The 144,179-nt window shown below is 38.7% G+C and overlaps 2 pseudogenes; one reads left to right on the forward strand and one right to left on the reverse strand.

The window, feature by feature from the left end:
• The first annotated feature begins 34,714 nt into the window (after window positions 1-34,714).
• Window positions 34,715-81,822, forward strand: LOC129530367 (centriole and centriolar satellite protein OFD1-like; annotated as a pseudogene).
• Window positions 141,542-144,179, reverse strand: part of LOC129530218 (PTPN13 like Y-linked pseudogene) — a 14,730-nt pseudogene continuing 12,092 nt past the window's right edge.

The raw sequence follows: 144,179 nt of genomic DNA on the forward strand, positions 1-144,179 counted from the left end.
TTTTCTTGAGATGTATATCTCCTGTTGCTAAAGTGCACTGCTCACTACAGCCTCCTCCACCCAGACTCAACTGATCCTCCCACGTTTCAGCTTCCCAAGTAGCTGGCTGGGCAATTTGTGTGTGTGTGTGTGTTTTTTTGTTTGTTTGTTTGTTTGTTTTTAAATAGACATGGTTTTCCTTATATTGCCCAAACTGGTCTCCAACTCCTGGGCTCAAGCAATCCACTGGCCTGGGACTACCAAAGTGATGGGATTTCAAGTGTGAACCACCACACCCAGCGTGATATTTGTATGAAAGATTAAATCAAGCTAATTAAAATGTTCTAGGGGGAGATCATTTTAAGTATTTTACCATCTTTTAGTGATTTGAAATATATAATAGATCAAGGATCCCCAAACACTGGCCTTCACGTTATACCTGTCTGTGGCCTGAATGTAATGCCTGAGGATAACCTGTAATACCTGTTTGTGGAGAATGTAACGCCTGAGGATGACCTGAGGTGGCCCAGTTTCACCCGGAAACCTCCCTAGCCGCCCCCCACCCCTCCTGCCCCACCCTGTCCCGGTGACAGCCCCACTGCCCCACCTGCCCCCTCTCACACCTCTCCCACCAGAAGCCCCGCCCCACCACGTGCCCCTCGGGGCCCTGCCGCCAGCCCGTACCCCTAAACGTGTCCATCTCACTGCCTTCTTCCGCTGGGCAACACTTGTCTGAGGAAAAATTGTCTTCCACTAACCGGTCCCTGGTGCGCAAATGGCAATAGAGTAAAGGAGCCCATTATGTTATTCAGGCTGGTCTCCAACTCCCGACCTCAAGCCATCCTCCTACCTGCACTTCCCAAAATGCTAGGATTACAAGAGTAAATCAGTGTGTCAAGATAGGAGAATAACAAGCAGATTTATTTTGTTTTCGTTTAAGTCTATCCAACTCCACTCCATTACACCCACTTATTCTGTTTAAATTACTTAGGTGCCACAGATACATGAAACATGTTTCAAATACTGTCATACAAGGAAGGAGACAATTACAGGCTTTACAGAGGCAAATTTAAACCGAGGTTATTTATGGCCCCAGACTTCTACATACACTAAAATACGTCAAAATTTGATAATTCCCGCCAAGGAAATCACATATGTGACATGTGCTGAGTAAAGTACGGGTTTTTAATCGCAGTGGTTAAGTATATTGCCTGTATTTTGAATTATGACGACATTCACAGAGAAAAACTGCTTTAATAAAAAGTGCGCATGAAAACAATGGCACCTTAGCACCATCTCCCAGAACTTGCCCACATGTCAGATATGTCCGACAGTTAAAGGTAGAATCTTCAAGAAAAATCAAAGAGTTTAACAAAAATGAGTTTCTTTAGAGCACTAAGGAGTTCTCTCCCCACTGTCTCCTCCCGTAATTCAAGCCCACATATAGAAAGCCCAGTCGCTTTTATAGACAAAATCCCAAACCTTTGCTTTCTATCCTTGCCGAGAGACCAACCTGTCCAGAGAAACAGAAAATACAGGTGCTTTTCAGTAGGACAAACAGCCTCAGGGTCTCCCGTCACTCAGGTGGTATGCATCCGGCTTCGGGACACCACAGGGCCAACTGCAGGAAAGACTCCTGCAGCTGGCCTGAGTGGGAAGCCATGCCCGGAAATCACGCCTACCTCCAGCCAATCATTGCGAAGGCGGTGGGCATCTGCCAATTATTGCAAGAGCCGTAGGCGTCTCCTGAGGAGCCCCTCCCCTGGGTGGCCCGCAGCTCCATCCTCCCACGATAATCCTCCTCTGAGAAGATTCTTGTGCAAGGTGGTGGTGGGTTCAGGCACACGCGGACTGTGAGCCCTTTGGAATTGTGACATGGAAGGCCTACACCCTAACTGGCATCCTGAGTGCCGCAAGCCATTGACTTACAGGGAACACATGAAACATCTCACTTCATTAGGCAGGCCAGGCTGATGGTACTGAATATTGGAGATCCAGAGGGAAGAGAGAGGGTCTAGTCCTGCCTGCTGGGGCAAGGGCAGCGGCGGTGGTTTTCGGGGAGTGGGGCCGAGGGGGCATCTGGGAGGAAAGTCATCTGGCACCTTCCTGGGGTGGAATTCGTCAGCACCGGAATTCAAAACCCCACAAGGACTCTTTCAGATCTAGGGAAATACAGACTCCAAGTTCCATGCATCCTCCCTAGGATGTTGCACTCCCAGGGGTATTCCAAAGGATCTCTTGTCCTATGCCCTGGGCACACCAGAGACAAGCTGCCGTGGTCGCCCATCCAATGACCTGTGTTCACTGCCTTGGTGGCGCAGAGGCTGCTGTGAGCGCAGCACCCACCGGCCACGGTGCCTGCCAGCGGGGCTCCGGAAGTCCAGGGCCTCTGCCTATGGCTCCTGTATGCAGCTAACCATGCAGGGAATCTGGACCTCATGGTGACTGCGGCGGACTGTGGGCCCTGCGGGACTCCCCAGGAACCCTGGGTCCACGTAGGCTGTGAGACCGTGATTCTCAGCTAGGCGAGGCCCCCGGGCCTCTCGGGGAGCGGCCCCCAGAGTCTAGGGGTGCCAGGGGCGTGAGGTGGACGGCTCAGACCTTGGTCTGTGGGAGCCCTAGGAGGGCACCGTGTTAAGTCTGGAGGCTCTGCAGGAGAGGGCGGCCTGGGGGGGAAGAGGTGTGCTTCTGGGAGATGACATCACAGCAGAAGTGGAAGTGGTGGCCAAGGAGGAGGCCGACGTGGAGCAGCAGCAGGAGGACCACTGGGCAGAGCCGGGCCCTGGCCCCAGTATGCCCCGGCCCGCAATGGACTCGCTGGAGGTCCATCATTTGCAGCTGGGCTCTGTAAATGCCTCAAGCCACAGGGCATCCCCAGTTTCCGGGCCAGAGCCATGTCTTTGCAGCTGCCAATTTGGGATGGCTGGCAGCAGGGGGTGGGCGCCTAGGTCCCAGGAGCAGGGTTGGGGGGAGCCCGCTGGTAGGCACTGGAGGTCATCCAGGAGTCAGGGGATGAGGAACAATGAAGGGAGCAGAGGCCAGACTTCTGCAGATAGGAGGGCAGCTTGCTCGCGGTTGCCCTGAGAGCACGTAGAGTAGGGACAGGAAGCAAAGCACAGCACTCACAAGAGAGAATAGGAGCACAATGGACCCTTTATGCACTGCAGAAAGTCAAAGGGCACATTTTCCTGGGAAAGTCCCTGGAGGAAGGGGAGTCTGTATGCCCATGCCAGCCATGGAACTACCCCTACTCCCTGTGCCTGTGTCCAGCAGGCTTACCCCAGAAACACACGGTGCTCAAGACTTGGGCCCAGATATGGACCAGGGTCACAAATGATGAAGTCCTGCTGAGCTACATGATGGATTTGCAGGTTAGGCTGCTGAGCCTGAATCTGTGGGAGTGGTCCAGTGCCTGGGTGAGGCTGAGGTCCCCCTGGGGCCCAGGGGTGTGTAAGCAGGACAGCTGAGAAGGGGAAACACATGCTTCACTCCAGCTAGCAGGCCACTTCAGTCCAGCTACATGAAATGGTCCTTTGAGTCCATCCCGTTTCTCCTTCTTGACCAGGTAGATGGAGGAACACAGCCACCCCAGGTACTGGCATCAGGATGAAGGTTTCCTTTTGTCACAGCCTTTACTTCCACAATGAAGTGATCATTCAGGAGTACTGCATTGGCATCCTCGGTAAGGAGTGCCTCCCAGCAAGGTAGGGGAGGTTGTGTGTGGGAGGGTATGTCTGGCATGAACCTTCCTGATTCCTATTCCTCCAAGAAACAGGGTGTCTCATTCCACTGCAGTCCAGTGGTTGTGGGATCATGAAGGTCAAGCCTCCAGCTGCAGGCAGTACACCTACATCTGACCTTCTTCAGCTGGTTGGTTGCCCCTGGCTACCCAGGTCCCGGCAGGATTGCTGAGATGGGTGCCACGGTGGGGCATCATGGGAAAAACCTTGCTGGTCATTCCTTGGCCTCTGGGGAACTGGCTTTGAGCCATGACCTGACCTGTCCTGTACCCGCTTCTTCAGTCCCCCAGATCATCAGCCAGGGCCTGTGGCTCAATCCCCTTCAGTACTTCCCGAGGGAGGGAGGCCATTAGAGAGGGAACAGAGAGGAGGTCAGGTTAGCAGTCTCAGGCTTTGGACTGAGGGGTCTTTGATTCTTGGAGTTGTGCCCCACGTGGAGAACCCAAGCTTCAGGGAAGAGACTGCAGTGAGCAATCCCAGGCCATCCATGGACTGAAGGAGAAAGGGCCTTCAGGGAACTGTAACACTCACGTTTCAGGATTAGGGCACCTTAAGTCACCTAAGAGGCATAAGTGTCTAAGGTCAGTGGGTGAGAAGCAAGTCTCAAGGGATAACTTGCTCATCATCTGTTGCTGGCTCCCTTCCCCACCCTGAGGCTGGCTAACACTTGGGGCTCAGTTTGGGCTCAACCAGGGCCCTCTCACCCTCCATGCAGATGTCCCCCCAAGGCCTGTCTAGGTCTGCGTCCTCCCAGAATGGCTCTCCCAGGCCCATCATTTTCGGTTACGATGAACCCAGGCTCCCCTGACGTGATTTCTCCTTTCTGCCATCTTCACTCACACTTCCCTGCTACCCAGACAAGAGAGGCCACTACACAGAGAATCTGGAGGACCACATCGGGCTCAGAGGAGGAAATGTGAAGAGACTGCAAAATGGCTGACTCCTCTGGTATGTGCCCAGGGAGGGAACCTGGCTGGGAATTAAGACCCACTTGGGTACTGGTGTGGACACCCAGTGTTGCTTATCATGATGAAGACCTGCTTTGTCGCATCACCTAATATTAATATGGAGGTTATTTTCTTAGAATAGTGAAACAAAGAGTATGAAGAAATAGTGTTTGTTCAGATTTGTATGGAAATACTGCAGACACATCCATTTTCTGTTACAATTCTCATGTGAGACTTGAAGTGCTTACTGAGTTTTAAGATAGATTTTGATTGTTCTGCTCCTGCAAATTTTATGATCATTTTTGCAATATAGAGACATAGAATCCAGAAAATTTTTAAGTGACTTTCAGCTTCTTTTAGAGTATATACTTACAAATTTTGATTTTTTTCCCCTTGTGGTTCTCTTCAGTATATTATTTGTAGTTTATATGCAAGGTGATACATTTGTTTTTTTTAATTTGCCTCTTGTGCAATCTTTGTTTAAAGGACATTTTTTTCCTGTTAGATATGTGAGTTTGCCTGTGAGCTCTTTTTCTAGTACAGATTTTTTTTTCCATTTTTTGAGATGTGTGTGTGTGTGTGTGTGTGTGTGTGTGTGTGTGTGTGTGTGTTGAGACAGAGTCTGGCTCTGTAACCCAGGCAGGAGGGAAGTGGCATGATCTCAGCTCACCTCAACTTTAGCCTCCCAGCTTCAAGCGATTCCCCTGCCTCAGCCTTCCCAAGGAGGTGTGATTACAGGTGCATGCCACCATGTCCAGCTGATTTTTGTATCTTTAGTTGACATGAGGTTTCACCATATTTGCCACGCTGGTCTCAAACTCCTGACCTCAAGCGATCTGCCCGCCTTAGCCTCTTAAAATGCTGGGCTTACAGGTGCAAGCCACGATGCCCAGCCTCATTTGTTTGTTTATGTATTTTTAACCCTTGTTGTATTGTCTTCGTGAACACGTATTTTAGAGTTATTGAAATAATATGCTTTATTTATTTACTCAATACTTAAGTAGGATTTTAAAAGTAATGTTTTCATTCACTAAATACAGTATTGTGAATAGGTTAACCCTTGTATAGCATTGTCATTTTCTTTTTCATAAATTCTTCAAGAACTCTGGTACTGTTTTTCCCCCACCTGAGGAGAATATGCAGATAGTTACAAAAAATTGTGTGAGTTAGTTGGGATGAAAATATAATTTGAAAGGCTAATAAAGTTCACAAATACAATTCCACATTTGTATTTTCGCATCATTTTGAAATTTTTTTTTGCTGATAAATAAAATCCTGCATTCACGTTCATGTTAAATATGAACTTTTGAATCATTTTCAGGAATAAAAACAATCCAAGGCCATGCATTAGTTCAGGAAGTAGGTAGAAAGCAGTTGTTATGAAGAAAAGCCATCTTTATTGAAGGTATATTTAGATAGATTTTGAAAGGCTAAGTCAAGATTTTCCTCGTTGATGCTCTGGTGTTTTATCATACTGTGAGCAGACTGTGGCATCAGTAGTTATAGTTACTAGGCTACCAAAGTCCTTGGGCTGCAGTAATTATTATTGAGGAAAGTGGCAGTGTGGTTGGCTGTTTAAGGAGACTAGAGGACTTAGGAGTTTCTACCCAAGGTGCAAGGGCCTGATTTATTGGGTGGCCTTCTTTTGCTGAATAGATAAGATCCAGGAGAAGTGTGGACTCACTGTACTAGCTAGGGGCTTTGAGACTATTGAAGCCTATATGTCTCCAACTGCCATTGTCAGGTATTGGTCCACACATAAATGCTTTTCGTAGGCTCACTGACTCCTGTAAATTCCAACATAGAATTTGGATTTAAATCCCTATTCCAAATTATTAATCATAGATTTAATAAGTAGATATTAAAACATGTATTCAGAAGAAAAGGAGACATCAGATAAGTGCATAATAAATCATCCTGATCAAATACCTTCAAAAATATTACTACAAAAAATCACTGAAGATTAAACGTTAAAAAGTTATTTTAATTGGGGAAATAGAAAAAGGTGAGACTCGTTTTAAACTCTGAGGTGTAAAGATACTATTATTAGAATAAGAGAATAATATAGAATGTCTAATTTGTGTGTACAGCAGCATAATAGCTATTCAGTATGGCTAGAGATTGAAATTGTATGTAAGAAAACTCAGAGATTAAAAACAGAATTTTTTCAGGGACTTTGTTCTGTAATTAAAGAATTTTAAAATGGTTTCCTACTGATCAATGATTCACTTATATTTATCATTTAGGCATATGCAGTATACCCCTTTGTACAGGAACAAAGTTATAGTTTCTATCATTTAGTAAGAAAAAAAATTGACGGTGTACCACAATTTCATCAGAGTTTTTGTCCTGAGTAATGAAGCAAACAATGGAACTGCCTATGTCAGGGTACAGGTGGGCACAGCTGGAAGCTTTCATCACTTGAGCCTAACATTTCTGGATTGTCATTGGTCCCTCCTAGAAAGACAAATGGACTATATCCTTAAGAATATATGTTAAATTTAAACCCTAAGTATTAAGATAAGACTACGATTTGTCTCATCACTTCTGTCTCGTCATTACTTTAAACTTGTATCTATAACTTTTACACAGAAATTCAGTTCACTTCATCACCATTAACATTTTACATCACACAGTTTTTCTATTTCATTATCTTTTTGGTCACTTTTCTTTTCTTTTTTAAGGTAGAGTTTCGCTCTGTCACCCAGGCTGGAGTACAGCGGCATGATCTCAGCTCACTGCAACCTCTGCCTCCAGGATTCAAGCAGTTCTCCTGCATCAGTCTCTTGAGTAGCTGGGATTACAGGCACACACCACAACTCCTGGCTAATTTTGTATTTTTAATAGAGATGGTGTTTCCCCATGATGGTCAGATTGGTCTTGAACACCTGACCTCAGGTGATCTACCACCTCAGCTTCTCAACGTGCTGGGATTACATGCGTGAGCCACCATGTCTGGCCTTTGTTTGTTTGTTTGTTTGTTTGTTTGTTTGTTTGAGACAAGTTCTTCTTTGGTCACCCAGGCTGGAGTGCATTGGCACAATCTTCACTTACTGCAGCCTCAACCTCTGGGCTCAAGCTATCGTCCTGCCTCAGCCTCCCACATAGCTGGGACTACCTGTGTGCAACATCAACCAGGCTTTGTTTTTGTTTACATGTTTAGTGATGAAGTCCTGCTATATTGCTCAAGCTGGTATCAAATTCCTGGACTCAAAGTGTCCTCTTAGTTTAAGCTCCCAAATTGCTGGAATTACCAGGGTGAGTCAATGAAGACAGACTTGTCACTTTTTAATAACATTTTAAATTCTACTCTGCAAAATTAACAAGTCAATTTTTACTTTTGAAATTCAAAATTCCAAGTCAAGCTACATTTTCATAAAGAGGTAAAAATGAAACAAAACAATACAAAACCCTTCTTTTTCCTTTGTACCGAAGTGAGAAAAGAGTTGGGAAGGAAATCATCTCTACCTTGCTTTACAAATCTAGACTGTACAGAGAAAGTTCCTCATATAATTTTTGTTAGATCTAAAATCCTGTGAAGTCATCATCAGAACCATCATCTCATAAAACAAAAACAAATCTCCTAGTGGGTCTCTGATGTGGATTAAATATCTTATAATTAATAATGTATACAAATGTGACTACACTTATGCCTTGAATCATAATATTAAAAATATGAACCTCATTTTTTTAGAACTACTACGCTAATAAGAAAAATAACCGCTGACCTGGTGCAACAATTTGTGGCCTAGAGAGCCAGGATTCTGAACTATTCAGGTTCCTCAGATAGCCCAAGAGTGATAAGAGCCAAATGGGAGTCTGGACATCATGGAGGAGTAGCAATTCCAGAACATTTCTTGCTGCCTCAGTCACCAACCAGAATCTGTCATGCAGTAGAATGGTAGACACCTTCACAACTCTCAGTGGTGCCTCAGGGTGCCTCAGGCCCAGTATCACAGCAGTGTCTTCAGGATTCCTGTGTGCATAGGCAAAGATTTATTACAGTACAATCATTAGAAAACCTGAAACTTAAACCTACATCAGGCTTTCCAGAATATTGCTTTTGTCATGATACACAAGGTTCCTAGGTCATCTTCATTGAAATCAGAAATCTATGAATAAAGAGTCCACAGACAATGGGGTTGCAGAGGAGATAACTAACAGAGGTACTAATAAGCCAAACACAGTAAGGCAATTTCTTTTTAGCCTAAAACAAAAAAGTTATCTGTATAAGTGAGATGGTCATGCATTATAGGAGTGAATTTGGACAGATAAACTTCCAGCAATGTAATTATGGGATGATGAATTATAGGACATGGGAAGAGGCAGGCACAAACTTACATGTTCCTGACACAGTGGGCAGCTGTGAGAATCCAAGAGCTGCCAACTATGGAACCACTGCAGATCTGACTGCCACAGATGATGATGACAGCCTTCCAAGGCATGGCATATCTCAGATAAATCTGATCTGCCAAAGCCAAGGGGAAAATTCACACAATTAATTTGAGTAGAATTGCCACATGTAGACCATTTTAAAAAAATTTTAGATCCCTCCTATGTCTGCTAACCAGGTCAGCATTGTTAAATATGACTAGCAAACACAAACTTCTACCTCTTTTCTGTTTTTCCTTTGTTTTTGTTTTTACATTTTTCTGAAAAAAAAGTTTTCCTCTTACTATTTTTCTAAGTTCACAGTTTCTTTATGTCCTAACTTAAATTTCTTCAGTCAAAGTACTGGGTGTCATTCCCGCTTTCTCCCCATTGCAACCTTTATATAGCTATGATTTTAGCTACTTAGAAGTTATCAAAGTAGATAGGCAACAAAAAATTATTTGATTTGGAGATATTAGATAAACAAGGAAAAATTTGGAGATAAGGCTCCTGTCTCTAAATTGGAGGGGGCTTATCTTCCTGAACTTACAATCTTAGTGTGATATCAGAATGACAGTTTAAATAGAACATTCAAGTTTGGGGTCAAGGAAAGAGCTCATATTTTAAAAAACATTTGAGAGTTTCTCAGAAAACTGAGTTGAAGCAATGCTGGTTAATGCATGTATAGATATAAAAACGATGAAGATAGGCTCTCTCTAGAAGAGATGAGGAAATATAGATGAAATTAGAAGCATAACTATGATCTTAAGTGTAGTTGTCTTTGAATCAGACTTTGCAGAATGTGAGCAAATAATTGTGGCCTCCTTTGTGTTTTAATGTATTATTCACTGTAGCTATGACAATAGGTGTTAGCTATAATATAGCTGTGGTTAAGTGCACATTTAGTACATGACACCAAAAGAGATCCCTCAGTTTCTAAGGAAATAAGTGGAAGTACAGTAATGTGAAATAGCCATTGCTAATATTGTGATAGGTTTTCTGATAGCCAAGGGAAGGAGGAAACTGATAATCACAATGTAATACAGTCTAGTACACCAGCACCTAAAACACATTACTTACCAACTGCTATGCTGTTTCCAAACATCATAATGTCTTTAACTTAAAATATATTCAATTCAAAATAATTCTATTACACATGTAAGATACTGTGTGGTAGAAATGACTTTGTGTTAGGAGAGTGTGTCTTAATGTTAGTCCTATTCATCTTTTGCCATAAGAACTTGAACAATCCATTCTACTTATCTAGCATAAGAGTAAGCAATTAAGATAACTATAATAATCATGTTTTATGACCTATATTATACAGTAATCTATATCATACAGGGATACTGTGGAAATTGAATCATAGATCAAGTGTGAAATACCTTTGTAAACCACAAGAAAAATAATTTCTGTGATTTGGTAGATAAAAAACTCATATATTTTTCAGGAAGAGCTTTCTTTCCTCTCTGCTTCCCTCTCTTCTTTTCTAATTCCGTTCTCTTCTTCCTTTATTTCCCCTACCAAGTTTTTGAGCCTTACTGTGAGGCTGTGGCAGAGAGAAGTGTGGCCAAATAGAAGCAGGGGTGGAGGTAAAAGCTGAAGCATTTGTAGAGGTAGAGACTGAATGGGACATAGAAGCAGAGGTAGTCATGGGCTCTTGCTTGTCCCAGGGAGCATGGCTAGACTGTGCCACTCCCTTGAACCAGGAAAGGAAAGGGTGCACTTGGCTGAAGACCTAGGGCTTTGTGCAATGGTCCTCAAAGTGACTCAAGATTCCCACTTGCACCCAAGTGTCCTTTTGCTGTAGATGGCATGCAAAAGGTGCTCCCAAGTCACCTTGCAAGAAACAAGAGACAAGATATCAAACAATATTTTAAAGGAGGGCCAGAAGTAACTTTTGGTTTTCAAGATACTCCTCTTTCTCCCTGATATTTATACCCCATGAATTTGTCACCTGACAGTCAGCCTCCCCCATGGCTTTCTTGGCCTCCACCCAGAAAGTGAATTCATTCAGCTTGAGCCAAAATTGGGCACAAGTGCTGACTTGTAGGATGCTCAGGTGCCGTTTTTGCACAATTCCAGGACTTTCTGATAGAAAACAGAGAAGAGGTGTTTGTGTTTGTCTTCAAATTTTAGCCCACATTAGAGGGAGAAGTATGGTGAAGGGAAAGACAAATCTTTTATTATTCATGAGAGGATACTATTCTCTTCCTAAACATGCTTCTCTTTCATTCCAGTGTCTTCTTCTTTACTCACTCATTATGAGGGACCAACTAGGTAGACAACAGTCATATAGTTGTATATTTTCTCTTGTTCCAGGCTTTGCTCCAGGCATATAGGAAGGACCACGGATTGAAAATGTAGTGGTTGCTTCAGGAAGATCAACCCAGGTCCTAGAGGTCCCTTGGGACCTAAATAGGGCATGGCATGCTCAAAGGTGACAGTCTCAGCTTGGGCAGGATCCTGAAGGTCAATAAGCCCCACTCGGGCCACAGCCAGGGCTTCTGCATTTTTTCTCGGGAAAAAAATCAAGAAAAAAATCTTATTATTTCCACATTTCAGTGTGAAAAAACCCTGGATTTCACGTGAATCACATGAAGTCCAGGTAAGCACTCAGTTGCAAATAGTACTTTAGAAACTATTTGCAAGGATCATTTGAGACCAACTGGTCAACATGATGAGAATTTTTCCTTACCAACAACAAGAACAACAACAACAAAATTATCCAGATGCAGTAGCGTGTGCCTGCGGTCCCAGGTACTCAGATGGCTGAGGTGGGAGCATCACTTAATATTGGTAGTTTGAGGCTAATGTGAGTCACACCACTGCATTTTAGCCTGGGCAATAGAGGGAGAGTCTCTTTCTCTCTCTCTCTGTCTCTGTCTCTGTCTCTGTCTCTGTCTCTGTCTCTCTCTCTTTCCCTATCTCTGTCTCACACACACAAACAAAAATAAATAAGTAAATAGAAAAGAAACATATTCAGTAACAATCTCAATATTGTACTTGCTTTATAATGATATCATAATCTTGAAATGAATTGCTCACACTTACATAAAATTGGCACATCTAGCTGTGCTAATGATCCACTGTTCATGTAGTATGGAGCCAGCACAAAAATGGGAGAAAAACATTTGTGCAGAAATCACCCAAGAGAATTCACCAATTTCTGCCTCCCAGCAGTTGGGACAGACAGGGATAATGCCAGGGCATAATCCACACTCTCCAGAGGAACCCACACATGGTATAGAGTGATTAGTGTTACTACCCTTCCTTTTCTAAAATCTAAATTTAGACTTTTAGAAAAATGCTTGGAAATTCATTATCTTCAATTCTGAGAAAATACATAGAAATATACATTATTCATCCCACAATTTTAGATATAGTACAGAGGTTATCTTCATACTTCCCCTTCTAACAAAGCGTGTATATATATATATATATATATATATATATATATACACACACACACACACACACACACACTCACAGTTACATATATACTGTACATATACACATATATACTATATAGATGCTATATATAAATATATGTATATATAGTTTACATATGTAGCGTATTATTATTTATATCTGATACTAGTATCCAAGATGTCATACTATTATCCAATAGTGTGTGTATATATGTATATACCTCAAGTGAAAATAATAAAACCTTTCTAAGGAGTAAGGCTATCTTTAAAATACTGCTCTCTGAATAGAATTGTGTTCATAACACATAGCTCATACATCCTGTTTGGCAAAAAAAAAAAAAAGATATTCTCTCCATATTTACACATCTCTGCTGATTCACACAGTAACCTAAATTTTGGTTTTGCAAAGGTCTGAGAACATAACCTCTGTTGCTACAAACTCTGGTTTTAGGGTTCAACAAGAGTCTTCATACCAAGTACATTAACTCAAATATCTGACTGGACTAAAGCTGCCTGTGGTTTCATGGGAAATAACAGCTGTCCTGAAGAGCCAGAAAGCCTGGAAACTTTCTTTCCAAATCACAGCTAGTTGACACTCACCCAGGGAAACATTGAGTTCTGAATGCCTAAGAGGTTGTTGTCCAGGCTTGGGTCCAGACTGAGATCCAGGCATCAGGAGAGGTTGTTTTGTTAAAAGTGCGGCTGGAGCAGTATGCAAGGATGAAAAAGAATGAGAAAGAATTGACTCTTTAGTAAATGCTGAGGGAAATATATTCTGAGGAGGATTAGCAAAAGAGCCTATGGATAGCAGAATAGGAGGGAGATCAGAGGAGAAATTCCTGAGCAAGATGGGAAAATACAGAATGAAGGGAAAGTACAAGAAGAAAAGACTGAACAAGAAGGGGTCAGTGTACACACAGATGGAAGAGAACAAGAATGAATAAAGAAAAAGCATAAAGAGAGATAAGAGAGGTACTTGGGACATGAGGGCTTTCTTTTGTCTTGATAATTTTTAATTTCCTGCCATAGAGCTGGTAAACAACTCTTCCAGGAAGCCAGATGCTTGTAAACTGGCTTGGTTGGATAGAATTGATTTTATATTGGCTTTGTGTGGCAGTTATCTCAGTTGACAAAGCTATAAAATACCGATCTGGGGAACAAACAGTTTTTACTGGCAAAAAGGGTACATATTTGGACAAGCAGCCAAAATGACTCGTTAATAGTGTTTCTCTGTTCGGCTCAATTTCAGGAGGAGAAAATGATGCAATTATAACAGCTTTATAGGGTTCAGGGTCTTAGTATTTCTGTTTCAGGCTGGATCCAGGTTCTCACTTTGCCGGCTTTAAAAACACCGAAGGATTCAATAAGATGAGCTTCAGGCTGGATCCAGCATCTGCTCGGGTTACAGGCAGTATCCAAGATATGAGTGTTCTTCCTTTAAGCAAGATCCATGGTTTGACTACTGGAGGTAGAACCTTGGGCCAGAATCTTAATAGGAAGGTTTCAGACTGGATAAAAGGGTGAATTGCATCAAGTTCAGGCTGGATCCAGGGGCCGACTATTTGATATTTCAAATAAACCCATGGTCTGCCTTTATTCATTTGAATGTAAAACGAAGATCTGTCTCTATCTTCAGTTTCCTGCTTGATCCAGGGTCTCTCTGCTTGGGTTTCAGGGTGGGTCCACGAACGATTTGTAGTAACTCTTTGCTGAGTCCAGGGCTGAAATATACAAACTGTCTCACGTGTCTGTGTGAAGAGACCCCCAAACAGGCTTTGTGTGAGCAACATGGCTGTTTATTTCAGCTGGTGGCAGGCAGGCTGAGTCCAAAAAGAGAGTCAGCAATGGGTGATGGGATTATAATTAGTTCTTATAGGTTTTGGGATAGGCAGTGGAGTTAAGAGCAATGTTTTGGGGACAGGGGGTGGATCTCACAAAGTACATTCTCAAGGGTGGGGAGAATAACAAAGCACCTTCTTAAGGGTGAGGGAGATTATAAAGAACCTTCTTAAGGGTGGGGGAGATTACAAAGTACATTGATCAGTTAGAGTGGGGCAGAAACAAATCACAATGTTGGAATGTCATCAGTTAAGGCTATTTTCACTTCTTTTGTAGATCTTCAGTTGCTACAGGCCATCTGGATGTATACATGCAGGTCACAAGGGATATGATGGCTTAGCTTGGGCTCAGAGGCCTGACACCAGCTTCAGTGTGGGGCCAAGGAGAGAGTGGCTGACTTTCAGGATGAACCCAGGGTCTAATTGTATCACATTGAGTCTGTAAGCAAGATGTGACTGTATCAATTTCAATGAAGTTTTGGGGTTTTATTACTTGGCTTACAGTCCAAATTTGGAATACTTCAGTTTCAGGTTGGTTCCAGGATTTAATGAACTCATTTGAGTCTGGAACCAGTATCTTATCACTGTATTGGCTTCAAGGTGGGTGCAGGGTTGAATTTCAGAGTAAGTCCATGGTCTGATTGCAGCAGGTACATGCTGAGTCCAAGGGTAATTTATACTAAGTTGATTCTGGGTCCAGGAGTGGGTCATTTGTGATTCCACTTGGGTCCATGGCCAAACTGCATCGTTTTGTGTTGGGGACCAAAGTGTGAACATATCCTCTTCAGGCCACATCCTAATTGCTTGAGATTCAGGCTCAGTACATTGTTTTATTTTATCAGTTTCAGAATGGGCCCAGAGTCTGACTGTATTGGTTCAGCATAGATCCATGGTTCAGCATAGATCCAAGGCTGCAGAACATCACCTTCAGACTGGGTCCAGGGTCTGACTGCATTCTTTTCAGACTGGTTCCATGGGTGGATTATTTGCCATTCTGGCTGCATCCAGGTAGTACCTGCTCAAGAATGAGGTTGAGTAACATTTATTCGTACATTGTTTTGAGTCTGAAACCAAGAACTCACAGTATTAATGTCAGGCATGGTCAAGCATTTTGCGGCTTGCATTTCAGCCTGATACAACAGTGTATCAGACAAGGACAGGGTCCGGGGTCTGACTGCTTGAAATTCACATGAGTCAAAAGTCTGATTGTATTAGTTTTAGTTTGAGTCCAGGGGTGGATTGTGCCTGCTTCAGTCCAGTTCCATAGTTTTACTGTATCTTCTTCAGAAATGGTCTGGGATCTCATTGTACCTACTTCAGATTAGGTGCGCGGGTAGAAGACATCAGTTTCGGATTAGATCCTTGTTTTCAATGTAGTAGTGTTATGTTTGGCCCGGGATTCTAGTTTACCAGGTCCAAATGGAGTAAATGTGCTCAGTGTTTGAAATTCTGGTTGAGCCCAAGGTTTCATTTTCTTCTGATCCAGTTTTAAACAAAGGTGTGCTAAGCAGAGCTTCAGGCTGGGGCCATGGTTCTGCTGCTTGTGGTACAAGCACGGTCCAAGATATAAGTGTTCCAGATTCAGACAACGTCCATTCATTGATATTTTCAATTTCATGATGTGTCTGTCCATAACATAGATGCTTGATTTTCTTCATGAATTACAGGTCATGAGTATCAGGTTGAGGTGGTAATGAAACTCTAAATATTTTAGCTTCAGGCATTGTTCAGAGTTTCTTAGCTTCAGTGTTTTGTTTTGTTTTGTTTTGTTTTGTTTTGAGACGGAGTCTCGCTCTGTCACCCAGGCTGGAGTGCAGTGGCACAATCTCGGTTCACTGCAAGCTCCGCCTTCTGGGTTCAGGCCATTCTCCTGCCTCAGCCTCCCGAGTAGCTGGGACTACAGGTGCCCGCCACCACGCCCAGCTAATTTTTTGCATTTTTAGTAGAGGTGGGGTTTCACTGGGTTAGCCAGGATGGTCTCAGTCTCCTGACCTCGTGATCCGCCCGCCTCTGCCTCTCAAAGTGCTGGGATTACAGGTGTGAGCCACTGCACCCCACCTCTTAGCTTCAGTTTTACGCATTGTCCAGGATGTGCCCATTTTGTTCTGTGTATAAGCATTTGCATCTGGAAAATCATCATGAGTCCACTTTGAGAGTGTGGAAGCTGCAGCCTCTGTCCATGTGTTCATTACTGGAGACTCAGACTGGGTCCGTGGGGTGATTGATTCTGACACAGGTAGATGTCCAGGTTTTTCCTGCTGAAGGGATAACTGGTTGCATGGTAACACGGTGGAAACTACAGCCCATGCCCCAGAATTTTCTGCTGAGATTCATCATGGTTCCATGATATAAGAAGATATAAGATCAGATCAGTCTGTATCCAGGTAATTCCTACTGGAGCCTGCAGCATGCAGCCACAGTATAATTGTGTCAGATACTGCCTGTGTGGAGGTAATGACTGCAGAAGATTCAACCTGGGTCCACAGTGTAAGTATATCAGATATAGGATGTGTCCAGGGTTTTGTTTCTAAAAGTAAAGCTTTGGTCCAAGGTATGACTATGGAAGCTATTGCCTCTATTCACAGATTGACTGCTAGAGATACAGGCTGGGTCCACAATGATAATATATTAGATATAGGCAGTCTCCAGGGATTCACTGGTGAAGATTCAGATTGGATCAATCCTATGTATGTATCAGATGCAGGCTGTATCCATGTAATTAATGCTGCAGATTCAGATTGGTTGTATTAAATACATAATGTGGTTGTATTAAATGAAGGCTGTGGCCAGATCTTTACTGTTGAAGATACAGCCTGTGCCGAAATTGTTACCATATGAGCAAAAGGCTCTGTCTAAGGATTTACTGCTGGAAATTCAGCCTGGGTCCAGGGTACAATTTTGGAAGCTACAGCCTCTGTCCAGGTATTTACTGGTAAGCATTCAGTTTGAGCCCATGCTTTCAGTGTACCATGAAAAATTTGTGAAAAAACGATTAATGATGGAGTTACAGGCTGTGTACACAGTGTGAGTGTATCAGCAACAGGCTTTGTCCAGGGATTTACTGTCAAAGATTCAGTCTGGGTCCATGGTATGACTGTATCAGTCTCCACCTATAATAGAGGACTTGGGGCTAGAGATTCAGACTCTGTTCAGATCTTTATAATTGGAGGCTAAGATTGTATCATGGGATTTCTAGCTGGAAATTCAGCCTGGTTCCAAGTGATAACTGGTGTATATTTTGTTTGGGTCCATAGTTTGACTGTGCCAGGCAGATGTTACAACCAGAAACTGATTGCTGGTGATTTTGTCTGTGTCCATATTATGACTGTATCAGCTAGAGCCTCTCTCCTGGGAATTATTACTAGAGATACAGCCATGTACTGCAGTGTGACTATACCAGTTACAGCCACTGTTAAGGGAGTTATTGCTGGCAACAGATCCTGGGCCCATGATGTGACTATTTCAGTTTTAGACATTCTCCGTGGGTTTACTGCTACACAAACATTCTTAGCCAATGATGTCACTCTATCAAGTAGAGTATATGTATAGAGATTGTTGATTTTAGAATGAGCCTGGGTCCACAGTATGAGTATTTCTGTTTCAAGCTTTGTGGAGGGATTTACTCCTACAGATTCAGCTTGGTTCAGCGGTATAACTGTAGCAGGTATAGGATGTGTCCCCTCCTTTACTTTTGGAGATTCAACCTCAGTACATCATGTGAACATATTCATTTCATATTGTTTCCAGAGATTTACGGCACGTGATTTGACTTGGTTCCACAGCTTGATTGTATAAGCTTTTGCCTGTGTCAAATGCTTAAGTGCTGAAGACTCAGCCTGGGTCCATGGTATGAGTGTATCAGATACAGATTGGATCCAAGGCTTTACTGTTAAAAATTCAAACTGAGTCCACGGTGTGTATCAGCTACATGTTCTGTCCAGCAAACTACTGCTGGAGATTCAGCCTGAGGCCATGGTGTGTCTGTGTCATACACAGACTGTGTCCAAAGATTTCCTGCTGGAGATTCAGACTGTGCCCATAGTGTGACAGTAGCAGCCCAAGGCAGTATCCATGGATATCCTGAGGTTAATTCAGCCACTTTCCATAGTGTGATGGCATCAGCTATGGACGTTCTCCAGGTATTTACTGATGGACATTCAACCTGGGTCCAAGGTGCGACTATGGAAGGTATAGGCTGTGTCCATGGAATTACTGCTGGAGATACAGCCTGGGCCCATGGTGTGACTGTGGAAGTTACAGCCTCTGTGAACAGATTTACTGTTGGAGACTCAGCTTGTGTCCACAGGATAATGGTATCAGATTCAGGTAGTGTACAGAGATTTACTGCTGAAGAGTCATTTTGGGCTCATGGTCTGATCGTATAAGATACGTACCGTGTCCATGGATTTATTGCTGGAGACTCATCCTGTATCCATGGTATAGTACTATCAACTACAGACTTTGTCCAGGGATTTACTGCTGGAAATTCAGGTTTGGTCCACAGCTGGTCTGCATCAGCTATTGCCCATGTCCATGAATTTAGTGCTGGAGAATCACTCAGGATCCTCTTTGTGATTGTATAAGTTTCAGACGGTGTCCAGGCATTTCCTTCTACATAAATTCAGCCTGGTTCCAGGGTAGGACAATGTCAGCTATAGCCTCTCTCCAGGGATTCATTGCTGGCATTCTACCCGGAATCCATGGTTGAATCCAAGATACTGCTGGACTTTCAGCCTGGGTCCATGGTAGGAACATATCATGTGCCCAGGGACTTAATCCTAGAGTTTCAGCCAGAATCCATGTTGTGAGTATATCAGTTTCAGAGTATGTCCAGTGATTTGATAACAGCGATTCAGCCTGGATACGTGTTGTGACCATATCACATATAGAAGAATATATCCATGAATTCATCACTAGTGATTCAGCATGGGTCCCTAATGTGATTATCTCAGTTCCCAACTGTTTCCAGGAAAGTATTGCTGGAGACTCAACCTGGGTTCACAGTGTTATTGTTTCAGTATGGAACTGTGTAGAGTAGTTTCCTACTGACACATAAGCCAAGATCCACAATGAGACTGGGTTAAATTCAGATAGTGCCAGGTATTTACTGCTAAATATTCAGGCTGTATTTTTTCCAGGGATTTGTTGGTGGCATTTCATCAAGGATCCATGGTATGGCAGTTTCAGCTATAGCTTTTGCTCAGGGATTTATTGTTGGAATTCTATGCTGGATCTACATTGTGACTGTCTTAGCGATAGGCTCTGTCAAGGGAAGTAAGTCTGGAAATTCTTCTTGGTTCCAAAGTGTGACTTTACCAGACACAGAATGTGTCCAGAGAGTCACTGCTGCAGATTTGGCAACAGTCCACAGTATGATTAGATAATACTCTGGACAGGCTGGGGTGGAGTGACAAGATCATAAGTTACAGCAACATCAAACTCTCTGGTTCAAACAATTCTTTCACCTCAGCCTCCCAAGTAGCTAGGGCTATAGGCACACTGCAAAACAAGCAGCTAATTTTTAAATTTTATTTATTTTTTCTAGAGACAGCATCTCACTCTGTTTGCCAGCCTCCTCTGGAATTCCTGGCCTCAAGTGAGGCCCTGTCTCAGTTTCCCAAAATACTGAGATAACAGGCAAGAGCCACTGTGGCTTCAAAGCCTTTTTAAATAAGTTCCCTATTTCTAAATTTTTTAAAATCACTGAAAATGCTTCTGGTTTATTTATTTGTGATTAAGGAAAATGCATGTCTTTATATGTATTTACAGAACTGTTAATGTGTTTCTACAACTGCCCCCGCCCCCAACCCAAAAATGCTAGCTTTGCCTTTATGTAGTAAGTACTCAGCAGTCTACTTGTGGCTGATTCTAGATACATAAATTATTATTTCTAGTCATGTGACTATGTTGATGGTGGCAGAAGGAGGGATCTAGAAGCTTAACTGACAACGTCTCGATATTGCTGCCAAAGCTACTGTGATCTGAAGGAATAGAGATGAGAAGGATATGAGATATGCATTACTCCATCAGGCAATTGATAGCACGTTTTTCCTAAGAGATTTTATAGCATAGCTTTCAATCATTAAAAAATATCCCTGAGATAGTTCAAATTCTCCTTTCCTTCCATCCTATCTCATACAAACTTACTTCATAGACTCTTGGATTGTGGCAAATCACCCTACACCAAGTAACAGAATACAGAATAATTTCAATGCCTGATATTGTGACTTTGCTTCCATTTTTACCCATATAAAGTTGAGTAATATGGAGTCATTTGTTTACACATTGTTTTATAAACTTCTGCTTTTGTTTCTCCATTGATTTTCTTTTTATTGTCCACCTCCAAATTATATTAATGATATAGAGGACATGACTTTTGTGGCTTACTCTGATATTGATATATAGCCAGCAGTGAGATTGCTGGATCATATGGTAGCTCAAATTTCAGATTTTTGGAAAAAATAAAAGATTTGGAAGCAACCTAAGTGTCCATCAGCGGATAAAAGGATAAAGAAAATGGGGGAGGGATAGCATTGGGAGATATACCTAATGCTAGATGACAAGTTAGTGGGTGCAGCGCACCAGCATGGCACATGTATACATATGTAACTAACCTGCACAATGTGCGCATGTACCCTAAAACTTAAAGTATAATAAAAAAAAAAACAGAAGAAAATGTGGTACATATACACAATGGAGTATTATTCAGCTGTACAAAAAGAATGAGATCCAGTGATTTCCAACAGCATGGTGGAACTGAGATCATCATGTTAAGCGAAATAAGCCAGGCACAGAAAGACAAACATTGCACGTTCTCACTTATTTGTGGGACAAGAAATAAAAATAATTGAACTCATGGACATAAAAAGTAGAAGGATGGTTACCAGAAGCTGGGAAGGATAATGGGGGCCTGGTAGGCAGATGGGGATAGTTAATGGTTTTAAAAAAACATAGAAACAATGATTGTGACCTACAATTTGATAGCACACCAAGATGACTGTAGTCAATAATAACTTAATTATACATTTTAAAATAATTACAGAGTATAATTGTATTGTTTGTAGTTCAAGTGATGGGTGTTGAAGGAATGGATACCCCATTCTTCATGATTGGCTTATTCCAGATTTTATGCCTGCATCAAAACATCGCATGTACCCCATAAATATACACACCTACTATGTCCCCACAAAAAAAAAAATTAAAAAAAAAAATATTATGAAGAGACTATACCAAGAGGGAAATAAGCCCTATCTTCCAAAGCATAATTTTTCTTTTACAAGATTTGTTTAATTATTTATTTTTTATTTCTCTATCTTTCTCTCTGCTACAAACACACACACACACACACACACACACACCCCTTCATACACACACCCCTTCATACACACACATACACAAGATGATAATCTGGCCAAATGTAAGTTTGGAGATGTTGAATTACAGTTTACCATCCAGATTGTCAGGTCTGAAAGCTATTAGAAAATGAAGTATCAATCATCTAATATTTGGAAAAAATTTGTAAGCACATATCATGGAAGTTATTGATAATATGTTCTTTAAGTACTGTAGGTTTTAATGCTGCTTTTAATGTTGGTTAAGTGAGAATTTTTATAATCTTGCTATTTTATAAGAACAGTTAAATCAGAGATAAAATATAATGTATTGCTGCACTGATTTAGAAGGTGTCGTGAATACCATACATATGTATGGATGGATATATAGACATAGACCCTTTTTTTACAAACTTCACTGAATTATAGCATTTATTTTTGATGTTCTTTTACTCCAAGTGGGAAAATTACCTTTTTTAAAAATCACTAATTATGGTAAGTAAATACACTGTAGCCCAAATGTAGGCCCAGCACATTGCTGGTGTCTAGGCAAATGATTCCCCAAAGTTAGTAATTAGTAGAAGTAGCTTTAGACTTTTACTAGGATAAATGCAACTTAGATTTTATGATGAGATTTATATTTAGTGTTGAAGACTTGTTTGATTAACGAGACTGGTGAGTCTATTAGGAAAAATAACCAAGACCCTCAGGGAGAACTACAAGCCTGAAGATCTAGATCAGCATAATTAGGGAATCCAAATGAGCCTCAAGCCCTAAGTGGGAATCCAAATGAGCCTCAAGCCCTAAGTTAGACGGTGTTGCTCCTAGACTTCTATCACTGCCTTCATATTCATCTCTGGACTAGTCATTTTCAATGCATGGAAAAAATTAGGTGCATGTATTTTTAAATTATTGAGGACAGTATCCTACTTAAGCACAATACTGTATTCATGCATTTAAGTGTCATATAAGGATTAATATTTTGATTTACTCTAAAACAATAAGTTACTGAACTCCTAGAGGCCCATCCTAAATAATATAAATAAGATACAGTCACTATCTGTTGTTCACCTAATAAGTACCTGACACTATGCTAGGAAATAGGAGGTGGGTGGTGGGACTTAATGAGTCTGTCAGTCCATTGTTTTTATATATTTTATATAAATATATATATATATATTTATATATGTGTGTGTATAATTGCTGTTATAATTATTGAGCATCTGCTATGTGTCAAGCACTGTAATGGACACAACAGACTCAGTAGTATGCAAAACTAGCACACACTTTGACCCCATGGAGTTTGCAATGTAGCTAGGAAAGTATATGTGAAACTGAATGTTACAAAGAAGAATGCCAGAAGAGCAGGAAATATTTCAGGAAAAAAGAATTATTTCAGATGTTTATGAACTTCACCTACAGTTTCAATCTTGTAAATATACACATGCTCTTCTTTATACAAAATCCCACTGTGGACTCACAAGCACAGATAGGGTACACGCAGGGATTGTTTTCCCAAAGCTGAGATAAATTGAGATTGAATATCAGCCACCCTCAGCTAATCTCTTAAATAGACACGCATACTTAAGGAATGCTTGGACTAAGTAAAGTAAGCCTATGACACAGGGTGAAGACAATTTAACCCCAAATTAAATCGGCAACTTGTTCCCCCTTGGTTCACTTTAATTGTGCTAATTATCAAAAACCTGAATATGTGGTCAAGCTGGGCACAGAAGGCGTTAGAGAACTTCCACGTATTATTATTTACTTTTCAAGTCTCTACACCTGAAAAGCAGAAAAGGCAGGTGCTATTAATACCATTTTATGGATGAAGACACCAAGACTTATAGCTAATAGCCCACCCAAGATCAAAAATACATAACAAGAGCTATTTCCAAACCTCAAAGCACAAATCTCTTGGGTATGAACTCTTGTCTCTTTGCTGAGTCAGATTACTTACTATTCATATACTTTGCATCATTACGTAAAAGAAAATTGCTCAGTTACATGCACTTCAAGCCTTTTAGGTATATTCTATCAAAAACACAAGATCAATTCAAAAATAAAAATTGCTTTAAAATTTATAAATTTGAGCTATTTACTTGGTAGCATTCATGTATTCATGACTCAGCAGGTAGCAATATAATGCATGCTTGTCAGATATTATTCACTATAAAATAATAAAATAGTGCATCCCTGGGTAAAATTAAGAGCAAGACTCCATCTCAAAAAAAAAAAAAAAAATTCTACTCCCAGGTCTACAGAAAAAACGCCAGTTTAAATTAAATTATGCTTGCTCCCATACAATAAAATAGCCCTGTGTATTTAAATTACAAAAACAGTAGCCTTTCTGTTATATAAATTTATGTCCTGAATGAGTGTAGTAGATAGTGCATATACCACCACTGATATTTGTAGCTGGGCAATTAGAAACATGTAACTTGCAAACATCTATAATATTTATATTCATAACATCAAATATCTATAATACAGAAAGCCAAACAAGAACTATAGGTTGACCAAAAAAAAAAAAAAAAAAGAATAAACAGGCCATATGCACAACTGCAGCTCAATAAAGCATGCTGCTGTCATTTTGTGGTAGATTATAGTTTTACTGTAACTAAGAACCAAGCAACTCTAGAAGAAGTAGGTGTGCATTCATGTATGAGTGCACACACACATATTTTTGTTTTCTCATTTTTACTGATAATAGCAGTAATAATTATTGCGGAAAATTCAGAAACGGAGTTTTTAAAACTCTAAAAATTGTACAACCATTCAGAAGTAAATGCTACTACCTTTTCCCCACGTTTTCTTGCAGATCACCAATTATACATCAGATTTTTTAATGTATTTATAATGATTATTTCCTCACTGCCATCTATTCTTTAGAATGTACTTGAATCACTGTACTATAATTCATTTAAGTATTCCCTTTCTAAAGGAGGTTATGAATTTGCCACCTGTTTTTCTTTTAAATGTTTGCAAATTCGATAGTTTGAAATAATAACTCAATGATTTATTTGCATTGTATTTATTTGATTACTAGTGACAGTGAACAAGCGTCTCAATGTTAATTGACTATTTTTATCCCTTTATTCGTTCGTTATTTGGGCGTATTCTTTATTTTATTGAGAACAGTATCTTCTTTCTCTAAAAACAATAACAACTACACAAATTCAAAAGTACATTACTGAGGAAACATTCATATTTGGCAAATAAAATAACGTGATGGTCTCATAACAACCCTTTCAATGTGATAACTTAGAAATAGTTTTTTTTTTTTTCTAAGTTGTCTTCAGTAACAAATGTTGTCTTTCCAAACCTAGCTTCAGGGGTAAAATAATAATAAAAATGCATTTGAATCCAAAATATGCAAGAATCATTGTGTCCAGCTCCTGTGAGTAGACAATATAAGCTGCTGAAATCTGTCTGATGCATAAAATGGGTCCTTTTTCCTCCTTAATGATTCAGTCTGCTGGATTTCCATATTCATATTAACAGCTAAATATTTCTAAGTCATCCAGACAGGACTTATGAACCAGAATGTGATATTTGTACCAGCGATTCATTTAATACAATTATTTATGGCACTACAGAATTGATATTTTGAAAAAGTATGAAAAAATATCTTAGCATATATAGAAAAATCTTTAAATGATATGAAATATTCCATTTTACCATTATTACTTCTGATAATAACACCAAAATTTGCATTTATCTTATTTGATCCTCACAGAAATCCACAGACCTAGAAAGAAGAGGCATTTTCATCCTATTTTTATAAAGAAAGAAAGCAAGGCGCAAAAGACATTGTGTAAAAACCCAGGGTGATATGCTTAATTTGTAATAAGGAAGAGGCTGAAAATTTACCCTTCGGTTTCTAAATCCTTTACTCCCTTTTCCTTAACACTACTGACCCACCTTCCACATAATTATAGCATCATTGTCAGAGTTCTAGGTTTCTGTTAATACCCTATTTGGTCTACAGGTGATGTTCAACTACACCTCTCTGTTTACCACCAAACTATGAAAGCGGAAGACAGGAGCTTTCCAGTGAAAACTTCTTAAGGAAACTTAGAGGGTGAACTGTCCTTTCAAATAATGTCTGCTAAGGATAAGTCTCTGGGTTAGCCTGATCTATTTTGTACTCTCATTCACCTGTAGCATTATTCATACAACTCTCTGAGCCTGGAAGCCTGGAAGCCTGGAATGAATGCTTTTGTTCATTCTTTCTCTCTCCTTTCTTGCTTTTCTCTCTCCCTCTCTCTCTCTCTCCCTCCCTCCCTCCCTCTCCCCTCATCTCTCTCATCTGTCTCCACCCACCCCATTCTCCAAGGCCCACCTCGTATGCCATCAATCTTTCTCATTATCTTCCACAAATTGAATGTGATAATTCTTGCCTCTGAACCAATACTACTAAGTAAACTTATCTTTTAATTCAAACCTATACAAGTTGTCTTACTCCCTTATCTGACAATAAAATGCTTTATGGTTTTCCCTCACATATGAAAGTGTTCAATATCATTAAGAAAAATAGTGTACAGATATACATCTGAGGAGGTATTGGCATATACAATTGATATAGGCATACAAGTCTCGAAAATGGGTTAATATCACAGAACAAGAACTACCCATTAGTATTAAAGTACAACCTACTTGCCTAATTGTAGCATGTAGCTAAGAACAACCTCCAATGATGTGAATAGTTTGCACTGGGGCCCTTCAGAAACTGATTACCCTTCCAAAATGCATCCAGCTTTGACTTTAATGACAAGTTCAATTATTTTTTCTCTAAATTGATTGATGGCAATGTGTGTTATTGCCACCTTCTAATTGTAGCTTTCTGCCTTTTTGAGTATGTCCCATGGCATAAGTTATGTGCATTTCAGCAATAGAAGCAAAAAACACTTGTGCCCAAATGACATTTGGGACTGACTTCACAATCTGCTCCAGGATTTACTCTAGGTGTTGCTTCCCTAATATAGATCTTCCAAACTGAACCGCTTCAATCTCTTTTAGTACATGGTGCTGGAGTTGTAAATAGCTGCTCAAAAGTCAACTGTGGTATGATCGAGACCCTAAGCAAGAAATTATGTGTAAGGAAAAGATTTCTTCTCCTTCCTAGGCCTGTTAATTCATCAGCAAAAGTAAGGAATTATAAAATAGGAGGGGTTTCCAAGTCTTACTGTGCAGAATCACCTGGGAAGTTTTTATTTGTATAAAAAGCACAGTTTTTTTATCCTCATCCCAGTCCTATAGAATGAAAATTTCCAGGGATCATTCTAATATATCTAGTCCACAGATCCCTGTTGAGATACAATAGATTATATGGTCTGTAAGGTCTCAGGCATCACTAGACTTTTATAATCCATGAATATTTATGAAATCCAAATGATAATAAGAAAATGCTTTTTTATCCATCTAGACGCATCAGGCAAGGCAAAGAATGCTCAGCTGAGTATCAGGAGACTTGGAATAAATCGTGGCTTTTTCATGACTTTGTAATCTCAGAAAAGTCCTTTCCTCTTAGGTCTTCAGTTTTCTCATGTATAAAATAAAATAATTGGATCAAAGCATAATCTAATCTGTGATGCCTTGTGAGTTGTGCCTGCAGAAGTTCAAATAAGATAGATGAGGCTAAGGCTAACACAAAGACTTGTGCCACCAGGGGAAAGGCTGTTGACTATCTCACACGGGTATATTCATTATCATGATGCCAAGGCCTGAGATCTACTCTGCAGCCTTTTTGACTCAGTGATCTAAGTTATCAGCACTCAGAGAGTGGGTAGATTCACATTGTGCTGGCTCACAAGACTGATCAGAAATACAAATAATTAGTTTGCAGTGAAAAACAGGACTATGATAATAACTAGGCACTGTAGATGAGGCATCTTTTTTTCTATGGACTTTCTCTATGTAAAAGATACAGCATGGAAAGCTACCTGTAATGAAAATGCCAGGAACTTATTTATAATGAAAAAAACATAACTGAAAGAGAAATAGGCAATAAATAACTTCGGTGAGAGCAGTCTCTTTTTGAAAGTAAGATCTACCTAGAAAGACCCATAACCGACAGTATTCTTTTGGTGAGCCTAGAGCCATAGCAAAGGGAGTTAGAGGAATTAGCAAAAAAGTGTGAGTACATCTCTTACTGTTTTGATTTCAACTCCCTTTACCCTTTCCCAAATTTGCTCAGAAACTTCCACGAACCTACACTTGCAGGAAGTATTCAATAAGGATCTGCCTTTCAGAAGCTGAAAAAGACAAATAGGGCAGCAATGAGGTAAGGTGAAGTAGTAATGAGAAATAAGTTTAAGGACAAATCGTGGAGAACTCCAAATTCCATAACAATGAGTATAAACAGAATTCGTAGGTATGAAGAGTGATAGAACATCAAATTTCAGTTAAGTGGCATGTCTGACATAGAATTGAATCGGAGTTAATTGGTGATATCTTGAAAAGTTAGAATGAATATTGAACACTATCCAATATGTGGCTAGTGATTAGAGGATTCAAGTGTATTCATGTGATATTCCGTCAAAGTCTTGTAGCAACATATAGTATTTTAAAAGGGAGAGATGTTGGGAGTGAGTATAATTCAAAGAGGCATCTCAATTTCAAGTTAAGCAAAATATTAACATACATGTTAACTTAGTGAACTCCCACTGGACAGAAAAAGACATAATTTGAGCAATAATAACTTCAATCGTCAAAAACACATCACATGTATAAAAGTAAATAAATTCAGAATGATAAAAACTTATTACGTATCATTGGAAGTTGCTAAGACATCGACCCATTTCTCTGAAAACAGATGAAGGGGAAATTTTAAAGCATTCATCGTCCCTTTCCAGATGAAGAGCATTTTAAGATAAGCTAATAATTATGGAGAGAAAGTTATTCTTTGTTGAACTGATAGATTCAAAAGGAATGATAGAAGAAGAAAATCTCCATTTTGTGTCCCCTAAAAGCGTAATGTACCTTGACAACAATAATCAATTAATTCTAAAAACCTTAGTTGAAGTGTTGGTGAGAAATTTGATGATGGAAGAGTCAGGTTGACATCATCTGAACCCACAGTGACAGTTTCCATTTCTGGAAGTAGGACAATCAGACATTATATGCTTCCAAGGTAGTGTAATGGAAAGTATACACCACCACTCACTAAATATTATTGCCTAAAATTGGACCAAAATACAATTAAGGCTCTAGAGCTACACACAATTTTAAGGGAAATACCAGAAAAAGAGGAGTATATTAAATGAAGTCATAAGGAACCAATCTGTGATATTCAGAATGTGGGATGGTCTATAGGACAAACAGTCCGGTTTCTCTCTCAATCAATTGCATGATCTGAGGGATTTTTGAGTATAGATGATATTAGATGGTGTTAAAAAATTTAATTAATTTTCTTAGGATAATAAGTTAATGTTATTAAGTATGCCAGTGACATGGTGATATATAAAATCTATTTAAAATATTATTGTCAGAGATGTGTATTTAAGTATTTTCTGGCAAAATAACATAATGCTGTAATATTTTATAAACCCCTCTAAAATAAAATTAAAAAGAGTAGTTGGGTGATAGAAGCCTCAATATTCCAAAGTAATGATGGTTGTTGACTGTACATGATGGATACATCGCAACTAATTACTGTTCTCTTTACTTTCATATGGAATTCAAAAATTTGCATAATAAAATGTTTTTTAAAATTACTGAATATGAATTGATCTGACTAGAGCAGAATTGGTGGAGAACACCTGTCCAAGAGGTACTGTAGAGTAGCAAATCAGGGATGCCCCTTCTAAAAGCTGTAATGCCATGCAGAACTTCCTCTAATATAGCACTTATCACTCTATATAATACTTACCTACTTAAATGCCAGTTTCCATATATTGTGTGCTGCTTATTCTTTAGTTTTTGCTACAGATTGATTCTCTATCTGTTTCCATGTTGTACTATTTTCCATAAATCTGGCTTGCTTGGGCTTCTTTACCCTCTGGCTTCCAACTAGATTTGGCCAAAGGAAAATACTGGCTAGATATCTGCTATAGATTGATTCTCTATCTAGTTCCATATTGTAGTATTTTCCATGAAGCTGGCCTGCTTGGGTTTCTTTACCCTCTGGATTCCAACTAGATTTGGTCAAAGGAAACTACTGGCAAGATATCTGAGGGTGGAAGGAGAGAATGAAGTACTAATTCCTTTGTTTCCTTCCCTTATAGGCTGCAAGTTGTCTGGGCTGATTTGCCTATCTGTTAATAGCTCCTGTGGTCAAAACTTTCATACAGATAGAACTTTCACTGTGGGTTTCAGAAAGGATTTCCTCCCCTTGACCCTTTAGGCCTAGGAGTAGTAGTGACTTTTGAGTATGCCATCTGTTATTTGCTAAGACCCTGACTGATAAAGACTATAAGCTTCATTAAAGCTTACAAATTGTCTCACTGTCTTTTGTTCATTGTGATACCTACAGTATATGACTGCCTGCCATCTAGGAGACAAAAAATTAATATTAGCTAAAGGAAAAGAAAAATAGAAGGATATGAATAAAATCCCACATTAATTTCCAATTAAAAAAAAGTAACAGAAATAGAAAATACATGCTTATTGTGTTCTTTTAAAAAGAGTCCATTCATTAGTCAGTTTCATGTACTATGAATTGGCCATGCAGATGGCAGTGCTGAAGAGAAATGTTTCAAATGTCTGCTCCTGTAACTACCAAACCTTTAAATTTATTTTCCTGAATACTTATTTCACAGGTAGGACAATTATCAGTAATTTGATTTACCCAATAACCTGCTTTGCCTTGTTTATTTGTGCTTCCAAATCCTCCTCTTCATTTAATTTCACTTTTTCCCATTCCCAAATACAGCACAATCAGGAGCTGTGCTATACACTCTCCTGGCTCTGCTTTCCAGCGAAGAGAAGCAGATATAACAATTTGACTTTCCCCATTGCAGTCTGAATCAATGACTCCTGTATGTATTTGTACCTCTTTTAAACTTAAACTAGACCTTCTAAAAGTGATCCTATTGTTCCCACTGGCAAGGGTCCAGAGACTCCTGTTGGGACCTTATGTGGGTGTTCCCCAGGCGGAAGCCTCACAGCTTTTGTGCAGCATAAATCTACTGCCACACTAATGGCTGTGGCAGGGGACAGATATTGTACAGAGGTGAAGGAATGGCCTGAGCTGGAAATGCCCCAGTCTGGAGTGGGGGACGGGATGGGCTGGCACCTCATGGCATTTCCTGAAATTGGGTTCCCATCTTTATCAAACTTAGAGTGACACTGACTAGCTCAATGTTTTCCTTTTTTACATTTTGGACACATTTCAGACTCAGCAGTTACTTTTTCCTGCTATCTGGCAGCCTGACTCACTGATTTTTTCTACATTCTTTTTTTGTATGAATAGCTTGTTTAAATTCTTGAGTAATTTAAAAGGAAAAGCCTCAAATATTTCCCTGCTGATCTGGGGGTTGTATTCTAACAGAGTACTGCCAAGCCTCTAAATCACCCTCTCTTCTAGCTTGCTGAATTACTGCCTGTATAGAACTGAGAGCACTCAAGGCGCTGCTTGAACACTCACTGGGGCAAAAGGTTTTCACCCAGGGTCCTCTGGAAAAGAAAGATCTGGAGGGCCTTCTTCTTCAATATAATGATGAGGGGGTGCAGAAGGGTAGGGATGAACCTCTCCCTCCTTTGCCGCTTTAGCTTTAGTTGGCAAATAAACCTGCTCTGAAACCTCCTCTGTTACTTTGTTATACTCTCCTTCCTCCCCATCATCAGTGTGAAAAAGTTCCAAGGTGGAACTAACCACAGCCCGCACTTGTCCCATTGTTACCCTGATGCTTCTGAACTCCCTTTCTTACTCACCAAGGGGATTGCTTTAAGAGTACTCGGGTGTCCTCCAGCTGGTTCCACATTCTCCAACCATCACTCCAGTGATCCTTTGACCTGGATTCAACCCCTTGCGTATGGGTGCCCCTTGCCGAGACCAGCTCAGTTGGGGAAACCCTAACCCAGCGGTGCTAGAGGAATTAAACACACACACACACACACACACACACACACACACACACACACACACACACACGCATACACAAATATAGAAGTGTAAAAGTGGGAAATCAGGGGTCTCACAGCCTTCAGAGCTGACAGCCCTGAACAGAGATTTACCCACTTATTTATTAACAGCAAGCCAGTCATTAGAATTGTTTCTATAGATATTCGATTAATTGAAAGTATCCCTTATGGGAAATGAAGGGATGAGCCAAAATAAAGGGATGGGTCTGGCTATTTATCTGCAGCAGGGGCATGTCCTTAAGGCACAGATTGCTCACGCTATTGTTTGTGGTTTAAGAATGCCATTAAGCAGTTTTCCACCAAGGGCAGGCCAGGTGTTTTTTGCCCTCATTCTGGTAAACCCACAACCTTCCAGTGTGGGTGTTATGGCCATCATGAACATGTCACAGTGCTGCAGAGATTTTATTTATGGCCAGTTTGGGGCCAGTTTATGGCCAGATTTTGGGGGACTGTTCCCAACAGGTGGTATTTACAAATATTTTACTGTGTACCTATTTCCTGCAGCTATTAGTAGGTTGGCTCAAGATCAGGAATGAGATGATACAATTGAGGTAACAAAGCCCCAGAAGAGCAATAGGAACTGGGGTCAAGATTGCAAAGAAAAAGGAGAATGAGCCTTGAAACGTAAACACATTTGCTTCCTCTGGGACAAGTAGAAAAGGAAGAATGTCAGAGGTAAACAGTCAAGTTGGGATAATGAGAAGCACACTCTAAATAAGCTCCATCTTCTCAGGCAGATCAGAGGGTTAGATCATGGGTTTTAGGAGCAGCTCAGAGGTACAGAGCAGCTCAAGTGTGTAACGGAAGAACAGCTCTTTAAGGCACAGAGGACTGATCACCTGTATTGAGGGCCCAGCTGTAGTTGGGGGAGCCTGAAATTAAGTAAGCCCAAATCATGTGCTTGTAGGGGAGTTTATTTTTTATTTTTATTTTTGGTAGGTCTGTGGAGGAATTTTAAGCATCCATCTCTTCTTCACCTTTCAGTGAGGGTGGAGAGATGAAGATGTCTAAGGATTGGAGGTTTGCAGAGCCTACCTTATTTGATGTGAGAATGGCAGCCTATTTAACTGAAGATTCTGGACTTATCTTGCATAGTGAAGGGAAGCAGAGGAGAGGGCAAGTGGAAGCTAACCCAGGGGGAAAGGGAGGGTGGATTAGTGGTCTCAGGGATCAAGGACTAGATCTGGAGAGACTGGCAGGTGGAATTATAACAAGTGTCCAAGAGTACAGAATTGCAGGATTAGGTTTCAGGTGGATACTGGAAAGCAAATGCACTGTGCTGCCATTGGATGGAGTCATGGAAATGAACAAAGTTCAAGGTCCCTGGGGTGAAGGAGTCACCAGGGCTGCAAAGGTCATCCATGTGGCCATTTGATCTGGTCATCTGGGAAGTAACTGGACAAGAGAAAGTGAGGATGAGGAGTGGCAGGGAGTCTATTTCAGCAAGTGGGATTGAATCTATTTTTTAAGAAATCATATTCTGTTTCTAAGTGTATGTCTTAGACCACACTGGATTTACAGCAGTATTTTTGGCCTACATCGTGAACTGCTGCTGCCAGATGTTAAAAGTAGCAAGGCTTCCCCCTAGCATTAAGTCTTGCTTTGGGCTTCTCAATGAGACCTACTTGTTTAATGTTAAGTGCACACCCTTTACAATTTTGTATAGCATTGCTGGGAATTGGGCTTGCTCCAGCTATAAAAATGAGTGTTGGAAGCACAGTTTTTTTGAGATGTTTGGATTGTGTTTAGACTAATAACTTCATCTGTAAGATACGGGACTGACTAGATTCCTGTTTATTTAACTGTGAGTTTCTGAAGGCTTTGAGGAAGATTGTCATCCTCACACAAACCGCCATGGCTGTATTTCCTCACCTGGAATGTCGATCCTTTTCTCTTCCTGATAAAACCACACTGTCTTTCAAGACACAGCTGGACTGTCACCCTGGTGATATCTTCCCTGACTCCCACTGAGCAAATGATTTAGGTCTCATTCCTGCATGCAGTCTTTATTTACCTCAGTTATGAAGTTATACCTTATTGTGATTATTTCTCCCTGATTAACTTGTGAGGTCTTTAGAGACAGTGACTATATCTGTCTACATTTGTATAACTTGTTCCCAGTATGCTGCTTGATATGTGTTAAGTAGTTAGTAAATTCTTGCTCTGCGAAAACATAAATGGAAGGATGGTCCATTCATTTAGGAGTTCATAAGAGCTTGCTAACTCTGAGTCAGAATGACCCAGGAACTGAAACATACAGAGAGCACCATCACTAAAAACTGTGGGATTATATTCTTTTGCAGTTTTATTGCTGAATGCACATTTTGTTCAATGGTTCTTCCTGAAGAACTCATCAATTTTTAGTTAATGGGACCAGGTGTGGTGGCTTATGCCTGCAGTCCCAGCATTTTGAGAGGCTGAGGTGGGCATGTCACTTGAACCCAGAGGTTCAACAGCAGTCTGCGCAGCTTGACAAAGCCCATCTCTATAAAAAACACAAAATATTAGCCGGACTTGGTGGTGTGTGCTTGTAGTCCCAGCTACTCGGGGGGCTGAGGTAGGAGGATCCCTTGAGGCCAGGAGGCAGAGGTTGTAGTGGGTCAAGACCACACCAGTGCACTACAGCCTAGGCAATAGGTCAGGAACCTGTCAAAAAATCTTTTTTAGATAAAGGACTGGAGATTTTAAAGCACTAAGTAGCATATATTACATAAGGGATGTTAGGAACATATGAAAATACAGGTAAACAGTAATTAGGAAAGTCAATTTGTATGCAGCTAGAATATCTAGTTGTATAAATTTGAAACTTTGCTTTCCAATAGGTTGAAAAAATTCAAACTCAAGTCTGGAATTTTTTTTTTTTTTTTTAAGATGGAGTCTCACTCTGTCACCATGGCTGGAGTTCCACGGTAATTATTAGGTCACCACAACCACCTTTGTCTCCCAGGCTCAGGTGATTCCCTTGCCTCAGCCTCCTGAGTAGCAGAAACTACAGGTTCCCACCATGATGCCTGGCTAGTTTTTGCATTTTGTTAGAGATGTGGTTTTACAATGCTACACAGGCTGGCCTTGAACTCCTGACCTCAGGTGACCCTACCACATTGGCCTCCCAAAGTGCTAAGATAACAGTTGTGAGCCACAGTAACCAGCCAAGTTGGACTCTCTTGAAGGTGAAATTGTTGCTTTGTGGAATTTAGAAAACAGTATATTCATTTACATCCGTTTGGCTTTCATCAGTTTTCTTGCGAAAAATTAATTTTCTATGTAGATTGACATAAAAGAAATTTATGGCCAAAGGCAACTTTAAGTAAAAGCCATGGATTTGCTAAGAGGAAGAGAAGTAGTGCTGAAGCACTGGGTTGAAGCTTTTGAATTTTAAGTATGCATGTTTATTTTTGAAATTTAGAATTATGAGAGTAAAAAAATTACTATATATATGCATGTATATGTATATATGTATACACAGTAACCGTGATATATATACATATATATATATAATCACAATATTCTAATGTTTATTGCCAAGTAGAGTTCTTCTTTATAAAGGTGATATCACCTATAATTAGAAAATACAAATTAAGAGGAAAAAACACTAGGGTTTTGCTTTTGACATATTAAATATTAAGATGAAAAAGAGACTGAGATGCTATCACCAGCTTACAGTAAGACCAGACAGAAAATTTTGAGAGGCCACCAATACTTGAACAGATCATACATTTTGCAGTTAATTTCAATCCTTCAGTTCTGATAGTTTTGTTTGTTTATGTCCAGTAACTGAGTTCCATATGTCCAGAACTGAGTTCTACACCTCCAGCTTTTACCAGCTCTATGCTCAACAAAGAAAGTATGGTAGTCTGACTTTATTTGCATTGGGTGAAACTATTTCTTTTGTGTTATTCACCTTTTTTAAGTGCTCACAAATATTTCATTCTTCAGATCTTACCTGGGATTGACTGAAAGCTCATCTGTCTGTAGTTTGTGCAATAAGCCTTATTTTCCACTGGGAATGTTTTGTTAATTGACAAAAATAGATACGCCAGGAATCTTCGTTCATTAAAGAATGTGCCTCCATATTCTTTAATATTGTTTTCTCCCTTCTTTAGATTTGATTTGTTTGATTCTAACCTCTGCCTACCTTACTCTTCTTTTGGCAATAATGAAAAAGTAAGTTAATCAAGAGAGACAGAAAAAAAATAAGGAACAACATTTTGGCAGAGAGTTTATCACTTCCCTACCTCAATTTTCTCTACTGCTATTTCCTCTCTCTCAGGATATATACAAAATAAATGTAGTTTTTACCTCTCCATGGCCTTCCAGATTGCCAGCAGAGGGAGCTAATACCTAGAGCCTTTAACTTTCCTTAGAGTAGTCAGTGCTAATAGAGTGGCCCTGTTACTATGTAAGGGAACTTCCCCAACATTTGTGGGCATGCTGCATAAGTCACCCTTTATTAAAGGACTCTTAGATGACTTTGTCTGTAGGAGACATCTGCTTTCTGCCTGGATCCCAACTGCTGCTGACAGATGCACAGATTATTTTGGATGTTGGGGATGTCATCAACAGGTTGACCAGACAGAGAGCTCCTTCTATTCATGGTATAGGAGAGAAACAGCTATTTAGGTTAATCTGAGGATTTGAAAGAGTTCTTTTACTTGGAGTAGGACTCCAAGAATAATAACGTTTGCAATAAAATGCACTAAATACTTTTCTTCTGAAATTTGAGTGTCAGGACTACTCTGAGCTCATTAAATAGAATTAATATTATATTTATTGCATGAGTACCAAGAAAAGAAACAACAACGTAAAACCCGTTTAAATGTTTCTCTTAAATGAAATAAGAAAACTTAAGGTAGATAATGACTAGGATTTCTTTTGACCTTCTTATATCTGGCTCCACTGGCTCATGAAATTGTGGTATTTCAGAAAGAACTGCAGAAAGCAGGAAATGCTATCATAGCTGAGGAGTTCAAAAACCACAGGCCCGCTCTGCAAAACAACTGCAAGATGCAGTGAGTATTGCTCCTTGCCAGTTCCACTTTGATACAAGTACACTTCGTCAATATGTAAACTTGGCCCAAGTCACACCTGTGTAAATCAGGTTAATTTTAATATCAAACATTACTCCCCCAAATATAGTAAAGTTTCTCTTTGTCATCTGAGAAAATTCTCTAGTGATAATATGATCTTATATTCATAATAGCAATAACATGGAGAAGAAAGCAAACACACCTAAACGTAAAATTTTCAGAGTGCCAGATTTTTTCCACTGTTATCTCTGGATTCTCATCCTAAGGATTACAAATATTCACCGTGTCTTCTGCCCACATACCCTAGAATGTTTTGATATGACTGAAAAAGATGGTGAAATCTGTTAAACCCACCTAGTTTGTGTTCTGTTTGTCATTTTTAAAATAGGGACCCTGTTGTTCACTGGCATAAATATTCTCAACTAAAAGAGTACAAACAGGGTAAGAAAATGTCTCCTTGTGAAGCAAGCTGTGATTTGTTTTGCAATAATTTCTTTTCTGATTCCGAATCTTTTCAGAATGAGCATTCTGCATGGCTGAAGGCCCAGATACTAGATTACAAACTTCCGTAAAAAGTTAAGTATTCAGGTGGCCGATTTTGTATTGCAACTGAAGCAAACTCAGACAGGTTAGAGACATTTTAAATCTATGAATATTTTTCTGTGTGTAAAGCTTCTGATGCTTGTGAAAATGTAATGATCCTAATTTATTGAATATTAAGTAATTGTTATGTTAGAGGAAAAGCCACAGAAACGTGTGTCATCTTAGAAGTAAAACTCCCTATCCACTTTGGTAATACCATCTGGATCATCAGCAAAGTCACTTGTTTCATAGGTGCCTCATGGCTTGGGAGAACCTTGTGTCTCAAATGGGAAAGGCGTGGTGGTGACATAGAAGTCTCCAGGTTTATCTTAGAATTTTCTTTTCCATTTGTTACCTCAACGTTAACAGCAGTTCAGTAGTTTTATGGATTCCTCGATAGATATATGCACACACAGGAGGAGCAAGGCGTTTTAGCAAAGAGAACATTGCTCTCAGAATCAGACAACTGTTCTTCTTTTGGATCCCAGTTTTGAAGTTAGTTGTTTAATCTTGGACATGTTACCTTAACTTCGTTGGGCCTCAGTTTCCTCATTTTAATGGGGAAAATAATGCCTATTGAGCCATGATGAAAATGATGAAAGGAGATGGGTTACAATGCAGTGCCTGGGACATAAGAAAACACTCAATAAATGGTGATTGGTATGATTGGTATGATTTTATTATCGTGTTTTGACTGTGGATACATCTGTGCCCCTTCCTACTTCATAATAAGAATATTGAAGCTTAGATGCTTTCTTCTTCAGTTGCTTTCAAGCTCAAAGAAAGGGTGTTTGTGTTACCAGTTAACTGGTTTCTCAAACTTGTTCTGAGCCTTCCTCGTTCCCCTTTGCACTTTTTCCTCATAAGTTCCTTGCTCTCTTCTACCAGCACTTGACTTATTTTTAACTCTTTACACATTTCTTCTCCTTTCTGGTCTCATTTTCCTTTCAGTTCTGTTTGTGAAACTTCTCACAGCTGAAACCATAGTCTCATGTTAATAAAAATAGTTGAATGGGAATAGAACTTTTGCACTTGCATGCAATGAGGAGGGCAAGCTTCTTTCTCATAGCTTCATTGGAAGGCATTTCAGGACAGTGAGACAAATGCACTGGCTTTGCCTTAGGAAAGTCCAGTAGCTCTTGAACCTGCTAACGGTGTGACCCAGAGTCAATAAGCTTTAGTCTCCCGTCTATAAAATGGAAGCTGTGAGAATTCCTTGACCACAGTTTTGTTGTGAATGCAGGTTCTTACTTTTTGTCTGAAACTCATGCCGTATGCTGTGTATTTCACAGCACACGAAATCCACAGCATGTGAATTCTGTAAGACCTGCTGTAGTGAAATGCCTTAGTTATTTTCCAGTCAACTGTGTGAATATTCATGCCGGGGCAAATAAAGACAATAAATGGGTTCACGTCAGTTCAGGTCATAGTATTTAACCAAACGACTTCATGTCTGGCTAGGCTATGCCTCTAAGTTATGAATAAATTTTCAATTTTCAGAGCTGTGGGGATGTGGAAATCGTGCATAATGGATTCTGAAGTTGTACCGTGTTACAAAAGACACATGAAGCTGTAGCTAGTACAATAAGCCCTCAATAAATGTTAGTGGTTATCACTACCATGGCATCAGAAACTGTTTAATGTGGAAGTTTGTCCTTATTATTGCTCTCTTCAACTTTTCAAAACAATAATATTCTCAATTATATGAATTTTCTTCTCTTCTGTGTCCACTCACTTTTGAAATTAGCATTTCGTACTCTGCAGCCCTAGAGAATAAAGTGTACTGTAATCCAAAGCAGCATCTGATCCATCATTCTGTCAGTGGATTAATAAGTGGCAATATGGTGCCTGGCAATGGTGCTATACATCAGGATTTCCTGAACGATTCTTTTAAACAGAAAAGAGTTCTAGCAGGTATGGTTACATCAAGGATCCCAAATTATCCAAATGGAGCTGTGGAGGGTAGTCCTTCCAATTCTGACCTTGAGTTTGTAGTTAATACTAAGCAAGGGTCAAAGAGCTTAAGCAAGAGGCAAAGAGCTTAAGTAAGAGGACAGACCCTTGGAAAAGGCTTTCAGAAGTTGCTATCTGAGAGTCGTTAACATCATACCAAAAGCCCACTACCAGCAAAGAGCTCACCATCTCTGCACTTGCTGAAAGCTTTCAAAAACATTACTTCCAGTTCTCCAGAAAACCATATATTTGCAGAGGACAGAGTTGTCTCTGAGCAGCCTCAAGTGAAAAAACTTAAAGATTAAAGGAATGGCACCTGGAAGCACTCACGGGCAGTGCAGTGTTGAGGCTACACAGTGGCAGTTCCTCCAGACAAGTCTTCTCTACCCCTTTTCCGAAAGCAAAAAGGAACCTTAAAGTGAAATGTATCTGGAAGGTTAGCCACCTGGACAAAGCGCTGTGTGCTGCTCTGGAGTTAGGTAGCTACCTTCCATCTCTCCACCCATGATAGAGGGTTGCTGTGAGAGTCAGCAGGACAGACTGGCAAGGTCTAGTGTCTCCTTAACACGCAGAGGTGTTTAGATACTAAGAGCTGTCTTTCCTTTGCTGCCTGTTACTTTCATGCATTTTATTATTGCCAGTGCAATTAACTTAGGTGTTTGAATCATTAGTTTTGTGGATCTTATGCATCATAATTTGCTATTTGCAAGGATAACAATTTATTTTTGAACTAATAGAGCTCTTTAGAAACCTCTTGGTATCTTCATGCACTTGGTAATATTCTTGCCTCGGATCCTTCTGAACCTTAGGTCTGGACAGATTACATGTGGTTTCCCCAGTCCTTGTTCTGACAGAATGCCCCAGCAATCACCCACTGAGTCAAGGCACAGCCTCTCCATCCCTCCAGACCAAAAGTTTCGGTAAGTACAACTTTCTGATTGACTGGCTTCAGCTGAATCCTGTTACTTACTCTGTCTGCCTTCACTCATTTTACTCATTTTTTTGAGATAAATTTTGCAGACCACATGGCAGTATAGAAGTCAGCATCAGATTGCAAAATGATGTGTCATATTTGAGAATCATCTAAATTATGAGGAGAAAAAAGGATGGCTTTTAGCAAATAAGTGGATAATGCATATTTGCTAAACTGGACATGTAGAACATGAGATATGGTATAAATAAGCATCTTCATAGTTCTGTCAATAGACTCAGTTTATTAAGATAAAAACAAATGTACAAAATATGTGAAAGCAAACAAATGGAGGTTATTTCTAAGTTGGAAAAATTATACACATCATTAAAAAGTCATTTAAAATATTTTGGCATTGAAATATAAACAGATAAATTTTTGTTTTTTGTTTTTGTTTTTTCGTGAGTGAGGGCAGAGTCTTACTCTGTCACCCAGACTGGAGTGCAGAGACATGATCTCCACTCATTGCAACCTTTGCCTCCTGAGTTCAAGTGTTTCTCCTGCCTCAGACTCCCAGGTAGCCTGGACTACTGGAGTGGGCCCCAACACTCGGCTAATTTTTGTGTATTTAGTAGAAATGGTACTACACTATGTTGGCCAAGCTAGTCTCAAGTTCCTGACCTCAGTTAATTTGCCCAGCTCTGCCTTCCAAATTGCTGAGATGACAGGTGTGAGCCACAGTGCCAGGCCTAGATAAAGTTCTCATTTCCATAACATTGCAATAAATTCAAACGTGGCAGTGGACTCTAGAGCATGATTCTTGAAACACTAAGGAGTGGGTGTGTTTAGGAACTGGACCAGTGGGTTACCAAGGCTGTGATTTGAGTCATGAGGAGACTTCTACTCATACACGGGCCCCACAGCAGAGAGAACTGACTCCACAATTCCAGGCTCAAGCTTCAGTGTCTGCACTGAAAAGAAAAGAAAAATAAATATCTATAATGTCTCTTCTTCTCTGAAACACTAATTATGACTATGTTTCCCAATGCTTGTATTTAGTAAGATTTGAAGCTTGCTGTTTTTTTTTCTTTTCAATGCAGCTACGAGGCTACAAGCTATGCAAGGCTAAAGTTATGCTAACTCAACAGTTATGCTATAAATTATGTAACCTGTCATTGTCAAATTAGCTTCTGTAGTTCTGCTTTTCTAATTTGGCTTACAAATATCCCCCTCAGTCTTTGTTCAATGCTCAGCATTTTTGGATATAAGTCTGCTGAGCCAGGGCACCTAAATACATGCTCCTATTTCCCCATATTAATCTCTGTGGTCCTCTGCTTCCCACAACATTATTGGCCAGTCAGCCAGGAGTGGAGATGACAGGTTTCCTGTCTCCTTTGTCCCCGGGGCTTAAGCCCTGAGTCTCAGGAGTCCTGTGACCCAAGGAGCACCAATGGGAGAACTTCAGCCTGGAGGGGAGATCAGCCCTTTTGTGATCTGGTGCCCCTACCAAGCAGTGCAATGGTACCTAATGGGTTATAGGACGATTCCAGGAACAGCTCACTTCAGAAACCACAGTAAGGTATTGGGACCCAAGGCAGGACACATCCCACAAGGACCAAAAGGGAGCCTAATCACCTCCTAGGATATAACTAGTAATCCAACCCAGAGGGGCTGCAGGCCGCAAGAGTGGTTCACCAATTCAGAAGAAACTTACACCTCAACCAACACAGCATGTGACAGTGGCTCACTAAATCAGCTCAGAAGGAAACTGGAGGTGGTGAAAGTGACTCGCCACCCCAACTAGGAACATCAGAACTGGTAGAAGGATGATGTGATGATGTGTGAGTGGTGAGGCCTAACTAGGCTAATCAGCCATAAAGTGAGGAACCACAAGTCTCTTAGTGAAGAATGTGTTCCAAGCCAAGTGTGGGGCTGATCAAGACTAGTGGTGATCCACATATGGCTAAAAGAAGCTACCCCACAACTTCAGCAATTGTGTTGGGCTTAAGAAACGCTCCAAAGCTAAGTAGTATCTAAAAACCCCCATAATAGGAGATGGTCTAACTGGCTGGAAACAAAGGTAAAAAGTGAGCATGAGTACACTGCATCGTAACTGAGAAGAAATGGGAAGAGAGTTGTCACAACATACACCATTCAAATATATGCTAAAAAAAACTTTAAGAAAGGGTTTACAGGAAACTATAAAATTAAGCTAACCCTGCAAAGGTAAAAAGCTCTCTGTAAACTAAAATGGCCCCCTTTTGGTATTAAATAGGTGACCCAAAAAACCATACACACAGAAAGAATTGGTCATGAGTTTGAGGTAATGACAGGGGTCTGAGGATACCCAGGGCACCCAGACCAATTTTCTTATATTAACTCATAATTAAATATAATACAAACAAGAACAACATGAATCCAGCCCTGCTTCACAGCTTACTGCAAAACACTTGTAGCACAGGCCGAGCCAAAAGTGAAAATAGAAGCAGCTTCACCAGCAAACACTGAGTTAAAAGGAAAGTCCCAAGGACAGAAAGGAAAACCAGTTTTAAAAAACTACAAAAGGAAAAAAAAATTCTCCTCCATATTTCACAGCCTACCTCCCTTTGCTGAGGCAAACAGCCCCCCAGGAGCTAGGTTCCATTGCCAGCACACACCAGGTTTCACCCCGGAGGGAAGAATTGGAGCCTTGAGAGGCCAGTGATGGAATTCAGGATAGTGAACCAGGCTGCCTCAAATCTGATCATAGTCAAGCTATGTAAATACCTCTCAGGGAAATGCAAGGACTCATCTGTTATAATGACCAGTGCCACATCCTGGTGTGGGGGGCAGCAAACCTTCATCTATCAGCCCTTTTCAACCACTAATCTCCTAAATGTAAATCAACACACTACCTCCTACAAGGAAAAGCCCCAAGCTCTCATAAATCTAACACAGTCCACCTTTCTAACACACAATCCAACCTGGCTAAATTGAAGATAACTTATCTTAACATTGTTTAACATGGAGGAGTGCCAGAGGATAACTCAGGCAGCCCATCAAGGGCTAGAAGCCAATGCACCAGCTGCAAAAAGTATATGGTTTTGCAGGCACGAATACAACCCAGCTTACAGAAATGGCCACCAAATGTAGGTTAACCATCACCAGGAAGCAAAGAAAAAAAAAAAAAAAAAGCAAATCAGAGGTTTAAAAAAGGCCAATCTCTTAGCAGCAGCTCTCATTAAAAAAAATGACCAGCAATATACAAGAATGTGGACGTGCACGTGCATGTGAAAGATGTCAATTTAGTCAAAAATTTAAAAGCCAGCCGAGGCTAGAGAGAAAACAATGTGTGTGATGGAAAAGAAAAATACTGAAAGAATAAATGTCCAGAAGGTAATAAAAAGTATAATCAGGACTGTGGTATAAAAGAGTCCAGCTAAGGGCTGCCTCACTGTGGGAAAACCAAATACTAATCTAAACAGGCTGGCTGGCACTAAAGGATATGGGTACTAGGACAGACCAGGCTTTTTCTTATTACAACTCCATTGGCCCATGGTCACATTAAAAGTTGAAGGCCAGCTGATGGACTTTATGTAAACACCAGGGCTACACATTCAGTAGTGACTCAACCCACAGGGCCACTATCTGAAGCTATAAAACTATTATAAAAGCCACAGGAATCTCAGAGAAAAAAGCTGTTCTGGTAAGCAGGTGTGTCATCAAAGGATGGGAAGTCCAACATAAATTCCTATACCTCCTGAATTGTCCAGTTCCCTTGTTAAGAAAAAAAAAATTACTCCAAAAACTGAAAGCACCAATTACATTTCCGCTTCAAAAAAAAAAAAAAACAACTTATTTCTGACTCTCCAAAAAAGCATGGTGCTAACCCTTATCATCCTGCAGGCTAAGGAATGGAAACTTTATACAAAGAAAGTGCAAGCAGCAAATTAGAATTGCAGGTGGGATAAAAAAAATTCTTTCACTTAGTTAATAACATTCCTGGAGTATGGGTTAAAGGCAACCCACTTGGATTAGCTGTACATCATGCACAGGTGGTAGTCATGTTAAAACCAAAAGAAACTCCGATTTGGGTTCATCAGTACCCAGTCCCCTGAGAAGCTATTCCAGGTATCTGTAAATATTTAAACTGGCCTTACCAACATGAAATCTTAGTTCGATGTCAATTGCTCTAAAACACTCCACTTTTGGAACATGTGTTTTTTAATAAATCTCATTCCAGCAAGTGCTACCTGATTTGCAGTCCTAAATTTAAAGAATGTATTCTTTTATATCTGCTTAGCCCCAGTTAGTCACCCTATATTTGCATTTCAGTAAAACAAATAAGTTGTTCAACTCACCTGGACCAGGCTCCCGCAAGTTCAAAGACTCTCCCACAGTCTTTAGGGAAGCACTGACCTTGAAGCCTACAACCTGCCAAATGTTAACTGCCTTGTTGCAGTATGTGGATGACCTTCCTCTAGCAGCCCCAACCCAGGAGGACTGTTATCAAAAAACTCCAGACCTCCTCCATCTCCTATGAAAAACAGGCTAAAATTGTCTTTTAAAAAAGGACCAATTATTCTTAAAAATGTCAAATATGTAGGTTTCATAGTAAGCCATGTGGAATGCCAGCTTGGCCATAAGCAGAAACAGGCCATTTGTACACTCCTGACACAAACCACTAGGCATTACATTAAAAAATTCTTAAAAGAAGAAAAATTCCACCATATCTAAATCACAAATTTTTCACTATGGCTAAGCCATTATATAATATTACAAAAGGGGTAAAAACGAAACCCTCCTCTGGCAAACTAAACAGCAAATATCATTTTAAAAAATCAAAAAAAACCGTTAACTCAAGTCCCAGCCTTTGGTCTGCCAAATGTAACTTAGCCTTTCTTTCTGTACATGCATAAATGAAAAGAAATGGCTATGTGGTTCTTAACTGAAATTATAAAATTATAGCATTGTCCTGTCAAATACTTATCTAAACAATTAGACTCTGTGGCACTAGGATGACCTCCTCGCCTTAAGGCATTAGCCACCACTGCCTTGCTAATGCAAGAGGATAACACACTTACTTTGAGACAGCAGCTAACAGTCCATGTGCCACACTCAGTCAAAACCTTGATGAACAAATAAGGCATCACTAGTTGTCAAATCTGAGAATAACGCAGTACCAAGGACTTCTATATGAAAACCCTTACATTACTTAAAATACAGCAAACAACTTAAGCCCGACCACCCTGCTCCCAGTCAAATTTGATGCCCCCCTCCATAACTGTGTCTAAACAGTGGATCACATATTTTCTGAACCAGGAGATCTTACAGATCAATCCCTCAAAAACCCAGATGTTGAATACTTCATAACTGAGAGTTTTGAGCTAGAAAAAAATCCAACAAGCCGAGTATGCAGTGGTAACATTAAACTCAATGATAGAAGCTCAATCTTTGCCTACCGGAAGATGAGACCAAAAGGCAAAATTAATAGACCTAACAGGAGCCCTTTTGCTACAAAAGAAAAAAAGGTCAATATTTAAACACATTCTAAATATGCTTTTACTGCACTACATGTTCATAGAACTATATATAAAAAGAAAATCTCTTAACAACTGGAGGCAAATAAATAAAGTGGACAGAAAAAACTCCTACAGCTCTTAGCAGCTGTATATGCTCCAGAAAAAATGGCAATAGTGCATTATCTGGAACACCAAAAGGCAGGGATGTCAAAAGCCAAAAGAAACAGGAAAGCTAACACTTTCCCCACATAACCTTGATATAAAAAAGCATCCAAAAAATGATGCCCACCGTCTACTCATACTACATAGCCCCAAAACAATATAGCCAGGCCCACTGCTACTCAGTTAATAGCTCTAACTAAATGTCAACCTGTGCCAAAAGAAGAAAACATGCTTTCCTATAAAGAATAAAATGATACTAATGCCTTCGATTAAATTTATCCTATAAAAAGATTTTTTTAAAAAACAGAAAAATTTGGCAAGACAAGGGTTCAAATGAAAAGAAAACATGTTTTTCTCTGTGTAGCTGTCTCACTCCAAGGACAGTTATAAAATAACACTGTCTAAAAAGTTGAGGCCAAGGGAATGGGTCACAAATACCCCACACTGAAGCAAAGTTCAAAAGGAAAGCAAATTACTTTACTGTCTCTCCTTCTCTGAAGCATTAATTATGACTATGTTTACCAATGCTTGTATTTCGTAAAATCTGTAAGTTCCTCTTTCTCTTTCAACCTAGCTGCAAAACCCAGCTATGCAAGGCAAGAAGTTATGCAAGTCAACAGTTATGCTGTAAATTACATAACTGTTCATTGTATAATTAGGTGCTTTAGGTCTGCTTCTGTAAGTTTGCTCATAAAAACCCTGCTCAGTCTTTATTCAATACTCAGCCTTTTTGGATATAAGCTCACTGAGCTGGTGCACCTAAATAAATCCTCCTGTTTCCCCATATCAGCCTCACTCATACTCTGTTTCCATCAACACCAGTCATATTTCCAAAGTTTTTATCTTTTTTTGAGGCAGAGTCTTGCTCTGTCACCCAGGCTGGGGTGCAGTCTCACCTTACTGCAGCCACTGCCTCCTGGGATGAAGGAATTCTCCTGCCTCAGCCTCCTGAATAGCTGGGACTACACACACACCACCACGCTTGACTAATTTTTGTATTTTTATTTATTTCTTTTTTTCTTTTTTTATTATACTTGAAGGTTTAGGGTACATGTGCACAATGTGCAGGTTAGTTACATGTGTATACATGTGCCATGTTGGTGTGCTGCACTCATTAACTCATCATTTAACATTAGGTATATCTCCTAATATTATCCCTCCCCTCTCTCCCCACCCAACAACAGGCCCCAGTGTGTGATGTTCCTCTTCCTGTGTCCGTGTATTCTCATTGGTCAATTCCCACCTGTGAGTGAGAACATGCGGTGTTTGGGTTTTTGTCCTTGCGATAGTTTGCTGAGAATGATGGTTTCCAGCTTCATGCATGTCCCTACAAAGGACATGAATTCAACATGTTTTATGGCTGCATAGTATTCCATGGTGTATATGTGCCACATTTTCTTGATCCAGTCTATCATTGTTGGACATTTGGGTTGGTTCCAAGTCTTTGCTATTGTGAATAGTGCTGCAATAAACATACGTGTGCATGTGTCTTTATAGCAGCATGTTTTGTAATCTTTTGTGTATATACCCAGTAATAGGGATGGCTGGGTCAAATGGTATTTCTAGTTCTAGATCCCTGAGGACTTGCCACACTGACATTCACAATGGTTGAACTAGTTCACAGTCCCACCAACAGTGGAAAAGTGTTCCTATTTCTCCATATCCTCTCCAGCACCTGTTGTTTCCTGACTTTTAACGATTGCCGTTCTAACTGGTGTGAGATGGTATCTCATTGTGGTTTTGATTTACATTTCTCTGATGGCCAGTGATGATGAACATTTTTTCATGAGTCTTTTGGTTGCATAAATGTCTTCTTTTAAGAAGTGTCTGTTCGTATCCTTCGTCCACATTTTGATGAGGTTGTTTCTTTTTTTCTTGTAAATACGTTGGATTTCATTGTGGCTTCTTGATATTAGCCCTTTGTCAGATAAGTAGATTGCAAAAATTTTCTCCCATTCTGTAGGTTGTCTGTTCTCTCTGATGGTAGTTTCTTTTGCTGTGCAGATGCTCTTTAGTTAAATTAGATCCCATTTGTCAATTTTGGCTTTTGTTGCCATTGCTTTTGGTGTTTTAGACATGAAGTTCTTGCCTATGCCTATGTCCTGAATGGTATTGCCTATGTTTTCTTCTAGGGTTTTTATGGTTTTAGGTCTAACATTTAAGTCTTTAATCCATGTAGAATTAATTTTTGTATAAGGTGTAAGGAAGAGATCCAGTTTCAGCTTTCTGCATATGGCTAGCCAGTTTTCCCAGCACCATTTATTAAATAGGGAATCCTTTCCCCATTTCTTGTTTTTGTCAGGTTTGTCAAATATCAGATGGTTGTAGATATGTGGCATTATTTCTGCGGTCTCTATTCTGTTCCATTGGTCTATATCTCTGTTTTGGTACCAGTACCATGTTGTTTTGGTTACTGTAGCCTTGTAGTATAGTTTGAAGTCAGGTAGCATGATGCCTCCAGCTTTGTTCTTTTGGCTTAGGATTGACTTAGCAATGCGGGCTCTTTTTGGGTCCCATGTGAACTTTAAAGTAGTTTTTTCCAGTTCTGTGAAGAAAGTCATTGGTAGCTTGATGGGGATGGCATTGAATCTATAAATTACCTTGGGCAGTATGGCTATTTTCACGATATTGATTCTTCCTACCTATGAGCATGGAATGTTCTTCCATTTGTTTGTATCCTCTTTTAATTCATTAAGCAATAGTTTGTGGTTCTCCTTGAAGAGGTCCTTCACATCCCTTGTAAGTTGGATTCCTAGGTATTTTATTCTGTTTGAAGCCATTGTGAATGGGAGTTCACTCATGATTTGGCTCTCTGTTTGTCTGTTATTGGCGTGTAAGAATGCTTGTGATGTTTGCACATTGATTTTGAATCCTGAGACTCTGCTGAAGTTGTCTATCAGCTTAAGGAGATTTTGGGCTGAGACAATGGGGTTTTCTAGATATGCAATCATGTCATCTGCAAACAGGGACAATTTGACTTCCACTTTTCCTAATTAAATACCATTTTTTCCTTCTGCCTGATTGCCCTGGCCAGAACTTCCAACACTATATTGAATAGGAGTGGTGAGAGGGGGTATCCCTGTCTTGGGCCAGTTTTCAAAGGGAATGCTTCCAGTTTTTGCCCATTTAGTATGATATCAGCTGTGGGTTTGTCATAGATAGCTCTTATTGTTTTGAGATATTCCCATCAATACCTAATTTATTGAGAGTTTTTAGCATGAAGCATTGTTGAATTTTGTGAAAGGCCTTTTCTGCATCTATTGAGATAATCATATGGTTTTTGTTACTGGTTCTGTTTATATGCTGGATTATGTTTATTGATTTGTGTATGTTGAACCAGCCTTGCATTCCAGAGATGAAGCCCACTCGATCATGGTGGATACGCTTTTTGACGTGCTGCTGGATTTGGTTTGCCAATATTTTATTGAGGATTTTTGCATAGATGTTCATCACGGTTATTGGTCTAAAATTCTCTTTTTTTGTTGTGTCTCTGCCAGGCTTTGGTATCAGGATGATGCTGGCCTCATAAAATGAGTTAGGGAGGATTCCCTCTTTTTCTATTGATTGGAATACTTTCGGAAGGAAAGGTACCAACTCTTCCTTGTACCTCTGGTAGAATTTGGCTGTGAATCCATCTGGTTCTGGACTTTTTTTGTTTGGTAAGCTACTAATTATTGCCTGAATTTCAGAGCCTCTTATCGGTCTCTTCAGAGATTCAGCTTCTTCCTGGTTTAGTCTTGGGAGGTGGTATGTGTCGAGGAATTTATCCATTTCTTCTAGATTTTCTAGTTGATTTGCATAGAGGTGTTTACAGTATTCTCTGATGGTAGTTTGTATTTCTGTTGGATCATAGTGATATCCCCTTTTTCATTTTTTATTGCATCTGTTTGATTCTTCTCTCTTTTCTTCTTTATTATTCTTGCTAGATGTCTATCAATTTTGTTGATGTTTTCAACAAGCCAGCTCCTGGATTCATTGATTTTTTGAAGGGTTTTTGTGTCTCTATTTCCTTCAGTTCTGCTCTGATCTTAGTTATTTCTTGCCTTCTGCTAGCTTCTGAATGTGTTTACTCTTGCTTCACCCACTTTCCAACACTCCCCAGTGAGATGAACCTGGTACCTCAGTTGGAAATGCAGAAATCACCCATCTTCTGCTTCACTCACGCTGGGAGCTGTAACTGGAGCTGTTCCTATTCGCAATCTTGGCTCCACCCCCAGTGTGGTTTATTTTTCTGTGCCAGGTGTTCTCAATGTTCAGCTCTGATTCATGAGTGAGGAAATGTGTTTGTTTTTCTGTTCCTGTGTTACTTTGCTGAGGATGATGGTTCCATCTTTATCCATGTCCTTGCAAGAGACATGATCTAATTGCTTTTTGAAGCTGCAAAGTATTTCATGGTGTATATGTACCACATTTTCTGTATCTAGTTGATAATGTTCTCTGAGTAAAGTCGGCATTTGAGTTGATTCTATGTCTTTGCTACTGTTAATTGTACTGCAATAAACATACACGTGCAGGTATCTTTCAAATATGAAACATTTGTATTTTGGGGGTAGATAGCCAGTAATGACATTGCTCGGTCAATGGTGTTTCTAGATCCTTGAACAAATTACCATGCTGTCTTCCACAGTGTCTGCACTAATTTACTTTCCCACCAACAGTTTAGAAGTCTTCCTGTCTCTCCACAGACTTTCCAACATCTGTTATTTCTTGACGTTTTAATAGTCACCATTCTGACAGGCCTGAGGTGGTATCTCATTGTGATTTTGATTTGTATTTCTCTACTGATTAATGATGTTGAGCTTTCTGAGTTAAATAAAAACCTTTTAAGAGAAAATAGGTCAAGAAAAAAATCAAGATGATTACTCAAAGACACCACATACAGGGTTTAATTAGATAGATTTGATAACAAACATTTATAAGGCCATGAGCAATAGTGTTAGTGCCAAAGCTAAGAACTTTTTGAAATAAGATTAGCACCTGTTTTACAGTACATGTGTCATATTCCTCTGAAGTTTGAAGGACCAATAACTCTTTTCTTACTCTAACCTTGTTTTCCAGTATTAGCTCTTCAATAGCCATTTCACCTGAGTTTTTAACGCTATTCAGGAGAAAGAAAAATATTATTTGCCCAACTTATAAGATGGAGATACAAAGGGGCTGGAAACTAGAACAGGAAACAGTTGGTGAAAAATCAGCTCTTCTGTAAAATTTCCACCAACCTTTCTTTTCAAGTGGTTTTTTATTTCTTCTTCAGAACACTCCAGAATACGAAATTTTAAAGTATTTTCATCTACAAGACACAAAGATATTTGCTCTCATTTTAGGCTGTTTCAATTTTTATGTCTTCAGATTTACTGAAGCTCAATCTGTTGTTAAAGTTATTTAATAGTTTTTTTTTTAATCCAAGTAATTGTGCTTCTTATCTCTAGATTTTTCAGGTTTTCTTTTTTAATTTGTCTTCTGGCAGGACTTTTTTAAGGAATCAGAGGGACCGATGGGGTTGAGGAGGATACTTATTATGTAGATGCACCGGCCCACTCAGATTAACCTCTGAAGGACTGAGCCCTGAACAAAGAGTTAAGTTACCTTTTAAGCATTCTGCCTTTTCCCATCAGGCAATACAAGACTTTCCAATTATGGAGATTTGCAACAAGCAAACACTGGCTGAGGCTGCTGGCTTATTGGTAGGGTTTGGCGAAGTGAAGTTATCTTGTGGCATTAATTCCTTTGCCCCCCATGGCCACTGGTCCCCTGTATTAGTTCCTACACTTACATAGCATGAGGAAATTCCTCAGCCGCCAGCTATGTTTTCAGCTAGTTGAACAAACACATTTTTGGTTGATGGGGAAAGCTCAGGCATTGACTGATCAAAATACTTACTTCTAGCCTTTTTGACAGTTAGTAGCAGAATTCCAGGGCCAGCACCTTGTGTATCAACTCGTAATAGTGCTGTGCATCCTTTAGACCAAAAAGGTAGCTCTGGCTTTAAGGAGCTGTATTAGTATAGATCACTGAATGTTACAGTCTGGGTATCCGATTTGTGGTCTCCATCTAGATGTTTGAGACTGCTGCTGTTAAACCTTTCCTGTGTCAAATCACCGGGGACTGCTTCTGTTTTTGTTTTTGTTTTGTTTTGTTTTGTTTTAAGATTATGATCATCCCCGGCCTGTCAGGCATCAAAGTACAAGAGAATAGGCCCTTTATAGGAGGGAGGGGCTTCTTCATGTTGACCTATAAACTCTCCTTCTTTTTCTCCCTCTAATTTAATATGTACCTCAAACCAGAATTCACAGGGTAAGCACTTAGGGTCATAACATACATATAGCTGATTATTTCCTGGGTCACAGACTGAATAAGGGGTGATTGGTTTTCTTACATACAACTGAGTTTCTGCTTACACATTCTTTAATTTCTTTTAATTCCTGTTCCAATCTCACTGATATTCCCATGTTGATCTTTTATCTTTCATCTGTCATTTTTTATTTGTTCATACTTAAAACTGCAGGTTTAAAGTTTTTGTCTAAAAAGTTTAGGACAGTTTCAGTTTGTGTTTTTACTTCACATTAGCCATAATTTTGTGGGATTTTTTGTGCTTTTATTTTTTAGAACACTATATTTAAAATATTATAACATGTTAACTCTGATAGTCAGGTATTCTTTATTTATTCAAGATGTGCCCTTTGTTGTTTAAGGCTTAGCTGGAATTCCATCAGCGTTTTGACGGAGCGTAATATAAAAATATCAGCTTTTAAAATTGGGACTGTATTAACACTCCCCTTTATCATGTAGGGAGACAGCTTAAAATTCTGCTTTAGCCTTCACTTTCTTCTCACATTAAAACTATAGCTAATTTTCTGAATTAATGCTTAGAGTTTTGCGCATTTTTGAAAATATCTTCTGTTATGTTTATGTAACTAAGTTTTTAAATACCTCAGGTTATTTTAATACTTTTGAACGTCAAGATTTTTTTTGAAATAAAGATCTATTCATCTTTTACTTTATTTTACACGTTGTCTATTTTATAAATCAACTGTATCCTTTGCTCCCAGGACTTAAATGTTAGTTACCTGTGCTTAACATTTTTAACCATAAATCAGTTCTGCATCAGACAAAACAGAGATAAGTGTGCCTCATCAATAATTTATGTAACCACTAAAGGGTAGAACAAACTCAATAAATTAGCACAGACGTTATTCTTCACACCTTCCTAGATCAGAAATCCCAGCCTCACTTTGCGAATGTGGAATTTAACTTTTGAAACGTCATCTGTGCCTGGATGGTTGAATGGAAAGACCGCAAAAAATTTCCCAGCCGTTTCAACTTGTCTTTCTTGATTAACTCTTTGCTTGGTTGATATAAATAATTGTTGGTTTCCAAGGTCTAGACAATTTTTTAATTACTTGTTATTTATGAAGCAATAATTGTATTTTAACATGAGTTTATTTATATTTAGAAGATTTATAATTTTACCTGTTACTAACGTTGAGTAAAGTAAGTCAATCTACTAATTTGGATTCCTGAATATTAGGTGGTAATAGTATAAAGTCGGTTTTGTTTTGTTTTTGCTTTGTTCTTAAATGAGGTTATCAATTCCATATAAAATACATTAGGCAGGATTCTATATTACCAAGTACGTTTTGGTTGTATATAAAAAACTTATAAAATAATTTGCTTACATGGTGACTGTCAATATCTAAATGAAAGAATAAGAGAATAAGCCTGTAATTATGCAGTAGGATCAAAAAGTATAAAGACTCCTGGCATAAGCCGGCTTATCTTGTTAGGAAAAATGGCAAGATCACCATGGCTGAAGCATAGTGTAGAAGGGGAACAATTATTGATGAGCTCATGGAGCTCACACACATTCCTTGTGATTTTCTAGGGTTTTCTATAGATCAATAGATTTTACTCTAAGCCTGATTCATGACTGGGAGTGGAATTCTTAAGGTTGCTTTTAGCTAAAAGCTAGATGCTTTTAGCATCTAGTGGTTAGATGCTAGAAATGAAGATAAATATTCTAAAATCTAAGTATTTTAATATCTAGAGTCTCAGGTGCCTATAAAAAATTGGTAGTGTTGGACTATATCTTCTGAAAATTGTAAAGAAAGGCATACATGTAGAACTTTCTGATATTATATTTTCAAGGTTTCTTAACCCAATCTGTGTTTTTTATAAATCACAGAGATGTTAAGAAGCTTTTGAAAAATTTGGTTGTTCAAGTTGAGATAAATGGGGTGAAGTCAATTATGTTGATTTATGATTAGAAGCTAAACCATAGAGTTTATATTTCTCCCCTTTTCTTTCTCATTACATTTTTATAATTTCTGTGCAACGCTAATATAGCAAATGAAACTCTAGACAGTCTAAGTTTCTGGGGTCCCAAGAAAGAAAATTCAGTCACTGGTGATTGGTGAAGAGCTAAATTTCACTACAGCTGGAAGGCATACACAATACACATCAACATATGTACATTGGCACACCACATTATGCATACACATTATGCATAACGTTTTTATAAGACAGATACTGAATGTGTCTTTTTGTGTGTGTGTGAACATTTTTCTTTTTTTTATTATTATACTTTAAGTTTTAGGGTACATGTGCACATTGTGCAGGTTAGTTACATACGCATACATGTGCCATACTGGTGCGCTGCACCCACTAACTCGTCATCTAGCATTAGGTATATATCCCAATGCTATCCCTCCCCTCTCCCCCAACCCCTCAACAGCCCCCAGAGTGTGATATTCCCCTTCGTGTGTCCATGTGATCTCATTGTTCAATTCCCACCTATGAGTGAGAATATGCGGTGTTTGGTTTTTTGTTCTTGTGATAGTTTACTGAGAATGATGATTTCCAGTTACATCCATCTCCCTACAAAGGACATGAACTCATCATTTTTTATGGCTGCATAGTATTCCATGGTGTATATGTGCCATATGCAGCCAAAAAACACATGAAAAAATGCTCATCATCACTGGCCGTCAGAGAAATGCAAATCAAAACCACAATGAGATACCATCTCCAGTTAGAATGGCAATCATTAAAAAGTCAGGAAACAACAGGTGCTGGAGAGGATGTGGAGAAATAGGAACACTTTTACACTGTTGGTGGGACTGTAAACTAGTTCAACCATTGTGGAAGTCAGTGTGGTGATTCCTCAGGGATCTAGAACTGGAAATACCATTTGACCCAGCCATCCCATTACTGGGTATATACCCAAAGGACTATAAATCATGCTGCTATAAAGACACGTGCACACGTATGTTTATTGCGGCATTATTCACGATAGCAAAGACTTGGAACCAACCCAAATGTCCAACAATGATAGACTGGATTAAGAAAATGAATGCGTCTTATAATACAAAAGTTGCTAGAATCTTGTAATAAAGAAGCCAAGCAAATACCAGGTTTTCAAGAATTATAGTTGGGGCTAGATAATTCTTCTTTTGCAGAAGCTGTTACACAGAAATAACCATCAACTACTCTCTACTGTTTAAGAAAGATATTTGATAGATGATTTTAAAGTAGACATCTAGGATTCGATATATTTATGCTCTTTCTTGTTTTAAAAGAATCCGAACAAATAAGCACCTGACATACAGGTTCTCTTCTTAATGCTAGAGAGTAATCCACAAAGCAAAACCCCTACAGAGACAGACTTTGCTTTCTCCCTGAGATTAAAAGATTGCTGCTCAATACCAAAAAAAAAAAAAAAGTTATTTAATATATGAAGGAAAAGCTACACTAGTTAGGCACATTCTTGGGACCAGGCAGACAATGTGAAATCTAGACATTAGCAGACTTTAAGTGGTGTATGTGGGCTGGCATTATTGATAGAATTCAAGTTATTCTGGGCTAAATTGTTTGTAGAGAAATATATTTGTTGGAGTTTTTACTTGGCTCAGTAGTTTTTCAATGAGTCAGAGATCCAGATATTGGTAAATTTTAACTGGTGTAAGTGCATTGGCATTATTCATGGAAATCAAGTTATTCAAATGAAACTTGTAGCTAGGGAGGTGTATTTCTTAATGTGTGTCATTTTCCTCTTCCTGTGTCCCTGTGTTCTCATCGTTCAATTCCCACCTTTAAGTGAGAACATGTGGTGTTTGGGTATTTCTCCTTGTGATAGTTTGCTGAGAATGATGGTTTCCAGCTTCATGCATGTCCCTACAAAGGACATGAATTCAACATTTTTTATGGCTGCATAGTATTCCATGGTGTATATGTGCCACATTTTCTTGATCCAGTCTATCATTGTTGGATATTTGTGTTGGTTCCAAGTCTTTGCTATTGTGAACAGTGCAACAATAAACATACGTGTGCATGTGTCTTTATAGCAGCATGTTTTGTAATCTTTTGTGTATATACCCAGTAATAGGGATGGCTGGGTCAAATGGTATTTCTAGTTCTAGATCCCTGAGGACTTGCCACACTGACATTCACAATGGTTGAACTAGTTTACAGTCCCACCAACAGTGGAAAAGTGTTCCTATTTCTCCATATCCTCTCCAGCACCTGTTGTTTCCTGACTTTTAATGATTGCCGTTCTAACTGGTGTGAGATGGTATCTCATTGTGGTTTTGATTTACATTTCTCTGATGGCCAGTGATGATGAACATTTTTTCATGTGTTTTTTGGCTGCATAAATGTCTTCTTTTAAGAAGTGTCTCTTCATATCCTTAGTCCACTTTTTGATGGGGTTTTTTTTTTTTCTTGTAAATTTGTTGGAGTTCATTGTGGCTTCTTGATATTAGCCCTTTGTCAGATAAGTAGATTGCAAAAATTTTCTCCCATTCTGTAGGTTGCCTGTTCACTCTGATGGTAGTTTCTTTTGCTGTACAGAAGCTCTTTAGTTTCTTTAGATCCCATTTGTCCATTTTGGCTTTTGTTTTGTTTTGCATGAATTTGATCCTTTCATTATGATATTAGCTGGTTATTTTTCTTGTTAGTTGATGCAGTTTCTTCCTAGCCTCAATGGTCTTTAAAATTTGGCATGTTTTTGCAGTGGCTGGTACTGGTTGTTCCTTTCCATGTTTAGTGCTTCCTTCAAGAGCTCTTTTGGGGCAGGCCTGGTGGTGACAAAATCTCTCAGCATTTGCTTCTTTGTAAAGGATTTTATTTCTCCTTCACTTATGAAGCTTCGTTTGGCTGGATATGAAATTCTGGGTTGTAAATTCATTTCTTTAAGAATGTTGAATATTGGCCCCCACTGTCTTCTGGCTTGTAGAGTTTATGCTGAAAGATCAGCTGTTAGTGTGAAGGGCTTCCCTTTGTGGGTAACCCAACCTTTCTCTCTGACTGTCCTTAACATTTTTTCCTTGTTTTCAACTTTGGTGAATCTGCCAATTATGCGTCTTGGAGTTGCTCTTCTTGAGAAGTATCTTTGTGGTGTTCTCTGTATTTCCTGAATTTGAATGTTGGCCTGCCTTGCTAGATTGGGGAAGTTCTCCTGGATAATATCCTGCAGAGTGTTTTCCAACTTGGTTCCATTCTCCCCGTCACTTTCAGGTACACCAATCAGACGTAGATTTGGTCTTTTCACAGATTCCCATATTTCTTGGAGGCTTTGTTTGTTTCTTTTTATTCCTTTTTCTCTAAACTTCTCTTCTCACTTCACTTCATTCATTTCATCTTCCATCACTGAGACCCTTTCTTCCAGTTGATCCAGTAGCAGATTCAGTACAGTTCCAGTAGTAGCTGTACCTCATACAGCAGTGGTCATCCAGCAAATTCCAACTGATCTGCTACTGAGGCTTGTGCATTCATCACATAGTTCTCTTGCCTTGGTTTTCAGTTCCATCAGGTCCTTGAAGGACTTCTCTGCATTGGTTATTCTAGTTAGCCATTCATCTAATTTTTTTTTGTCAAGGATTTTAACTTCTTTGCCATGGGTTTGAACTTTCTCATTTAGCTTGGAGTAGTTTGATCGTCTGAAGACTTCTTCTCTCAATCAGTCAAAGTCATTCTCCATTCAGCTTTGTTCCATTGCTGGTGAGGAGCTGCATTCCTTTGGAGGAGGAGAGGTGCTCTGATTTTTAGAGTTTCCAGTTTTTCTGCTCTGTTTTTTCCCCCATCTTTGTGGTTTTGTCTACCTTTGGTCTTTGATAATGGTGACATACAGATGGGGTTTTGGTGTGAATGTCCTTTCTGTTTGTTAGTTTCCCTTCTAACAGTCAGGACCCTCAGCTGCAGGTCAGTTGGAATTTGCTGGATGACCACTCCAGACCCTGTTCGCCTGAGTATCAGCAGCAGAGGCTGCAGAACAGCGGATATTGGTGAACAGCAAATATTGCTGCCTGATCGTTACTCTGGAAGTTTTGTCTCAGAGGAGTACCCTGCTGTATGAGGTGTCAGTCAGCCCCCAGTGGGGGATGTCTCCCAGTTAGGCTACTCGGGGGTCAGGGACCCACTTGAAGATGCAGTCTTTCCATTCTCAGATCACTACTGTCTTCAAGCTGTCAGATAGGGACATTTAAGTCAGCAGAGATTTCTGCTGCCTTTTGTTTGGTTATGCCTTGCCCACAGAGATGGAGTCTACACAGGCAAGCAGGCCTCCTTGAGTTGCAGTGGGCTCCACCCAGTTCGAGGTTCCCAGCCTCTTTGTTTACCTACTCAAGCCTCAGCAATCATGGGCGTCCCTTCCCCAGCCTCGCTGCCCCCTTGGAGTTTAATCTCAGACTGCTGTGCTAGCAATGAGTGAGGCTCCTTGGGCATAAGACCCTCTGAGCCATGCACAGGATATAATCTTCTGGTATGCCATTTGCTAAGACCATTGGAAAAGTGCAGTATTAGGGTGGGAGTGACACGATTTTCCAGGTGCCGTCTGTCACCCCTTTCTTTGACTAGGAAGGGAATTCCCTGACCCCTTGCACTTCCCAGGTGAGGTGATGCCACACCCTGCTTTGAGTCATGCTCACTATGCTGCGTCCACTGTCCTGCACCCACTTTCCAACACTCCGCAGTGAGATGAACCCGGTACCTCAGTTGGAAATGCAGAAATCACCTGTCTTCTGCATCGCTCTTGCTGGGAGTTGTAGACTGGAGCTGTTCCTATTTGGCCATCTTGGCTCCACCTAATTTTTATATTTTTAGTAGAGACTGGTTTTCACCGTGTAGGCCAGGATGGTCTCAAGCTCCTGACCAAGTAATCTGCAAGCCTCAGCCTTCTAAAGTGCTAGGATTACAGGCATGATCCACCACACATGGCCAGGTTATTTTTTTTGTACTTGTGATAAGCGAAAAGGAAGGGTAAGAAACATACATATGCTGAGTAGGGCACTCTGGTCACTCAATTTTTTGCTAATGCCTCCTCATCTGGCTCATGCTGATTATATGCACAATTTTTTTCAGAAATGTTTTATTATTATTATTGAAAAAGTAAACTCCTAGGAGTAGCATTCAGAGTCCAACATTATTCTTCCCTAACAACTGTAGTACCCACTTCACAGCATAACATAGTTACAGTGAGTAACTGAGTAAGCAGGTATTAATTGCTGAGAACAATGCCTCATGATGGTGGTGAGGTGGAGTAATCTTTACAAAAAAAAGAGAAAAGAAATTTTTCAGAGCATTTTCTTGAGTAACAGAAGGCTTTTTGCCACCTGATGCTCTTGGGTTTTCCATTATTAGAACTTCATATTCATGAATTTTATTTTTCCAATCTAGTCTTTACCACAGACAGAGTGAACTTCAAGACAAAAGTGAATTTTCAGTTGTCAACAAGCTAAATTTTAAGGACAATGACTAATTTGACTCACCTTTTAAAGGTAAGTTTCAGCATAAGTATCAGTTTTTATAAGTCGAAGATGTAGAAAAATTAGTTTTGGTGAAACATATCTATTGGTATTAAAAAAAGCAGCTACAAATTGGAACATTTTTATTCTGTGATAAAACTACAAGTACAGCTGTATCACCCCATTTTCCTATCATGAAACTTTTTATGGTTGTGTCTGTTTACTTTTAAAAATCTCAGCATGATAAATTTCAGAGTTTGAGCTAAGCTCATAAATACATCATTAACTTATCAGATTTAAAATGAGTGATTTTAGAGAATGTATTTCTTCTGAGGTGGGCAGATCATGAGTCAGGAGATTGAGATTATCCTGGCTAACACAGTGAAACCCCATCTCTACTAAAAATACAAAATATTAGCCGGGCATGGTGGCAGGCAACTGTAGTCCCAGCTACTCTGGAGGCTGAGTCAGGAGAATGGCATGAACCTGTGAGGTGGAGTTTGCAGTGAGCCAGGATCACACCACTGCACTCCAGCCTGGGCTACAGGGTAAGATTCCATCTCAAAAAAAAAAAAAAAAAAAAGGAAATAAAGGGTATTCAATTAGGAAAAGAGGATGTCAAATTGTCCCTGTTTGTAGACGACATGATAGTATATCTAGAAAACCCCATTGTCTCAGCCCAAAATCTCCTTAAGCTGATAAGCAACTTCAGCAAAGTCTCAGGATACAAAATCAATGTACAAAAATCACAAGCATTCTTATACACCAACAACAGACAAACAGAGAGCCAAATCATGAGTGAACTCCTATTCACAATTGCTTCAAAGAGAATAAAATACCTAGGAATCCAACTTACAAGGGATGTGAAGGACCTCTTCAAGGAGAACTACAAAACACTGCTCAATGAAATAAAAGAGGATACAAACAAAAGGAAGAACATTTCATGCTCATGGGTAGGAAGAATCAATATCCTGAAAATGGCCATACTGCCCAAGGTAATTTACAGATTCAATGCCGTCCCCATCAAGCTACCAATGCCTTTCTTCACAGAACTGGAAAAAACTACTTTAAAGTTCATATGGAACCATAAAAGAGCCCGCATCGCCAAGTCAATCCTAAGCCAAAAGAACAAAGCTGGAGGCATCACACTACCTGACTTCAAAGTATACTACAAGGCTACAGTAACCAAAAGAGCATGGTACTGTTACCAAAACAGAGATATAGATCAATGGAACAGAAAACAGCCCTCAGAAGTAACACTGCACATCTACAACTATCTGATCTTTGACAAACCTGAGAAAAACAAGCAATGGGGAAAGGATTCCCTATTTAATCAATGGTGCTGGGAAAACTGGCTAGCCATATGTAGAAAGCTGAAACGGGATCCCTTCCTTACACCTTATACAAAAATCAATTCAAGATGGATTAAAGACTTAAACCTTAGACCTAAAACCATAGAAACCCTAGAAGAAAACCTAGGCATTACCATTCAGGACATAGGCATGGGCAAGGACTTAATGTCTAAAACACCAAAAGCAATGGCAACAAAAGACAAAATTGACAAATGGGATCTAATTAAACTAAAGAGATTCTGCACAGCAAAAGAAACTACCATCAGAGTGAACAGGCAACCTACAAAATGGGAGAAAATGTTCGCAACCTACTCATCTGACAAAGGGCTAATATCCAGAATCTACAATGAACTCAAACAAATTTACAAGAAAAAAACAAACAACCCCATCAAAAAGTGGGCGAAGGACATGAACAGACACTTCTCAAAAGAAGATATTTATGCAGCCAAAAAACACATGAAAAAATGCTCATCATCACTGGCCATCAGAGAAATGCAAATCAAAACCACAATGAGATACCATCTCACACCAGTTAGAATGGAAATCATTAAAAAGTCAGGAAACAACAGATGATGGAGAGGATGTGGAGAAATAGGAACACTTTTACACTGTTGGTGGGACTGTAAACTAGTTCAACCATTGTGGAAGTCAGTGTGGCGATTCCTCAGGGATCTAGAACTAGAAATACCATTTGACCCAGCCATCCCATTACTGGGTATATACCCAAAGGACTATAAATCATGCTGCTATAAAGACACATGCACACGTATGTTTATTGTGGCATTATTCACGATAGCAAAGACTTGGAACCAACCCAAATGTCCAACGATGATAGACTGGATTAAGAAAATGTGGCACATATACACCATGGATTCCTATGCAGCCATAAAAAATGAAGAGTTCATGTCCTTTGTAGGGACATGAATGAAACTGGAAATCATCATTCTCAGTAAACTATCAGAAGAACAAAACACCAAACACCACATATTCTCACTCATAGGTGAGAATTGAACAATGAGATCACATGGAAACAGGAAGGGGAACATCACACTCTGGGGACAGTTGTGGAGTTGGGGGAGGGGGGCGGGATAGCACTGGGAGATATACCTAATGCTAGATGACGAGTTATTGGGTGCAGCGCACCAGCATGGCACATGTATACATATGTAACTAACCTGCACAATGTGCACATGTACCCTAAAACTTAAAGTATAATAATGATAAAAAAGAAGGCACCTCTCAAGTTTTAATATGTACAATAAACTGAAGATCTTGTGCAGAAAAAAAATATATGTATATATATATATATATATATCTTCCTTTATATGGAATACAAGGGTGTTATTTTTCTTTAAATTTACTGATTATGTTGATTTCCTCAGATTTAGAAAACCTCATTTTTTAGTGAAAGAGTGGAGATAAAAGAATATTAAGAGTCCAGAATCTGGTGTCCTGGCTATGGCCCTACCTTAGACTGTCTCTCTTTGTCATCACTTTGTAAGTGTAAAATAAGCATGTAGAGCTGATCATCTCTAAGATTCTTTCCAGCTTGAGAAATCTTTTGAGAAATCTATATTTGTATGTAACCCACTGGTTAGTCTTGCAAAAGTTATCTTCAAATCTGGAAGTATAACATTTGGCAAAGTTAAATGAGCGGGCTTAGTAAATTTTGTGAATGTTTGTTAAAGTCTTTGTTTAAATCACTGTCATTTCAATAGAATTCTAATGATTATCAACAAGCCATTTGAATTCTTCACCATCACTGAGTTGACTTTCCTGTTGGGCAATCCAATTTTGTAAACAAAGTTAATTATTTCAAGTACAAGAACACTCTGACAAGCAAGTACTTTGGCAAGTGGTTATGTGTGGAACTTCACAAAATCCTCTTAGGAAAAGGTGCACCTAACTACTTTGGCTGCAGTTCCCATGCTCCAGCTAGTTGCCCCCACATGTCACTGCTCTCCTTTTTCTTGCTATTATTGTTAAGGAAGGACTTATGGGAGAACCATTTATGCCTCATGTTGATGCAGGAAACATGCCCAGGTGTCTTGAAATGGATGAGTTCTCTTCTGGAGGTATGCCTCATGTGGATGCATATCTGGAGATATGCCTCATGTGGGCACTGCTGCAGCTGCTGTGCCAATCTCATATCTGCACCCAAGTAAGGTCTTTATTTTAACAAAAAAATCAGCAGGGTCAGGACTGTGTACTCTGTGTACTGTGTATTCTGTGAATATTTCGTGTATCCCTGAAGGTCTTTTTGTAGGTGTAAATTAGTCAAAGTATTGACTTGGGTCTTATAGTGTCATTATGTTGTTAATGACATTTCTGAAGTAATTTCTGTGTTAACACGTAAAGACCCTGCTGAAGAAGGGACACATTGCATGAAGGAATTCTCATTTTGGCTTCTGAGGTCAGTTGCCTAAAATTATTTTCATTAACTATTCAGTGTCTAGCATACTAGGTGGACTTTTCCCCATAACTCTTCTGCAAAACTATCCCATGTGGGCCTATGATCTGGAGAAATCATTATGAAACATTGAAATAATAGTTAAGGCCCATTATATAACTTTAGTGTGATGGAAATATTTAAATATTATTTCTTTTTCCATCTATATGCTTCCTTTGTGTCTTAAGAAATCAGGAGAAAAGAGGTTGTGGTTCCAAGATGGCCGAATAGGAACAGGTCCAGTCTACATTTCCCAGCGTGAACAGTGCAGAAGAGGGGTGATTTCTGCATTACCTCCTGAGCAAATGGCACACAAGGAGACTATATCCCATGCCTGGCTCAGAGGGTCCCATGCCAATGGAGCCTCACTCATTGCTAGCACAGTAGTCTGAAATCAAACTGCAACACAGCAGCAAGGCTGGGGGAAGGGCTCCCTCCATTGCTGAGGCTTGAGTGTGTAAACAAAGTGGCCTGGAAGCTGGAACTGGGTGGAGTCCACCACAGCTCAAGGAGGCCTTCCTGCCTCTGTAGACTCCACCTCTGGGGGCAGGACATAACAGAACAAAGGGCAGCAGAAACCACTGCAGAATTAAATATCCTTGTCTCACCGCTTTGAAGACAGTAGTGGTTCTCCCAGCATGGAGTCTGAGATCTGAGAACAGACAGACTTCCTCCTCAAGTGGGTTCCTGAAACCCAAGTAGCCTAACTGGGAGGCACACCCCAGTAGGGGCAGACTGACACCTCACATGGCCGGGTACCCTTCTGTGATGAAACTTCCAGAGGAATGAGCAGGCAGCAACATTTGCTGTTCAGCAATATTCGCTGTTCTGCACCCTCTGCGGTTGATAACCAGGCAAACAGGTCTGGAGTGGTCGTCCAGCAAACTCCAACAGACCAGCAGCTGAGGGTCCCAACTGTTAGAAGGAAAACTAACAAACAGAAAGGGCATCCACACCGAAACCCCATATGTGTGTCACCATCATCAAAGACTAAAAGGTAGATAAAACCACAAAGATGGGGAAAAAACAGAGCAGAAAACCTGAAAATTCTAAAAATCAGAACACCTCTCACCCTCCAGAGGGACAGAGCTCCTCCCCAGCAACAGAACAAAGCTGGATAGAGAATGACTTTGATGAGTTAAGAGAAGAAGGCTTCAGATGATCAAACTTCTCTGAGCTATAGGAGGAAATTTGAACCCATCACAAAGAAGCTAAAAACCTGGAAAAAAGATTAGAGGAATGGGTTACTAGAATAATCAGTGTAGAGAAGTCCTTAAATGACCTGCTGGAGCTGAAAACCATGGGGTGAGAAGTAGGTGATGATTGCACAATCTTCAGTAGTTGATTCCATCAATTGGAAGAAACGGTATAAATGACTGAAGATCAAATGAGTAAAATGAAATGAGAAGAGAACTTTTGGGAAAAAAGAATAGAAAGAAAAGTACAAAGCCTCCAAGAAATATGGGACTATGTGAAAAGACCAAATATACATCTGATTGGTGTACCTGAAAGTGACAGGGAGAATGGAACCAAGTTGGAAAACGCTCTGCAGGATATTATCCAGGAGAACTTCCCCAATCTAGCAAGGCAGGCTAACATTTAAATTCAGGAAATACAGATAATGCAACAAAGATATTCCTCGAGAAGAGCAACTCCAAGACACATAATTGGCAGATTCACCAAAGTTGAAAACAAGGAAAAAATGTTAAGGACAGTCAGAGAGAAAGGTTGGGTTACCCACAAAGGGAAGCCCATCACACTAACAGCTGATCTCTCAGCATAAACTCTACAAGCCAGAAGAGAGTGGGCGCCAATATTCAACATTGTTAAATAAAAGAATTTTCAACCCAGAATTTCATATCCAGCCAAACGAAGCTTCATAAGTGAAGGAGAAATAAAATCCTTTACAGAGAAGCAAATGCTGAGAGATTTTGTTACCACAAGGCCTGCCCTAAAAGAGCTTCTGAAGGAAGCACTAAACATGGAAAAGAACAACTGGTACCAGCAACTGCAAAAACATGCCAAATTTTAAAGACCATCAGGGATAGGAAGAAACTGCATCAACTAACGAGCAAAATAACCAGCTAAAATCATAATGACAGGATCAAATTCACACATAATAATATTAACATTAAACATAAATGGGATAAATACTCCAATTAAAAGACACAGACTGGCAAATTGGATAAAGAATCAAGACCCATCAGTGTGCTGCATTCAGGAAACCCACCTCATATGCAGAGACACACATAGGCTCAAAATAAAGGGATAGAGGAAAATCTGTGAAGCAAATGGAAAACAAAAAAAGGCAAGGGTTGCAATCCTAGTCTCTGATAAAACAATCCTAGTCTCTGATAAAACAGACTTAAGCCAACAAACATCAAAAGAGAAAAAGAAGGCCATTGCATAATAGTAAAGGGATCAACTCAACAAGAAGAACTAACTGTCTTAAATATACATGCACCCAACACAGGAGCACCCAGATTCATAAAGCAATCTTTAGAAACATACAGAGAGACTTAGACTTCCAAAGAATAATAATGGGAGACTTTAACACCCCACTGTCAATACTAGAGAGATCAATGAGACAGAAAGTTAACAATGACATCCAGGATTTGAACTCAGCTCTGCACCAAGCAGATCTAATAGACATCTGCAGAACTCTTCACCCCAAATCAATAGAATATACATTCTTCTCAGCACCACGTAACACTTATTCCAAAATTGACCAGATAGTTGGAAGTAAAGCACTCCTCAGCAAATGTAAAAGAACAGGAATTATAACAAACTGTGTCTCAGACCACAGTGTAATCAAACTAGAACTCAGGATTAAGAAACTCACTCAAAACTTCTCAACTACATGGAAACTGAACAACCTGCTCCTGAATGACTAGTGGGTACATAACGAAATGAAGGTAGAAATAAAGATGTTCTTTGAAACCAATGAGAACAAAGACACAACATACCAGAATCCCTGGGACATATTTAAAGCAATAAGTACAGGGAAATTTATAGCACTAAATGCCCACAAGAGAAAGCAGGAAAGATGTGCAATTGACACCCTAACATAACAATTAAAAGAACTAGAGAAGCAAGATCAAACACATTAAAAAGCTAGCAGAAGGCAAGAAATAACTAAGATCAGAGCAGAACTGAAGGAGATACAGACAAAAACAACAGTTCAAAAAATCAATGAATCCAGGAGCTGGTTTTTGAAAATATCAACAAAATTGATAGATCCCTAGCAAGACTAATAAAGAAGAAAAGAGAGAGGAATCAAATAGACACAATGAAAGATGATAAAGAGGATATCACCACCAATCCCACGGAAATACAAATCTGCAATCAGAGAATACAATAAACTAGAAAAACTAGAAGAAATGGATAAATTCCTGGACACATACACCCTCCCAAGACTAAACAAGGAAGAAGTTGAATCTCTGAATAGACCAATAACAGGCTCTGAAATTGAGGCGCTAATTAATAGCTCATCAACCAAAATAAAAGTCCAGACAAGACGGATTCACAGCCGAACTCTACCAGAGGTACAAAGAGGATTTACTACCATTCCTTTTGAAACTATTTCAATCAATAGAAAAAGAGGGAATCCTCCCTAACTCATTTTATGAGGCCAGCATCATCCTGATACCAAAGCCTGGCAGAGACACAACAAAAAAAGAGAATTTTAGCCATTACCCCTGATGAACATCGATGCAAAAATCCTCAATAAAATACTGGCAAACAGAATCCAACAGCACATCAAAAACTTATCCACCATGATCAAGTCGACTTCATCCCTGGGATGCAAGGCTGGTTCAACATACACAAATCAATAAATGTAATGCATTATATAAACAGAGCCAACGACAAAAACCACATGGTTATCTCAATAGATGCAGAAAAGGCCTTTGACAAAATTCAACAACCCTTCATGATAAAATATCTCAGTAAATTAGATACTCATGGCATGTATCTCAAATAATAAGAGCTATTTATGACAAACCCACTGCCAATATCATACTGAATGGGCAAAATCTGGAAGCATTCCCTTTGAAAACTGGCACAAGACAGGGATGCCCTCTCTCACCACTCCTATTCAACATAGTGTTGGAAGCTCTGGCCAGGACAATCAGTCAGGAGAAAGAAATAAATGGTATTCAATTAGCAAAAAAGGAAGTCAAATTGTCCATGTTTGCAGATGACATGATTGTATATCTAGAAAACCCCATTGTCTCAGCCCAAAATCTCCTTAAGCTGATCATCAAGTTCAGCAAAGTCTCAGGATACAAAATCAATGTGCAAAAATCACAAGCATTCTTATACACCAATAACAAACAGAGAGCCAAATCATGAGTGAACTCCCATTCACAATTGCTTCAAAGAGAAGAAAATACCTGGGAATCCAACTTACGAGGGATGTCAAGGACCTCTTCAAGGAGAACTACAAACCACTGTTCAATGAAATAAAAGAGGATACAAACAAATGGAAGAACATTCCATGCTCATGGGTAGGAAGATTCAATATCGTGAAAATGGCCATACTGTCCAAGGTAATTTATAGATTCAATGCCATCCCCATCAAGCTACCAATGACTTTCTTCACAGAATTGGAAAAAAAATGTTTTAAAGTTCATATGGAACCAAAAAAGAGCTCTCATCGCCAAGTCAATCCTAAGCCAAAAGAACAAAGCTGGAGGCATCACGCTACCTGACTTCAAACTATACTACAAGGCCACAGTAACCAAAACAGCATGGTACTGGTACCAAAACAGAGATATAGATGAATGGAACAGAACAGAGCCCTGAGAAATGATACCACACATCTACAACCATCTGATTTTTTACAAATCTGACAAAAACAAGAAGTGGGGAAAAGATTCCCTATTTTTTAAATGGTGCTGGGAAAACTGGCTAGCCATATGTAGAAAGCTGAAACTGGATCCCTTCCTTACTCGTTATACAAAAATTAATTTAAGATGGATTAAAGACTTAAATGTTAGACCTAAAATTATAAAATCCCTGGAAGAAAACCTAGGCAATACCATTCAATACATAGGCATGAGCAAGGACTTCATGCCTAAAACACCAAAAGCAATGGCAACAAAAGCCAAAATTGACAAATGGTGTCTAATTAAACTAAAGAGCTTTTTCACAGCAAAAGAAACTACCATCAGAGTGAACAGGCAGCCTACAGAATGGGAGAAAATTTTTGAAATCTACTCATCTGACAAAGGGCTAATATCCAGAATCTACAAAGAACCCAAACAAATTTACAAGAAAAAAACAAGCAACCCCATCCAAAAGTGGGTGAAGGATATGAACAGAAACTTCTCAAAAGAAGGCATTTATGCAACAATCAGATATATGAAAAAAATGCTCATCATCACTGGCCATCAGAGAAATGCAAATCAAAACCACTGTTTTGGTGTGAGATACTATCTCACACCAGTTAGAATGGTGATCATGAAAAAGTCAGGAAACAACAGGTGCTGGAGAGGATGTGGAGAAATAGGAACACTCTTACACTGTGGTGGGACAGTAAACTAGTTCAACCATTGTGGAAGACCGTGTGGCAATTCCTCAAGGATCTAGAACTAGAAATATCATTTGACCCAGCCATCCCTATTACTGGGTATATATGCAAAGGATTATAAATCATGCTGCTATAAAGACATATGCACACGTATGTTTATTGCGGCACTATTCACAATAGCAAAGACTCAGAACCAACCCAGGTGTCCATCAATGATAGACTGGATTAAGAAAATTTGGCATATATACACCACGGATACTATGCAGCCATAGAAAAAGATGAGTTCATGTCTTTGTGGGGATATGGATGAAACTGGAAACCATCATTCTCAGTAAACTATCACAAGGACAAAAAACCAAAGACCACATGTTCTCACTCATAGGTGTGACTTGAACAATGAGAACAGTTTGACACAGGAAGGGGACTATCACACAGCAGGTCCTGTCTTGGGGTGTGGGGAGCGGGGAGGGATAGCATTAGGAGACATACCTAATGTAAATGATGAGTTAATGGGTGCAACATACCAACATGGCACATGTATACATATGTAACAAACCTGCACGTTATGCACATGTACTGTAGAACTTAAAGTATAATATTTTTAAAAAGTAAAAAAAAAATAAGGAATTGGGGAAATAGATTTCGTATTTCAATTTTTGGAAAGGCTGTAACACTGGTTTAACTTAGCACTATACAAAAACTGGCCATCAGACTTCTCTTGTCTGTCCCACTTTCTTATTCCAGCCTTCTTTAATATTACCAACCTTCCTTGCTGGAGGTGGAGGGAGATGGGAAGAGAGATGTTGGAGCTTTGCACTTTGTTCCAGGGCTGAGCAAACATCCAGGATCCTTTCTTTTGGGATCAAAATGTTTAATCCTCAAATACGAAAGATAATTTCTCAAGTTAAGCCACCTCTTAGTTCCCCACAAATATTGAAAACACATCATCTTCAAAACATTATCAAAATGTCTGGTTAGCAGTTTTTTGGGTGTAGTCATGGCACTCAGGAACATATAGGATTACTTAAAGAGGCAAGGGATTTTGAGAAATTGTGTTTTGCTGATTCCAGGGTTTATCTGCTTTGGAAAGCACTCAGTGAGACTTGATCTAGAGCCTCTGTCTGCTGGGCACTTTCCTTGGGGCTGAACATACAACAGTGAACCAAACCAAGCCCTTGTCTTCCTGATTTCTAGACATTGAGGCAGATGGTCAGCAAGCCATTACCCAGGACTGCAGAAGAAACGGGCTGCAGCTGATGCATAAGGGACATGGCCACAAGAGGGAGTTTCTGACAGGCAGCCATTTTTCACAGGCCTGAGCAAGGGAATAAAAATAACATGATAGAATAAACGAAATCAACTGAGTAACAAGGTGTTCTACCTCTCAGAGAGAATGTACATTATAATATTTGCCTTAAAATTTTTAAGCAGCATAGCAAGTAACATAGTTGTTATTGAGAAATTTTTATATTCATCATTTCACCTCTGCATCTGGGCACAGATGATATGGAAAAGGCTGAAATTTGTTGTCTCTGATATGAGGTACCCAATAAACATACTTTGTTTCTTTGCCTTTGTGTCCAAAGACATTTCTGTATTCCACCATACAGGTGCAAAATACACACCAGAGTAGAAAAGTAGTTTGTTCTTCCTATTTATTTCTCAATATAAATGTGCTTAAACAATATTGCTATTTTGAGAATACTATTCCACGTAAGAAAGCAATCTCATTTTAGAGTAACTTTTGTTTCTTCTTTAAACAAGGATGAAGTTGCATTTCTGTCGGCAGAAATGATCAAGTGTCCCTTTTGGTATTTTAATTTCATCAGAAGTATTGAGAAGAGATGGGTGGTGATGAGAGAAAAAACTGTGTTGCTTCTCTCTTATTCGTGAAACTAACTAACTCCCTGCTGATGACTTTAAAATAAGGAAGAGCAAAAGGGTGCAGAATCCTCCAGTAAGCCTATGAATTTTTCTTGTTATTAGCATTGCTAGCTTTATAAAAAAATAAGTTATGTGTCAGAACTTGAAGAGAAAGATCAGTAAAATTGTTTCTGAGCATGAGATATAATTAAACATGTGAGATGCAGAGATCTGTGCCAAGATGCAAAGGGAAGAGACAATTTATTAAAACATGGGCATTCCCTGGATAAAATAGAAGTGGATGAAACAAGTATCTGTAGGTTTTCAAGAAGCAGGTGCAAGATATCGTGCAAGTAAGGTGCTGGACTGGTTTGGTTACTTGTCCCTTCAGAAATAAGGAGGAGATGACATTTCAGTTGGGTCTTGAATAGCATATCAGGCTTTATGACAGCATGCGATTAATACAGGCTGAGGATACAGTAAAGGCAAATGCCAAGCAAGGAAGACACAGCCATGGCCAGGTCCCAGTGAGTGGGTTGAGAGAGATGAAATATTTCTAGAACAAAGCTGGTGGTGTTACAAGAAATTGATATGGAAAGATAAAGGCAGATTATTGGAGCCCATACTACCATGGTGTTGAATTCTACCAGAGCAGAGACACTGCAGCAGATACACACCTTCCCCTCAGGAAATGCCTGGTGCAAATGACCACAAGTTACTAGAAGGTACAGACTGACTTCAAGGAGAGTCCTGACTGGGCTGTTTAAGTATTTCAGGGAGATGGTGTGGAAGACCCCTGTTGCAGCTGAAATACAGGGAATATGAATGTGCCAGTGCTGGTTGCTGGGCAGATGGAGGATGGAAAAAGCATGACAAAAAAAAAAAAAAACAAAAAACTAGAATGATCACGCCCATGATGAAGCTGGTATTGTGGGGATTTCACATGTGTATAGTAGAAAACTATCAGAACTGTGAATGTGAGGGTAGGTGAACAGAGCAGGAATAGAGGAAAAGATATGGAAAGGATCACATCTGAAGAATAGTGAAAACCCCAGGAAGGGCTGCTGTCCATTTGGAGGAAGTGGGAAATGAAGAGTGAGATGGCTAGAATGGCTGGGGGAGTGCAGGGGTTTGATGTCTGTTCTGTTTTTCAGAGTAGAACAGACTTGAGCATCTTTATGGGAGTAAGAATTATAAAACTGCTTTGTATAGAAATAGGGATCAGTGTCTCAGTCAGGGTCATACAGATAGTAGAGGTATTATAATGAAAGGCAGAGGTAGAAATGTAGGCTTTGCTTTCAAGAAGAGAAAGGAGATCTGTGTAAAGGACAAGAACCTGTGACATGGAGGGAGGATATGTCAGTTGGAGTCGGCCATGATGAGGGTGACTTGTATTCATCTCAGCCAAGTGAAGTGGAATGCAGTGGCAAGGAGTGGGATTGGGGGCCTGAAGTCAATGAACATGGAAGAGCAACTTGAAACAGGTCACATGTCAACCAAAAGCCCAGCAGAGTCTCTCTGGATCTTGGCAAGGACTCCTGCAAATGGTCCTGCATTCATTTGAACAATGTGATACGGGCAGCAATTCTTTATTTTCTGTTCTATTAGATCTAGATCAGAAAGAAATTGAAGAACAAAAGGAAGAAGAAAAAAATGTGGAAACAGCAAGTGAAAGAATGAAGGCAGAGAGAAGAAAAGAAGGCAGAGTAACCTACATTTTAGAAAGGGAACAGAGGGAACTAGAAAAACTGGATCAAGAAAGGGTAATAATTATGACTTAATTCTCTGTACAAGTTGCTTCATTGTTCACCTTTAGTAACTACATTGAGGTGAGTGAAGAGTCAATTAGTGTCCAAATTCAGAGGAGTGGCAGGTGCCCGAAAAGGAATCCCTGTCCTCTTCTTGTCTTACAGGCAGTGAGAAATGCTGTGTAGAATATGCAGCTTAGGAGTTTGGTAGTAAATGGTTGTTTTTGAAGGTAATTTTTGTGCATTCTTATCTGATCCTTAAATAAGGCTGTAAAAAAGGTAGACTGTGCTTTGCTTCAGAATATTGCTTTGAAATCAGAGTTTAAGGAAGAGGCTGTCAGTGTCAGCTAGCTGGTACTGGAAGAACCCAAAGGTGGAGATGGCTGCCAGTCCAAGTTTGTTTCCAGGGGCATATGCTGCACCCCTTTTTCCTCAGGTTCTCTTCTTCCCATCTGTATTCTGATTCTTGTCCTATCAGATGGATTGCTCTGTCCACTTAACACCCTTGCTAAGTCTTGCTTGAATTACTGTAACATAAGAATGTTCCCTGGATTCCCGGTTAATTCAACTCTAAAGCGCAGGACACTTGAGGGAAATTAATGGCTTCCTTCATTGAGATGATCTATTTGTTTTCCATTGATGATAGGAATGACTTCCATTATGAAAAATTAGTTCACTGGCACACACACTGTGGGCGGGGACACACAGGGCTTCTGTGGTTTATTTTTACTTCTTGAAACAAGAATGCACATCCAAGTAATCTTTCTTCTCCGTTGAAGACAAAAAGGTGAAAAGCATAAAAAATCGAAAGTTCAGATGGAACCTTGAGTCTTTTAAAGGTATTACTCCTTCGATAAACAGTTAAGATAAAATATTTCATTCTTAAGATAAAATATTTAAGAGATTTTAGTTTGTCAAAGTTTGTAAGGTAGGGTGGTTCACTGTTTTAGGACCAAGAGAAAAAAAACTATTATCATATAAGAAGGACATTAGTACTGACATTAATATTTTATATGTCAGAAGCATCATGGTGTTAAATGCATACCTTATGGTTTATTTTGATGTGCTTGCTAAATTTTGTGTTTATAAATCACTGCTTTTTTAGGCTTCAAATTACATATATGTTTCAAAAATGGTTCTTAGCCAAGTATTTCATAAAATTAATGCATAACTAATTTCAAAATTCTTCCCTTTCCCCCAGGTAATCAGAGCTCAAGAAACATGGTTCAGGAAGGCTCCCGATAGACATGCTTCAATCTAGTGACAAAGTTGAAATGGACTTGGTTTCCCCACACTGTGTTTTATATGTGAACGGTTAATTGCTTTTTTTTTCAGCCAAAATAAATGGTTAGAAATTTGAGGTTGCCCATAGGAAGTTATTGAATCAGTCAGAATTACTGACTATAAAAAGAAAGGATTGGATTTTCTAACTTGTGAAATTGATCCTAATATAATTGATAAGCAAGACCAGAAACTCCCCAGAAAATAAATTGAGAACATTACAAAGATACCAAATAAATCTGACACAAATTTTCAAAATTTTTACATTTTAATTTTTGTCTCCCCTTTGGTAATTGAACAGGATTTTCTCATGAAAGGACCAGACGACTCTTGAAAACCAGGTTTGCTCTCCAGCTTCTAATGCAAATATAATGAGAAGATACATAACATTTACCCCTTTGTAAATGTTTCTCTGTCATCAGACAAAACTCTCAATAAAAATCACTGTGTAATCCAGTGTATTTGTTTTTTCCTAATTGTATTTGATACTATAGTGTATGAACCAAGAATAATCGAGTCAAGTGAAACCCCTTTTCCAGTCATAAAATGTCTCATTCATTACACTAAAAGGAGCTGTTCTTTTTAAAAAACATTCTTATTTTGGTCTCAAATTTTTAAATGTGTTTAACCTATCTTCTTTGTCAAATCTAGGCCTATATTTGGGAAGGGTAGGCTGTGTTCTTTCCTCTGAAGAGTTGGGCTGCCATCTGTAAAACAAGAGGCCATTTTTCCCAGCACATTTCTGTTTTCTACCTGAACATTAAAATACAGATTTTTCTAGGCATTAGAAATAGTACAATATTGCCTCTGGTCTTTGCATTTGATGCCTGTGGCTTTAGTATTTGTGTCCCTCCAGAATTTATATGTTGGAATTTAAATACCCCAGAATGGTAGAAGTACAAATTCAAGATTTTGGGAGGCAATTAAGAGAGCAATTAGCGACCTTATAAAATAACTCGATGGAACTAACAAAGCTTTTTAGCCCTTCCACCATTAGAGGACACTGTATTTGTCCTCTCTAGAGAACACAGCAACAAGGTGCCATCTTGGAAGCAGAGACCAGGCCTTCACCAGACATGGAGACCATCAATGCCTTGATCTTGGACTTCTCAGTCTCTAAAACTGTAAGAAATTTATTTCTGGTTTTATAAGTTACCCAGTCCAATGTATTGTGTTATAGCAGCAGGAATGTACTGAGATAACATATTTATTGTGGAACCATTGGTCCTCATACTTCATGAATGGGCTTCAAGTGTTTCCATTAACTTTAAAACACACGGCTCCTTCTTTACAATTGATTTCATTTTTATTTTCTAAAAGTCAACGTTTACAATGCAGAACTGGAAAAAAAATCTCTACTGAAACCTGTAGATTGTCCTACGTTTTTTGGCAGAATCACTGTGGATAATTTAGAGGCTGCCTGTGATCACATCTATGTATTATTTAGTTTCCTGTCTATTCATGTGACTTAAATAATTGCACAAAATGCTACTTAAAAGTAGGCAGAAAGGAAGGTGACAAATAGCACACTAATTGAACTGTTGACTGTTTTTCTGTCATGTATGAATAAAGGATGATGATCCAGAGTCAGCACCTCAATTAGGAGTGGGCATGTGTCAATAGTGACAAAGGCTAGGCCTCACTAAAAAAGGTCAGATGCAGACAATCCAAATTCAGAATTACACTGACAAATAAGGAGTTGAAAAAGATTATATAATAAAACTCTGAGTAACATATTTAGCTCTGCAACTCTAGAGAGTAATTGTTAGAACTGGTTGCTCTATATTTCTGAGTAAATCTTTCAATTTTTATACCATCTATTTGAAAAATAAACAACTACACATGGGCACTGATTGCTTGTAATTTGCACAAGTTTAAGCCTTGTTAATCTCATAGGTAGGTGGCTTTTATTTGTTTCAAAACTAGTCAGGAAAGTACTTACTATATACAGAAAACTACAGAAGTGCTCTTGGCACTTTTATACCCAATACAGCCCGGTAGATTATAATATTTTCTTAAATGGCTGAAGAAAATTTTCCAGAAATAAACCAAGTAGCACTCACAGACTTGATTACCACACCAATGTGAAATCTTTACTATGCACATTATTCAAAAGTCACAGCATACTGGGGAAAAAGAAAGATAAGATTTGTATAAAGTAAAAAGGCAAGTGAATGAAGCTATACTTTTATTTCATTTCTCTTAATATATCCACAACTATTTTTACCAATATAGATCTTTAAAATAAGCATAGACAAGTATTAACTATTACCTACAAATACTTATTGTAACACTTGAGTAGAACAATAGGAAGCCCTTGACACTGATTGACAATGTGGATTAACTGTTAGATTACAAAAAATTATACAAAGCAAAATTTAATTCTCTTTACATAAAAAAAGGGCTACATAAACAAAGCTTTCAAAAGTTTCTGACAATAGCTACCAGAATTAGAAAGTTAAAATTAGGCTTGAGGCACTACATCTTCTTCAATACTGGACTCTGAAGGCACCACCATTGCTGGAAATAATAGTTAATTTTGTCACGCAACAGGAAAACAAAACACGTAATTATTTTGGAATATTTGTTCTATACAGAAGAGAGCTTCTCTCAGTTAAAATGAAAAATCCCAAACAGGCATTTTTATAGAGTAACCAAAAAAAAAAGAAAAAAAAAAAAAGAAAAGTCCACTGATACATGTGATACTTGATGTTCAAATTTAATAGCGTCCATATAAAATTATACTTCCTTTCTTAATTTTGAGTACGTTTCTGCACATGTGGTGCTCTCAAATCCAGGAAACAGCCAAATCACAAGTTAAATTTTAAGGTGAATATACACAATGGATCCTGTATTAAGCAGCCCATTTGAAAAACACTGATGTACCTAACAGTTATATAGAGTATTTCATAAAGAACTGCACAGAGTTTGCCATCACTAACACCCAGTAACTATGGTCACTGACTATCTGGAATACAATAAGGCAGAAGGCAAATTTCTTTTGAAAATGTCTTAAACTCAGGCAGTTTTCTTATGCAACACCAAACTTTGTTATTCCAAGGAATTAAGATTTAGATAAGAAGAAAATGAAATACCAACCCTAATTTAAATTACTTACATCTTCAAGTCTATAGAAGTCAAAGGTTACAGGTCTTTGGCCAATTTGAAATTAGGTTTTAGATAGTGGATGTGAAACTGTTTACCCAGACCACTAAAAAATAGTTTAAACTGGTGGTTGTTTTGGTGAGGTAAAAATTCTTAATTTAAAAAAATACATAGAACGAAATTCTGTGAAAGATAACTTAGGTCATTGATTTTGATATAAATTCTGAAAAATGTATAACAAATACTCTTTAAGGCAGAGATGACATTTATTTCTCAAGGATAATAAAAACTAGATCAGTATTTTGTTGAAATAAAACCTATTATAAAAGTGCTTCTGGAATTCTTGTCAATCAGTCTGAATCTAGATTTTTTAGAGTATCTAGTAGAGTCAGCAGAATTGTACCTACTTTTAGGATTATTGAAAAATATTTTCTTCTTGGCTCAGGAAATTAATGGGACACGGACTTGGGAGAGAAAGCTAATTTAAAAAGTCATGAGATGAATCACGTTACCTATGAGCCAAAGTTTAATAAGTGCCAGCTGTCAGAATTGAAACTTCACACCAATTTCACTTTATTTCCTATGTAGGTAACACTTATTTGAGAATAGATAGCATATATATGAATTTATCATCTCATCTTTTGATGCTGACATGTCACAGGTCCTTATCAAAGAGTATCACATATTCCATTGAGTGTCTTGAGAGAAATGTTCTCTCAAGCAGATTCAAATTTGCTAATGTGAATGTGCCACAAATTTCGAGAGTGAAAGGTCATTTTGTCAAAGTGTTACCTTTTAAAATTGCTAACATATAACCTGCAATATTTGCTCTAAAGAAAAAGATGTACTCACTGGAAGGTATTCCAGGAGCTACATCTCAGCAGCTTGAGACAGAAAGGTGTTTGAACGTCTACTTTAGTTTGGTGGGATATACATCTGTAATGCAGAGCAGTTGTCTGATAATTTGTCAGAGCTGTCAATGCTGAAACACTCTGGCAAACATTTATGTGTAAGAAGTAAGTTACTCCTTTTACAGAAACTGGATATCTTGCATTTCGTGTTCTTTCTTTGCTTTGATATCCTGGTAAGCCTGTATTTTGCTGGCATCCAAGTAAGCCAGTTAGAAGTCAGTATCATGAGAAAGTGGATCTGGAAAAGAAGGTTGAGCATGATGACTAGTGAGCATGTCAGAAGGTAAAGCAACGTGCTACTTAGATTAGATAGACTTGATGTTAAAGGGGCTGAGGGTTATTCTGTATTAATTCTTTCTCTACTAGCAGAGCTGTCAAATCCTGAAAATGTGCTCTACTACTAGGCTTCACTTTAAAAAACTGAAGAAAAGTAAGTACATAAACATTGCAAAGTATATCTATTAACTATTAAATTTCTGTATACTCATCTGTCTAAGTGAGTAATATATTAAACACCTCTCACTACAATTGGGATTTGTCTACATAAATAGATATTCATAAAATTTGCCTCAGGTGTAGGTTGAGACAGTGCTGCTGAGACATTTAAATTTGTGACTGTTATATTATCTTTAAAAGATATTTTCATATTTTGGTATTTCTTATTTTGTCTGTTACCTTATAAATTATATTTTATTATCCGTCTTTATTGTTTGTATTTTCCTTAAAACTCTCCTTTGCCTTGTATAATATCAGTGACCTTACTTTTTTGATAAATACCTGTTGATTTTCTCTAAACCTTTATTTTCAATATTTCAGGGTGATTATTTCTAGGTAAAAGCAATTTTTTCTCAATCTAATATTAGAGTACTTTATATTTTAACACAGAAATATAAACCGTTTACATCTAATATGGTTACTCTCATATCTCTCTAACTAATATCTGATCAGAGAGTTGTTCTACCCTGGATTTTCTTTGTCTCTGCTTTGGCATATCTGCCTTAGTTCTTCTGTCCCCTTCCCCACCTGCCGCCTGTTTTCCTAATTGTGTTGATTTAATTTTCTTACTCATATTTATTTCTTTTCCTGCTTTTGACATTTGTCACGATATTTCTCAACTTTCTTAGCTAATCAGTAGAACCCAGTTAGTTAACTTTTTTCTAACAAAGTAAAACATTTATTAGCCTCATAAAAAAATTCTTGTAATACCTCTTTCATTTGGATATTTATTCTTCTTGCTAAAAAAAGGAAACAAGGAAACTTTTATTCTTCTTCTCCTTGGTGTTTTGATAGGTCTTTGATATTTGCATAGTCTTCATAAGTTGAAAAATGTATCTCTAACTAACAAAAACATATGTGGAATAATATTCTGTGGAGAGATTATTTTTGTATTCTGCCTGTTGCCCTTTCTAAACATTTTTGTCTCATGGTGTTTTTTTTTTAAATGTAGATGAAAGTTTCCTAATCTGAGCTCAACTTTCATAACTTCCCTTTCATATATGGTCACTAGATAAAATGAAGGATTCCCAGTTACATTTTCATTTTAAATAAACAACAAACAGCATTTTAGTATAATTCTCAATAGCTTTGTAATTTAGTAATATTCTCAATATTGCATGGACAGACTTATACTGAAATATAATTCTTTGTTGTTTGTCAATACATTGCCAAATTTCAAATTAAAATGTGATATTTAAATTCCTGTATCTTCCACCTACATCTGGCAACCTTACTTTCATATCTACTTAGGAAATTACTTATTCTTGCTATATTTATGCTGAATCTTCTGTATAAAAAACAAACAGGCCAGGCGCCGTGGCTCACACCTGTAATCCCAGCACTTTGGGAGGCCAAGGCGGGTGGATCACAAGATCAGGAGATCAAGACCATCCTGGCTAACACGGTGAAACCCCGTCTCTACTAAAAATACAAAAAACATTAGCCAGGCATTGTGGCGGGCACCTGTAGTCCCAGCTACTTGGGAGACTGAGGCAGGAGAATGGCATGGACCCGGGAGGCGGAGCTTGCAGTGAGCCGAGATTGTGCCACTGTACTCCAGCCTGGGTGACTGAACGAGACTGCATGTCAAAAAAAAAAAAAAAAATTATTTGATTTCCCTTAATGTATGCTTCATTTAGACAGTGATGAATAATTGTCTATTTAAAAAATTTGTATCCTGTTACCCACTTGTTTTTCCCTTAGATTCCATTTCTTCAGCCTCAAAAACACCTAACCCTAGTTATTATGAAGACTCTTTTGATTTAACTTTTCATTTTTGAGGGTGACCCCTAAGCATCTTGACTATCTCTTAGGTCATGGAACTTCCAACATTGATTCTGCAATGTTGTCTTTGAAGTGGTAAATAAAAGATAACCTTTTAAACGTAAAGTTATTATTGGTGGGTGGGCAGTTTTATGTTAATCTTTTCAGGTTTTTAAGAACTTAATTGTTCAATCTAGTATTTTATTCCAGTTTCTTATTTTAAGGTAGTTGTATCTTTCAGGTAATATGAAAATCATCTCTTCAGTCTAGAATATCACACTGGATAGAGGTTGAGATATGAAATTTTATGTCATGGCTTTGAGTAAAAACCTCATTCTGTGTTAGATCCCAGTATCTGTGGACATGGCTTTCGGTATTGATTCAAATGTTCCCACTAAATGTCTGAGCAATACGAACTTTCACCAATGATTTAGGCAGGGGGTCCAGCCCTCTTGAACAAAGAAATGGTTTCTTTCCTGGGAGTATATCCGACTTTACTCCTCAATTGACTACTTCAACAAACTACTAAGATTAATCTCAACCAATATTATTGGAGTCCAAACCTCAGAAATGATGTTTTTCTTGATAGTGAGTTTGAATTTTTAAAAAATAATTTTGTCTTACACTTATAGTCTCTGGCTGTCATGAGAGTTGCTTTTGCAAATTTTCACTTTGCTCCAGAGAGCTAGAAATAAGTGCTTGATTTCTATCAAATCACTTGTTACTTAACAAAGAAAACCTCTGAGAAAGGTGTTATTACTATATCCCTTCTGCAGTTGAGGCAAGACATATTTTTGCTTACATTTTCTGAAAGCATTGCCAATGATATTATTTTTCCAAGTGTATGGAAGCTATTCTATCTTTTCTTCACTGTCCTATATTATTTATATGCTATAAATCACTGGCTATTTCACATATATTTCACATATATTATAAAGACTTCTTTGAGATTATTTAGTTTTGGTGAAAACTTTATTTTATACAATCAGTTCATTGTAGGTAAATCTAATCATGCCATTCTCTGTAATATTATCTTCCTATGATTTCTTTGCATGATACTTTAAAAGGCTTTCTATAACTTTCACTTTTTAGAATTCCCAGTTACACTGCAACACACCAATGTTTCTGACATAATGTCAGAAGGGGAGCACAGACTCTGAAAAGTAGAAAGAGGAAGACATTTTCTCTAGGGACTTCACAACTTGAAGAGTGACAGTATGTAAATTTACTGGGATTTTTAGGTCTTTCATCTATCCCAGATGATGGACTGTAGAAGCTTCTAACTGACAAAGTCCAGTAGGCACAGATAAAAAGGGCTTCAAGGAAATACTGTTTTCTCTCACTCAATGAACCAGAAGAGGATGACCTACCAACACACAAATCCAAAGAACACTTCTAGAGAGAATATCCAAGCTACTCAAAAGTCAAGCCCTGTCTTTATTTGGGGCTCAGTGTTTAAATGTTAATCTGCTAAATCAGGGTGCACACAATACAATTCTTCTTTTCCACTCACTGGTCTCTACTATTCCTTAATTCCTGCAACATTTTCTGGCAGCTCATCCAGGATTGGAGACAACAGGTATGCTGTTTCTTTTGCCTGTCAGACTGGAGCCCCAGGCCAGGAAAGACCTGTGACCCCAGGTGCACCATCAGAAGAACTTCAACCTGAAAGAGAGGCCAGATGTCCTGTAACCCTGTGCACCCCCCGAAAGCACAATGGAACTTAAAGGGCTACAGGACAATTCCAGGGACAGCATGCTGCTGAACCATGGGAAGGTTTGGGGCCCAAGGAAGGACCCATACCATAAAGATGGAATGGGAGTCTGATCACCTCCCAGTGTGTATCTAGTTATCCAAACTAGGACACAAGATTTGCTCTCTAATTCAGATGAAACCTACACCACAACCTCTGAAGAGGAACTGAGAGTGGAAACTGTGTGAATGCATGTGCAAGAGTAGGGTGATGTATGTGGGGCTGCAAGTCTCTTAGCATAGACCATATGTCCCAAGTGAAGTGTGGGACCAACCAGGACTACTGGCAAACGTCCTCCAGAACTACCACATATGGCTTAGTCAGGCACCACACAATTTAGTGATTGTGGTGGTCTGGGTTCAGGGGTTATACAAACCATCCATTAAAGCTAAGCATCATCTGAAATACTCCCACAAGAGAGGTGGTCTAATCATTCTGAAGCAAAAGTAAAAGAGTAAGTGTATGACACTATAACTGGGAGGAAATGTGAGGGAAGTTGTCAAAACCCACTATATTAGAATACACATTAAAAAGTTTAAGAAATGTTACACTGGGAATTGCAGTATCAAGTCGACTCCCTAGAGGTAAAAGAGTCTTTGTAAAATAGAGTAGCCCTATTTTAGTGTTGGGTGGCCAGCTGAAGGAACAATAGATGGGGAATAATTGGCCATGCACATCAAGTGGTGACTGGGGTCAGAGAATAGCCAGGGTATGCAGACCAGTTTTTTTATATTGACTTATGGCTAAATATCATCCCAACCAGCATGGCTACAGTCCTTCCTGATGGCTTACTGCAAAACGCTTGTTGCTCAAGCTGAGCCTAAAGTGAAAGAGGAATCAGCTTCACCAGCAGCAATGGAGAAAAAGGGAAAGCCATAAGAAGGGCAAGAAAAACTGGCTTTGCAGAAACCACCAGAGGAGACAGAAATCCCTCCTCCCTATACCCCAGTTAGCCCCCCTTTACCAAGGCCAATGGCCCATGAGGAGTCAAACTCAGATGGTGACACACCCCGGGTTTCACCCCAAAGGGAGAAATCAGAGCCCCTGCCCCAGGAGGTCAAGGAGGAGTGTAAGAATAATCAAGTGAGCTGCCTCTGCTATGGCCATGCCCTGGTTCTGCAGATGCCTTTCAAGGAGACTTGGGGAGGCCTCTACTTTGATGAATATGGCCATACTTAAGGAGGGAAATGGACCCTTATCTACCAGCCTGTTTCAATCACTGATCCCCTAACTGGAAACACCATATTCTCTCCTACATGGAGAAGCCTCTGGCCCTCATAGATCTGATACAGTCCATTTTCCAGACACATAATTCAATTTGTCCAGATAGTAAACATCTTCTCCTGATGCTGTTTAACACCAAACAGCATGGAAGGATGGCTCATTCAGCCCTCAACTGGCCAGAAGCCCATGTGCCAGAAGGCACATTTAATTTCCGGGCATACTCTCAGGTCCAGTTCCCAGAAGTGCACTCCCACTGGGACCCAAATGATTTGACCAGTTTCAGCATCTGCAGGCATACTGAAAACCACTCTTGCAAAGGCTAAAGGAAGGCAGAAGACAGGTAATCAATATAGAAAAAATCTCAGAAGTGCTTCAAGAAACTGATGAGAGCCCTAGCAAGTTTTATTGGAAACTGTTTGAGGCATTCTGGCTTTACACTCCATTTGACCCCAAGGATAAGAACCAGCAGATAGTAAATGCAGCATTTGTAGGACAAGCCCAGGGGCACATAAGATGAAAACTGCAAAAGCTAGATGGTTTTGCAGGCATGAATGCCATCCAGCTTTCAGAATTGGCCACCAAGGTGTACGTTAACTGTGACCAGAAAGCACAAAGTGAGGCTGATTGGAGACTCAGGAAGAAGGCCGATCTGCTAGTGGCAGCCCTCATGGAAAGGGAAGCTATCATCACAAGCAGATGCAGATGCAGACTCAGATGTGGAAGGGGCCAAGCAGGGCAGAGACCCAAAAGTCAGCTGAGACTAGATACGGATCAATATTTGCACTGCAAAAAAAGGGGTCCCTGGAAAAATAAGTGCTTAGAGGGTAGTAAAAGAAATAACAGAGGACACAAAACTATCAAACAGCCAGCCAAGGACCACCACACCATGAGGGAGCCAGGCATCAACTTAACTGGGCTGGCAGAGACCGAAAAATAGGAAGACTATGCGAGACCGGGCTCCATCTCCCAAGTCCCCAGGAGCCCAGGATCACAGTAGAAGTAGGGGAGCAACAGATGGACTTTATGGTTAGCACCAGCTCTAAACACTCAGTAGTGACATAGTCCATAGGGCCACTATCTAAACATGATACAACTATTATTGGGGCTACAAGGGATCCAGAAAGGAGGCCATCTTGCTGGCCTAGAAGGTATGTCATACAGGGACAAGAAGTCCAACATGAATTCCTATACCTCCCAAGTTGCTCAGATCCCCTACATGGAAGGGATCTGCTCCAGAAACTGACAGCACAGATTTCTTTTGGGCCACACGAGGATATAACTTTAAGCCTAACTCACGCAAAGGTCATGGTGTTAACCCTCATTATTCTGCAGGCTGAGGAATGAAGAATATAGACAAAACAGTCACCAGACTGTCTCATAAGCCAGGGCTGGAGAAAGTGTTACACTACTGAGTAAAATTTTTGGAGTAAGGGCTAACAATAACCCACTGAGCCTGGCTGTAAAGGCTGTAAATCAGGCACTGATAATAGTAAAGCTAAAACCAGGAGCAACTCCAGTTCAGGTTCACCAATACCTATTTCTCTGAGAAGACACGTGGGGTATTCACAAACATTTAAAGTGACCCTTCAAACACAGAATCTTAGTCTGGTGTGAGTCACCCTGGAACACTCCACTGCTACCAAAACAAAATACAGAGTCTGGTAACATGAAATGAACCAGGCTACTGTAACCATCCACCTGGTGATACCAAATCTGTACATGCTTATAAGATTCATTCTGGCAAGTGCTGCCTAATTTACTTGACTAGACTTAAAGAATATTTTCTTCTGTCTTTGCCTGGCACCAATTAGCCCATCTTTGCATTTCAATGGGACAATTGAGTCACAGGCACAGGGGAGCAGCTCACATGGACTAGACTCCCACAAAGATTCAAAAACACTCCTACAATCTTTGGAGACACACTGGCCTCAGACATCAAGGCCTTCACCACACCAAATGACAACTACACCTTGCTACAATACATAAACGACCTTCTCCTAGCAGCCCCAACCCCAGGGGGCAGCTACCAAGGAATCCAAGACTTCCTCCATCTCCTTTATGGAAAACTGGTTATAAGGTATTCAGAAAGAAGGCCAAATTTGCCAAGGAAGTGTCAAATATCTGGACTTCATAGTAAGCCAGTGGGAACACCAGCTCAGCAGTGAGCAAAAGCCGTGTCTTTATGCACTCTCAACTCAAACCACCCAGTGCCAAATGAGAAAATTCTTGGGGAATGCAGGGTTCTGCTGTATCTGGATCCCAAATTTCTCACTAATTGCCAAGCCCTTATATAAAGGCACAAAGAGAGGGGAAAGGAGACCCCTCCTTTGAGAGGCTGTCCAGGAAAAGAAGGTGTTTAAACAAGCCAAAGAAGCCTTAACACAGGCCCAAGCCATAGGACTGCCAAATATAAGTAAGCCTTTCTTTCCACATGTCCATGAATAAAAGGGATTGGCTATAGGTGTCCTGACCCAAGTTGTGAAGTCATGAATTTGCCCGGTGATGTACTTATCCACACAAATTGAACTCCTTGGCCCTAGCATAGCCTCCTTGCCTTAGGGCACTAGCTGCCACCACCCTATTGGAACAACAAGATAGAAAACTAGCTCTAGGACAACAACTGACCATCTGGGTATACCACAGTCAGTTCTAACTTTACTGGATTAGACAGCACACTATCAGTTATCAAATCCAAGAATGACTCAGTACCAGGGGCTCATATGCAAAAATCCCGACATAACTTTGGAAATAATAAATACCCTTAACCTGGCTACCTTAGTCCCAATGAAACCGGGGGTCCTCCTTCATGACTCTGTGGAAACAGTAGATGCTGTATTCTCAAGCCAGAAAGACCTTATAGAGCAACCCCTCTGGGACCCAGATATTAAACACTACATACTGAAAGGGGTCCGTGAAACTGGGTATGCAGTGATAACATTAGATTCAGTGGTAGAAGCTCAGCCCACCAGAACATCAGCCCAAAAGGCAGAGCTAATAGCCCTAATGAGAGCGTTCTGCTGACAAAAGGTAAAATGGCCAATTTTTATACTGATTCCAAATACACTTTTGCCACGCTGCCTGATAATGGGGCTATATATAAAGAAAAAGGATTCTTAACTGCGGTGGGCCAAAAAAAAAAAAAAAAATAAAGTACAAAGAAAAAATTCTGCAACTCTTAGATGCTGTATGGACTCCAAAGAAGACAGCTGTTATGCACTGCAAGGGGCACCAAAAGCCAGGATCACTGGAGGCCAAAAGGAACAAAAAGGTAGACAGGTATGCAAAAGGGGCAGCAATGACTACCCATAGACAGACAGACAGCCATAGCTGACTCTCCTCCCAAATATGCACCTCTCAGAGGTTTCAAGTTACCTCCAAATGAGAAGCTCTGCTTTTCCCAAGGGTCTGGAAAATATATAAAAAGGGATGGTGAAAATTCTCCAATAGGAGGCTAGCCAACCACGAAATGCTGGCCCCAAAATTTGCAAAACAATTCCATCAAGGAACCCACATGGGAAAAATGGCACTGAAAACACTGTTAGGACACCATTTCTATGTGCCACAGCTCACTGTCATCACTTGATCTGTCTGCAAACAATGTCTAACTTGTGCCCAGAACATCCCATGACAAGGGCCCACTTGGCCCCTGGGAATTCAGGAAATGGGAGCCACACCCTGTGAAAACCTTCTTAGAAACTTCACTGAGATGCCCCAATCAGTGGGCTGTAAGTACATACTGGTGATTTTCTGTACCTTTTCAGGGTGAGTTGAGGCTTTCCCCACCCTAAGAGAGAAATCATGAGAAGTAACAGAAGCACTGTTAAGAGACGATATCCCCAGATTGAGAATGCCTCTAACTCTGGGGTCAGAAAATGGACTGAAATTTGTGACTGAGACAGTTCAGGGACTATTTTCCACTGGCCACCCCCAATCATAGCTCAAATTAGGGGTGAACTTTGCAAACTAGGAAATTAACTTTAAGAAGGCAAATGCAGGCGTTAAAGAGAGCCATGCAAGAGGTCCATGGCTGGGTATGGGAAAGATTGTCCATAAGCCCAACAAACACAGCTCACCACTTTAGACCTGGGGACTCTGTGTAGGTCAGAAATAAAATCCAACCACTCTAGAACCCATATGGGATGGGCTCCATCCTGCAACCTTGTCCACTTCCACTACTGTTAACATTGCAGAAATTGTGCATTGGATCCACCACAGTCAACTAAAACTTGCAGCCCAAGACAAGTGAACCAGCAAACATGACCCAGACCATCTGAGCTGGCTAATTCTATGACCAAGTTGCCATGAGAAATGATGAAGCCCTACTCTGGTCATTCCGAAAGGTGACTAGTCTGTTCTCAGCTAAAACTTGAGGAGTCAACAGCCCTGCTGTAGTCATCCTGGAAGCTGACTACTCTACGTACATTTGAAGCTGGAGTAAAATAATAATAAAATAGTGATAAAAATCTTAAATCCAATCATTGTTTTACTATTGTTCTGTCACTTTGCTCAACCTCCTCCCCCGTGTAAAAACTTCTTCTTTTCCTCCCTGGTATAAACATGTTACTCTTTACTTATTTCCTATTCCAGGCACAAGGAAAGCTAAGCCCACTTCTTTTCCTCCTAACTATAATACTCCCCTTATTTGTTTCAGAAAAGGAGACCAGAGAAGAGTGCCCACACTGCACTAACAATATGGTCAGGGAGCACCATGACCAAAACTGTTATATCACACTCATTAAAAGTGTACAGGGACCCGCCTAGAAACCTGTACTCACAATGAAACTACTCAGTCGGTGACCCAGGAAATGGCTAGACTTATACATGTTATAACCCCAAATTCCTACCTGAGACCTCTTTTAAAATTCATGGGTCAATAGAAGGAAACCTGCTACACCAAACCAAGGTCTCATCCTCCCATGGGGGAGTTATGTCCTTATCCTTTAATATATGCCAGTTAACATCCATGGGCTCAACCTTTCCCATAATCTCTGATTCTGAAGAGCACTATAATAGTTGCCACAAAAATATAGGTTCACCCCTTGCTTTCTTTGCCAGTTTCTCAGAGACGATTTGCTGGAACTGCATAATTTAGTCCTGTAACCTGCAATCACTGGGGTGAGTCATACTTACAGCAAAAACAAATTGTAAGACAAGCACTTGCTACCTGGAAAATCTCAGTAACTTAAAACCGTATCTGGCTGTATGGACTACAAGTTTAAAGGCTCCTCTAGGAATACAAGTTAGTGGCCAGAAAACAGACTCAAAATCCTATTTACATATTATCAAGAAATCTCGGTTGGTTACACGTGAAAACTCTGTTTTAAAATCATTCTGTAAAAATTTCAACCAGGAACTGTTTGAACCCTCTCTCTTAGCCAGAAGCCTATTCAGTTGAAGTATATGGAAGCCTATTCAGTTGATGTATATTCAACTGGCTGAAAACATAGCCAGCAGCCTACATATCTCCTCATGCTATGTTTGTGGTTGGACCAACATGGGACACCAATGGCCATGGGAGGCAAGAAAGCTAATGCCCCAAGATAACTTCACTCTTACTGTCTCTTCCCCTGAACCTGTGTTCACAAGCCAGAGCATCTGATTCTTAAAGACCTCCATTATCAGAATATTATGCATTTCTTGTTGGAGAAAAACCTTACAGGCCCAGTAGGAAAGTCAACTTGCCTAGAACAATAATATTACAATAAAACAGTAGGAAAAACTGTATGTTGGGGTAAAAATAATTCCAAACTGCCCCAACCAGGCCCATTCTCCTGATTCCCTTCTTTAAAGCATTCTTTGTACCAACTTAATGCTCCTAATACCCGTCAGGTGCCCTCTGAGCTCTACTGGATCTGTGGGCCATGGGCATATTGCCCTTTGCTGGCTAAATGGTCAGGGGCCAGTGTACTGGAAAAAAATAGGCTGTCTCCTTTCTAATCGCCTTAGGACAGGGAGGATCTTTAGGGTATCCGGTCTATTATAAAACAAATACAGAACAAACAAACAAAAGACATAACCATAAGAAACTGGTAAAACAATAAATGACCCCCTAAAAATTCCAACACCATGGCTCAGCCACCTGGACAGAAAATGGAATCTGGGGATACTGCACTCCTATTTACATATTCTACCGCAACATAAGGTTACAGGCAGTGCTGAAAATTATTACTAATAACACTGCAAAGACCCTAAATCTGCAGGCCCAACAAGCCACAAAAATGAAGAATGCTATTCATCAAAATAGACTGTCTTTAAAATACTTCCTAGTCCAGGAAGGAAGGGTATGTGGAAAGTTCAGTCTAACTAAATGCTGCCTAGGAATTAATACCAACAGAAAGATCATTAAGAATACAACTTCCAAAATCCAAAAATTGGCCCATGTTACAGTCCAGCCTTTTAAAGGGTAGTCTCCAGTTTCCCTCTTTGGGGGCTTGTTTTCATCCTTTGAAGAATTTAAGATCTTAGTAAAAATAGTTCTAGCCATACTAGGATTCTGCCTTGTTCTGATTTGTCTCTTACCCTCCTTGTTAAAAACAAGCAGCCATAGAGGCTCTTGTAAACAAACACACGACTACTCGACTAATGGCTCTAACTAAACATCAACCCCTGCCAAATAGGGAACTGCTCCCCCTTGAAGAATTACTAGGTGATTCTCTCTATTAATCCTCATTTACGAAAAGCATGAAAGGTGGAAATGAAACAGGGAATGTTAAAAAAAAAAACATATTCTGTGTACTGAGCTGACTCACTCCAAAAACCCAGGGATAAGCCAGGCCGTGTTGGGGCTCTGATAGCACTATCAGCAGAGCTGGGGCCTGTAAAGAATGGGTTCCAGGAGCAGGAGTGAAAATAACACGTTCTTATCAGTTTCCCCTCTATAGTACTCTCACCCAATACCATTATTCTTTGATCTGCTCTCACATATATTTTTATAACTACTTCTGGAAGTTGACAAAAATTTTGTAGGTTTCTGTTTTCCCATCCATATATTATTGAAAGTCATGATACATGCCTGAGTTATAACACCTGTCACTTTTTTAAAAACTCTCTTCATTCTACTTCTATAAGCTTGCTTGCCCATCTTGCAGATTTCATGCCATTAGCTGGCCAACCCTCTTCAGTTGCATGTATGAAAGTCAAGCCCTATCTTTGTTCAGGGCTCAGTCTTTAAATGTTATTCCGCGAAGTCAACGTACGCCCAATAAAATCCTCCTGTTCCACCCATTGGTCTCTCCTGTCCCTTAATTCCCACAAGAGTGGGAGCTTTGTCCTTTGTTTCAGGGATGAGCAAACAGCCAGGCTCTTTTCTTTTGGGACCAAAGTGTTTCATCCTCAAATATGAAAGTAATTTTCTCAAGTAAAGCCACCTCTTAGTCCCTCCCAAACATTGGAAATACATCTTAAAAATATTTCCAAAATGTCTGGTTAGCAGTTTCTTGGATATAGTCATGGCATTCAGCAACATCTAGAATTACTTAAAGAGGCAAGAGATTTTGAGAAGTTTGATTTTTCTTATTCCAGAATAAATGCGTTTTGGAAACCACTCTGTAAGACCTGATCTGTCTCTGCTGGGCAGTTTCCTTGGGGCTGATCATACAACAGTGAATCAAACCAAGCTCGTGTCATCCTGAATTTCTAGACACTGAGGCAGATGGTCAGCAAACCATTACCCAAGACTGCAGTAGAGTTGGGCTGAAGCAGATGAGTAGGGGCCATGGCTACAAGAGGGAGTTTTGACCAGCAGCCGTTTGTCACAGACCTGGGAAAGGGACTAAAACAAGGTAATAAGATAAAGGAATTCAACTGAATAACTTGGTGTTCTGCCTCTGAGGTGGAATATAGATTATAATACTGGATTTAGAAATTATTTACTGGGTGCAGTGGCTCTTTTGGAGGCTGAGATGAGTGCATCACGAGGTCAGGAGATTGAGACCATCCTGGCTAACGTGGTGAAACACCATCTCTACTAGAAATACAAAAATTAGCCAGGCATGGTGTCATGGGCTTGTAATCTCACCTACTTGTGAGGCTGAGGCAGGAGAATCAATTGAACCCAGGGGGTGGAGGTTGCATTAAGCTGACTGCTCAACTGCACTCCAGCCTAGGTGAAAGAATGAGATTCAATAATAATAATAATAATAATAATAAATTATTAAGCAGCATAGTAAGTAACATTGGTGTTACTGAGAATTTTTTCTATTCATCATTTCACTTCTTCTAGGCTCAATGGAAATTGAAAATGCTGAAATATGCTCTCTCTGATGCAAGGGGCACAATGGACATACTTCACTTCTTTCCGTTGTGTCCAAAGAGGTTTCAGTATTCCACCACGCAGGTACAAAATATAAACCAGAGCAGTGAAGTAGTTTTGCTTCCTTTCTTCCTTAATAAAGAGGTGCTTAAACAATATTACTATCTTGAAATTACTATTTCATATAACAAAGCAATCTCATTTATAAGTAACTTTTTTCTTCTTGTTCTTCTAGCACACAGAAAGTTGCATTTCTACTTGCAGAAATGATCAACTGTCTCTGAAGGTATTTTAATTTCATGAGAAGGATTGAGAAGAGATGGCGCATGGAGACAGACAAAAAACTGTGTTGCTTTTCTCCTGTTTTTGAAACTAACTCAGTCCCTGCTGATGACTTTAGAACAAGGCAGAGCAAAAAGGTTCATGACCCTCTCGTGAACCTATAAATTCTTCTGTATATTTGCATTGCTTACTCATAAAAAAAATAGGTTATGGGCAGAACTGGAAGAGAAAGGTCAGCATAATTGTTTCTGAAAATGAGGTCTATTTAAACATTTGAGATGTAGGGACCCGTGCCATGATGCAGAGGGAACAGACAATTTGGTGAAATATGGGCCTTCCCTGGTAGAAATAGAAATAGAGGAAACAAGTATGTGTATATTTTCAAGAAGCAGGTACAAGATATTGCACAATTAATGTGCTGGAGTGATTACTTTTCACTTCAGAAATAAGGAAGAGTTGGAATTTCAGTTTGGTCTCCAACAGCATATCAGCCTTTATGACAGAATGGAAATGTCACCAGCTGAGGAGATAGTGAAGGCAAATGCCAAGCAAGGAAGCTACAGCCATAGTCAGACCCCAGAAAATGGGTTGGTACAGATGAAACATTTGTAGTACAATGTTGGTGGTGTTATGGGAAATCAATCTGGAAAGAAAAAGGCAGATTATCAGAGCCCAGAATACCAAGGCATTGGACTCTACCAGAGCAGAGACACTGTACATGAGATACAATCTTCCCCTCAGGGAATGCCTGGTGCAGATGACCACAGGTTTCTCGCAGGCAGAGACTGAATTCACAGAGAGCCTTGACAGGGCTGTTTCAGTATTCCAGGCAGATGATGAGGAAGACCCCTCTTGCAGCCACAGGACAGGGAGTGGGAATGTGCCAGTGCTAGTTACTGGGTGGATGGAAGATGGCTCATGAGTGAAGGACTGGGATGATCACTCCTGGGATGAAGCTGGTGCTGTGGAGTTTCTAAGTGTGTATGGAAGGAAACTATCAGAAATGTGGATGGGAGGCTAGGTATAGAGATCAGGAGCAGAGTAAAAGATATGGAAAGGATCCACATCAGAGTAATCGCTGAAACGCTAAGAAGGGCTGCCGTCCATTTGCAAGACTCAGTTTCAACACAAACAAAAAATTAAGAATAATAATAAATGAAAAAAAGAGCTGAAATAAGAGGCTGTCAATGTCAGCTAGCTGGCTGTAGAAGAACCAAACAGTGAAGGTGGCTGCCAGTCCAAGGTTGCTTCCAGGGGCATACATTGCCTCCCTCCCTCCTCTGGTTCTCTGCTTCCCTTCCATGTTCTGATTCTGGCCTAGCAGATACATTTATCTGTCCAATTAATAGACCTGCTAAGTCTTGCTTGAATTACAGCAACATATGAATGTTCCCTAGATTCCCGGTTAATTCAAATCTGAAGCACAGGACACTTGAGGGAAATTAATCACTTCCTTCATTGAGATGACCTATTTGTTTTCCATTGATGATAGCAATGATTTCAATTTTAAAAATTAATTCACTGGCATACACGATGGAATTATATTACTGCATTTTTAAACACTTAAAATGTTTTATAAATGTGTTTGTGTATTTTGTGCTTTCACGCCCATCTGTTTTAGAGAAGATGATTCTGGAATCAATGAAGATGTTCGACAGCTTCTCCAGTCACGGAATTTCTCATTCATTACACTAAAAAGAGCTGTTTTTGTAAGCTTATATTTCCTAAATTTTAAATGAGTATAACCTATCATATTGATCAACCTCAGGCCTACTCTTTAAAGATTAAGCTATTTTCTTTCCTCTCCAGTGAAGGACTGCCATCTGTAAAATGAGGTCATCTTTTGCCAGCACATTTCAGTTTTCTCCTGGAACATAAAAACACACAGAAATTCCCAGGCTTTATGAATAGTACAATATTGCCTCTGGTCTTTACATTTAATACCTGTGGTTTGAATGTGTGTGTCCCTCTAGAGTTCATATGTTGGAATTTAAACCCTCCAGTGTGATAGAATTAAAAGGTGGGGGCTTCTGGAGGCAATTAAGCGTGCAATTAGCAACCCTATAAAAGAGCTCAGTGGAAATAACTAGGCCCTTTTGCCCTTCCACCATTTAAGGACACTTTATTTGTCCTCTCTGGAGAACACAGCAACAAGATACCATCTTGGAAGCAGAAACTAGGCCTACGCCAGGCACTGAACCTGCCAGTGCCTTTACCTTGGGCTTCCCAACCTCTAAAACTGTAGGAAACATATTTCTGGTTTCATAACTTACCCAGTCTAAGGTATTGTGTTGTAGGAACAGGAAGATACTGAGATAGCATCTTTATTGTGGAAACTTTGGTCATAATACTTCATGAATTGGCTTCAAGTATTTCATTAGTTTATAAATATAGGTTCTTTCCCAGGTGGCAAGATCACTTTTGACAATTTAGACACTCTGGTGATCCTATCTATTACTTACACTTTCCTCTGTTGATTTGTGTGAATTAAATAATTGCACAAATTGTTACTTAAACAGAAGGTAGTATGTAGTGTGACAAATAGTACACCAATTGAACTGTGGACTCTTCTCCTGCCATGCATGAATGAAAGGTGATGATCCAGAGTCAGAACCTGAATTAGAGATGGCCATGTGTCAACAGTGATAAAGACTATGAGGCACTAAGAAATGTCAGATGCAGAGAACCCAAATTTAGAATCATGTTGACAGATAAGGAGTTCAAACAGATTATTAAATAAAATCCTGAGTAACATATTTAGCTCTGCTACTCTAGAGAGTAACGGTTAGAACCAGGTTTTTGTTTTTTTTTTTATATTCCTGAGTAAACCTTTCCATAGAATTTTGTAGTATTGATTTGAAAAAATAACCAACTACACGGGGACCCTTATTGTTGTACTTTGCCCAAGTTTAAGCCTTGTTAATCTTACCGGTAGATTGATTTTATTTGTTGCAAAACTGGTCATAAAATGTATAACTTTATACAGAGAACTACAGAAGTGTTAGTAGCACTTTTATGCCCAATACAGCCCAGTGGATTATAATATTTTCTTAAACTGCTGAAGAGATTTTTGCCAAAAATAAAACAAGTAGCACTCACAGACTTGATTTTTATAACAACATGAAATCTTTACTATGCACGTTATTCAAATGTGACACCATACTGGGGACAAAGATAGATTTATATATAGTAAAAAGGCAAGTAAATGAAGCTATAATATTACTACATTACTCTTAGTACATCTACAACTATTTCCACCTATGGATGTCAGTAAAATAAGCGTGCATAAATATTGACTATTTTCTACAAGTATTTACTGTAACGCTTGATTAGAACTACAGGAAGCGCTTGGCACTTGGGCACTGACGGAAGTTTTTTCTTATTTTTTCTTTTTTTTTTTTTTTTTTGAGATGGAGTCTGCCCTGTTGCCCAGGCTGGAGAGCATTGGTGCAATCTTGGCTCACTGCAAGCTTTGCCTCCCGGGTTCATGCTATCCTCTGGCCTCAGCATCTGGAGTAGCTGGGACTACAGGTGCCTGCCACAACGCCTGGCTAATTTTTTGTATTTTTAGTAGAGACTGCGTTTTACCGTGTTAGTCAGGATGGGCTCAGTCTCCTGGTCTCATGATCCACATGCCTCAGCCTCCCAAAACTTCTAGGATTCAAGGATTGAAAATGTTGATTCACTTTTAGATTATGACTATTTATACACAGCAAAATTTAATGCTCTTTACATAAAATATATTAGACTACTTAAACAAAACTTTCAAAAATTCCTGCAGCTACCAGAATTAGAAAAGTAAAATTAGGGTTGAGACACTCCCCTTCTAGAAAACTGGACTTCGATGCATCACCACTGCTGGAAAAAACAGTTAACTCTGTCATGGAACAGGAAAACAAACAGTGAGATATTTTGAAATAGTCATTCTGAACAGAAGAGAGCTTCTCTCAATTAAAAAAAAAATCCCAAATAATAAAAAAAAAACCCAACACTCTACCGATATATGATACTTGATGTTCAAGTTTAATAGCACGCTGACAGAGGTGTGCTTCCTTACTCAATTTTGAATACATTTCTGCACATGTATATTATAAAATTCAGGAAACAGCCAAATCACAAGTTAATTCTTGACATGAATTTACACAGGTAATCCTATTCTAAGCAGCACATTTGAAAGCACTGATATACCCAACAGTTACACAGATTATTTTGTAATGAAAAAGAGAAAGTTTACCATCACTAATACCCAGTAACTATAGTCACTTAATGTCTGCTACTCAATAATAATGCAGAAGGCAAGCTTGTATTGCAACTGGCTTAAACTCAAGTACTTTTCTTGCTAAACATCAAACTTCATTATTCCAGGAAACCAAGATTTAGATTAAACAAATAAATATTAACCCTAATTTAAATTCTGTCTTCGAGTCTATAAAAGTAAGAGATTAGTGGCCTATAGTCAGTTTGAATTTAGGTTTTAGAGAGTTGGTATGAAACTGTTTAACTAGACCACTGAAATGGTTAAAACTGGGGGTCATTTTAATAAAGTAACATTTTTTATTTAAGAAAAATATTTATGGAGCAAAATTACATGAAACATATTTGGGTCTGTGGTTGTGATACAAATTCTTAGAAATGTAAACATATCCTCCTTAAGATGGAGCTGACATTTTTATCCCAAGGATAATGAAAAATGGATGAGTATGTTGTTGGAATATAACCTATTATAAAATTGCTTTTGGAAATCTTGTGAATGAGTCTTAATCCAGATCTGTTAGGAGTAGATTATAAAATAGCATCTGGAAAGCTAATCAATGAGTCAGAATCCAAATTCTTCTGTAGTGGAGTCAGCATAATTGTTGCTAATTTTTGCATTTTTGAAAAATATTTTCTTATTGGCTGAGGAAATTAAGGGAGCCTGGACTTGGGAAGAAAAGCTAATTTGAAAAGTCAGTCATAAAAATCACATTATCTTTGAGGCAAAGTTTAATAAATGCCAGCTGTAAGAATTGAAACTTCACCCCTATTCCATTTTATTTCCTATGTAGATAGCAGTTATTTGAGGATAGATGGCATATATGTGAATTCGTGGTCTCATCCCTTGAAAGCTGGCATGTTACAGGTCCCTATCAAGAAGCATCACATATTCCAATGAGTGTCTTAGTAGAACTGCTCTAGCAACAAATGTGAACATGCCACAAATTTCCAAAGTATGAACAATCATTTTAACAAAGGGTTGCCTTTTAAAATTGCTAACTTAAAACCTCTCATATTTTTTCTGAATAAAAAGATTTAACCACTGAGAAGTTTTCCTTGGAGATACATCCCAGTAGCTTGAGACAGAAAGTGAGGTATTTGAACATTTACATTAGTTTCGTGGAATATATATGTTTACTGCAGAGCAGCCGTGTGATGATTTGTCAGAGCTGTAAATGCTTCAGCCGAAACACTCTGCCAAATATTTATGTGTGAGAATTGAGTTATTCATTTTACTATGACTTGATATCTTGCAGTTCCTGTTTCTTCTTTGCTTGGATATCTTCATAAGCCTGCATTGTGTTGGCATCCAAGTAGGCTGTTAGAAGACAGTATCATGAGAATGTGGATCTAGAAAGGAAGGGTGAGTAGGATGTCTAGAGAACATGTGAGAAGGCAAAGCATCATGCTAGTTAGGTTAGATGGAGTTGACGTTGAAGGGGAAAGGTGTTATTCTGTATTAATATTTGCTCTATTGCAGAGCTGTGAAATTCTGAAAACATGCTCTACTACTTGGCTTCACACTTTGAAACTGAAGAAAAGTAAGTACACAAACATTGCAAAGTATTTCTATTGATGACTAAATGTCTGTATACTCATTAGTCTAGATGAGTCATATATATAACACATCTCACTACAATTGGGGCTTGTCTATATAAATAGATATTCATAAAATTTGCCTCAGATGTATATTGTGATAATGCTACTGAGGAATTTATGTTTGTGACTGTTATATTATCTTTAAAATTTTTTAATATTTTGATGTTTCATATTTTGTCTGTTGCCTTGTATCTATAGTTGTCCATCTGTATTCCTTGCATTTTTTCTAAAATTCTCATTTGCCTTATATATAATAACAGTGGCCTAATTTTTTTGGATAAATACTTGTTAATTTTCTCTAAACCCTTATTTTCAGTATTTCAGTGTGATTATTCCTAGGTGAAAGCAAATTTTTATCAATCTAATGCCAGAGTATTTTATATTTTAACACATGAGTTTAAACAGCTTACATCTAATATGTTTACTCGCTTATCTAAATAACTAACACCTGCTTAGTCAGTTTTTCATTTACCCTAGATTTTCTTTGGCTCTGCCTTTGCCTCCTATCTGCCTTTGTTCTTCTCTCCCTTTCCCCACCCGCCACCTGTTTTTCTGATTGTATTCATTTACTTTTCTTACTCATATTTATTTCTTTTTCTGCTTCTGACATTAATCACCAAATTTCTACAGTTTCTGTAGTTAATCAAATTCAAAAATCAAATTAAAAAAATCAAAAAATCAAATTAAAAAAATTAAAGAATCAAATTTAAAAAATTCGATAGCATTTTTTAAACAAAGTAAAACCTATTTCTAGCCCCGTTCAGAAAACAAAACAAACAAACAAAAAAAAACTTCCTGCATACCTCTTTTATTTTGAGATTTATTTTTCTCTTTGCTAAAATAAAATAAGCTTTATGTTTCTTTCTCTTGGTCTTTTGATAAGTCTTTAATATTGGCATAATCTTTGAGAGTTAAAAAATACGTTTCTAGTAAATGATAACTTATGTGGATAAATATTTTCTGTAGAGATTATTTTCATAATCTGTGTGTTTCCCTTTCTGTATATTTTTGTCTTCTTTTGTTTCTTGTAAATGTATATAAAACCTTCCACCACTGAGTTCCACTTTCCTGACTTCTGTTTCATTTACGGTCACCAGATATAATACAGGATTACCAGTTATATTTTCATTTTAAATAAGCAAATAGCATTTTAGTATAATTCTCAATATTCTAGTAATTTACTAAAATTCTCATTATCTCATGGGACAGGCTCATACTGAAAACAAATTCTTTATTGTTTGTCAAAAAGTAATCAAATTTTAAATTGAAATGTTATGTCCCTGCACCTGGCAAACTTACTACAGATCAACATAGGAAAGTACTTTTCCCACTGTACTTGTTCGGGGTCTACTGCAGAAGAAACAAACAAACAAAATATTATTTGAGTTCCTTTAATATATGGTTGATTTTTCAATAATGTATAATTGTCTATTTAAAAAAGATTATTTTTTTCCTCCTACCCACATCTTTTTTCCTGTAGATTCCATTTCTTCATCTCAGAGAACACCTAAACCTACTCATTATGAAGACTTTTTTGATTCAACTTTTTATCCTTGAGTATGACCATTAAGTGTGTCTTCCTTGGCTACCCCTTAGGACATGGAACATCCATCTGTGAATTGTTAATGTCGTCTGTGAAGTGATAAAGCAATCTTTAGTTCTTGAGTGTAAAGTGATTCTTAGTGGGGCAGTTTTATGTTAATCTTTTTAGGTTTTTAGGAACTTCATTGTTCAATCTAGTATCGTATACCCATTTCTGCCTTTGGGGACCTTATGTTTTGTAGGCAACATGAAGAAATCTAACCTCAGTCTTGAATATACCACAGGATAGAGGTTGAGATATAAATCTTTCTCTCATGTGTTTGAATACAAACATCATTCTGTGTTAGATCCTAGTATCTGTGAGACATGACTCTCTGTACTGACTTAAGTATTTTACCAAAATGTCTGAATCATGCTTTCTTCCACCAATTATTTAGGCAGGGTGCCCAACCCCATTGGACACAGAAATGGTCTCTTTCCTGAAAATATATCTAAATTTACTCCTCAGTTTATTGTATCAATGAACTGTCAGGTTTAATCTCACACTAATATTGCTGGAGTCCAAACCTCAGGGATGTTTCTTTTCTTGATAGTCAGTGTGTTATTCTTTTTTAAAATTTTATCTTACACTTAGAAGCTCTGGCTTTCATAGGAGTTGTTTTTGCAGCTTTTAACTTTGCTCCAGTGAACTGAAAATAAGTGCTTGATTTCTATTAAATCATTTGTCACTTAACAAATAAAATCTCTGACAAAGGTCTTTCTACTATAACCCTTCAGCATTTGAGGAAGAACACATTTTTGCTTATATTTTCTGGAAGTCTTCCCAATTTTGTTTTATTTTGAAGGGTAGGATATGTATTTTATAATTTTTTCATTGATCTATATTATTAATATGCGCTAAATCATTGGCTATTTTACATATATTATAAAGACTTTGTTGGGAACAGGCCCCAAAATCTGGTCATAAGTTGGCCCCAAAACTGGCCATAAGCAATATCTCTATAGCACTGTGACATGCGTCTGATTGCTATGATTACTACAATGAAGGTTGTTTGTTTATCAGAATGAAGGCCAAGGACACCTGGCACACCCAGGGCAGAAAATCACTTAAGGTATTCCTGAACCACAAACAATACCATGAACGATCTCTGCCTGAAAGACATGTTACCACTGCAGATAACTAGCCAGAGCCCATCCTTCGTCTCCTGTTTTAGTTAATCTGTAATCTATAGAAACAATGCTTATCACTGGCTTGCTGTCAATAAATATGTGTGTTAAACTCTGTTTATGGCTGTCAGCTCTGAAGGCTGTTAGCCCCCTGATTCTCACTCTGCACACTATATTTGTGTGTGTGTGTGTCTTTAATGCTGCTAGCGCCATTGGGTTATGGTTTCCATGACCGAGCTGGTCTCGGCAAGTGGTGACTATACGGGGTCTCAAACCCAGGTCAAAGGTCACCGGAGCAATGGTTGGAGAATGTAGGACTACACTGGAGGACATCTGGCTACTCTTAAGCAATCCCCATAGTGAGTTAGAAGGGGAGTTTGGAAGCATCAGGTTAACAATGGGACAAGTCCAGGTTCTGGTTTGTTCCACCTTGGAACATTTTCACATTGATGATTAGGAGGAAGGAGAGTATAGCAAAGTAACAGAAGAGGTGACAGAACAGGTTTGTTTGCCAGCTAAAGCTAAAGTGGCAAAGGAGAGAGAGGTTTGTCTCTGCCCTTCTTCACTCCCTATTTTGAAGAAAAAGAGTGGTCTGACGCTGTAGATCTTTCTTTTCTGGAACCCACTGACCAAAAACTAGTTGCCCCATGATTGTTCAAGCAGTGCCATGAGCAATTGCCCTCGGTTCTATTCAGGCAGGAATTCAGCAACCTAGACGAGAGGGTGATATAGAGGCTTGGCAGCTCCCTGTTAGGATACATGCCCCAGGTCAACAGGGAAATATTATTGCTACTTTTGAGCCTTTTCCTTTTAAATTACTCAAAGAATTTAAACCAGCTATTAATCAATATGGACCAGGTTCTTCTTTGGTAATGGTACTGTTAAAGAATGTTGCTGTCCCCAGTCAGATGATTCCTACTGAATGGGATGCTTGAGCTTGCCTGACTCTCGCTCACTTTTTACAGTTTAAAACTTGGTGAGGAGAAGAAGCTTTTTTCAGCCTTCTCACAATGCACAGGCCCACCCTCAAATTAATATAACTACAGACCATCTTTTGGGGGTAGGCAGCTGCGTTGGTTTGGATGCACAAGTGGTCATGCTGAGTGATGCCATAGAACAGCTTAGAGGAGTATGCATTAGAGTTTGGAAAAATAACTTCAGGAGGAGAACAATATCTTTCCTTTAGTGCTATAAAACAGGGACCAAAAGAACCATATGCAGATTTTATAGCTTGGTTATAGGAGTCTCTTAAAAAATGACTGCAGATTTAGCTGCTGAGGATATAGTGTTGCAGTTATGAGCTTTTGACAATGAAAATCCGTATTTCCAGGTGGCTCTGTGACCTATTAGAGGGGAAGCACATTTAGTTGACTATATCAAGGCCTGTGATGGTATCAGAGGTAATCTGCATAAGCTACTTTGGTGGTGCAAGCCATGACAGGACTGAAAGTGGGTAAAGGAAATACTCCATTTCCTGGAGCTTGTTTTAACTGTGGGAAGCATGGTCACACTGAAAAAGAATGTGAAAAAAATCAGTGAGTCAGGCCACAAGTTGAGGGATAAAAGGAAAACTGCTGAGCCTGGAATATGTCCAAAATGCAAAGAGAAAATTACTCGGATAATCAGTGTCACTCTAAGTTTGATAAAGATGGAAACCCGATTTTGGGAAATGCCATGAGGGGCCGTCCCAGCCCGCTTTCTAAACCAGGGCATTTCCAGCTCAGGAAATGCCCTATGTTTCATCTCAAAAGGTGGAGTTTGCAGCAGTAATTGAGGTACGGACTTGTTTTAGTATGCCTATAAATGTGATTTCTGATTCTTCATATGTGGTTCATTCTACACTGTTACTTGAAAATGCTGAGCTATGATTCCACACAGATGAGCAACTGATGACTTTATTTACCCAATTACACACAGCAGCTAGAAGTAGAATGAACCCTTTTTGCATTACTCATATTAGAGCTCATAAACCTCCTACAGGACATTTGACTGCAGGGAATCAAATGGCTGATCCGCCAGTTGCTACTACAATATCTAATGCCAGACACTTTCACAATTCAACCCATGTTAATGTTTTTGGTCTCAAACACAGTACAGCATTATCTGGAAAGAAGTGAAAGCTATTATCCAGTGATACCCAACTTGCCAAATGGTGCATTCCTCATCTTTTACAGGAGGAGTTAATCCTCGAGGACTGGGACCTAATTCTCTTTGGCAAATGAATGTCACACATTTTCCCTTGTTTGGGAGACTAGCTTATATACATGTATGTGTGGACACATTTTCTCACTTTGTCTGAGCTACTTGCCAATCAAGAGAGTCTTCTGCCTGTGTTAAATGTCACCTTTTGCAGTGTTTTGTGGTGATGGGCATTCCAGCTTCTATTAAAAAGGACAGTGACCCAGGCTATAGTAGCTACATTTTTCTCTATATGGAATATTAAACACATTACTGGTATCTCATATAATTTTCAAGGATAAGCCATAGTGGAAAGAATGAATCTCTCCCTTAAACAACAGTTGCAAAAGCAAAAGGTGGAAACAGGGACTGTGGGATGCCACACGTGAAATTGAATCTAGCGTGATTTACTCTAAATTTTTTGAGCCTGTCTAGGACCAGATGCTATCTGCAGCCAAACAGCCTCTACAGAAGCCAGCTGCAAAGACAGAAGCAGAAAAACTGGTTTGGTGGAGAGATCCAATAATGGAAAGTTGGGAAATAGGTAAAATAATAACATCGGGTGGAGGTTATGCTTGTGTTTCTCCAGTACCAAATCAACTGCCAATGTGCATGCCATTGAGACATCTAAAGCCCTGCTGTGAGCCAGATACCAAGAAAACAGTTTTGAGAGGATTCCAAAGACACGTCGGTGGCAGTCTTGTCTAAGTTGACCCTGAGGAGGACCCCAAATATCATGAGCAACACCCATCAAAAGCAGCCACCCACCTGAGGACAGATCAAGAAGCTGTCACAGATGGCAGGAGAAAATCTGAGGTGGGACAACCAGTTCCAGTGAGTAATTTAATGGTAGCTATCAAAGCGGTGATCACCATTGCCACGAGTATTTCTTTAACAGAACTGACACAGTCCTGTCCATGCTGACACACACGCTTTCTGGTCTCAGTATATTTCATAATAAATCTGCTCCTATAATTGAGGCATACCACCCTTAAAAACCTATTTGTAAACAGAGCTGGACGTGGCCAGAGAAAATGAATGTACTTGTTTGGGAAAATTGCATTACAGAACGGACTGAGGTGCTGTGTAATAATTCCTAGGGAATCTTTATTGTTTGGCCCCCTAAGGGGATGTTTACCTTAAATTGCAACTCTCAGTCTGTGTGCCCCGGCCACATTATGTTCAGCTGGTCTGAACAAAGCCATCAGATGGTAAAAATGGTGAGAAGTACTGCAAGAGTTCCTCTGGAAACATGGCTGTATAATGGCCCCTCAACCTCAAATAATATGCCTTGCTCTAGGAGCTAAAAATAAGTATTTGTGGAACCTATTAATGGCTCTTCATAGTATAAACATTTGGGAAAGAATAAAAAAGCATCTAGAAGGACACTCTACAAACATGTATTTGGAAATTGTAAATTAAAATAACAATTATTTGAGGTATCCCAGGCACACTTGACCTTAATGCCAGGAACAGGGGTACTTGAAGGAGCTGCAGATGGATTAGCAGCTACTAATCCAATAAAATGGATAAGAACTCTTGGAGGTTGTGTGATTTTAATGATGATTGTGCTTTTATCCTCCGTTGTTTGTCTTTGTATAGTCTGCAGATGCAGATCCCGACTCCTGCGAGAAGTAGCTCAGAGTAGTAAAGCTGCATTTGCCTTTATTGTCTTAGAAAAAAAAAAAAGAAGACATGTTGGGAAAAGGCCCCCAAATTTGGCCATCGACAGGCCCCAAAACTGGCCATAAGCAAAATCTCTGAAGCACTATGACATGCTCAAAATAGATATGATGTCTACACTGAAGGTTGTGGGTTTACCAGAATGTGGGCAAGGAACACCTGGCCCACCCAGGGCAGAAAACCACTTAAGGCGTTCTTGAAGCACAAATAATATCATGGGTGATCTGTGCCTCAACAACATGTTCCTGCTGCAGATAACTAATGAGAACCCCTCCCTTTATCTTCCATTTTACTGAATCTATAATCTATAGAAACAACGCTGATCTCTGGCTTGCTGTCAAGAAATATGTGGGTAAAACTCTGTTCATGGCTGTCAGCTCTGAAGGCTGTCAGCCCACTGATCCCACTCTGCACTTTATATTTCTGTGGGTGTGTCTTTAATTCCTCTAGTGCCACTGGGTTAGGGTCTTCACGACCGAGCTGATCTCAGCAGACTTCTCTAAGAATATTTAATTTTGGTGAAGACTTTATTTTATAAAACCACTTTATTGTGGGTAAATCATATCATGTCATTCTCTATAATCATATCTTCCCATGTTTTGCATTATGAGATTTGGTTTGCATGGAACTTTAAAAGCCGTTCTCAACCATTCACTTCCTAGGATTTCCAGTTACAATGCAACAGCCCAGTGTTTCCTCTGAACAACTAAAACACCACGGATATAATGAGAAAAAAACCAGGACAGGCTCTGAAAGGCAGAAAGAGGAAGGCAGTTTGTCTAGGGACTTTAGGACTCAAAGATTGATAACATTGTCACTTTACTGGGTTTTCCTATTTTCTTCCATATATCCCAGATGATGGGCTGTAGAAGCTTCCAAAACAGAATCTCCAATAGGCACAGATAAAGAGGACTTCAAGCAAATCCTGTTCTCTCTCAGCCAAAGGACCAGGAGAGGATGGCCTAACCACATACAATCACACAAAACATTTCTAGGGGTAATAACCAAGCTATTCCAGACAAACGTTACGAGAAAAAAAAAAAAAAAGCTAGTATTGCCATTTGCGTGGAGCCATATACAAAGACAATCTTCTCATGGGGCAGTAATGCTTGATTTTCCATAAAGTCAAAGTAGGCAGCAATATTTTTTTTTTTTGAGCTGAAGTTTCTTTTTTGTTGACCAGGCTGGAGTGCAATTGTATGCAATCTCAGTTCACTGCAAGCTTCACCTCCCGGGTTGAAGCAATTCTCCTGCCTCAGCTCCCTGACTAGCTGAGATTACAGGAATGTGCCTCCACACTGAGCTAATTTTCCATTTTTTGTAGAGTCGGGGTTTCTCCATGTTAGTTAGCCTGGTTTTGAACTCCTGACCTCAGGTGATCCACCTGCCTCATCCTCCCAGAATGCTGAGATTACAGGCGTGAGCCACCACGTCTGGCCAGAGGGAATCTTCTGTCACCCTCCCGGAGAAAGCAGAGGAGAGCATTCCAATTCCCTTATGTCAGGAGTCTCTGGTAGCAAGCTGAGCATCTAGGTTGACTCAACAACAACAATTTTTAAAGGGCTAGAGCTGATTAGGACTGATTGCACTGTGTGGTTTGACTGCCTCCACACCACCCTCCTCTATTCTATCCTGTCAGTGGGCTTTAGTGGAGAGTTAACCATCTACCACCACCCACCCTCCTAGGAACTGAACAACTGAAGTAAATCTAAACTAATTAGCACTCTGCTATTTTCCCACACTGCAGGTCAACAGGACCCCAAATTAGCAACTGTGTGATCTACAACTCTCCAAAGAATATCAAATGTTTTGATATGCATGTAAACAAAAGAAAACATGTATGAGATCTATGTGCTGAAACATGTAAAACACTGGTGAAAGAAATCAAATAGAGATAATGAGAGATACACTGTGTTCATGGATATGAAGACAATATATCCTGTTAATTTTCCCCAGCTTGATCTATATATTTGGTGAAATTCCTATCAGTATCTCACCAAGAATTTTTTGCAGACAAAGCAAACTTACTCACCATGATAGCTAAGACAATTATGAGTATACAAGTATCTAGTGGGAGAAATTCATCAACATTTCTGAGACTTATTACACAGCTAAAATGAACATAACAGTTTGGTATTGGCATAGAAATAGATTCATATAAAAATAGAGAGAAGAGAAGGCCCAGGAATAGAGCCACACTGGTGTGGATATGACCAAGTGATATGACACAAATCTGGCAAGCAGAAATCAGTGGAGGAAAAATAGCCTTTCAACAAATGGTGCCAGGGCAAGTGGATATTTATAAATTTAAGAAATAAAGCCATAACATAAATCTTATACTACAGAAATTAACTCAAAATGTCTCATGAATTTCAATGTAATATAAAATTACAACACATCTTATAAAACGTTTTCAGAAAAAAAGAACATAAAAAAATTCAAGCTTCTTAGTTGTAGCAAAACGTTATTATATTTGATAACAAATGCATAAGCCATAAAAGGAAAAAAAAAGATTAACTGTATCAAATCAAAATTAAAAACTGCTGCTCTGTGAAGGATCTTATGAAGACATTCAAAAGCCAATCTGCTAAAGAAAGGAGTACCCTTCTTGCTGATTGCTGTAGACAATGGGAGGAGAGCAGTACCCTCTCCGCTGAGAGCAGCAGCTGCAACAGAGAGCTTCACAGACCTGCAGAGACATCTAAATGACTTGCCGACAGAGAGGAGCCTCTCTCTCTAGAGTGAACACACCATAGGAAGACCTGCCTATAGAGCAGAGCTACCCACTCCTTTGTGAGGTATTGCTCCTCACAAGAGGGCACTAGCTGCAGGGGTCTGCCCGCAGACCCTGACCCAAATTGCAGATGGATAAACCACACACTAGCACATAGACACTCTGTTTTGCCAGTCTAGCTGAGTGTCTGAGCACCTGCATGACAAGAAAAGTTTGTTACTGAGGCCGGCCCTGAGCAGCTCGCACTCCAGGCATTTATTTAGTATACAATTAACAACAGAAGCTTTGAGTCAGCACACTTGTGGATAATTAACCTGGCTGAGAGAGTAGACCTATGAATGATTAAAGCTCAGGTACCGTGGTCTAAAGTAAATTACAGTAAGGGGCAATATCCTTGGTCGACCTCCCTCCAATTGAATAAATGTTCAATTATTACAAGCTATGTAATCTTTCGGCCTTCCAAAAAGTTTGTGACTATTCCCTATACCTTTCCGTAATATTTCCATTTCATATTTCTGCCACCGTACTGAATGAATCCCAACACTTTCAACCGTTTTAACGCTAAATAGAACTCTGCTTCTTCTTTACCCTTCACCTGTCTGTGTACCTCATTCTTCCTGCAAACAGGACAAGAAGTCAAGCAAAGGCATCATGGCCACAAAAGTTTCTGGCAAGAAAAACTGACACCACAGTGATCCTGGAACAGTAGCACTAACATTTCTGTGTGAGATTTTTATTTGAAAGTTAAACATTTGGGGAAATGTTAGGAGACTCTGAACCATATTATGACATCCTATTTGTTCATTTGTAGCTGGCTTAGTCTGATACCACCCTAACAAAGGAAAGCGTATGCTTGTAAAGGAAGGGTACAATTCCAAATTCTCTTCTTCGCTTCCTTTGACATCCAAGGCAGCCCTTCTCGTTACTGATAAATAAATATGCAGATTCCAGCTTCAACCTGGGTGTTACTTGTACCTCCCTGGCTAGAAGCAGAAGGGTGTCCCCAAATGGCGGCATTGAAAACTCTAACTCTCTACTTTCCCTTATGTGATTCCACTCCAGCAGAGGGTTGGGGTGCCTCATTACTGCCTGGTGCTCTCTATGTTTCAACTTAAACATTGTTGTCCTGGCTAGCTTTTTTGGTTTGCTTTGTTTTCTGTTGTAATGTTTGACTAAAGTAGGAAGGCTATTGTAAAAATATTTTTCTCTTTGTAAGGTGTCCCTTTCCTAGCCCTGTGGCTATAGAAGTTGGGTTTTGGGAGAACTTTTTGCCTGTACTTATTTACATTTTTGTGTACCAGCTCCATCAGGATCAAGTCTGTGATAACACCAGGCAAAAAGAATCCAGGGAACTCACCCATCTTATCGCTTGTTGCATCTTAAATTTCCTCACCCGTTTATCTTCTTGCTCAATCTTTCAATCTTATGTTTGCTTTATATACATTATGTGGGGCTATTAATTGTATTTATGTAAGGGGGACAGTACATTTGCTCCATCTACTTCATTACTCAAGTGATGACCCAAGATGAAGAACGTCCGTGATGTTCCTTTTGGGCAGAAAATTCAAAGTAGTTTTTGTTGTTGAAACAGTTTAGTTTAACATAGATGGAGAGAGAATACCTAAGAAGGTACAAGGTCTTTGAATCCTAGAGGGAGCTAGGATATTTTCTGGGTTAGACTACTCCGTGATTGATTACATTAAAATCTTGTCAGGATGTTCCTCAAAATACAAAGAATTTGCAGAGAGTGGGAACGAACAGATATTCTACTCATGCTGATTACTTTACATTTTGCATTTGCTTTCTCTTTTTCCTCATTCACCCTCTCTCTACCTCTCCCTGTGCTTGTTTTATTTTTGCTTTCGTTTTTTTGACACTTGCATTATTCTGGCCTTAAATTTACAATAATGTATTCCACATTTTAATCTGTCTCAGTCCATCTTTCATTACTTTATCCTCACTTTCTAAAATGTCATTTTCTTTTTTCTTTGTTGTCTTGGGGTTCACCCAAGTTAATCTTTTCACTTTTTATTTATTTGGCATTATCCATTTTATTGTTGTCCATTCTTTTGAGATGAAGTCTTACTCTATCACACAGGCTGGAGTGAAAAGGTAGGATCTCAGCTCACTGCAACCTCCACCTCCCAGGCTCAAGTGATTCTCCTGCCTCAGCCTCCTAACTAGCTTGGATTACCGGCACACATCACCAGGCTTCACAATTGTTGATTTTTTAGAAAAGATATGGTTGCACCATGTTGGCCTTGAACCACTGACCTCAGGTGTTCTACCCATCTTGGCCTCCCAAAATGCTGAGATTACAGGCCTGAGCCATCACCACTGGCCTAATTTTTTTAAACATTCTTCATATTAACTATTTAACCATGTCCATCGCACTACCCTCTGAAAATCCAGCTTGAGAACTAAAAAGTTAATAATATGTGGACATAGGTGAAATGATCTTTGTCTTGTGTCATGGTCTGCCAGGAAAGGAAATCAGGATTCCCCTTTTAGAGCATTGATTCTAAATTTCTTCTACTTATGCACAATCTGAAAATATAGGCATAGGGTAAGATGGCACCACTAGGTTTCCATGCTGAGGAATCTGTCTGACCAAATCCATACTCCATTCCAATTTCAGTTGTCCCAGAAAACTGAGTGATGAATCTTGTCAGGCCTTAGCTGGTGACACCAAATGTTGCATAATATACCAAATCCACAGTGAATCTCCTTCTGAACAGTTGTGCAGCTGGATCCCCAGTGTAAGCCATTTCAGCACAACAACTGGGAATCTCTACAGCAAGTAAAGGAAGGAGTGGTAAGGATAAAGCTATTCTTTCAAGCAAGGACCTGCCAGTCAAAGCAGAAGATGAAAAATAATTTTTAGAAGAAGCTGGGAAAAATCACAACTAGACCTTTTTCTCCAAGATGGTGGAATAGGAACAGCTCCAATCTGCATCTCCCAATAAGAGTGATGCAGAAGATGGGTAATTTCTGCACTTCCCACTGAGGTATGGGGTTCACATCACTGGGACTTGTCAGACAGTGGGTGCAGGACAGTGGGTTCAGCGCACTGAGCATGAGCCAAAGCAGGGCAAAGCATCACCTCACTCAGGAAGCACAAGGGGTCAGGGAATTCCCTTTCCTAGCCAAGGAAAGCTGTGACAGATGGCACCTGGAAAATCAGGTCACTCTCACCCTAATACTGCACTTTTCCAATGGTCTTAGCAAACAGGACACCAGGAGATTATATCCCACACATGGCTCGGAGGATGCCATGCCCACAGAGCCTCACTCATTGCTAGAACAGCAGTTGGAGATCCAACTGCAAGGTGGCAGTGAGGCTGGGGGAATGGCACCCACCATTGCTGAGGCCTGAGTAGGTAAACAAAGTGGACAGGAAGCTGGAACTGGGTGGAGCCCACCCCAGCTCAAGGAGGCCTGCCTGCTTCTACAGACTCCACCTCTGGAGGCAGGGCATAGCCAAACAAAAAGCAGCAGAAACCTCTGCAGACTTAAATGTCCCTGTCAGACAGCTTTCAAGAGAGTAGTGGTTCTCCCAGCACGAAGTTTCAGATCTGACAACAGACAGAGTGCCTCCTCACATGGGTCCCTGACCCCCAAGTAACCTAACTGGGAGGCATGCCCCAGTAGGGGCAGACTGACACCTCACATGGCTGGGTACCTATCTGAGATGAAACTTTCAGAGGAATGATCAGGCAGCAACATTTGCTGTACAGCAATATTCACTGTTATGCAGCCTCCACTGCTGATAACCAGGCAGACAGGGTCTGGAGTGGACCTCCAGCAAACTCCAGCAGACGTGCAGCTGAGGGTCCTGATTGTTAGAAGGAAAACTAACAAACAGAAAGGACATCCACACCAAAAACCCATTTGTACGTCACCATCATGAAAGGCCAAAGGAAGATAAAACCACAAAAATGGGAAAAAACAGAGCAGAAAACCTGAAAATTCTAAAAATCAGGGCACCTCTCACTCGCCAAAGGAACGCAACTCCTCAGCAGCAATGGAACAAAGCTGGATGGACAATGACTTTGATGAGTTGAGAGAAGAAGGCTTCAGACAATCAAACTTCTCCAAGCTAAAGAAGGAAGTTCATACCCATCACAAAGAAGCTAAAAGCCTTGAAAAAAGTTTAGCTGAATGGCTAATTAGAATAACCAATGTACAGAAGTCCTTAAATAACCAGAGGGAGGTGAAAACCATGGCACGAGAACTACATGATGAATGCACAAGCTTCATTAACTAATCCAATCAACTGGAAGAAAGGGTATCAGAGATTGAAGATAAAATGAATGAAATGAAGTGAGAAGAGAAGTTTAGAGAAAAAAAGAATAAAAAGAAATGAACAAAGCCTCCAAGAAATATGGGACTATGTGAAAAGACCAAATCCATGTCTGATTGGTGTACCTGAAAGTGAAGTTGAGAATGGAACCAAATTGGAAAACACTCTGCAGGATATTATCCAGGAGAACTTCCCCAACCTAGAAAGGCAGGCCAACTTTCAAATTCATTAAATACAGATAATGCAACAAAGATATTCCTCGAGAAGAGCAACTCCAAGACACAAAATTTTCAGATTCACTGAAGTTGAAAAGAAGGAAAAAATGTTAAGGGCAGCCAGGGAGAAAGGTTGGGTTACCCACAAAGGGAAGCCTGTTAGACTAACAGTGGATCTCTCAAAAGAAACTCTGAAAGCCAGAAGAGAGTGGGGGACAATATTTAACATTCATAAAGAAAATATTTTTCAACCCAGAATTTCATATCCAGCCACACTAAGCTTCATAAGTGAAGAAGAAAAAAAAAATCCTTTACAGACAAGCAAATGCTGAGAGATTTTGTCACCACAAGGCCTGCCCTACAAGAGCTCCTGAAGGAAGCACTAAACATGGAAAGGAAAAACTGGTACCAGCCACTGCAAAAATGTTCCAAATTTTAAAGACCATTGAGGCTAGGAAGAAACTGCATCAACTAACGAGCAAAATAACCAGCTTATATCATAATGACAGGATCAACTTCACACATAACACCATTAACCTTAAATATAAATGGGCTAAATGCTCCAATTAAAAGATGCAGACTGGTAAATTGGATAAAGAATCAAGACCCATCAGTGTGCTGTATTCAGGAAACCCATCTCACATGCAGAGACACACATAGGCTCAAAATAAAGGGATGGAGGAAGATCTACCAAGCAAATGAAAAACAAAAAGAGGCAGGGGTTGCAATCCTAGTCTCTGATAAAACAGGCTTTAAACCAACAAGAACAAAAGAGAAAAAGAAGGCCATTACATAATGGTAAAGGGATAAATACAACAAGAAGACCTAACTATCCTAAATATATATGCACCCAATACAGGAGCACCCAAATTCATAAAGCAAGTTCTTAGAGACCTACAAAGAGACTTGGACTCCCACAGAATAATAATGGGAGACTTTAACACCCCACTGTCTACATTAGACAGATCAATGAGACAGAAAGTTAACAATGACATCCAGGAATTGAACTCAGCTCTGCACCAAGCAGACCTAATAGACATCTACAGAACTCTCCACCACAAATCAACATAATATACATTCCTCTCAGCACCACATCTCACTTATTCTAAAATTGACCACATAGTTGGAAGTAAAGCACTCCTCAGCAAATGTAGAAGAACAGACATTATAGCAAACTGTCTCTCAGACCATAGTGCAATCAAACTAGAACTTAGTATTAAGAAACTCACTCAAAACCACTCAACTACATGGAAACTGAACATCATGCTCCTGAATGACTACTTGGGTACATAACAAAATGAAGGCACAAATAAAGATGTTCTTTGAAACCAATGAGAAGAAAGACACAACATACCAGAATCTCTGGGACACATTTAAAGCAGTGTGTAGAGGGAAATTTATAGCACTAAATGCCCACAAGAGAAAGCAGGAAAGATCCAAAATTGACACCCTAACATCACAATTAAAAGAACTAGAGAAGCATGAGGAAACATATTCAAAAGCTAGCAGAAGGCAAGAAATAACTAATATCAGAGCAGAACTGAAGGAAATTGAGACCCAAAAACCCTTCAAAAAATCAATGAATCCAGGAGCTGGTTTTTGGAAAAGATCAACAAAATTGATAGACCTCTAGCAAGACTAACAAAGAAGAAAAGGGAGAAGAATCAAATAAATGCAATAAAGAATGATAAAGGGGATATCACCACTGATCCCACAGAAGGACAAACTACCATCATAGAATACTATAAACACCTCTATGCAAATAAACTAGAAAATCTAGAAGAAATGGATAAATTCCTTGACACACACACCCTCCCAAGACTAAACCAGGAAGAAGTTGGACCTCTGAATAGACCAACAGCAGGCTCTGAAATTGAGCCAATAATTAGTAGCTTACCAACCAAAAAAAGTGCAGGACCAGATGGATTCACAACCGAATTCTACAAGAGGTACAAGGAGGAGCTGGTACCATTCCATCTGAAACTATTCCAATCCACAGAAAAAGAGGGAATCCTCTCTAGCTCATTTTATGCAGCCAGCATCATCCTGATACTGAAGCCTGGCAAAGACACACAAAAAAAGAGAATTTTAGACCAATATGCTTGATGAACATTGATGCAAAAATCCTCAATAAAATACTGACAAACTAAATCCAGAAACATATCAAAAACCTTATCCACCATGACCAAGTTGGTTTCATCCCTGGGATGCAAGGCTGGTTCAATGTACACAAATCAATAAATGCAATCCAGCATATAAACAGAAAAAAAAGACAAAAACCACATGATTGTCTCAATAGATGCAGAAAAGGCCTTTGACAAAATTCAACAGCCTTCATGCTAAAAACTCTCAATAAATTAGGTGTTCATGGGATGTATCTCAAAATAATAAGAGCTATGTATGACAAACCCAGAGCCAATATCATACTGAATGGGCAAAAACTGGAAGCATTCCCTTTGAAAACTGGCACAAGACAGGGATGCCCTCTCTCACCACTCCTATTCAACATAGTGTTGGAAGTTCTGACCAGAGCAATCAGGCAAGAGAAAGACAGAAATGGTATTCAATTAGGAAATGTTGAAGTCAAATTGTCCCTGTTCGCAAATGACATGATTGCATATCTAGAAAACCCCATCGTCTCAGCCCAAAATCTCCTTAAGCTGATAAGCAACTTCAGCAAAGTCTCAGGATACAAAATCAATGTGCAAAAATCACAAGCATTCTTATACACCAATAACAGACAAACAGAAAGCCACATCATGAGTGAACTCCCATGTAAAATAGCTTCAAAGAGAATAAAATACCTAGGAATCCAACTTACAAGGGATGTGAAGGACCTCTTCAAGGAGAACTACAAACCACTGCTCAATAAAATAAAAGAGGAAACATACAAATGGAAGTTGATTCCATGCTCATGGATAGGAAGAATCAAAATTGTGAAAATGGCCATACTGCTCAAGGTAATTTATAGATTCAATGCCATCCCCATCAAGCTACCAATGACTTTCTTCACAGCATTGGAAAAAACTACTTTAAAGTTCATATGGAACCAAAAAAGAGCTCTCATTGCCAAGTCAATCCTAAGCTAAAAGAACAAAGATGGAGGCATCACGCTATCTGACTTCAAACTATACTACAAGGTTACAGTAATCAAAACAGCATGGTATGGTACCAAAACAGAGATATAGACCAATGGAGCAGAACAGAGCCCTCAGAAATGATACGACATATCTACAACCATCTGATCTTTGCCAAACCTGACAAAAACAAGAAACGAGGAAAGGATTCCCTATTTAATAAATGGTGCTGGGAAAACTGGATAGCCATATGCAGAAAGCTGAAACTGGATCCCTTCCTTACACCTTATACAAAAATTAATTCAAGATGTATTAAAGACTTAAATGTTAGACCTAAACCATAAAAACCCTAGAAGAAATCCTAGGCAATACCATTCAGGACGTAGGCATGGGCAAGGACTTCATGTCAAAAACAACAAAAGCATGGCAACAAAATCCAAAATACAAATGGGACCTAATTAAACTAAAGAGCTTCTGCAGACCAAAAAAAAAAAAAAAAAATACCAGAAAAGCGAATAGGCAACCTACACGACTGGCAGAACATTTTTGCAATCTACTCATCTGACAAAGGGCTAATACCCAAAATCTACAAAGAACTCAAACAAATTTACAAGGAAAAAACAGACAACCCCATCCAAAAGTGGGTGAAGGATATGAACAGAGACTTTCTCAAAACAAGACATTTATGCAGCCAACAGACACATGAAAAAATGCTTGTCATCACTAGCCATCATAGAAATGCAAATCAAAACCACAATGAGATACCATCTCACACCAGCTAGAATAGCAATCATGAAAAAGTCAGGAAACAACTGGTGCTCAAGAGAATGTGGAGAAATAGGAACAGTTTTACATGGTTGGTGGGACTGTAAACTACTTCAACCATTGTGGAAGACAGTGTGGCGATTCCTCAAGGATCTACAACTAGAAATATCATTTCACCCAGCCATCCCATTACCGGGTATATACCCAAATGATTATAAATCATGCTTTTATAAAGACACACGCACGTGTGTGTTCATTGTGGCACTATTCACAATAGCAAAGACTTCGAACCAACCCAAAATGTCCATGAATGACAGACTGGATTAAGAAAATGTGGCACATACACACCATGGAATACTATGCAGCCATAAAAAAGGATGAGGACATGGATGAAGCTGGAAATCATCCTTCTCAGCAAACTATTGCAAGGACAAAAAAACCAAACACCTCATGTTCTCACTCATAGGTGGGAATTGAACATTGAGAACACTTGGACACAGGAAAGGGAACATCACACACTGGGGCCTGTTGTGGAATGGTGGGGGAGGGATAGCATTAGGAGATATATCTAATGTAAATGATGAGTTAACGGGTGCAACACACCAACATGGCACATGTATACATATGTAACAGACCTGAACGTTGTGCACATGTAACCTAGAACTTAAAGTATAGTAAAATATACAAATATATATAAAAATATATACAATATATTTAGAAAAATATACAAATGAATATACAAAAAATAGACAAATATAAAAATATACAAATATAAAAAAATAAAATATACAAATATATAAATATACACATTATATATACAAATATATAATATATAAATATATAAATATTTTTACAATATATATAAATATAAGTATATAAATAAATTTTTTACAAAAATGTAAAAAATACAAACATATACAAATAAATATACAAAAATATACAAACAAAAATATACAAATATAAAAAAGTACAAATATAAAAAATACATATACAAAAAATGTACATATATATATATATATATATACATATATATATATATATATAAACATACCTATACTGAAAAAGAAAGCGTGATAGTTGAAATGATAACCAGGGATGTTAATCTCAGTAAGTCAAAATTATTGCACCTCTAGTGAACAAAACTCTGACCTACCCTTTTATGAAAAGTTGTGGTGAGTAATGAAGAATAACAAGTAATACCACAAGACCAATAATGTTCATTTTTGACAATGAAAATAGATTTTATGGTTGTATGTCCACAGTCAACATTCACAAATTCACATACATATGTATGTGTGTGTGTGTGTGTGTGTGTGTGTGTGTATATATATATATATGTACACAAATGTACATATATGTATTAGGTACTGTGTGACATCAGTGCTGGGTGTCCAGGAGAGACAGACAGACAGACAAGAAAACTAATGTGACAGATAAGAAGCACCTCCTGGAAGAAGTGATGTCTGTGTTGTAGGAGTCTTAAGTAGGCAAATAGGGAGAGAGCATTTATCTCCAAGAAAAAATGGGGCCCGAGTTACAAGATACGAAAGGGCATGGCTGAAAGTGGAGTTGTCCAGATGTTGCTCCAACTGGACTGTGGTGAAACAGAAAGACACGAAGCTGACAGGAAAATAAATATTAGGTCTGGAAGGGATTTGTTCAGCCATGCTGAGGATATGGATTCAGAATCTAAAAGGTATCAAATCCTGACAAAAGCAATGAAATCTGACTTTGTATAGATGAAACCAATGTGATGAACATCTGTATTAGAGGAGGGGTTGGTGGCTCAACCTTGTAATCCCAGCACTTTTAGGGGCCAGGGTGGGTGGATCACGTGAGGCCAGGAATTCAAGACCATCCTGGCCAATTTGGTGAAACTCCATTTCTACTAAAAATACAAAAATTAGCCCAGCTTGGTGGGCATATATAATTTTACCTACTCGAAAGTTTGAGGCACAATAATTACTTGAACCCAGAGGCTGAGGTTGCAGTGAGCTGAAATAATGCCACTGCTCTCCAGCAAGGATAACACAGTAAGACTATCTCAAAGAAAAAAAGAAGCAAGGAAATGTGCATTAGAAAACATGAAACATGGACTCTAACAGGAGGTAATTAAAGGCACAAACATGTTGGAATCCTTTAATGTAAGATCAAAAGTGTGTACTGTTAATGTTAGCTCCTGATCTAAAACGCTTCTTGTTGAAATCTTCATTGAATAAAGTAGGTATAAGTGAAGCATTTTTAACACCAATTCTTCTTTTCACCCTTACTAAAAGTTGGGGACAGCCACGTTTGAAATTTGGATTATAATAAAACTTTAACTAAAACCAAAGAAAAACCTAATTCAGTGCCATTTTAAACCGGGAGACAAGTCACAATAACAAACATAACACATAAAATATCAGATTTCTCTTTCATCACACAAACTTAATGACATCAAATAATTCATGAACATTATTTGCTATTTTTAAGAAAGTGCTTGTTGGGAAGAAAAAAGCACTCAAATTGTTAAGCCCTCAGGTGAAAACATGTTATATATTAATAGCAACATTACATTAAGTGGCTTTGATACATTTATTTGGAGTTCACTGGTAAGATTCAAAGTTTTAGCAACATTTCTGAAAACTCTGAAAGGTTGATGCTCAAGCTGAACTCAATAATTTCAAAAAATAAATAATTTCTACCTTAATATTTTATATAATTTTCAAAATCTGGTCTTGTTGCATGTATTAACATATTTACTGATGTTCAAAGTAAAATTACATACATACTTTACATAGAGTGGTAACTGAAATATGTTAAATGCTTTGCTTAAGGCATCGGATTCTTTCTCTTCTGCCAGAAAGGTGGCTAGAAAGGCAGATCTTTGAAAATTCTGTCGCAATGGAGACCTACTGGAGGCTTCTGAACCAGTTAACTAATCTTTGGGAGAAACATCTTGAGTTTCTGAAGAAACATGTGCCATATCAAATAAACATTTCTTTAGCTACTCTTCCAGCCTGCATGGTTTTCAAGACTGTGGCTTCAGATGCTGCTTCAGAAGGCCTAGGCAGGTAAAGAAATCTAGACCATCACGATGTTCCCAAGCTGAGTAGCAATGACATCACAAGAGGATTTTGGTCTCCTAGCAACCAACAAAAAGTCTGACCAAAAGTGCTTCCTTCCCAGTCTGAGAAATGTATGCATTGAAAATCAAATATACACTGCTAACTTACACAGTGTCAGCTGCAAAAATCTCATCCCTTCAGCATGATTTAAATAAACAAGAAAATAATGTCCTCAATCCCAGAAATAAATGTAATTTTCTCCCTGACACACACACTTACTAGATTGGTGACAGGAGCATAGCTAATTGCAAAACAAAACAAAAAAAGGAAATTATTTAAATAGCAAGTGCTTAATTGTGTTACCACACCATAAACAGAGAATGTGTCCCCATGTACAAATGTTCTCATTTCCCGAGCAAATATCGAAAACAAGGTAATGATAATTTTAAAGTTTATAATCTTTTTAATTTATTTATAAAAAGGTAAGTAAATAATCATTAACATCATCATGGTAATTATGCCATAACTAACTTAAGCAATACTTTCTTATCAAAGCTTAACATATTTATATATAGCAATCCTTTGGTATCTGTAGGGGATTGGCTCCAGAACCATCTCAAATACCAAAATTTGTGTCTGCTCAAGTTTCTGCTTCATAATGATGCAGTACGTAAGTATAATGCACACCCATCCTCCTGTGTAGTTTACTTTATCTCTACATAAATAATTAATAAAATGTAAATGCTATGCAGACAGATATTTTCTTTGAATTTGTTACATTTTACCGTAGTATTGATTTTTTTGTTTTTGTTTTCAAACATTTTAATATATGTCTAGGGAAATCTGTTTGCAGAACCTGTATATGCAAAAGGTCTCTTATTTGTTGCAAATCAGAAAACATTACTGACACAGAGAGTGATGGCTATGTGGTTCCATATAGCCACTACTATCTGTGTTACTTCTCTAATATTTTCTTTTATGCAATTAAGCAGAATTTGGTGTGAGTAAACTGAAGATACAAAGTAAGCAATAATGATAGCAGTTAATACTTATAGTGCTTAAAGTCAAGGTAATACACTAAGAGCTGCACACATATTAATAAATTTAATCCTCACTGTCCTTTCTTTTTGTGTGACAGTTTCACTCTCTTCACCTAGAATGCAGTGCAATGGCAGGATCTAGGCTCACTGCAACCTAGACCTCCCAGATTCAAGTGATTCACCTGTCCCAGCCTCCCCAGTAGCTAGTATTACAGGCATCTGCCGCCACGCCTGGCTAATTTTCATATTTTTAGTAGAGATGGGGCTTCACCCTGCTGGCAAAGCTGGACTCTCTGTCTTATAAAAAGGTAAAACCTATACATAATACTTTAAACGGTGTGAATTAAGAGTGGCAGGCAGGGTGAAAAGAAATTGTTCCAAGTCTCAGAGGTGAAAATAGCAGGCAGTATGCTGTTAAAAATAAACCACAATTTAAATGGCAGCTAAGTGCAAGATAATGCAGACAGCTTGGAGGTAAGATGTTATGCAGGTCAAGAAAGACATACCTGTCATTTAATATATAATATCTTCAAAGACATTTTACCGTTATATATCCCAGTCAAATTGCGAAGAAATAAAATTAGTTTGTTAGGCCTAAAGAAAGAGACCTGTTTGTGAAACTACAAGTGGTCGTTAAAATCTGTTGGAAGCCCATAAAATGGAGGAACACTTTTGCTTCAAGAGATTTTTATAGTAGAAAAAGAATAATGCTTTCTTCTACCAACTCTTCAAGATTCAATCATTAAAATGCAATTTATTTTAGAGTAGAGATGAAAAGAATCTGGGAGATTATTTTACATCTCAAATTATTCACCTAATGAGAATAACTTTTTTTTTCCTAGTCAGTCATTCAATTTTGTCAATAACATTCTCCTTTAAGCCAGTTATCATCTTGACTACCTCTCTGATACTGTGCAAATACCAAAGAGAAAGTAGAAGTTAATTCTGTGGATGAGCACAAACACTTCTAATTGTCTTCTGGTTGTTTTCAATGAGATAATTATTTTTTTCAAAACTGAACAAAACAAACTTTTTATCACATTTTACAATGATGTGCATTTGCACATTCAATTTGATACACTGTTCCAAAGAATGAAGAAGATTTTGAAGACTGTTCATGTCCACGTTTAAAGTTGTAAAAGATTTCTCACATTTGTATCAAAAGATATTATTTAAAATACAAATTATAAAATGTATTTTTTACTTTTATTTGTGAAGACAGGTTCTTTGTCACTGAAGCTAAAATGCAGTGGCACAATTCCAGTTCACTGTGGTCTCAAACTCTTTGGCTTGAGCTGGGGTTTCCCTAATCAGTATCCATCTGTGTCTTGTTATGAACTGGGGCTACACATCAACAGGTGAGTGGTGGCCAAGCATGGAAACCTTATCTCTATTTAAAACACTAAGTATGGTTCACAGTACTGCCTGAGATCCACTTTCTGAAGATCAGTGGCAGCATCAGATTTTTATAGAAGAGAGGGAACTACTATTTACTGCACTTGAGAGAAATTTAGGTTTTGCACTCTTTATAAGAATCAAAACAACTGATCACCTGCAACTGTCTCCCATCACCCACAGATAGAACCATCTAGCTACAGGAAAATAAGTTTAGGGCTCCCACCGAGTCTACATTATGGTGAGATGTATAATTATTTCGTTAAATATTATAATGTAATAATAAGAGAAATAAAGGGCAAAATCAATGGAGGGTACTCAAATCTTCCCAAAACTGTCTCCACAACCCCAGTTGATGAAAATCTTGTCTTTCACAAAAACAGGCCCTGGTGCCAAGTGATTGCAGATGATCACATATAGATGGATGCACACATAAATTATTGAGTGAAAGTTTTGAAGACAGAAGCTCAAAGAGTTATAATAATTTGAGAGAATAAGAACAGAAATGTTGACTAGATTGCAGAAAAAGAAATGTTTTCAGTAGAGAAAGCTAATGAAAATAAATTGTTGACACAAGAAAAATGAGAGTGAGGGACGTGTGCAGATAAAGAATTGAAATATGTAAATTAGAATTATATATGCAAATCATATTTATAACCTAGGTTTACAGTTTAGCTATGAAATTTGGAAACTTTTACTGAAAGCTATAATGGGCAGTCAGTTAATTGCACGTGCACTAAAGACTTTTAAAGGAAATCTAAGTGATATGCTAATACATAGAAGGGGAACTACTGTGAGTAAAACAGAAGGCAGCCCAGAAATCAGAAGATCCCTTTTTCTTCCTACCTCTGAGCTATCTAAGAAATACCTTCTTGAAAGAACACTAAACTCTTTCTCTGTGTGTGTGTGTGTGTGTGTGTGTGTGGTTTTGTGTGCATGTGTGGTTGTGTGTGTTTGTGTGGCACAGCTTCTCTTCATTACTCAGTCTGCAATGCAGCAACACAGTTACAGCTCAAGTGATGTTTTCGCCTTAGTGTCCCAGGTAGATGGGACTAGTGCAGACCATTACACTCAGCTAATTTATTGCATCTTAGTAGAGATGGGATATCACCATGTTGCTCAGGCTGGTTTTGAACTCCTGAAATCAAGTAATCTGACTCCCTTGGCTCCCCAAAGTGCTAAGGTTATCCGTGTGAGTGACAGGGCCTGGCCTAGTTGAGCTTTTTCAAATCTAAAAACGGACCAAGTGTTATTGGTCACTTTTGTAAGAGGCTCAAAATCTATCAGATTACATTCAGGCTTGCAAAAATTATGTGTATATTATATGAAGTTATACATTATATATTTATATAAAAGTATATCATATATATTTTCTCTTGCAGGACTAGGAAGCAGTACTTTTTTGTCAGTGATTAAAAGGTTTATTTGATAATAAAAATGCTTATTTGATGATGAGTAATATGGATTTCTGAGGTGATTATTATACATAATCTCTGGCATAAACATTACTCTAGAAACTAAAAGACATCATTGATGTGCTAGTCTAAATTGAACAGTATAATGAGGAAAGTGTAATCAAATATCAAAGTTAGTCAAATAAATGGTATTTTATCTTTCCAAGTAGCTGATACTACAGGCTCACATATCCACACCTGAATAATTTTTGTTTCTTTTTCATAAAGGCAGGGTTTTGCTACGTTGCCCAAGGTTGTAAAATAATTTGTATTATGTGTGATAACAGTACCCTGGTCATATATTTTTGAAAAAACTTTAGGGATGTATTAAAATATGTGTACACTTAAAAAATGTACTTGACATTTGCTTCATTTGAGAACTGTTAAATCAAGGAGGTGACTTCATTTTAATATTTTGATTATATAGATTATAAATCTTCCTATAAGAAGTCAATTATACCTTAAGAGATGAAAGAATACAGTGGCCTGTCTTTGCTGTGACAATTTTAACCTTTTTCTATTAGTATGACAATAATAAAAATGATCAAGAAATGCAGCTAGGATATTACTGTTGTTTAAATATTACACACCAAATAAACTATGTATTTTAAAGATCTATTTAAAACATTTAATGTACAGATGATTTTATCAAAATTAAATTGATAAATCACCCATAATTTACCTGAAGTGTTCCCAAAAAATTTTCAATACATAGTATTTTAGTCAGAAGGCAACTAAATGTAAAAGAGGCTTGAAGGTGTCTTTGGACACGAATATTGTTCTCTTTCCTATCTTCTATCTTGCTTAATGTGGGCTCATCTTTAAATTTATGACGTTAACTACATACATCATTTTGGAGATGAGCATTGCTATAGAAACCAAAATACATTGGTGATGCACTGATCTAACTTTAAAATATAATAAAAGAAGTTGAAATAAATACCAAAACTTAGTTAATAAAATGATATGCATGTTTTAATATTATTTTCAAATAACTTATTGTTTTTAATGTTTAGGATTAGTGATTATTTCACAGGGGGACCATCACAAAGAGATCACAGAAAAATTATCCTTAGCAATAATAAAACAATAGCATATATCGCAGGTAATAAAATATACTACAGTGTTGTCAAGTAGACAAGATTAAAAACAAATCAGTGCTCTGCCACATGAGGAATAAGATACTTTGTTCTCCTAGAATTCAGTGTCTTCTTGTGATTTTAATGCATTTTTACAGATTTCATGATATAATTTATGTGATGTATTTGGAATTATTACTGCACAATAAGTACAGCTATTAAGAGTAGTTGTGGAAGGAATGAGAGCACACACAGGAACTCCAAAGGTCATAATTTCCTTATAGCTACAGAGCAAAATACAGTTGTTTTACACATATCTCTCATGTTTCTGTATGTTTTTCTCTACATCTGAGGTTTTTGATACAATAATGAACAATATCCAGCTTGTGCCCTGATGAAGTTCATTGCATAGAAAAAGCAGCTAGGCAGACATGCACGCCACAGTAAAGCGCTAAGACATCATAAAGCACAAGCAATGAAGCACAAAGGTGGGGATTTAATTTGAATTTTATATTCTGTCTGCCTCATTCACTTCTTGCCAGTGTAATTAACCATCTCTATCTGTTTTAAATTCAAAACCCTAGGGGTAAAACTGATTACAGTACAAGGAACTAAATTTTACTTTTTGTTGTTGTTGTTGTTTATTAGTGACTATTAACCAAGTGTTAGTAAACGTCCCATATGGACATGCTACTAAAAGAAATGCTACCAAGGTTCTAATACCTGCATGGTGTGATCTATCAGATCTAGAAAGAGAGAGGCAAGTGTGTTTTTAATCTCCATAAATGATAAATACTGAGATGCTATTTGAAAACCAAACTATTTCTGATCACTGAGGAAGAAAAACGTAGAAATTTAAGAATTATTTATTACAATTAAAATATTCTAATTTCTTTATTTAGTTTCTATCAATACCTATGCAAAAAGTGAAGGAACTACTTGAGTACAAACATTTCCAAAATTCAAGTTTTTGATATTCACTTATTTAATAGCTATGTCTTAAATATGTAATCTGCCACTAAAACCTAATATTTTTGCTGCTTTATTTTTGACCAGATACTTTTTATTTTCAACCAGATGTTTTATACGCTTAGCAGCCTGACTGTAATAGTTACATCATGTTGCTAACAGGTCCATGTAGCATTATCTGAAGATCAATTTTTTTCCTTAGCAGAAAAAACCCTAATTTGAGAAAAATATTTAGAGAATCCTAAAAATAAGCACAGCTTATATAACACAGATAGAACAACAGTAAAAAAGCCTACTTTATAAAACAAGATGAGAATATAATTATTAAAAACAAAAATTTCTCATTATTCAAAGAATGAATTGCATTTACCATGTTGTGCAAATGTGATTATATCAACCATGCTTTGAAAACAACAAAAAACAGTGATAAATATTATTAACTAAAATTTCAAGTTACTGGATAGTGATCACAATAAATATGCCAGTCATAGTATCTCAGATATTATAGCGATATCATCAAAATGCAGTCCTGATAAAACCTCATGAAACTATACTAATTTGAGGAAGAACAACAGTGTCTACTATGAGAATATTCAAAAAATGATAATTAAAACTTACCTCACAATTTTGTTTCTCATCTTTGAACAATCATCGAGTTCATCACTAACTGTGTTTTCAATTGTAGAAATACTGTTTCTGAAGACAGGGATTATGTATAGTTGCTGGATCACAGAATTATTAACTACAGACTTCTTAAGTCCACATTTTTAATGACATTGCTTCTGTAACAATTTTCTTAGAAAAGGTCATGCATGATGGTATAATATTAAATTCTAATGTGTTACACACAGACTTAGCATTAATCATTACAAATTTACATATTAAAAAACTTTTGCACTTAAAATAAGTGTATTCAATACACTTTAATCAGAACTTTATATAAATATAACTTTAGAGTTTTCTCAGTTTTAATTGAGCACTACATTTACATTATTGTTCTGACTCATAAAAACTATAACCTTCACATAAATATCACTTTCTTCCTCAGCTAATAGTGATAATTGTTTTACCTATGTTCATAGTTTTATTGTGAGATGAAGTCAATTAGAAGGTGTCTTTAAAATACCTGTGAAAATTGTAAATGCTACTTTTTGTAAAACTGAATACGACTTACACATAAATCCAACTTAGAGATGGATTACATAAATTAGAGCACACTGAACTGCAAGTTATGTAGCTACAAAACAGAATTAAACAGATCTTGATGTATTGACAGGTGTGCGACTAAGTACAAAACAAGGTTAACCATATTGTATATAAACTCATTACTTAAAAGGTCAGATCATTCTGTGTCCTGTGGGATCTATGTAGAGAGAAGAGTTTCCTTTTTGAAAACACTTTTTTTTTGTTAATTTGTTTAACTATTGTATTAGAATAGTAAATATATATTTTCAAAAGATTTTTTACTTTGATCAGAAATATGATCATTTCTGTAAAAAAAAAATAGCTAATTGTATGAAGATGTGCATATATCTCAAAGAAAATCTCTGTACCAGAAATATAATATTGGTGGCAAGATAATAGTTTTTAGTGCATGTCCTCTTATATATTTGAAAATATATATTAATCACAAGAAAACATTGGCTAAATAGTTTAACAACAATAGTGTTTATTTTAAAAAATCTCTTTTGAAAATATAAATTTACTATTCCAATACAATAGTTAAACAAATTAACAAAAAAAAAAGTGTTTTCAAAAAGGAAACTCTTCTCTCTACATAGATCCCACAGGACACAGAATGATCTGACCTTTTAAGTAATGAGTTTAGCTAGAAACTCCTACAATGTACTGAAAAATATACTCACACAGAGAAAAACATAAATATAATTTCACATTTTCCAATTAAATATCTGTACAGAATGCTGTTGTTAATTATATACTTAACCCTCAGATTTCTCTTGAAATCAAGTAAATTTCATGTTATCACTTGTTAATTTACTTACATTGGCTCCCACTCTGAGTTTCAGTTTTGTGTAAGATTTCAACATTGCTACCTATTTTGCTTAACTAATACGGACATTTAAAAGTAATAAAATGCACTCAAATGTTCTCTTCTCACATTATGATTTTTAAAACAATACCTCTGTTATAATATAACTAAAATACCATGAAACAACTTCTAAGTTTGGGTAATGAAAATCTTTTTAATGCATACAGTTTAAATATAAAGTTTTTGTAGCATTAAATTTGGCTTCTTGTTATTCTAAAGGGTTAGTATTTTTTTTCACATACAACTAAATAAAACCCACTGTGGGAAATTACCAAAACCAGCTATAGGAGAGAAGTTAAGAAATACATGCTTATTTTGAAAAATAATGTTCTCTTACTTACATGGTTTTAATTATATACCTGATGGCTACAAAATGGTAAACTAGTTGATCAAGAAGAAAAAACCCATAAGTTACTTTTTGCAAATGAAATAATAGAATTTTAAACTAAAGTGTGATTAATGAACAAAAACTGCTTTATAATTTAAAATATTCACTAGTTATTGCTTTGTCCTTGTAATATGTTTCGGTCAAACAGTCTAGCAACATCGTGAGATTTTTTACACAGCCAATAGCTGGTGCTGCAAGCAGCTCAAAACCAGCGTTGATGGTAGTGGATCAGTTACAGACAAGAACAGCCTTCTCTGCTAGGAGTCATTCACTTCTTATGTATTGCAGGTGAACTTCAGATGAAGGCAAGATGAAAACGAATTAATTTCTAGTAAGTTAGAAGAAGTAATCACATATTATTAGTAGAAAAGACAGGTTATAAAGACTTTATTTTCAAAGAAAATACCTTTAAGTCTATTTCACATAATTAAACATCTCAATGTATCTTGAAACAATTTTGAATTTTCTTACAAAAGAAGATCCTGAGGAAAAAAAAACCGAGTGCAATCAACTAATGTAACTAATTATCCAAATTAGATTTTTAAAGAAATTTCTAAAACCTCAGAACTTTACACCAAAGCAAAATAACATTCTAAATATACCTACTATTTTAATTACATATTAATAAAAATAAATTCATTTCCAAGTACAATACATTAAAATTATATTATTTTTCTTGAATTATGAGACATATAAAGAAACTTATCAAAAATATGATGTAGAAAATAAGGTTTTGCAAGATGGACTTTTTTATTCAATTAGAAATTCAATCAGGGGCCAGGCATGGTGATTCACACATGTAATTCCAGTACTTTTGGAGGCCAAGGCAGGCAGAGTACTTGAGGTCTGAATATTGAGACAAGCGTGACCAATATGGTAAAAACACATGAGGTGTGGTGGTGCACACCTGTAATCTCAGCTATTCAAGAAGCCGAGGAGGAATAAATACTTGAAGCTGGGAAGCAGGGTGCTGCAGTGTGCTAAGATTGCACCAGCGCACTCCAGCCAAAGAGGCAATGTGAGATATCATTCTAAAAATAAAAGTAAACAAATTCAATCAATTAAAAATTGAGATGTACTACTTATTTAACTTTCCAATGCAGTTTGTGACAACTCTGATTTTTAATTACAAAATGTTTTAAATAAAGTGTGCACACATTTCAAAGTTACTACAAGCCCACATCCAGAAAAAAAAGTTTTATTTTTATTTAATTAATTTAATTTTGTTTTATATTAAGTTCCACAGTACATGCAGGACATCCTGGTTTATTTCACAAATGACAGAATGTTAGAATAGCAGCAAGTTAGAGAAAATGTCAGGATGGCAGAATAGCCAAAAGTTAGAGAAAAATGAGATCTCATATAAAATTGCAGCAATTTTTTTTTTTAAGACAGAGCTTTGCTCTTGTCATACAGGCTGCAGTGCAATGGTGTGATCTCAGCTCACTGCAACCTCCACCTCCTGGATTTAAGCAATTTTCCTGCCTCAACATCCCAAGTAGCCGGGATTCCAGCTGTCCACCACCATGCCCACCTAATTTTTCTTTCTCTATGTGTGTGTGTGTGCGTGTGTGTAATTTTAGTGAAAAAGAGGTTTCACCCTATTGACCAGGCTGGTCTAGAACTCCTAACCTCAGTTGAGCCTACTGCCTCAGCCTCCCAAGGTGCTGGGATTACAGGTGTGAACCACCCCTCCTGGCATCTGCAACATTTTAAAAAGTGGTTTTTAATTTATTCTTCAGAACTCTCTAGAATAGTAAATGTCAACAATTTAGATTCCATGAGACACAAACGTATTAGGGTATTCCAACTACAGAAAAATGATGTTACTATTGCATTTAGCAGAAAATGCCAGAAATGCACTCATCATCTTACAATGCCCAGCAAAAGTGCCTGCCAAACAGAAACTACATAAGTACAAAATGTCAGAGTCCAGGAATTAGAAATACTGTTTTATAAGCAAGCTTCATAATCCACTAAAAGAATGCTAATCTGAAGCCCAATGCCATGCTAGGCACCGTGGTGGGTGCCTGTAATCCCAGCTGCTTGGGAGGCAGAGGTGCGCTGAGCTGAGACCATGCCATTGCACTCCAGCATGGACTACAAAAGTGAAAGTCCATCTTTAAAAAAAAATGCAGTGTACATAAGATGGATCAGGTGGTTCAATGCAAATGATAATCTTTCAAATTTGATTTTGTAAAAATTTTGAAATATAATCATTTCCAAATAAGGTTAAAAAAATCCAAAATGTGGGACACTGAATTTTCAGTATTTCAAGAACCAAAAGAAGTAAGTCATTTAAACACGACCAGCTATGCTGCTTTTGCCATGGGATTTTAGGGGAGTCACTTTGTCAGATGAAATCCTCTGTGGCCAGTGGGGCCTTTCCCTGAGTTTTAATCAAGCCTGCTAAGTTTGTTCTACCCACACTACCTGGCAGGCTACACCCTGCTGGAGTTACTGGCTAGGATTTATCACCTGCCGAGGGCAAACATGGATGAGTGGTGAGAGGTGTATGAGCAAGTGTGGCTTCCAGCCTCTAGACATGGTCAGTCATGCCAGCTGTGTCAGGTCAGGAAGTTTTAGGTGCCAACAGAACTGCTAGATCACTGAAAAGCTGCAGCTGGGCCAGGCCTACTGCAAGCAGCCTCCACAGCTGATACTGGGGAATGTAGTGATGCCCAGAAGCTTGGAGATGCCAGAAAAGGCAAAGCCCCAAGGACGGTGTGACAGCCCTCCCTGGCTTTGAGAGCTCCTTGGTCTGTGCGCCCTGAAGGGCCACAGCTCTCGTTTTATTTTTGTCTACCACAATGTGATAAGCAAGGGGAATGTTTTCTACCTGTTTGTGTTCCAGGTCATTCAGCCCTGCCATTCAGGTGATCTCATATTATTTTCCTGCATCCAGGAAGAATGAGGTTCATGCTGCCATGAGCCCTTCCACCTGTGTCTGTAGAGATAATCCCTGCGCTGGTTATGGCAACAGTGATGGCCTCCCCTAGAAGATGCTTGAGTATTCATTCTACTCAACACCTAGAATTATCTAACCCTAGCTATACTCCATGAAATCTTGGTTTTCATTTGGCTTGGTTATTGTAAAATCTTCACAACTTTTATGTCATAAGAGACATTTAATATTTGTCTTATTGCAATCATTACGCTCGATGTGTATGCATAATGTAGTGTACCAATGCACATGTGTGCATCTGTATTCTGTATGCCTTCCAGTCGTACTCCGGATTAGCTCTATCCCAAAAGGCTTTGATTCAGTTTTCTCCATGGTATCTCAAAAATAGAGGGTGCCTAGGGTTTTATTTTGCTATATTAGCGTTTTACATAAATATTTAAAAGTAATGGAAAAGAAAAGGGGAGAAAAAGGAAATATTTAGTTTACCTTTTTGTTTTTATTTGTTTTTTTTGGAAACGGAGTCTCGCTCTGTTGCCCAGGCTCGAATGCAGTGGCACGATCTCAGCTTACTGCAAGCTCTGCCTCCCGGGGGTTCACGCCATTCTGCCTCAGCTTCCGGAGTAGCTGGGACTACTGGCGCCCGCTGCCATGCCCAGCTAATTTTTTTCTTTTTTCTTTTTTTCGTATTTTTAGTAGAGACGGGGTTTCATCAAGTTAGCCTGGATGGTCTCCATCTCCTGACCTGGTGATTGGACAGCCTCGGCCTCCCAAAGTGCTGGGATTACAGGCGTGAGCCACCGCACCCGGCCTATAGTTTAATTTCTAATTATTGATTAACTGAACTGACTTTACTTTACTAACCCTTACCCTAACTTGAATCAACTGAACTTTAAAAGAGCTTCTTAAAATCCTTCCGATTTACAGAAACCAAGGATTTTGAGTTAAGTGACTGTGAATATATAAAATCAAATTGTTCTAAAAGTGTGCTCCTATTTTTTGGTTTACAGTTTTCTGGAGAGATGGTTCAATACTGTTAATTGCTCAAAGGTGCCTGACACTAGATTTTAAGATATTCAGCAGCATTTCTAGCCTCTTGGCACTAGATGCTAGTAACAACCTTACCAATTCCACTTCCAGTCATGAACTTGGCTTAGAGTAAAACTCAAGTAAAATCTACTGACCTGTAGAAACCCTAGACAATCACGTGGACTTTGTGTTACCCCCATGAGCTCATTGTCTGCAATCCTTTTCCTTCCACAGTCTGCTCCATCCGCAGTGACCTGGTCGTTTTTCAAACTGTTTATACAGGCTTCTGCCAGAGATCATCACACTTGTAGATCTTGCTGCATGCTTACATAATTATTCCCTTATTGTTTTATTTAGATATGTACTTGAAAGTCACTTTGGAAACAAATTATTTTATACTTTTTGTTTGTTTTTATTTTTTATTATACTTTAAGTTTTAGGGTACATGTGCACAACGTGCAGGTTTGTTACATACATACATGTTTTACATAAAACCAAGATTTACTACATAATAGAGAATATTGCCCCTTGCCCTTTATGTTAAATTGATAATATCAATTAATAGAAAGCAAACAACAAACTTCATGCCGTAACCACTAAAACAAAAACCTAACAGCTGGAAACATAAATTAAAAGTGTAACTTTCAATTTAAGTGTTTTAAACAACATTTTCATGGGACAAAAACATAGATCTCCTAAATAAAAATAAACTCTGAGATTACAAAACAATCAGTGCTTCCCAAATACAAATGCAGGCAAAACTGCAGGCCTGGCAGCTTCGAACCATACAAAGAAACATCACACCAATCAAACACTGTCTGAACCCTGTAAATCAGTAGTTTGTATCAACCAAGCAATCCATCCAAAGAGACAATTTTAAAGTAGTAAATTTTTTTTGGATTGCCATACTGCCTCCCAGGCACAGATGAAGCCTTCCAAACTGAAATCCATGTTATCCATTTTAAACCCTGGTTCCTAATTCTGGGAGGAGTGAAGAAGCACTTGTGTGTTAATTTATTGTGTTTGTTCTAGTCTTTCTAGAAGATAAATAAACAATTGATGAAACATATTCATTACTGTTTTGCCAAACTCAGAAGTCACTCTTGGTTGAAAATGCCAGGAATTGGTCACAAACAAAATTTTAAGTTGTTGAAAGCAAAGAATACAGTTATTTCATACAATAGACAATACAACAGATTTGTTAATACCGATCCAGTATTTAAAAAATAATAGTTTATATATCACTCTTATTCATAATGCTAATGGAATGCATTCAATGTGTGATTAACCTTTCTCTAAAAAAAAAAAAAGAAATGCTATTACTATTACAATTCTGGCAAAGTTAGCTATTACTATTACAGCTCTGGTAGGCAGCTTTACATAAAAAATTACAAATTTACTTTAATGGACACTCAGTGTGTGCAGATAAAATCTGAGACAATAATATAAATTGAGAAAGAAAAGTACAAGAGCAGCATATATTTATATTGTTGAAATTAAAATTTAGATTATTCAAATAAGTTAATATTATTCAAAGAAGGCTCTATTAAGTTTAGAATACAATTAAAGTCCCAAATATAATGAATTATAACATAAAAATACAGAAAAAAGTTTTAAAAAGTTAACATTTTTTAATGGACAAAGGAGAAATTGAGGATCCAATAAAATAAAGAACATATAGAAAAAAAGTAAAATGTCAGAGTAATTTTTTACTTGTAATAACTTTAAATGTGAGCTCTTACATAAAAACACACAGACTGGCACAAATGCACCTTTAAAAGAACAATTCACTCGTGATTTCTATGCAAGTCTTACTTTCGGTTCAAAAAAACAGAGATTGAAAATAAAATAATACAGTTTCTTGGAAAAGCATGACAACTTATTTTCAAACATAAAAAAAAGAAATTCTGGGCCAGTTTCAGTGGCTCTCAGAAAAAAAAAAAATTCTGGAGATGAAAAGTAAAACAATTGACATTAAAATTCCCTAGGGGCCGGCAATTCCAGCACTTTGGGATGCCGAGGTACAGATCATAAGGTCAAGAAGTTGTGACTATCCAAGCCAACATGGTGAAACCCCATCTTTACTAAAAACACATAAATTAGCTGGGTGTGGTGACATGTATCTATAGTTCCAGCTACTCAAAAGGCTGAGGCAGGAGAATCGGTTGAACCCGAGAGGCAGAGGTTGCAGTGAGCCAAGACTGTGCGCTGTACTCCAGCCTGGTGACAAAGCAAGACTCCATCTCAAAAAAAACTGTATAAATAACTAACTAAATAAATACTACAGACATTTAAAAGGAGACTTGAGCATACAGAAGAAAATGTCACCAAATTGAATAAAAGGGGCAATTGAAATTATTAAGTCAGGAAGAGAAAAAATAAATGAATAAATATGAAAACAGTCTAGAAACCAGTGTGACACCATCAAGCAGACCCACTTATCCATTTTGGAAGTTCAAGGAGAAGAGACAAAGAAATAGGGAGACTAAAAAAATGTGGTCAAACCTGTCACAAATTTAAGATAATAAATACCGAAGAAATTGAACAAACTCCAAGTAAAATAAACTCAAAGAGGCACATTCAAACATACATGATAGTTAAACTGTCTAAAACAAAGACAAAGAGAATCTTGAAAGCAGCAAAAGAAATTTTGACTAGTAATGTATAAAAGAACCCCTCATAAATAATCAGGGAATTTCTTATCTGAAAACTCAGAGTAGACTCATACATTCCAAATGCAGTAAGAAAAAAATTTCAAACAGAAATGTTATGTTTAAACAAAGTGTCCATCGAAAGTGAGGGAGAAATTATGAAATTCCCAAATAAAAGCCACATTCTTTTGCCAGTAGACAACCATTTAAGAAATGCCTTATGTATTATTCCAGGGTAAAATGAAAGGACACCAAACAGCAGTACGAATAAACAAAGATTAAGGTAAAGATAAATATCCTGGTGCAGAACAGACTGGAGGAGAGAACAGGTGCAAGATACACCCACTAATGTCTCAGGGGTCTGGTTCGGTTACTGCTTCCATGGTTACAGGCTCAGCTAACAAGGAAGGTACATTGGTATTAGCAATTCCCTAAACAGCCAATGGAAGAAAAAAACATGCACACATTTGTTCCAAGCATGAGAAGGGGGCAAAGAAAGATTATTGATGATGAAAAAGACCAGCCTTTTATCAAAAGGATGTATTTAACCATAAGGCTAATAGAAAGTGCCAGTAGACTCAGAGACATTTTGGTGAGGGAAAATGATGGCTTTACCCAGAAAGTGCTATCAATGAGATTGACAGAGAACAACTCACTAAATATTGAAGTAATAAAAAAAATCAAGAATGCTCTGCATAGGGCTGCTGCAGATGACAGGAAGCTTGTGCTGCCTAGTGCAGCTGGCTGCATCCCTTGCTGAGGTCTTGATTTTGTTTGCATTTAAGAAATGACAGAAACAGAGAAAGCATGGAAAGAGTGGATACTGTAAAGAACATTGTGAATAGTTTCATTCAGTTTAAGAAGCCTATTGTTGTATCAGCCAATAGCCCAGACATTTGGCTAGATGCATCCATACTTCCTCTTTGTGATTTGGTTTAGGCTAACAAAAAGGCTTCGTTTTAAACTGCTTCTATGACCTTTGGACAGAGTCCAGGTTGCTGTTTTACCATTAAATTTCCCAAGATGATGGGTGAAGCATAGGCCAATGTAATGTTGATTGGTGGGAGAAAGCTGAAAGCACGGGAGGCATGTGCCAGAGACCTGGTCTCTCAGGTGCCTTGGACTGCAACTTTTCCCCCAAGTGGTTATGATTCAAATTAAGGAATTTGCCTCATATAATTCAGTTGTGCTAGAGAAAAGTAACGCCCTTATTTACTGTAACATTAAAGATGAAGTTAAAACAGGTCAATGAGAGAATGTGGTGTGCCGAAAAAAATCTGAATCTCAGCACAAGGAATAGAATCTGTGTTGAAGGATATGCAAAGGAAAATTGATAAGTTTTAACAGTCAGTCTGTCTGCTGAGGACACAAGAATGGAGCTGAGCAAAATACATCATTAGCGGCAAGACAAACTAATTTATTTTAATAGTCCTAAAGAATAGCACCCATTCCTGCTATGCTTGAGCCAGGCACAGAGCAGAGACACATGCCTGAGTGAGCAACTGTTGAGTCCAGTCACTTCCCACCTCTAGGCATGTCAGCTGTGATAAGGTGAGAAGTTCCAGGTGTCAGATCAGGTGCCAGGTGCCTGCATATCTTTGGCTGAATCAGGTATACCACAAGCTGTTTCCTCCAGAGGCACTCAGGAATGAAGTGGCATCCAGAAGCTTAGAAATGCCAGAAACTGCAATGCCCCAAAGATGGCATTACATCCCTGGCTTGGAAAAGGTTTCAGTCTGGGCTCCTTTAAGGGCTGAATCTCTTCTATCTTTTTTTTAAATCCTTGTAATCAACAATGTCGTAAGTGTGGGTTTCTGTGTTTCAGCCTTGTTTCTGTTACTAATCTTCAGGTTCTCCATTAAGTGGGTCTTGAATTCTTGATGCATATCCAGGGAGAATTATGTATGTGGAAAACAGGAGAATAATTAGGGTAAATAGGTGCTTTATTGAGTGATGGTGCAGCTTTCAGGAGACAGAAAGTGGGTAAGTCCATTTCAAAAACAGGAAATACCTGCATCTCTGCAACACTCGTGAAGACAGGGCCAAAAGAGACCAGATGAAGAAGCAGGTTGTTAAAACATCTCTGAAGGCTTCAGTGGAGGGAAGTTTCAGAGTGGGTAGCTTCTATCTGCAGGAAGGTTGTTGAGATGTATCTGCAGCTTTAAGTTTGGAGAAGACATATCCATTTGCAGCCGTGCAATCCCAAGAAGTGTACAACTCACAGTGAAGAAGTGGCACATTGTTGGTAGATCCACTTTAAGTCAGGTTATTTCAAAGTCTGATGCAGGGCATGGTGGCTTTTGTCTATAATACCAGCAATTCAGGAGGCCAAGGCAGATGGATCACTTGCAGCTGAAAGTTTGAGACCAGCCTGACAAACATGGAGAAACCGTGTCTCTAATAAAAATACAAAATTAGTTAGGTGTGATGGTGGATGCCTTTAATCTCAGCTACTCAGGAGCTGAGGCGGGATAGTCTCTTGAACCTGAGAGGCAGAGGTTGTGTGAGCTGAGGTCAAACCATACTACTCCAGTCATGGCAACAAGAGTGAAACTCTGTCTCCAATAAATAAATAAATAAACATATATAAACAAACAAATAAATAAATATGTATGGAATGCATATGAACTTCAGAAGTCAGAAAGAGAGTGCTGATCAGTCGGGTGAAGATGGGTGAAAAAGATGTCTAACCCTAAATATAACCCCTATTACTAACACTAAAACACTAACAATAACCCTCAAGCCCTAACCCTAATCTCCACATAAACCCAAGCTGAACCATTAACAAAACATATCCCTATCCGTAAATATAACCCTACCCCAACCCATAACCCTAAACATACACCTACACCTACCCCTAACCCTAAATCTACCCCAACCCTAAATCTACCCCAAACCCTAAATCTACCCTTAAACATAACACTCAAAAAAACACTAACAGAAATACTAAACCAAACCCTAACTCTAACGCTACCTCTAAACACTGAACCCTAACCCCTAACTCTAACTCTAACCCTTAAAGCTACCTTCAAACCTAACCCTAAAAGCACCCTTAACTCTAACCTGAAAATTAAAATTCTAACCTTAAAAACATAAGCATAACACCTAACCAATATCCCTAATCCAAATTTCTACCCCAACCCTAATTCTAAAAATATGCTGACCATATCCCTAACCTTAATCCTGACACTAACCCGAACCCTAACTCTAACCCGCAACCTCAAATGCAACTGCAACCATAGCTCTAACACTAAAACTTAAATGCTAACTATAATCATATATAATAAACCCTATCCCAACTCTAACCCTGAACTCTAACCCTAAAACTAAACCCACCCTAACGCTAACCCTAAAGCTTAACACTAGGCCAAACACTAACCCCTCATCCTAACCCTAAAGTGACCCTAACCCTAACCTAAATCCTAAACAATAACCCTAAAAATAACACTGCATGCTAAACACTAACCGTAACGTTAACCTGAAACCCTAAACCCTAAACCAAATCCTTATTCTTATCCTAACACAAACCCTAAACCCAAACCCTAACGCTAATGCACTAACCCTCTTACCCTAACCCTCACCGTCACCTTAACTCTCACCCTAAGTACTAACTCTAACCCTCACCATGAAGTTAACCCAGAACCTAACCCTACACTAACAACAACCTCTAACTGTAGGCCTATTTCTTACCCTAAACCTAAACATAACCTGACCCTAAAACTAACATCTAACCTTGATTCTAACTGTAGCCCTAAACATAACACTAACCTTTACCCCTGTCCCTAATCCTAATCCTAATCATAACCCTAATCCTACCACAACACTGACCTCTAACCCAACCCCAGATCTAACCCTCAATCTAAACTTTTTTCTGCAATTGTAAACCCCTATTCCTAATCCCAAACGTCTATCCCATTCTTAATATTATCATATCACCCTTCAAAGAATTTTAAATATATCATCTATGACTCTAACCTCTAATGCCCATAAGAGTACACTTAACCTTACCTCTTAACTCCAATTGAAAATTGAATTAAACAGATGATGTCACTGGGACAAAACACTAAATGTTAACAAATTTGATAATTAGAGACATTAGATTATGTAACCAAATAATAGTACGTGGAATTAACTACATGAGGAAGATATTATGCACCTATGTGATTACGTTCTTTTTCTAGAAAATTGAGGCTTGTTTTAACATTCTGAAGCCATCCCTCTTCAATATACCATGTAAATTAAATGCTGGGAAAACAGTACATGTATATCTCAACTGTTACAGAAAATACTTAAAGTTAGTCAACACGTTTACTGATAACAACGTCCAATAAACTGTGATTCAAATGTCTTTCACATGACAATACGTCTTTATACAAAACCCATAACAATCAGCATCTGAATTGTTGGGAACAAAAGCTTTAAGATGAAGAACACAGCACTGATGCTCACTTTCATCATTGCATTTGATACTGTATTAGAAGTTCCATCCAAAATAATTGGAAAAGAAAAATACATATGAAGCCATTCCTATGTCAAAAAATAAAATAAGACTACCTACTCTTGGATCTCATGATCTCATATACAGAAAATCATAAGAAATCAACAAGAAATAATAAAATCTAATAAACAAATTAAACAAACATACAGTATATATATCAATACACTAAAATCTATTTGTATACACTAGCAATAAACGATATGAAAATGAAATTAACACAACAATTTTATTTGTAAAAACAACAAGCTGCGTGTTCTCCAACTTCCCTTGAACACACAGGAGCAGGCAGCTGGGGTTGGGGGTGGCCTTGGAGTGGGGTCTGTGCTGCTATATTGGGACCTGGGCTGCACTGTCCATGGGCTAACCAGAAACTACTCAAGTTCCTGGGGAGTCAAAGTAGAAATACTTAAGTACATAATGGATGAAGAGTAGAAAATCTACAGTGGTTTTGAAAGCCCTAATGCCACGATGTCAAATGGATATCTTCAGAGTCATAAATTAATGATAAAAAGAGAACATGCATGAACATCAGCAACAGTGAAAGCCAGGGTGAGTGGCCCAGGTCGTTTTGCTGAGAAGAAATGCATTGAGTTTAATTTGAGAGATGTCCCTTCACAAGTGGTGCTAAAAGCATGCACATATTTTACCTAAATGTTTCACTACGCCTACAGCTCCACAGAAATTCCTAAATTCCCATTTCACCTGAAACTGCAGTAGAACTGTTGATGGCTGTGAACTTTCTATATTGTATATAAATACAATTGACTGATAGGATAAAATAAATTAGAATAAACTCTTAAATTTTTTTTTAGTGTTTAAGGCCTGTGGTTCAGTTCATATTTTTTATAGGTAGCACATTCCCTGTATGCAAGGTAACTATAAAATTAATTGCAGAAATCAAAACCACAATGAGATACCATCTCACACCAGTTAGAATGGCTATCATTCAAAAGTCAGGAAACAACAGGTGCTGGAGAGGATGTGGAGAAACAGGAACACTGTTACGCTGTTGGTGGGACTGTAAACTAATTCAACCATTGTGGACGTCAGTGTGGCGATTCCTCAGGGATCTAGAACTAGAAATACCATTTGACCCAGCCATCCCATTACTGGGTATATACCCAAAGGACTATAAATCATGCTGCTATAAAGACACATGCACACGTATGTTTATTGTGGCATTATTCACAATAGCAAAGACTTGGAACCAACCCAAATGTCCAACAATGATAGGCTGGATTAAGGAAATGTGGCACATATACACCATGGAATACTATGCAGCCATAAAAAATGATGAGTTCATGTCCTTTGTAGGGACATGGATGAAATTGGAAATCATCGTTCTCAGTAAACTATCACAAGGACAAAAAACCAAACGCCACATATTCTCACTCATAGGTGGGAATTGAACAACGAGATCACATGGACACAGGAAGGGGAACATCACACTCTGGGGACTGTTGTGGGGTGGGGAGAGAGGGGAGGGATAGCATTGGGAGATATACCTAATGCTAGATGACGAGTTAGTGGGTGCAGCGCACCAGCATGGCACATGTATACATAAGTAACTAACCTGCACAATGTGCACATGTACCCTAAAACTTAAAGTATAATAATAAAAGAAAAAAATAATTGCAAAGAAGATTCTATTCTGTTTTTTTGCATAACAGAGTTGAAATTTATTTGTATTCTGAAAAAACTATGGACATTTTCACAAACAGAAATAAATATGCCAATTCATAGGCAGTTTTGCCTTACCCCTTGAATATGACTTTAAAATGAGTAATGCTGACATAGAAAATGATGAAAATTAGGCATATATAATTGCATAATATGCATGTTCATAACTTAGCCAAAAGATTGATTTTTATCTAACCCTAATTTAAATGTTATATTAATGCCTGTAATCTCAGCACTTTTGGAGGCCAAGGCAGGCAGATAATGTGAGTCCAGGCATTTAAGACAGGTCCAGGCAACATAGCAAGCCTTTGTCTCTCTCAAAAAATACAAAAAGTTAGCCAGATATGATAACTGAAGCTAAGGTGGAAGATCAGTTGAGCTCAGCAGTTAGAGGCTGCAGTGAGCCATCATAGCACATCTGCACTCCAGGCTGGGAAAAAGAATGAGACCCTGTCTCAAAATAAAAATAAAAGGAGAAGAAGAAGGAAAGGAATAAGAGTTGAAATTTTGTATGTCCTTTGATAAACCTCAGTATTGTTTAATATTGTCTTTTCATTTTGTTTATTGCTACAATTTAAGAAATACACTTAAAAACACTTTTGGAAGGTTGCTGGGTACAATTTTTGAAGAAGCAACAGAACTATACCCAGATGGTCAACAAGTCAAATATATGACTTACAAGCAAAGCATCCTTGGCAACTTTAAAAACAGAAAGAAAAAAAAAATCCATAAGGTTTGATGGGTTAGGTTATTTTCTATTTTTTTAGATTTAAGAAATCCCTTTTTTCTCTTAGATAATTATAATTTATAACACTTTAATAGGTTATACTTTTGTAAACAGAAGTGAAACACTTGTTAAAAAAAATTAACTCTCCTGTCCCCCCACCAACCACAGCCATCTGAATGGACCCCTCCTTTTGATCAAGAGCATTCCAAAATTGCTTCACTTCCTGACAAGAAAGAGGGACACACATGCTTCATTACATACTATTCTCTTTTGAACTTTAGAGAAAGTTGACCACCACTAACAGCAACACATACCTTAAATCTGATAAGGAATATTTACCACCTATTTTCTCGAGCCTGCTACATGGAGGCTTTATCATCATAATAAAACTTTGGTCTCTACAGCCCTTATTATTTATTGTAACCCAGTCATTCCTGTCTATTGATTTTATGTTTTTAGATAATAATTTAACTCTTTCAGCCAACTGCCAATTAAAACATATTTATATCTACCTGTAACTTGAAAGCCCAGCCCCACACCATCACTATTTTCAAGTTGTCCATCCTTCCTGGACCAAACCAATGTACATCTTACATGTGTTTGACTGATGTCTCAGGTCGCTCTAAAATGCATAAATGTAGGCTGTGAACACACCACCTGGGGCACATGTTCTCAGGATCTCCTGAGTAGGGATGTGTCACGGACCATTTGTCACTCATATCTGGATCAGAATTCTTCAACTAATTTTATGGCATAATATCAAAGTTTGATATTGTTAGTATATCTCAGCTAATGTAGGATGTCAATATGTATAAAGCAGACATTTACATTACCATTACAAATGCACTCTCAGTTAAACTGTGACTGTCTCAGGAAAAGAAAAAATGTTGCTAACCAGGCATATATCATATATTTAAACTTACATAATAATTCAAGTTCTAATATGCCTACTTAAAAATGTTTCTATATTGTTTCAACTACTTTAGTTCTGTAAGAAAAATGAGTTATTAAAGCATGAAAAAAAGTGTTGTTGGAGGTTGCGATGTCTCCCCTGACCTCAGCCCGTCGTAGTGGTTCCACTCAGCGCCTCTCCTTTCTCTGTACCAGAATCTCCGCCAGAAACAAGCCCAGCTCATCTGCAAACCACACTTTGGTAGCTGTGACAATGCGTGGTCACTGCCTCACTCAAGGGACAATTTTGTAAGGTCAGAATTGGAGGCCAGGTCTGGGAAGTAAGGCCCAGGGCAGTGCCCCTCCTCAGTTCTGGGTGCTGCAGACAGGGTGTCTTTTCCTCACTTGGCCGCCAGATGTCTCAATGCCATGTACTCTCCTGGGAGGGTCCTGAGGAGACGTCTTTATTCTCACCCTGGTCGTAGCACCAGGTGTCTTGTAGCAACGGCCACTCCTGGACATGTCCAGAAGAGAAGGAGGTTTTATTCTCATGGTGTACCCGACCCCAGGTGTCCCAAAGCCGCGGCCACTCTTGGGCGGGTCCTGAGATGAACTAGGCTTAGTCTTCTTCATGAACGTGGCCACAGATGTCCCCAGGTGCCCTGAAACCACGGCCTCTCTCGAGTGTCCTGAGGAGAAGGAAGCTCTGTCCGAGGCACTGGGAAGATAACCTGCTCCTCAGAGAGTTGGTTTGCAGGCTCAGTGCATCAGCTCCGTGCACCCTCTGGTGGTAGCCTTGGAAAATCTCTGAAATTTGGGGTGGGTTAATCCAGGCGGTCATCTCACGAAGTGGAAGTGAGATAGAGCCAACCTTCCCATATCTTGAATGGAGATAAAAGGAAGCAAAGAAGACGGTCAATATACAAAACTCAATTGATTTTCTCTATATCAGCAATAATGAATATAAATAATTGGATTTTGAAATATTAAAACACCATTTACAATACTACCCGCAAAATTGAAGCCATTAAGTATAACTGTAACAAAATATGCAGAATTCATTCAGACAACAATGAGTCACCATTGGGAGAAATCAAAAGAAATGTCAGTAAATGCAGACCGGCCAGGCACGTTGTCACACTCCTGTAATCCCAGCACCTCGGGAGGCTGCAGCAGGCAGATACCTTGAGCCCATGAATTGGAGACCACCCTGGGGAACATGGTGAAAGCCCATCTCTACCCAAAATACAAAAAAAATAAGCTGAGCTTGGTGGTGCACGCCTGTGGTCCCAGCTATTTGGGTCGTTGAAGTGGGGGAATCTGTGAGCTGAGATCATGCCACTGCACACCAACCTGGGTGACACAACTCTTTCTCACAAAGTAAATAAATAAAGAGATGTTTCTTGTTCTGGAGAAGTACATTTATTATTATTTCAGCTACATTCCAATCAAATTCCAGGTAAATATATCAACAACTCTTCCTAAACCTAGAATAGATGAAATAAGACTGAAGACGTGCAATGCCAGATGTGATATGAATACTTACACTAAAGCTAATGTAATAAACAAGAGTGTGGCATTCATGATTTAATAGACAAGCAGATAAGTGGAACAGAATAGTCAGCCCCAAAACAGACCCAAGTCAAATGATTTTGTCGAAAATGCAAAGAATGTCCTTTGGAAACAATAAGTCTCTTTCACAAGTGGCAAGAAAACAGCTGGAAACTATACGGAAACAAATGAACATAGACACAAATTTTACCGTTAAAAAAATTAGTCAAAAATACCCACACATTAAATGTTTTCAATGCAAAGTTGTAATTGGAAAATATCTTCATGAGCTTGGGTTTAGTGATGAGTTATTAGCAAGTCCATGAAAGAAAAAAAAATGGATAATATGAACTTTATTGAAAGTTGAAATGTCTACTCTGTAAAACACTCTGTTACCATTGGGCATGGCAGTTCAAGCTTGTAATCTCAGCACTTTTGGAGGTCGAAGCGGCCAGATCACCTGAGGACAGGGATTCCAGATCAGCGTGGTAAACATGGTGAAACCCCGTCTCTACGAAAAATTCAAAAATTTAACTGTGAGTTCTGGCGTGCACCTGTAATCCTAGCTGCTCAGGAGTCTGAGCCAGGAGAATCCCTTGAACTTGGGAGGTGGGGATTGCGGTAAGGCCATATAGGGTCATTGCACTCCAGCCTGGGTGACAAAATGAGACTCCACCTCCAGCTACTCGGGAGGCTGAGGCAGGAGAATGGCGTGAACCCGGGAGGCGGAGCTTGCAGTGAGCCAAGATCGCGCCAGTGCACTCCAGCCTAGGTGACAGAGTGAGACCCCGTTTCAGAAAAAAAAAAAAAAAAAAAAAAAAAGAACCAAAGAACCAGCCACAGCCATAGATAGAAAAATTTAGCAAACTTATCTGAAAAGTGACTTGTATGCACAACATATGCAGAAACTCTAAAACTCAAAAAGGTAAGCAACCCAATTCCAATTTAAAAACCTGAGTAGATACATCACTAAGGAAGATACAGAGATGGAAAACAGGCAGGCACACCAAACACTGCTTGCGGAAAGCCTGCTGCTTCTGCTGAAGGCTGAGATTCTAAGCCGTCCCATGGGGAGCAGCAGTGGCTGCCAGAGCGGCAAGTGGCTCCAAAGACCGCCCCCACCTACCCCACCTCCGCTCTTCCTCCAAGGTCCAAGGGTCCTGAAGGCACTAGGCATACTCTCCTAGAAAGAGCCGGAAGCTGGATACTTTATTTCTCGGCTTTCCTTAAAGTTCTGGAAGCTGCCAAGTATCCTTAAGTTGGAAGTTTTATTTTTTTCCTAAGCACCGAGAAGCATTAGGAGAGTTGGTTTTTAACTCACACTTGTCTTCATAAAGAGATAAAAGAATTGGCTCCAACTGCTTTGTACTAAGTTGTTTTAAAATGTTTGGGTCAATATGTTGTTATTTTGCTTTCCTCCAGACACGAAACACAGAAAAAGCATTAAGTAAAAACCGAATAGGGAGTCATCATAAATACATGGATACTATTTAGTCTTTCATTTAACCTGCCTTTTTAATTGTAATTTAAATTCTAGGATACATGTGCAGAACAGGCAGTTTTGTTACATAGGTGTACATGTGCCACGGTGGTTTGCTGCACCCATCAACCCATCATCTAAGTTTTAAGCCCTGAATGCATTAGGTATTTGTCCTAATGATCTCCTTCCAATTATCCCCTACTCCCTGACAGGCCCCATTGTGTCC

The sequence above is a fragment of the Gorilla gorilla genome, chromosome Y, assembly GCF_029281585.2.
Source record: "Gorilla gorilla gorilla isolate KB3781 chromosome Y, NHGRI_mGorGor1-v2.1_pri, whole genome shotgun sequence".
Classification (NCBI taxonomy): domain Eukaryota; kingdom Metazoa; phylum Chordata; class Mammalia; order Primates; family Hominidae; genus Gorilla; species Gorilla gorilla.